Here is a 144,179-nt window from a genome sequence, read left to right on the forward strand (position 1 = left end):
CAGTGTTTCACATTTCCATGTTGAGGAAGTGTATTTCCGATCCTTCTCACGTGATAGTACCGCAGAGTGTTGAGATTGACCATGAGCTATCTTACGAGGAGCAGCCTGTAGAGATTGTTGATACGCAGGTTCGTAAGTTACGGAGTAAGGAGATTCCGATGGTCAAGGTTCTTTGGCGGAACCATTCTGTTGAGGAGTGCCCTTGGGAGACCGAGTCGGATATGCGGAGTCGCTATCCTTTTCTTTTTTCTTGAGGTACGAAAATTATTTGCTATGTGAAATTTTTGTGAGTTTTACTTGTGTTGTGTTATTTTAAGTGTTGTGTTAATTGTGATTAAATTCGAGGACGAATTTTTAATAAGTTGGGGAGAATGTAATATCCCGTAAAATTTTAAAGTTTAAATTACGAGTTCCGGTAACATTCTAATTGTTGTTCGTAATTAAATTGTTTTATGTGTTGATTCGGAAATGGTTTAATTAAAGTCCGGGTTTAAAAAAAATAATAATTATTAAAAAAAAAAAAAAAAGTTTCGGGTCGGGTTCGGTCCAACCAGAATCGGTTGGACCAGGTCTCGTTGAACCGAGACCTGGTCTCGTATGAGATGTGCAGGTCTCGTACGAGACCTGCTGCGGAATTTCAGGGGGGCGGTTTTGCCCCCTGATTTCTCTCGATCTATCAGCGTTTTAAAAACGCTTTCTAAACCAAATATCTTCACCACACATCAGTCTAGCCCTAGCCGCTTTCCTCATTCAATTTCGCTGAGAATCCTTTCCGAAATCATCAACCAAAGTTAAGTGAAAATCATTGGTAAGTTTTTAATTCAATCTCAGATTTTGTTCAAAAACAACATCTCCGTTCATCACTGATTTCTATCTCGTTTCTGAGCCGAAATAGGTTCCGCTTCCTTCCAGAGATAGAAGACTCACGTATCTACAAATCCCAATTTTTGTTTCGTAAAACGGTACGTTATTTTTCCCGTATTAGCTGTTGCCGTTTCATCGATTTTGTGAAAAATTCTGTTTTGGATTCAATATCGACAGTTTACTAAATTGATTCGTTCGTAGCCGTTTCTCGATCGAATTCAGCTCTGTTTCTTCCTCGTGGTAGTAGACTCGTTCCTCTACGATTCCCAATCTTGAAATTCGCCAAACGGTACGTATTTTATTCTGTTTCAATCGCCGCCGTTTCACCGTATTCTTTTAGTCTTTAACTGTGTTAATAGATATTTTGCTGCCATGTTCCACGTTTACTGTTGATCATGATTTTGGGTTTTAAAGATTGAAATCACTTGGGTTTTAGCATTTGATTTCATAACTCCTTGGTAGTGATTTGTCTCTCGGTTTTGATTTGTTTTTCGTTGAAGTCTTGTTTCGGCTCTTGATCTCTTTACTGCCTCTGTTATTTAAGTTATTTTGAGATTGATTTCTATGTTTAAGCTTTGATTTACAATAATCTTCATCTTATGATTATTTGTGTTGAGGATGATTTGGAAGGTTTGAGTTTTATGGGTTATTGTCAAGTTTGATGTTTCTGAGTTCTGTTTACTGAGATTGATCAAGTTTTGTTATGATTTTAATGTTGAAGATGATGAGGTGGCTTTGTTTTATTGGCTGCCTTGTTTTGTTTATGCTAAAAGGTTCTTTTAAATCCCTAAATTGTTTTGCTTAAAATCTATTGATTCCTAAACTATTCTTTTAACTGTTTTAAATTGATTTTTGATTTTAATTTACGAAATTGGTTTCGACTTATTAACAAGCGATTTAAATAATATTATTATTTATAGTTTGGAATTATTTTGAGATTTAATATTTTTAAATTTAAATTAATATTAAATTTATTATGGATTATATATGATTTTATAATTGACTACTTTAAGTGAAAATTTGGAGACTTTATTTAATTTGAATTTTTTTTCAATTTAAGTATATTATTTTTAAGACCTAAAAATAATATTCGAGTTATTTAAAAATTAAATTAATAATTATTATTAATTATTATTTAATTGATAATTTGATATTTTTGGCTTAGGATGCCTTTGTGATTAAATTTATATTTTTACTTTATTTTGCTATTTAATTATTTGAGATATTTGCCGGTATTATTTAATTACTTGGGTTTCAAGCTATTGAGTTCTATTTGGATATTGGTTAATATTTTAAGTAAATATTAAATTATAAACTGTGGTTTATAACTCTGGTTTTATGGTTGGGTCGGGTTAGACTTGGGTCGCCCGGCATGTGGAATTAGCTTGGTAGTTTTAAGAAACTCGGCTACCCCACTATTTGAGGAATTGATTTTATTTATCAATTAAATATTATTTTAATAATATTTTCGGATTGTATTTAAGTGCGAACTCAATAGTCTTGAATTAATTACGGCATTATAATTTAGTTGAGAATTGTGTTTCTCTGTGTGTTATTTAATTGTCTGATTTATTGTGCTAGTCCTACGTGGTGTCTAGTATTCTTAGAGTTAGGGGTTGGAGCGATTTTAACGTATTATTTATTTTTAGACTCTTCGACTACTGGAGTCGAACCAGGGTTAGCTGTTTGCCAAGATCACGTGGATAAGCAAGCAGTGAGTTTGTAGTGCTATTTACCGCTTTATTAAGTACCGCAATTTATTTTAATATTATAAATGTTTGCGAACTGTTTTTACGGATTATGGAACTGGATTGAAACGAGCTACTCGATAGGCTTGTATCGAGACTGTGTGCACCGGTAAGTACTCTGGGAAACGGCAGACTAAAGTCTTGCTCACGCTGGTATATTTATTTGACGAGGATTTGTTCCCGTCCACTCTGGGTTATCGGTATGCTATGTCATACTTACGCTGGGATCATTTCAATACTGTTTTTCCATAATCATATTATATTAGTATAAAAATGTTTTTTATTTAAGGGTTTTAAACTTAATAAATGTAAATAGTATTGCGAACTCATCTCAGTATATCTGACCCCGTTGTTTTCCCAAATTTTCCAGGTTTATGATTTGAAAGCTGGGCCACTCCGATTCTTTTGATTCCTCGGAGGTTTTTATGTTATTAAACTAGTTTCTATTTTTCGAACTCTTAGACCGCAGTAGAACTAGTTTATACATTACTTATTATTGCACTTTGGGATTGTCGATTTGAGCGACTATTTATTATTGGCATGTTCACTCTGGAATAGTATTGTTTTATATATTTAAGACATGTCGCTGAGTCTCGGGTTTTAGCCGAGCATTTTATTTATATAATTAAGTTGCTATAACTAATTTGTATGTTTAATTATTATCCGCGAGGCTTGCTACGGGTTTTGGAACGACCATACCCATACCCTAGCGCCGGTCACGATTCATGAAATTGGGTCGTGACATCATAGATTGGATAGCGGTCCAAGTGAGTAGCATTTTACTTTCGTGTATTATCTATGATAGTTATTTGATATTATATCTTATATATTATTTATTTAAACGCATCGCATTATATATGATTTGCCAATATGTTATATGCTTTTATTTAATTTCAAGTACGAGAACTAGTATGCGATCCGAAGAAACTAGCTACATATTGGGTGTCAATAGGCTGTGTTATCACAAGTAATTCAATCAGTCTAGTGTGTTTAGACTATGTGAAATAATTTTATATGTATGCATGATACGAATATGGAAGTTGGATATATGAATATTAGATACGAGGTTGAACTCGGTTGAGTTATCCCGAGACACGTATCTAGTGTTTGGTTCATGGCACCAGATGCCGGTGATATATTTATGATATATTGGTATGTATATAATCCGGTGAGGTCAGTTTGTAAGTGGTATAGTAACTAGAGCCCACGTGGATATCAGAAAATCTTGTATAAATACTTGTATATATGTTTGCTTCCGTTTGTGTATATGTTATTTATTTGCAAAAACGTTTTTAGTAAATTTAGGCTTACTACGGGTTTCGGAGCTACCAATCCCATTCCCGAGCGCCCGTTGCGGCTTAATAATTTGGATCGTGACAATAAGCCAAACGGTTAAAACGTTACGAAACCAATCCAAACGTTTCACCTTTTTAGCGATTGAAGCCAAATGTTACGAAACAAATCCAAACGTTTCAACTTTTTAGCAATTTAAGCCAAACGTTTACAAACATTACGAAACAAATCCAACATTTTACTTATTTAGCAATTTAAGCCAAAAGTTTACAAACGGTACGAAACAAATCCAAACGTTTCACATTTTTAGGGATTTAAGCCAAACGTTTACAAACATTACGAAACAAATCCAAACGTATCACCTTTTTAGTGATTAAGCCAAAATGTTTAAAAAATTACAAAACCAATCCAAACGTTTAAAACGTTACGAAACACATCCAAACGTTTCACCTTTTTAGCGATTTAAGCTAAATGTTTACAAACGTTACGAAAAAATCCAAACGTTTCCCTTTTTAAGAAATTTAAGCCAAATGTTTACAAACGTTACGAAAAAAACCAAACATTTAAAACGTTACAAAACAAATCCACATGTTTCAACTTTTTAGCAATTTAAGCCAAACGTTTAAAACGTTACGAAACCAATCCAAACATTTAAACGTTACAAAACAAATCCAAACGTTTCACCTTTTTAGAGATTTAAGCCAAAAGTTTACAAACGTTACGAAACAAAACCAAACGTTTCACCTTTTTAGCATTCCACCTTTTTAGTGATATAAGCCAAACGTTTACAAATGTTACGAAACAAAATCAAAAGTTTCCCTTTTTTAGCAATTTAAGCTAAACGTTTACAAACGCTACTAAATAAAACCAAACGTTTCACCTTTTTAGCGATTTAAGCCAAACTTTACAAACGTTGCGAAACAAATCCAAACTTTTCCCCTTTTTATCAATTTAAGCCAAACTTTTAAAATGTTACGAAACCAATCCAAACATTTTAAACGTTACAAAACAAATCAAAACGTTTCACATTTTTAGCGATTGAAGCCAAAAATTTGCAAACTTTATGAAAAAAAACCTAACGTTTCACTTTTTCAGCAATATAAGTCAAACGTTTACAAATGTTACGAAACAAAATCAAAAATTTCCCCTTTTTAGCAATTTAAGGTAAATGTTTACAAATGTTACTAATCAAAACGAAATGTTTCACCTTTTTATCGATTTAAACCAAACGTTTACAAATGTTACGAAACAAATCGAAACTTTTCCCCTTTTTATCAATTTAAGCCAAACATTTAAAACGTTACGAAACCAGTCCAACTGTTTTAAACATTACAAAACAAATCCAAACGTTTCACATTTTAAGCGATTGAAACCAAACATTTACAAACGTTACGAAACAAAACCAAACGTTTCACCTTTTTAGCAATTTAAGCCAAACGTTTACAAACGTTATGAAACAAATTCAAACGCTTCACCTTTTTAGTGATTTACGCCAAACATTTACAAACGTTACGACAGAAATCCAAACGTTTCACATTTTTAGCGATTTAAGCCAAACGTTTACAAACGTTACAAAACAAATCCAAATGTGTCACCTTTATAGCGATTTAAGCCAAAACGTTTAAAACGTTACGAAACCAATCCAAACGTTTAAAACGTTACGAAACAAATCCAAACGTTTCACTTTTTAGCGATTTAAGGAAAACGTTTATAAACGTTAGGAAACAAAACAAAAAATTTAAAATGATACGAAATAAATCCAAACGATTCAATTTTTTAGCAATTTTAGCCAAACGTTTAATATGTTACGAAACCAATCCAAACGTTTAAAACGTTACAAAACAAATCAAAATGTTTCACCTTTATAGCGATTTAAGCCAAAAGTTTGCAAACGTTACGAAACAAAGCCAAACGTTTCACCTTTTTAGAGTTTCACCTTTTTAGAGTTTCACCTTTTTAGCGATTGAAACCAAACATTTACAAACGTTATGAAACAAAACCAAATGTTTCACCTTTTTAGCAATTTAAGCCAAACGTTTACAAACGTTATGAAACAAATTCAAACGCTTCACCTTTTTAGTGATTAACGCCAAATATTTACAAATGTTACGAAACAAATCCAAACGTTTCACATTTTAGCGATTTTAGCCAAATGTTTACAAACGTTACAAAACAAATCCAAATGTTTCACCTTTTTAGCGATTTAAGCCAAAACGTTTAAAACGTTACGAAACCAATCCAAAAGTTTAAAACGTTACAAAAAAATCCAAATGTTTCACCTTTTTAGCGATTTAAGCCAAACGTTTATAAACGTTAGGAAACAAAACCAAAAATTTAAAATGTTACGAAATAAATCCAAACGATTCACTTTTTTTAGCAATTTTAGCCAAACGTTTAATACGTTACGAAACCAATCCAAATGTTTAAAACGCTACGAAACAAATCCAAACGTTTCACCTTTTTAGCGATTTAAGCCAAAAGTTTACAAACGTTACGAAACAAAGCCAAACGTTTCACCTTTTTAGAGTTTCACCTTTTTAGCGATTTAAGCGAAACGTTTACAAACGTTACAAAACCAAACCAAATGTTTCACCTTTTTAGCAATTTAAGCGAAATGTTTACAAACGTTACGAACCCAAACCAAACGTTTCGCCCTTTTAGTGATTTAAGCCAAACATTTACAAACGTTACGAAACAAATCCAAACGTTTCCCCTTTTTATCGATTTCAGCCAGAGTATTAGCACTTTACGATGTGATCGAAAAGAAAAGAATACATGAGTACAGAATTTGGTACGTTCCTAAAAGAATGTGGTATTATTTTTCAACTTACTACTTAGGAACACAATGATTGAATGGTGCGTCTGTCAAGAAGGAGGTATCGTACATTGTGGGATATAATACGATCAATAATGAGCTAAATACTGATTTATCCATCTTGTTATGGGGTCATGCACTTCTTATTGCAAATAAAATTCTAAATTGAATTCCAACTAAATCCGCTCCATACATACCTTATGAGATATGGTATGGAATAAAGTCTTAAGGATGTTATGATTTGAGGGTGTTCGGGACATATCAAGAAACTGATATCCGATAAATTTGGAATCAAAATCAATCATGGAAAGTTTATGTTAGATATCTTAAAGACAGTTTAGGATATTTTTTCTATATTCTAACCGAACAAACAATCGTTGTTTATCGATGGTAGTCTTTCTTAATAAAGCGTTTATTAAAGAGAAGACTAAGAATGGAAAATAGAATTAGATGGGGAGTCATCTAGTTACCAACAAAATAATAAATCAATGAAGATTGATCAAACTCACTAAAAGCCGGAGTTAGTAAAAGATGTATCTACATAAACATCTCGAAGATCAAGTAGAGTATCTCGTCCAGCGGAGAGAGATGGTTTTCCCGCATGATAAAAAAGAGTTGTTTAGTCATAGAGAAAAAGATCAAGTGTTGATCCCTCTACTCATGAGGAAACTATATGTGATATAGATTCTTCAAAATTGGTTTGAAGGAATAAAATCTGAAATGGATTCCATATAAAGAAACCAAATTTTAGGAGCTAGTCGATCCATCCAAAGGTATTATACCAATAAGGTTTAAATGGATCTTCAAGTGTAAAATTGGTACTAATGGAAAGGCGGAGACCTATAATGTTCGGCTTGTTGCAAAAGGGTTTTGCTAGAGGCAAGAAGTCGTATTGTGAATACACTTTCTCGCCGGTAGCCATGCTTAAGTCCATCAAGATTTTTCTTACCAAGGCTACATATTTAGATTTTGTGGTTGGACATATGGATGCAAGAACCACATTCATTAATGGTTAAATTAAGGAGTATATCTATATGGAACAAGTTGAGGATTTTGAATCTGAAGAAGGTTCCAAGGCGTGTAAGCTAAAATGATCCCTAGTGGATGGAAAGAAAGCTTCGAGTTTCATCGTCTTGATAAATCCGTAAGGAGTTACGAATTTATTAAAAACAATGATAAACCCAATGTTTACAAGAAGGTTAGTGGGAGCAGACTCACTTTCATAATCTTACATGTAGATAACTTATTACTAATAAATAATAATATAAAAATGTTAACTTATGTAAAACTTTGGTTTATATAATACGTACTCTATCCATGACCTTGGAGAGGTAGCCTAAATTCTTAGTATTAGACTTTATGAAGATAGATCTAAGAGAATAATTGGTTTCTCCTACACGCTCTTCTTAGAAAAGATATTGAAGTAGTTCAATATGGAAGTTCTAAGAAGGATTGATACTAGTTAGGCATGAAATTCTTCTTTTAAACGGAATGTCTTTCGAGACTTCTGACGAAAGAAAGAATCTAGCAAAGATACCATAGGCTTCGACAATTGGCAGTCTGATGTATGTGTTGTCACTTACAAAGCTAGAAATTGTCTATGCGATTAGTGGGACTAATCGGTTTCAATCCAATCAATGTTCAGAACATTGGATGGTTGTTAAGGATATCTTTAAGTACTTTTGAAGAACTAAAGATATGGTATTAACAAATGGAGAACGACCTTTTAAGTAGACCGTTTTACAGATTCTAATTAATAATCAGATATGGATAATAGAGAGTCTATCTCCGGATTCATATGTATCTATAATGAAGGAGTAGTGAGCTAGAAGTGTTCTAAACAAGAATCAACTCCAGATTCCATTATAAAAGCCGAGTATATTATGATATGAGATGTCGTAATAGAAGGTGTTTGGATAAATTAGTTCGTAATTGAACTATGTACGGTTTTCTTCCATTAAGTCGACAGTTCCTCTTTTCTGCGACCACAATGGTGCTACTTCCCTAGCAAAAGAAACCGGGTCTCACAACTTATCCGAGCATAAGGAAAGGCATTATCATATTATCTAAATAAAATGCTGGAAAGAGAAAAATGTTTCTCTAATCGATAGCATCAGCCAGTAACAAGGTTGACCCACTGCCAAAGCCCATGACTTAGAGTAATTAAGGTTTACATGACTATGAGTCATTAAGATTTACATCTTGTGAAGATGGGGCTTAGATATAGTTGTCAATGGCACCAGTGCAAGTGGGAGATTATTAGTAGTATGTGCCTTAGGGCCATTTAATCGTGTATATTTGTAGAACAAATCCCAATGGCAATGATATATATGTTTTATTTGAACTAAGTATCTTATCAAATAAGTGTTCATTTATTACGTATTGTCCTTATCACATTGTGATAAAATCTATTCTTAAGGTGTTAAAAATATGAGTGACATATTCTATTATACAAGTGATTTAAATAACTGTTCCCGATCGATGGGATCCTACGAATAAGGGCATCGCATTATCCCGGAAAGATCGTCACCTCTGTTTATTCTCCTGATTAGTAAAGAGTTACTAATTATAGAAAGTAGTGAGTCTCATACTACTTGATGGGGATTACAATAAACATGTGGACATTCAAGATGTCTTGGCTCTAGTTAGTTGTATATGGAGATAGGGGTTTAACCTAGAAAGGATTCATCACTCTTGATGAACGGAGACAAGATTCTATGCTATCTCGAATTGTTCTTGATGGATGATAAAACCTGCGCAGGTGTATTTGACTTACTTAGAAAATTGTTTCTAGTGGAAGTCATATTTATCAAGAATTAGAACTGAGAGAGAGGTCATATGATCAAGACAAACAGTGTTTGACTTAACCATGACTCTAGTCGTGATTGGATTCTTTGATGAAGTGAATTTTGAGTGTATATTAATTATGAACATTGGTTCATAAAGAATGCATCGAAACATTCATCTCTATTTGGGGGTCGTGATATGTTGCTAGACGTCACTCTCGATCTACGAGAATTAATAATTAAATGGGATTTAATTATATAGTATAAGAAAGGCATTTCTTATGTCTCTCGTTGCCATAAAGATGTGAACCTTGTTAGTCACACACAATAGAGTGTGCAACCGATTGAGTTTATGAAAGATTAATTTCATATAGATACTAGCATATCTCGGAAATTAATCTAAGATGAAAAACAAGTACAAATTAGGGACTAATTTGCAAGAGCTATAAATTAGTAGGAACCTAATTGTACTATGTCCAAGTTAATTAGGGACTAATTTATAAGAGTTATAAATTAGTAGAAACCTAATTATATTTTAACCAAGTCTTATGATTAGAAGCCTTAAGTAATTAATTAGTGTAATTAATGATACTTAAAGCATTAATCATAAGTTAGTGGAATGATGATGTCATGGTGATGATGAGATAAGTTCATGTCATATATGTGATGTCATATGATGACCACCTATATGATGTCACCATATGAAAGGTGTCATGTGGTGTCAACACCTTTCCTTGGTGTGTGATACCTAGCATGTAAGGTGTTGCATTCTTAAGACATGCTCTAGCCTATAAATCGAGCTTGTCCTTGCTCATTTCAAAACACCACACAACACACATTTCACTACAAAGTTGTAGAGAGAGAAAGCACTTGAAAGAGTTCAAGTAGTCATCAATCACGGTAAAAACTTGGCGACGTTTTTCATACATCTGAGCAAGGTCATGGCCGCGGCGAGAGTTTGAGTTTAGGGCTGCTCGGCAAGAGGAACTCTTGCAGATTACTTCAAGGTGATGATTCAATCGGACGCATACTCGTGTGGACGAGCTTGAGGTCGCCGTACTTTCAGGACTAGAAGAATCATTGGAGAATCGACATAGGTATTCTTCTTTCGATTCCTAGATGCGTGTTTTAATTACTAAATGATACGAAGATCCATTTGTTGTTGATATGATCAACTTTAGGATTCAGATTGTTGGAATTTTAATTTTGAATTGAAATATACGATCCAGACCCTCGCGTCCCGTTGCGCCAACACTTTTGTCACGACCCAATTTCATGGATCGCGACCGGCGCTAGGGTATGTGTATGGTTGTACCAAAACCCGTAGCAAGCCTCGCGGATAACCTTAAACGAAAATAAACCTACAAGAAAACCACTGCTTGGGGGAAACCGAGACTCCAACCTAAGTCTAGCAGTTTATACAACAGTTCTAATATCAGAACTTGATAATAATCCGAAACTATGAATCAGGACTCAAATATAATAATCCAAAGTTATAAGCCAGGGTAATAATATAAAATTTGTACCACTACGACAAAACAAAGTATAATAATATAAAGACAACTAGTTCTACTGCGGTCTAAGAGTTTAAAACAATAGACTAGTTTTATTAACAGAAAAAGACCTCCGAGGAATCAAAGAATCGGAGTCGACCAACGCTCTCAAAATCACAAGCCTGGAAAAATAGAGAAAACAACAGGGTCAGATATACTGAGATGATTTCATAATGCTATTTACATTTAGGGTTAATTCCTAAAAAAATCACGAACTTTACACGAAGTTTCATTTTAATCATGACCTTTAAAAGTTGCCATTTAAAGGCACGAACTTTCATTTTGTTTCAAATCTATCATTTCAGTGTATTTTTGTTGACTAAATTCATAAATAAATCATTAATGAAAGACCAAAATTATAAATCGACATTAAATCTTATTATCTTTTAGTTATAGTATATAGGATTAGGAATTTTTGGTTCGAAAAAATACATCGGATTTTACTTTGGCTATAGATTTGAAAAAAAATGAAAGTTCGTGCCTTTAAATGACAAATTTTAAAGTTCATGATTAAAATGAAACTTCGTGTAAAGTTCGTGATTTTTTTAGAAATTAACCCTTACATTTATTAAGTTTAAAATCCTTAAAACAAATCCTTTTATACTAATATATCCGATTATGGAAAACGGTATTGAAATGAAATCTCAAAGTATATAACCCAAAGTATTATCCAAAGTAGATGGGAACAAATCCTCATCGAATCTCAAAGTAGGCCAGACATTGGTCAGCCAATCCCAAAGTACTTACCGGTGCATGCAGTCTCGATACAAGTCAATCGAGTAGCTCGTTTAAATCCAGATCCATAATCCTTAATACAGTTCATAAACATTTGATATACTAAAATAATGTGCGGCACTTAATAAAGCGGTAAATAACACTATAAACTCACTGCTTGCTTATCCACATGAATCTTGGAAAACAGCTAACCATGCCTAGACTCCGAAGCACGAGCATTCGACGGGTCTAAAACATTATATACCTTAAAATCCGAACAAACCCTAATTCTAAGAATATTAGACACCACATAGGACTAGTATCTCAAAACACAACCAAAGTACAACCAAGGTAATCAAAGTATTCCATACAAATCAAATAACAAGTTAGGCAAATTAAGCTTAGATGAGTTCTTATCTTTAAAACAAAACCAAAGTCCTTTCACATCTTAAATACTTTATTTAAAATAAATAGATTTCCCAAAGTAGTTTGTCTTAACTGCAGTTTAGCTCAACACAACATGCCGGGCGACACACGTCTAACTTGAGCCAACCAAAATCGAAAGTGAAAACCAAAGTCTTAAATCAGTCCTTTAAATGAAACAACTTTTAAATAAGAACTCATACCTTCACTTACATAATGGTAAAGACATAGAAAGCAATGAAGCCAAATAGGCTTGCCAACACTTGGCAAGTAACACCCAAAGTACACTTTATATTTCACCTTGAATAGATTTAATAGGATTCCAACATCTTTCAAGTATCAACTTGAAACTAAATAACTTAGCTGAAACATTACACAACAATATAACACCTTACATGCCCTAAACCAATGTTTATCCATCACCTAATATAAAGCTAACATCTTTACATTCTTAAACAATTTCCAGCCCTTAGTAATCTTGGCAACCTTGGCAACCCTTGCCCATCATACGTTTGGCCTTGATCGCCGAAATGAGATTCTTAGGTGTTTCCGCCTTCTCCCCTTGGAAAGAAAATGGCGTATCACCTGGAATCCCAAACACCACCGACTTCCCTCGACAGTCGATCGAAGCAAAATGGCGTGAAAGCCAATCCATCCCCAAGATAACATCAAAAGATAACACGTCATGTAAAATTAAATCAGCACTAAGATCGCTACCATTTATAACCACAGAAAAAAACAGATAAACCACATCCACCACAACATATTCAGACAAAGGCGTAGATACATATAATGGTTCTAACAACCTAAATGGTGTCACACTCAACTTAGCAGCAAAACTCGAAGAAACAAGAGAGTGAGTTGCACCCGCATCAAATAAAACCATTGCATCTACAAAAGAGATCGGGATTGTACCTTTTGTTGGTGCAGCGGGACGTGAGGGTCCGAATCGTATATTTCAATTCAAAATTGGAATTCCAACAGTTCGGATCTAGAAATTGATCATATCAATAACAAATGGATCGTCGTATCATCTAGTAATTAAAGCACGCATCTAGAAACCGTAAGAAGAATACCAATGTCGATTCTCCAACAATTGTTGTAGTCCCGATAGTACGGCGACCTAAAGCTCGTCCACACGAGTATGCGTCCGATTGGATCCTCGCCTTGAAGTAATCTGCAAGAGTTTCTCTTGCCGAGCAACCCTAAGCTCAAACTCTCGCCTCGATTACGTCTTTGCTGGGATGTATGAAAAACTTTCTCCAATGGCATTTTCTACAATATGTAATAATTAAACAAGTATAAATAAAACATATATATCATTGCAAATGACATTTTTTTATACAAGTATAAATACCAAATGGCCCTAGGGCACATACTACTAACAATCTCCCACTTGCACTAGCGTCTTTCTATGTGGTTGGATTTCTGGTGAGACCGGGGTTCCTTTGCCTGGGCTATAACACCATTGTTGTCGCAGAAAAGAGGAACCGCCGACTCAATGGTAGGAACCACACCAAGTTCAAAAACGAACTTCTTAATCCAAACAGCTTCCTTTGCAGCATCTGATGCCGCAATATACTCGGCTTCTGTTGTGGAATCCGCAGTGGTTTCTTGTTTGGAACTCTTCCAACTCACTACTCCTCCATTACATGTGAATACGAATCCGGATATAGACTTACGATGGTCTATATCTGATTGAAAATCAGAATCTGTAAAACCGTCTATTTGTAGATCACCTCCTCCATATGTTAAGATCATATCTTTAGTTCTTCTCAAGTACTTAAAGATATTCTTAACTGTCATCTAGTGTTCTAAACCTGGATTGGATTGATATCGGCTAGTCAAACTAACCGCATTGGCAATACCCGGCCTAGTACACAACATAGCATACATAAGACTACCAATTGCCAAAGCATATGGTATCTTTGCCATTTCATCTCTTTCCTCAGATGTCTTTGGAGACATATCCTTTGAAAGGTGATTTCTATGCCTAACGGGAATCAGTCCTCTCTTAAAATTTTCCATATTGAACTTCTTCAATATCTTTTCTTAGTAGAGCCTTTGGGAGAGACCTATTATTCTCTTAGATCTATCTCTATAGAGTCTAATACCGAGAATGTAAGTTGCTTCTCTAAGGTCTTTCATGGAGAAAGTTTTCGATAACCAAAGCTTTACAGAGGTTAACATACCGACATCATTTCCTATTAGTAAAATATCATCTACGTACAAGACTAGGAACGTTATTGCGCTCCCACTAACCTTCTTATAAACACATGGTTCATCTTCGTTTTTGATAAACTCGTAACTCTTTATGGCTTCATCAAAACAACGATTCCAACTTCTCGAATCTTGCTTCAATCCATATATGGATCGTTTAAGCTTACACACCTTAGAACCTTCTTCGGATTCAAAACCCTTAGGTTGTTCCATATAGATTTCCTCCTCAATATATCCATTAAGGAATGCGGTCTTGACATCCACTTGCCAAACCTCATAATCTAAATATGCAGCTATGGCAAGAAGAATCCGGATGGACTTAAGCATGGCTACAGGCGAGAAAGTCTCTTCATAATCGACTCCTTGCCTTTGGCGAAACCCTTTCGCAACAAGCCTAGCTTTAGAAGTCTCAATTTTTCCATCAGCACCAATTTTACGCTTGAAGATCCATTTGTTCCCTATTGGTATAATACCATCGGGTGGATCGACTAGCTCCCAAACTTGGTTACTGTACATGGAATCCATTTTGGATTTCATAGCTTCAAGCCAACTTGAAGAATCTATTTCACATATAGCTTCCTCATAAGTAGAGTGATCAACAATTTGATCATTTTCTCCATGAATAAACAACTTTTGTATATCATGAAGAAAAACCATATCTTTCTGGTTGATGAGATACTCTACTTGATCTTCGAGGTGTTTCTGTAGATTTTACTAATTCTGGTTCACTATGGGTTTGATCAATCTCCATTGTATCATTTTGTTGGTCTTTAGACAACTCCTCATCTAATTCTATATTTCTTCCTTTGCCCCCTTCTTGAATAAATTGTTTTTCAAGAAAGACTGCATCCCGACTAACAACAATTGTTTGTTCGGATGGAATATAGAAATAATATCCTTAACCATCTTTAGGATAACCAACGAATCTTCCCATGATTGATCTTGATTCCAACTTGTCGATTATCAATTTTTTGATATATGCCGAACATCCCCAAATCTTAATATGCTTAAGACTTGGTTCCTTACCATACCATATCGCATAAGGTATTCTCGGAGCGGATTTAGTTGGTACTCGATTTAGAATATAATTTGCACTAAGAAGTGCATGACCCCGTAATGAAATGAGTAAATCAGTATAGCTCATCATTGATCGTACCATGTCTAACAATGTACGATTCCTCCGTTCCGATACACCATTCAACTGTGGTGTTCCTGGAGGAGTCAGTTGGGAAATAATACCGCATTCTTTTAAGAATGTACCAAATCCCGTACTCAAGTATTCACCTCCTCGATCAGATCGAAGAATTTTAATACTTTTTCCAATTTGGTTTTCTACTTCATTTTTGAAGTCTTTAAATTTTTCAAAAGCTTCACTCTTGTTCTTCATAAGAACAACATACCCATACCGTGATAAATCATCGGTGAAGGTAATGAAGTATAAATAACCACCTCGTGCCATTTCTTTAAATGGACCACATGACTAACAAGTTGAAATTGATGCGGAATCAAGATTACTCAAGATTCCCATCTTATCCAACTTGTTAAGTCGATCTTCCGCAATATGTCCTAATCGTAAGTGCCAAAGTTGTTTCGAGGTTTGATCACTGACGGTATTAATTTTTAAAACATTATTTGTATTGCGAACAACTTCATTTATGCAAGAAAGACCATTTTGTACATAACCATAACCAACGATTTCATTATTATAGATAATTTTACAAACATCCTTTGTAAATAGGAAATCATATCCTAATCTTGTCATACAAGAAATAGACATGATATTTCTATAAGCGTTTGGTAAGTACAAAACATTGTTCAAATACAAAACATGTTTATACAACAAAATAGAAGATGATCCTATAGCTTTAGCCGCAACGCTTGCGTTATTTCCAAGCTTCAAGATCACTTCGTCCTTGTCCAACTTCCTCTCATTTGCTAGATCCTGTAAGGATGAACAAATGTGAGAACTAGCTCCGGTATCTAATACCCAAGCTTTGGACGAGCTATCGTTTTTGGAATTGAAATAATAAGAAATTAACACACCCATACCGGGATTTTCATTCTTCTTGTTCTTGCCCTTGGATTTCAAATACATGGGGCAATTTCGTTTCCAATGTCCCTCGCCTTCACAAAAGAAACACTTTCCTTTGTTCTCCGAGGTGCCCTTCTTTTTTGCAATGGCCTTTTGGGCCTTCAAAACATTCTTCTTAGTTTTCTTCTTCTTAGTCTTACTAGAAGAAGCAACCACAAGAGAAACTTCCTTTCCCTTAACATTATTCTTATCAGCAGTTATCAACATATTTGATAACTTAGCAAGTGTACATTCTATCCGATTCATATAGTAATTCGTGATGAAACTACCATACGATTCCGGAAGGGATTGAAGGATCATATCCGTTTGGAGATTGAAGTCCATGATGAAGTCTAGACCCTCTAGCCGTTCGATACATCAAATCATCATGTTCACATGTTCTCTAACACCCTTTCCCTCAGAATGCTTCGCCCGAAATAATTGCTTAGATATCTCATATCTAGTAAAACGACTTGATCCACCATACAACTCTTGTAAGTGAAACAATATTTCGCGAGCTCCCGGATATTTCTCGTGTTGCTTTTGCAACTCGTTATTCATAGATGCCAACATATGGCACTTGGCTTGTTCGTCATCTAACTTCCACTTGCGCAATGCCTCATGTTCCTCGGGAGGTGCCTCAATCGGCAATGGTCCCGGAACATTTGTCTCAAGAACATATGCTATGTGTTCACTTGCAAGAACTATTTTGAGATTTCTTAACCAATCAACAAAGTTAGGACCTACTAAGCGATTATTGTCGAGAATGCTACTTAACGGATTCGATTTCATCTTATCTTATCAACCTATAGATAGCAAAGATCTCTAATTAGTATTATTGTCTTGTATATTTAAACCATGATGATTTGGTCTTTATCAAAATGGCCTCCCACTATCTTTTTCGAATCCTACACTTCTAAAATAGGAAACGTAAATCTTTGTTGGAAAAGATTTCAAGCGGGTGATTGAATTCTTATAGTCATTGTTCTTTCCCTCAGGTACGCCTAATTTCCGTTATTGGGATCACAATGTACTAAAAGTGAACAACACTTGTTCATCATATCTCATATGAGGTTCAATCATTTCCAGCTCCTAATGTATTCACCCTCAGATACCCATTGTCGTTATTGGGTTTCAGCATTAGTTAAGTTTAACCCATTGCATCAACTAAGATGTATCAATTTGAATAATACACGACTCAGGTACACCTAATTGCCGTTATTGCCGTGTATTATATCGATACACCCGTAACATCTCATGTTTAACAATAAACTCAACAACAGCCTCTTGACGATATTATCTCACCCCTATGTATCCATAGCCGACAAGATGATAACTCACAGCATGTTAGTTTATTGCTCCAATGGAGAGCCATTGATAAATCAATTTAATGATTAATCAATATAAACTTAATCTTTTAACTTTTAGGAAGATTTCTTAGGGTTTTCAGTTATTCCGATCTCACTAAACACACAACACATGTTAGCATGCATCTCATACATATTAAAGCTAAAATGAATCATGCAATCACACATGTATGATCATGGACTTCCTAGGTCTCATTCTTTATCCACAAAAGAATGAGCAAACTATTATTTGTTCCACATGTTTTGTTGATGACAATATAATGCACAAGCGAGTCATGCATTGTGTTAAATAATCACATTAGAAAAAATCCCAGGATAGATTGGAGGGTCACGAGCGAACCACTTAAGTACCAATCTCCTAGACAGAATTTAATCAAATGTGATTAATGTCACAATACCGTTTGCTCGTTTTTGCAAACAAGACCTAAGCCCTCGGAATTATAAATTACATGCCAATTAATAATTCCTAAGTCCATGATTATTAATACATTCATTCAATCGTAAAGCTTTAATACTTGCTGATACGGTGGCTCCGATACCACTGTTGGTTCCCAGCCAATAGTGAGGTTGTGGACCAATATGGACTCGATCCTATCTCATAGGGTGACATCCATATGTACCTACCAAAGCACGCATCACATACGCTCTAGGGTGGAGAGCCTCACTTCATCACACGATCATGAGTGAGAGTTCCCTAGAATCGGATAATCGACACATCTCCATGTGTTGCATCTCCATGCACATTATCCTTTGCTCTGATACCACTGTTGGTGCAGCGGGACGTGAGGGTCCGAATCGTATATTTCAATTCAAAAGTGGAATTCCAACAATTCGGATCTAGAAATTGATCATATCAATAACAAATGGATCGTCGTATCATCTAGTAATTAAAGCACGCATCTAGAAATCGTACGAAGAATACCTATGTCGATTCTCCAACGATTCTTGTAGTCCCGATAGTACGGCGACCTAAAGCTCGTCCACACGAGTATGCGTCCGATTGAATCCTGATAGGAGTCTTTTACTCCTATCTTTAGTGTCGTTTCCGCATGCTTTATTAACGTTTTATCACGGTTTTATGGTATTTCGTATACCTTATTACGTGTTTTAGTATTTCAGGTACTTAGGAGCATTGCGGAAGCATTTTGGTGGAAAAGTTGGAAAAGACGACAAAAGCGATGCCGAAGCTCATTTGCAAATCTGAAAAACTGACCCCTGGGCAGTAATTGACAAATATGGACTAGCTAGAAGGCTCAAATGAACTCGTGATCTTCATGAAAGTTAAAGTAGACGTCCTAATCTTTCCAACGGTTCAAGAATCGACTCAATCAGTCATTTCTACACCGAGTTACGAAGGTTTGAAGATCGAGATCCGGAGCAGAAAATGGCAGCTCGAATCGGGCTCCTCATTTAGCCCAAGGAGCTCTATTCGAGCTTGGGCTTGCTGGAATGGGGAAATCTTATTTCAAGATGCAGCAAGGCTTTATTAATTTGCTATTTTGGGCCCAACACATGTGTAAATGAATGTTTGTCTTTTTCCTTCTTTTGTAAGTACTATATAAGGAGTCTTATCTCTATTTTAGGTATAGAGGATTTTCCTAGACTTTATTCTATGATTGTACTTTTAAATCCTCTCCCAATTTTAGAAATCCCTAAGTTTAGTCCTTTTCTTCTTCAATAGAATTTCCAGATTTTTATATTTCCTCCATTGTTGGAGCTTAATGCAAGTTTTATTTGCTTTATGAGAACAAGATCTTCATTGTTATTACAAGCTACTTATTGTGAATCTTCATTATCTTTATGGTTGTTTGTTCTACTTATTTAATCAAGGTAATTCTTCTTACTTTAATGTTCTACTTTTCTTATTCCCTAATTGTTTGTGTTAATCTAAATATGAGTAGCTAAAACTCCCTTGTTAGGCGGTTAGTATGATAACTTAGGGGTTTGATTGATTGGTTGGTTCTTAGTGTTGTATGCTTATGTTTCTTCCCTATTACTCATTGCTTGATTAGGATTAGCTAACTTAATCAATGATTATAGTTTGATTGATACACCGAGAGGTGGTTGATTAGATCGACTTTTAGGTTAGAAAACCTAGAATTGAGAGCACCACGAGAGTGGGCTTGAACCTAGGTGACCTTGGAGCGGATTGATTAATCGTTTGATAATGGTTTAGTTTGCCTTGTAACACGAGAGTGAGCTTGGTGTGATTGATTGATTAGATAGCGGTTTTGGCATTCCTTGAGGCTCGAGAGAGCGGGAATGACATTTTAGTCCTCGCTCGGTCCTTAGTAGCTTACACTTTGACCAATCATGATTGCATAACCTAGGTTGGATTACTAACTCCTTGACTTTCCCCTTTTATTGAATTAGATTCTTGTTATTTAATTCTCCTTACTTCTTAATTCCAATTTCACGTTTAGTTTATTTCTAAAGTAGTAATCGGATACTTGAAACTTCAACTATTTGTGCTTCGCTAAACGAATTGAATCATAACTAAAATTCATTCTCATCAATTGCTCCTAATTCACTCCTTGTGGGTACGATCTCGTATTTACCGAGTATTATGAGTTGGGTTTTTACTCAACAAATCCTCGCCTTGAAGTAATCTGCAAGAGTTTCTTTTGCCGAGCAACCCTAAGCTCAAACTCTCGCCTCGACTACTTGAACTCCTTCAAATATGCTCTCTTAAGTGTGGTGTGTGTAGAATGAGCAAAGGCAACCTCTATTTATAGGGTAGAGCTTTGCTTAAGAATGCAACAGCTCATATGCTAGGTGTCACACACAAAGCAAAGGTGTTGCCACCATTCAACACCTCACATGCTAGGTGTCACACACCAAGCATAGGTGTTTCCACCATCTGACACATCAGATGTTAGGTGTCACACATACAGCATAGGTGTTGCCACCTTCTGACACGTCAGATGCTAGGTGTCACACACAGAGACATACATGACATCATCACATGACATCATCACGTGACATCATCGTGACATCATCACATGGCATCATCGTGACATCATCACATGACATTATCGTGACATCATCACATGACATCATCATATTAACTTGGATGAAATATATTAGGTGCCTACTAATTTATAACTCTTACAAATTAGTCCCTAATTGTATTTGTTTTTTCATCTTAGATGATTTCCGAGATATGCTAATATCTATATGAAATCGATCTCTCGTAAACTCAATCGGTGGCACACCCTATTGTGTGTGACTAACTCGGTTCACATATATATATGGCAACGAGAGTCATAAGAAATACCTTTCTTATATTAAATAATTAAATCCCATTAATTATTAATTCTCGTAGATCGTGAGTGATGTCTAGCAACATATCACGACCCCCAAATAGATATGAAAGTTTCGATGCATTCTTTATGAACCAATGTTCATAATTACCGTACACTCGAAATTCCCTTCATCTAAGATTCCGATCTCGACTAGTGTCACGGTTAAGTAAAACACTGTTTGTCTTGATCATATGACCTCATCTCAGTTCTTATTCTTGATAAATATGACTTCCACTAGAAACAACTTTCTAAGTAAGTCATATACACCTGCGCAGGTTTTATCATCCATCAAGAACAATTTGAGATAGCATAGAATCTTTTCTCCATTCATCCGGAGTGATAAATCCTCTATTGGTTAAACCCCTATCTCCATATACAACTAACTAGAGCCAACACATCCCGCGATCCTAGCTCATGAAAGATCTAGGGATAAGGAGTATCAAACTCTAATCACCTATATACAAGATAGTGTCACCGCAAATCAAAGGACATATGTACAATTATGAAATAGATGACATTAAATTGACTTTGATGAAATACCATGTATAAGTCATCTAGCGTCACTTGTTCGACTCACTCAAATCCTTTGAGTGTCCATATGTTTATTCTAATCCCCATCAAGTAGTATGAGACTCACTTCTTCCTATAATTAGTAACTCTTTACTAATCAGGAGAATAAACAGAGGTGACGATCATTCCGGGATAATGCGATGCCCTTATTCGTAGGACCCCATTGATCGTGAACGGTTATTTAGATCACTTGTATAATAGAATCTGTCACTCATATTCTCAACACCTTAAGAATAGATTCTATCACAATGTGATAAGGGCAATATGCAATAATTAAACACTTAGTTGATGAGGCACTTAATTCAAATAAAACATATATATCATTTCCAATGGGATTTGTTTATACAAGCATAAATACAAAATGGCCCTAGGGCACATACTACTAACACCTTGCACCACGACATTAGATGCACGAGCATCCCGAAGAGTCAAAGCAGACACTCAAGCCTGACCCTGTCCCGGCTGCGGTGCCTGAGCAGAACCGTAATAACCCAAACCTCTACCACCATTACCACGGCCACAAAAACCACGTCCTCCTGAACCACGGCCCCGCTGGCCACCAAATAAAGCGGCAGGTTGAGAATAACCTGCTGAAGGAGAAAAAGTAGTCCTCTATTGCTTAAAAGACGGCTGAGCAACACTAGCCGACGACACCTGCTGCCCAGATGCCGGACACTCCCTAGCAAAATGGTCCATTTGGCCACAAGCATAGCAACTACCCGGTGCTACCGTACAAACTCCAAAGTGCCTGCGCCTGCAGTTCTGACAAAACAGAACACTGGATGCTCCCCTTATACCACGCCCGGAACTACGGTTACCACCACTGTGACCAGAACTATGGGAATACGACTGATATCCCTTTTGATCACCCCTTCTTAGTCTTGTACTAGGAAGACTTGGACTGATAGCTGCTGCTATCACTCTGCTGCCCACTACTTTGAACAACACTGCCCGCCTTCTTGGACTTTAGCATCTTCCCAAATTTCAGTAATGTAATCTCCATCCGACGAGCACTTTCCACTACAAAAGTAAAATCTTTGTGCGTCTCAGTCATAAGACTCACAAACTCAGCGCCTAAATGTTTCACGTACTTGCCGTTCACCCTCTGCTATTAAATCTGCAGCTCCGGGGCAAAGTGACTCACCTCAGTCGTATACTCATTTACCGACCTGTCTCCTCTAATCAAAACCAGCATCTTGTTACGGTAACCCTCCATCACTGAAAAAGGCAAGTAGAAATCTCTGAATCGAGTCACAAACTCCGCCCAAGTAATAGTAGCCATATCAGCACAGATAGCCCTACAAAACCAATCATTTGCAGGACCCTTCAAGGACATCTCCACTAATATAACAGTCTGCCTCTCAGTAGCCTACAACCTCTGAGCATTCTGCTCAACATCCTCCAGAAAATCTAGGGCATCACTGTCGCCCGCAAACTCAGCCGGCTTCAGCCTCGCATAAGCCAACACCAAATCCTTGTCGGTAGTTCCGATACAACCACCTGCAGCACCACTAGCCTGTGGTACCTGCTGTTGCACAAGCTGTCCCAGCATAGCATACTGGTCCTGCATAGCGACCTGACCCGCCTGCAGTTGCACCTGATTATTCTGGAGTGCAGCGATCCAGCCAGAAAAGTAGTAAAGTTGAACGGATCCATAGGAGCCTGTGGTACACCTGGTGCCTGAACGCCTGCACCACCACGTCCCCTACCTCTGCCTCCAACAGCCTGACCTCTGCCAGCTCGTCCTCTGCTAGCCTGACCTCTACCAGCTTGAGCTCCGCCTGCGCGTCCTTTACCAGCCTGAACCACCGGTTAATGCTGATAAACCTTAATCGACATAGCGTCATCAGCCTCAGCATCAGCACGCCCACGAGTATTCATTCCTAAGAATGAAACAACAATCTTTAACATAGCCACAAGGCAAAACCCAAAGTATAACTTAAATAAAGAATAAAGATAACAATTCGCCCAAAGTATATCTCAATTCAGCAGAAAACTAACATTCCATTTTTAAGTATAAGCGTGTTAAACATACCAAGGTAAAACATCAGAAACAAATAAGACCGACGCAAAACACTCCTAAAGGATAAGATAAAAGGTTTGAAAAGAAACGATGACGTTTCAAAAGACAAAACTTGAATCCTAATTAAGCAGTAGATCCTATGACACAACAACACTTAACATGCCTTAAAGCAGTAAACACTTAACATGCAAATTTTTTGGCCTAAGTTCGAAAATAAAGCTCTGATACCAACTTTGTCACGACCCAATTTCATGGATCGCGACCGGCGCTAGGGTATGGGTATGGTTGTACCAAAACCCGTAGGAAACCACGCGGATAAACTTAAACACAAATAAACCTACAAGAAAACCACTGCTCGGGGGCAACCAATACTCCAACCTAAGTCTAGCAGTTTATACAACAGTTCTAATATCATAACTTGATAATAATTCAGAACTATGAATCATGCCTCAAATATAATAATCTAAAGTAATAAGCCAAGGTAATAATATAAAAGTCGTACCACTACGACAAACCAAAGTATAATAATATAAAGACAACTAGTTCTACTGCGGTCAAAGAGTTTAAAACAATAGACTAGTTTTATTAACATAAAAAGACCTCTAAGGAATCAAAGAATCGGAGTCGACCAACGCTCTCAAAATCACAAGCCTGGAAATATGGGAAAAACAACGGGGTCAGATATACTGAGATGAGTTCATAATGCTATTTACATTTATTAAGTTTAAAACCCTTAAAACAAATCATTTTATACTAATATATATCTGATTATGGAAAACAATATTGAAATGAAATCCCAAAATACATAACCCAAAGTATTATCCAAATTAGATGGTATGAAATTCTAATCGAATCCCAAAGTAGGCCAGACATTGGTCAACCAATCCCAAAGTACTTACCGGTGCACGCAGTCTCGATACAAGCCTATCGAGTAGCTCGTTTCAATCCTGATCCATAATCCATAAAATAGTTTATAAACATTTGATATACTTAAATAATGTGTGGTACTTAATAAAGTGGTAAATAACACTATAAACTCACTGCTTCCTTATCCACGTGAATCTTGGCAAACAGTTAACCCTTCGTAGACTCTAAAGCACAAGCAGTCGACGGGTTTAAAACATTATATACGTTAAAATCCGAACAACTCCTAATTCTAAGAATACTAGACACCGCATAGGACTAGCATCTCAAAACACAACCAAAGTACAACCAAGGTAATCAAAGTATTCCATACAACCAAATAACAGGTTAGGCAAATTAAGCTTAGGTGAGTTCTTATCTTTAAAACAAAACCAAAGTCCTTTCACATCATAAATACTTTATTTAAAATCAATAGATTTACCAAAGTAGTGTGTTAATCTTAACTGCAGTTTAGCTCAACACAACATGTCGGGCCACACACGTCTAACCCGACCCAACCACAATCCAAAGTGAAAACCAAAGTCTTAAATCAATCCTTTAAATGAAACAAGTTTGAAATAAGAACTCATACCTTCACTTAAAGAATGCTAAAGACATAGAAAGCAATGAAGACAAATAGGCTTGCCAACACTTGGCAAGTAACACACAAAGTACACTTAATATTTCACCTTAAATAGAATCAATAGGATTCCAACATCTTTCAAGTATCAATTTGAAACTAAATAACTTAGTCGAAACATTACACAACAATATAACACCTTACATGCCTTAAACCAGCGTTTATCCATCAGCTAATATAAAGCTAACATCTTTTACATTCTTAAACAATTTCCAACCCTTGGTAATCTAATTAAGCCCTCCTAAGTATGCCATAAAACTAAGGCAAAACCACACAACTTAAACCAAACGAACCAATAACCAAAAAGGCACCTAAAGTATTCAATTTTAATTTATAAAAGACATACTTAAATTACAAATTTCTAGCCATGAATAAGAGACCTTAAAACAGCGACTTAATCGAATTAAGACCTCACTTAACACATGATTTAGCCTTAGTCAATTATATCAAACCACCCAATGTATTAGTTGCTAGTTATCAACCTATTTACCTCCCAAAGGAGATTTCCAGCTTTTAATTTATAGTTCAAAACATATTTTGATTCAACAATGTTAACCAATTAATAGTACTATGTCATAAACACAATTTCTTCAACCCACCCAAAGTATTGATTGACAACTACAACCTATGATTCGTTTACTCATAAATTTCCATATTTTAATAAAAGCTTAAAAGAGAATACTCAATCCACAAACACTAACAATTTGATCAATCCTTCGATTATAACGATTACACAAAACCACCCAAGGTACAAATACCAAACACAAGCTAAATATAACATAGCAAGATTATTTACAGCTTTCAAAACATAGAAATACAGAAATAATAAGTCAATCACCCAAAGTATAGATTTAACACATCTCTTAGAAATCTTTACAAACCATAACAAGGGTTTAGAGCCACATACCTTGTGAAATAGATTAAGATAAATCAAAAAGAGAAAAACCCAGAAAAAGACGATCCAAATTAGCCTAAGATATCATAAGATGAAGAACAATGAATGGAAAATTTGATAGAGTAAGTTTAAAGGATTTAAGCCATAAACAATTGACGAAAATACTTACCAAGGATCCAAAATATGCTAAGGAATGATGGGAGACCAAAATCAGAGAGTACACAGCCGTTTAGGGTTTTTAAGAAAAGTGTAACACTGTTTTAGGTCGAAAAAACGAGTTTAAATTGAAAACTGCAATCTGTACAGTATACGCGTCGCGCCCGCTACACCTTCATCGCGCCCGTGATACATGAATCGCGCCCGCAATCCAGGCATGTCGCGCCCGCGTTATCCTTTTGCCTCCGATGAAAAAATTGAAATTTGAAAATGAAATTGAAACTGCTCCAAACTCCGAGACTACTCCCAATACATCTTAATACATATATTAAAAGGGTTAGGACCTTCGAACCATGATTCTAAGTGGTCGAACCACTCAAACGAACCCCAAAGTACATTTTAGGCTTAATGGAACTAGTCGGAAAAATACGTGTTGTTACACCTTTTTAGCGATTTATGCCAAACATTTACAAACGTTACGAAAGAAACCCAAACGTTTCACCTTTTTAGCGATTTAAGCCAAATATTCACAAACATTACGAAACAAATCCAAACGTTTCACCTTTTTAGCGATATAAGACAAACGTTTACAAACCTTACCAAAAAAATCCAAACGTTTCACCTTTTTAGCGATTTAACCCAAACATTTACAAACATTAAGAAACTAAACCAAACGTTTCATATTTTTAGCAATTTAAGCCAAAAGTTTACAAACGTTACAAAACAAATCCAAACGTTTAAAACGTTACGAAACAAATCCAAGCGTTTCACCTGTTTAGCAATTTAAGCCAAATATTTAAAACGTTACGAAACCAATCCAAACGTTTGGATTAAATCGCTAAAAAGGTGAAACGTTTGGTATTGTTTCTTAACGTTTGTAAACTTTTGGCTTAAATTGCTAAAACGTTTGGCTTAAATTGCTACAAAGGTGAAACGTTTGGATTGGTTTCGTAACGTTGTAAATGTTTGGATTGGTTTTGCAACATTTCTAAACGTTTGGCTTAAATTGCTAAAAAGGTAAAACATTAGGAATTTTTTCGTAATATTTTAAACGTTCGACGTTTCACCTTTTTAGCTGTTTACAAACGTTAGGAAACAAATCCAAACGTTTCACCTTTTTAACGATTTAAGCCAAACGTTTACAAACGTTACGAAACAAATCCAAACCTTTCACCTTTTTAGCGAATGAAGCCAAAGTTTACAAACATTACGAAACAAAACCAAACGTTTCATCGTTTTAGCGATTTAAGCCAAAGGTTTACAAACGTCAAAACAAGACGTTTCACCTTTTTAGCGATTTAAGCCAAACGTTTAAAATGTTACGAAACCAATCCAAACGTTTCAAACGTTACGAAACAAATTCAAACGTTTAAAACGTTACAAAACAAATCCTAAAGTTTCACTTTTTTATCTATTTAAGCCAAACGTTTAAAAAGTTACGAAACCAATCCAAACGTTTAAAGCATTACGAAACAAATTCAAACGTTTCACCTTTTTAGCGATTTAAACCAAACGTTTACAAACATTACGAAACAAATCCAAACGTTTCACATTTTTAGCGATTTAAGCCTAATGTTTCACATTTTTAACGATTTAAGTCAAACGTTTAAAACATTACGACACCAATCAAAAAGTTTAAAACATTACGAAACAAATCCAAACGTTTCACATTATTAGCAATTTTAGCAAAACGTTTACAAAGGTTACGTTATGAAACAAAACAAAACATTTCACCTTTTTAGCAATTTTAGCCAAACGTTTACAAACATTATGAAACAAATCCAAACGTTTACAAACTTTACGAAACAAAACCAAACGTTTCACCTTTTTAACGATTTAAGCCAAATGTTTAGAAACGATATAAAGAAAAACCAAACATTTAAAACATTATGAAACAAATCCAAACATTTAAAACGTTAGGAAACCAATCCAAATGTTTAAAACATTACGAAACAAATCCAAACGTTTCACCTTTTTAGCGATATAAGCCAGACGTTTAAAATGTTACAAAACCAATCCAAACGTTAACAAACGTTACGAAACAAATCTAAACGTTTCACATTTTAAGCGATTTAAGCCAAACATTTAAAACGTTGCGAAACTAATCCAAACGTTTAAAATGTTACGAAACAAATCCAAACTTTTCACCTTTTTACCAATTTAAGCCAAACGTTTACAAACGTTACAAAACAAAACCAAACGTTTCACCTTTTTAGCGATTTAAACCAAACGTTTAAAACATTACGAAACAAATCCAAACGTTTCAAACGTTACAAAACAAAACCACACGTTTTACCTTTTTAGCGATTTAAGCCAAACGTTTGCAAATGTTACGAAATAAATCCGAACATATTACCTTTTTAGCGATTGAAGACAAATGTTTAAAACGTTACGAAACCAATCCAAACGTTTACAAACATATGTTACACCTTTTTAGCGATTTATGCTAAATGCTTACAATCGATAAAAACAAATCCAAATGTTTCACCTTTTTAGCAATTTAAGCCAAATATTTACAAACGTTACAAAACAAATCCAAATGTTTAAAACATTACGAAACCAATCCAAACGTTTAAAACGTTACAAAAGAAATCCATACGTTTCATCTTTTTAGTGATTTAAGCCAAACATTTAATACGTTACGAAACCAATCCAAACGTTTAAAAACGTTACGAAACAAATCCAAACATTTCACCTTTTTAATGATTTAATCCAAACGTTTATAGAGTTACGAAACAAATTCTAACGTTTCACCTTTCTAGCAATTTAAGATAAACGTTTAAATCGTTACGAAACAAATCCAAACATTTCACATTTTTAGCAATTTAAGCCAAACGTTTAGAAACGTTACGAAAAAAATCCAAACGTCTCACCTCTTTGGCCATTGGTTTCGATACGTTTTTAAACGTTTGGCTTAAATCGCTAAAAAGGTGAAACGTTTGGTTTTGTTTTGTAACGTTTGTAAACATTTAGCTTAAATTGCTAAAAAGGCGAAATGTTTGGTTTTGTTTCGTAACATTTGTAAACGTTTGGCTTAAATTTCTAAAAAGGGGAAACGTTTGGATTTTTTTTGTAACGCTTGTAAACGTTTGGCTTAAATCGCTAAAAATGTGAAACGTTTGGATTTGTTTCGTAACGTTTGTAAATGTTTGGCTTAAATCGCTAAAAAGGTGAAACATTTGGATTTGTTTTCTAACGTTTTAACCTTTTGGATTTGTTTCTTAACGTTATAAAGGTTTGAATTGGTTTCGTAACGTTTTAAATGTTTGGCACAAATCGCTAAAAAGGTGAAATGTTTGGATTTGTTTCGTAACGTTTTATACATTTGGCTTAAATCACTAAAAAGGTGAAACGTTTGGTTTTGTTTCATAACGTTTGTTAACGTTTGGATTGGTTTCGTAACGTTTTAATCGTTTGGCTTAAATTGCTAAAAAGGTGAAATGTTTGGATTTGTTTCGTAACGTTTGTAAATGTTTGGCTTAAATCGCTAAAAAGGTGACACGTTTGATTTTCTTTCGTAACCTTTGTAAACGTTTGGCTTCAATCGCTGAAAAGGTGAAACAATTGGATTTGTTTTGTAACGTTTGTTAACATTTGGCTTCCATCGCTAAAAAGGGGAAAGGTCTGGATTTGTTATGAACGTTTTAAATTTATCGATTGGTTTTGTAACGTTTGTAAACGTTTGGCTTAAATCGCTAAAAAGGTGAAACGTTTGGTTTTGTTTCGTAATGTTCGTAAACATTTGGCTTCAATCGTTAAAAAGCGGAAACGTTTGGATTTGTTTCGTAATGTTTGTAAACGTTTGGCTTAAATAGCTAAAAATGGGAAATTTTTAGATTTGTTTTGTAACGTTTGTAAACGTTTGGCTTAAATCGCTAAAAGGTGAAATGTTTGCACTTGTTTCGTAACGTTTTGAACGTTTGGATTTGTTTCGTATCATTTGTAAACGTTTGGCTTAAATCGCTAAAAAGGTGAAACGTTTGGATTTGTTTTGTAACGTTTGTTGACGTTTTGCTTAAATCGCTTAAAAGGTGAAACGTTTGGATTTGTTTCGTAACGTTTTAAACATTTGGATTGGTTTCATAAAGTTTTAAACATTTGGCTTTAATAGATAAAAAGGTGAAACATTTGGATTTGTTTCCAACGTTTCAAACGTTTGGATTTGTTTTGTAACATTATAAATGTTTGGATTAGCTTCGTAACTTTTAAATATTTGTCTTAAATCGCTGAAAAGGTAAAACGTTTCGATTTGTTTCATAAAGTATGTAAACATTTGGCTTAAATAGCTAAAAAGGTGAATCGTTTGGATTTGTTTTGTAAGGTTTTAAACGTTTGGCTTAAATCGCTAAAAAGGTGAAACGTTTGGTTTGGTTTCGTAATGTTTGTAAATGTTTGGATTGGTTTAGCAACGTTTTAAAAGTTTGGCTTAAATAGCTAAAAAGGTGAAACGTTTGGTTTTTTTTCGTAACGTTTGTAAAAGTTTGGCTTCAATCGCTGAAAAGGTGAAACGTTTGGATTTGTTTCGTAACGTTTGTAAACGGTTGGCTTAAATTGCTAAAAATTGGTAACGTTTGAATTTGTTTCGTAATGTTTGTAAAACGTTTGGCTTAAATCGCTAAAAAGGTGAAACGTTTGGTTTTGTTTTGTAACGTTTGTAAACATTTGGCTTCAATCGCTAAAAAGGGGAAACGTTTTGGATTTTTTATGAACGTTTTAAACGTTTGGATTGGTCTTGTAACGTTTGGCTTAAATCGCTAAAAGCGTGAAACGTTTAGTTTTGTTTCGTGACCTTTGTAAACATTTGGTTTCAATCGTGAAAAAGATGAAACGTTTGGATTTGTTTTGTAACGTTTGTAAACGTTTGGCTAAAATTGCTAAAAATGTGAAACGTTTGGATTTGTTTCGTAACGTCTGTAAACGTTTGGCTTAAATCTCTAAAAAGGTGAAAAGTTTGGATTTGTTTTGTAACGTTTAAAACGTTTGGATTTGATTCATAACGTTTGTAAACGTTTGGCTTAAATAGCTAAAAAGGTGAAACTCTTGGATTTCTTTTGAAACGTTTGTAAACGTTTAGCTTCCATCGCTAAAAAGGTGAAACATTTGGATTTATTTCCTAACGTTTTAAACGTTTGGATTTCTTTTATAACGTTATAAACATTTGGATTGGTTTCGTAACGTTTTAAATGTTTGTCTTAAATTGCTAAATAGGTAAAACGTTTGGATTTGTTTCATAACGTTTATAAACGTTTTGGCTTATATCGCTAAAAAGGTAAAACGTTTGGATTTGTTTCGTAACGTTTGTAACTGTTTGGCTTAAATCATTAAAAAGGTGAAACATTTGGATTTGTTTTCTACCATTTTAACCGTTTGGATTTGTTTCTTAACATTATAATCATTTAGACTTGTTTCGTAACGTTTTAAATGTTTGGCATAAATCGCTAAAAAGGTAAAACGTTTGGATTTCTTTCGTAACGTTTGTAAACTTTTGGCTTAAATCGCTAAAAATGTGAAACGTTTGGATTTGTTTCCTAACGTTTATAAATGTTTGGCTTAAATCGCTAAAAAGGTGAAACGTTTGAATTTGTTTCTTAACGTTATAAATGTTTGGATTGGTTTCATAACGTTTTAACTGTTTGGCTTAAAACGCTAAAAAGGTAAAACGTTTGGATTTTGTTCGTAACATTTGTAAAGTTTTGGCTTAAATCGCTAAAAAGGTGAAATGTTTGGATTTGTTTCGTAACATTTTATACGTTTGCTTTAAATCGCTAAAAAAGTGAAACGTTTGGTTTTGTTTCATAACGTTTGTTAACTTCTGGATTAGTTTCGTAACGTTTTAACCGTTTGGCTTAAATAGCTAAAAAGGTGAAACGTTTGGATTTGTTTCCTAACGTTTGTAAATATTTGGCTTAAATCGCTAAAAAGGTGAAACATTTGGTTTTCTTTCGTAACCCTTGTAAACGTTTGGCTTCAATCGCTGAAAAGGTGAAACATTTGGATTTATTTCGTAACGTTTGTAAACGTTTGGCTTAAATTGCTAAAAAGGAGAAACATTTGGATTTGTTTCATAACGTTTTATAATGTTCTGCTTAAATCGCTAAAAAGGTGAAACGTTTGGATTTGTTTTGTAACGTTTGTAAACGTTTGGCTTCAATCGCTAAAAAAAGGAAACGTTTGGATTTGTTATGAACGTTTTAAACATTTCGATTGGTTTTGTGAAATTTGTAAACGTTTGGTTCTGTTTCGTAGCGTTCGTAAACGTTCTGCTTCAATCGTTAAAAAGGGGAAACATTGGGATTTGTTTCGTAATGTTTTTAAATAGTTGGCTTAAATAGCTAAAAATAGGAAACGTTTGGATTTGTTTTGTAACATTTATTAACGTTTGGCTTAAATCGCTAAAAAGGTGAAACGTTTGCATTTGTTTCGTAACGTTTTAAACGTTTGGATTTGTTTCATATCGTCTGTAAATGTTTGGCTTAAATCGGTAGAAAGGTGAAACGTTTGGATTTGTTTTGTAACGTTTGTAAACGTTTTGCTTAAATCGCTAAAAAGGTGAAACGTTTGGATTTGTTTCGTAACATTTTAAACATTTAGATTGGTTTCGTAACATTTTAAACATTTGGCTTAAATATTTAAAAAGGTGAAACAGTTGGATTTGTTTCCCAACGTTTTAAATGTTTGGATTTGTTTCGTAACGTTATAAACGTTTCGATTGGCTTCGTAACGTTTTAAATATTTTGCTTAAATTGCTGAAAAGGTAAAACGTTTGGATTTGTTTCATAACGTGTGTAAACATTTGGCTTAAATCGCTAAAAAGGTGAAACGTTTGGATTTGTTTTGTAACGTTTTAAACGTTAGGCTTAAATCGCTAAAAATGTGAAACATTTGTTTTTGTTTCGTAACGTTTGTAAATGTTTGGATTGATTCAGTAACATTTTAAACGTTTGGCTTAAATAGCTAAAAAGGTGAAACGTTTGGATTTGTTTCATAACGTTTGTAAACGTTTGGCTTAATTCGCTAAAAAGGTGAAACGTTTGGTTTTGTTTCGTAACGTTTGTAAAAGTTTGGCTTCAATCGCTAAAAAGGTGAAATGTTTGGATTTGTTTCGTAACGTTTGTAAACAGTTGGCTTAAATTGCTAAAAACGGAAAACGTTCTGATTTGTTTCGTAACGTTTGTAAGACGTTTGGTTTAAATCGCTAAACAAGTGAAACGTTTGGATTTTTTTGTAACGTTGTAAACGTTTGGCTTCAATCGCTAAAAAGGGGGAACGTTTTGGATTTGTTATGAACGTTTTAAACGTTTGGATTGGTCTTGTAACGTTTGTAAACGTTTGGCTTAAATCGATAAAAAGGGGAAACATTTGGTTTTGTTTCGTAACCTTTGTAAATATTTGGCTTCAATCGTTCAAAAGGTGAAACGTTTGGATTTGTTTCGTAACGTTTGTAAACGTTTGGCTAAAATTGATAAAAATAGGAAACGGTTTGATTTGTTTTGTAACGTTTGTAAACGTTTGGCTTATATCGCTAAAAAAGTGAAACGTTTGGATTTGTTTCATAACGTTTTAAACGTTTTGAATTGTTTCGTAACTTTTGTAAACGTTTGGCTCAAATAGCAAAAAAGGTGAAACTCTTGGATTTCTTTTGTAATGTTTATAAACGTTTAGCTTCAATCGCTAAAAAGGTGAAACGTTTGGATTTGTTTCCTAACGTTTTATACATTTGGATTTATTTCTTAACGTTACAAACATTTGGATTGGTTTCGTAACATTTTAAATGTTTGTCTTAAATCTCTAAAAAGGTAAAACGTTTGGATTTGTTTATAACGTTTATAAACGATTGGCTTAAATCGCTAAAAAGGTGAAACGTCTGGATTTATTTCTAAACATTTTAAATGTTTTGCTTAAATCGCTAAAAAGGTGAATTGTTTGGTTTTGTTTCATAACGTTTGTAAACGTTTGGATTGGTTTCGTAACGTTTTAAATATTTGGCTTAAATTGCTAAAAAGGTGAAACGTTTGGATTTGTTTCGTAATGTTTGTAAACGTTTGGTTAAAATCGCTAAATTGGATTTGTTTCGTATGGTTTGTAAACGTTTGGCTTAAATTTCTAAAAAGGTAAAACGTTATGTTTTGTTTCGTAACATTTGTAAACGTTTTGCCTTCAATCGCTAAAATTTTGAAACGTTTGGATTTTTTTCGTAATGTTTGTAAACGTTTGGCCTAAATTACAAAAAAGGGGAAATGTTTGGATTTGTTTCGTAACGTTTGTAAACGTTTGGCTTAAATTGCTAAAATGGGGAAACGTTTAGATTTGTTTTGTAACGTTTGTAAACGTTTGGCTTCAATCGCTAAAAAGGGAAAACGTTTGGATTTGTTATGAACGTTTTAAACGTTTCAATTGATCTTGTAACGTTTATAAACGTTTGTCTTTAATCGCTAAAATGGTGAAACGTTTGGTTTTGTTTCGTAACGTTTGTAAACGTTTGGCTACAATCGTTAAAAAGGTGAAACGTTTGGATTTATATTGTAACGTTTGTAGACGTTTGGCTTAAATCGCTAAAAATAGGAAACGTTTTGATTTATTTTGTAACGTTTGTAAACGTTTCGCTTAATTCGCTAAAAAGGTGAAACGTTTTGATTTGTTTCGTAACGTTTGAAAAGTTTGGATTTGATTTGTATAGTTTGTAATCGTTTGGCTTAGATCGCTAAAAAGGTGAAACGTTTGGATTTGTTTTGTAACGTTTGTAAATGTTTGGCTTAAATCGCTAAAAAGGTGAAACATTTTGTTTTCTTTCATAACCTTTGTAAACGTTTGGCTTCAATCGCTGAAAAGGTGAAACATTTGGATTTATTTCGTAACGTTTGTAAATGTTTGGCTTAAATTGCTAAAAAGGGGAAACATTTGGATTCGTTTCGTAACGTTTAATAATGTTCGGCTTAAATCGCTAAAAAGGTGAAACGTTTGGATTTGTTTTGTAACGTTTGTAAACGTTTGGCTTCAATCGCTAAAAAAGGAAACGTTTGGATTTGTTATGAAAGTTTTAAACGTTTCGATTGGTTTTGTGATGTTTGTAAACGTTTGGCTCAAATCGCTAAAAAGGTGAAACGTTTGTTTCTGTTTCGTAGCATTCGTAAACGTTTGGCTTCAATCGTTAAAAAGGGGAAATGTTGGGATTTGTTTCGTAACGTTTGTAAACATTTGGCTTAAATAGCTAAAAATGGGAAACGTTTGGATTTATTTTGTATCGTTTATAAACGTTTGGCTTAAATCGTTAAAAAGGTGAAACGTTTGCATTTGTTTCGTAACGTTTTAAACGTTTGTATTTGTTTCATATCGTCTGTAAATGTTAGGCTTAAATCGCTAGAAAGGTGAAACGTTTGGATTTGCTTTGTAACGTTTGTAAACGTTTTGCATAAATCGCTAAAAAGGTGAAACGTTTGGATTTGTTTCATAACGTTTTAAACATTTGGATTGGTTTCGTAACATTTTAAACATTTGGCTTAAATATTTAAAAAGGTGAAACATTTGGATTTGTTTCCCAACGTTTTAAAAGTTTGGATTTGTTTCGTAACGTTATAAACGTTTCGATTGGCTTCGTAACGTTTTAAATATTTGGCTTAAATTGCAGAAAAAGTAAAACGTTTGGATTTGTTCCATAACGTGTGAAAACATTTGGCTTAAATCGCTAAAAAGGTGAAACGTTTGGATTTGTTTTATAAAGTTTTAAACGTTAGGCTTAAATCGCTAAAAAGGTGAAATGTTTGTTTTTTGTTTCGTAACGTTTGTAAATGTTTGGATTGGTTTAGTAACATTTTAACCGTTTGGCTTAAATAGCTAAAAAGGTGAAACGTTTGGATTTGTTTCGTAACGTTTGTAAACGTTTGGCTTAATTCGCTAAAAAGGTGAAACGTTTGGTTTTTTTTCGTAACGTTTGTAAAAGTTTGACTTCAATCGCTAAAAATGGGAAACGTTCTGATTTGTTTCGTAACGTTTGTAAAACGTTTGGTTTAAGTCGCTAAACAAGTGCAACGTTTTGGATTGGTCTTGTAACGTTTGTAAACGTTTGGCTTAAATCGCTAAAAATGGGAAACGTTTGGTTTTGTTTCGTAACCTTTGTAAACATTTGACTTCAATCATTCAAAAGGTGAAACGTTTGGATTTGTTTCGTAATGTTTGTAAATGTTTGGCTAAAATTGATAAAAATAGGAAACGTTTTGATTTGTTTCGTAACGTTTGTAAACGTTTGGCTTAAATCGCTAAAAAAGTGAAACATTTGGATTTGTTTCATAACGTTTTAAACGTTTGGATTTGTTTCGTAACGTTTGTAAACATTTAGCTTAAATAGCAAAAAAGGTGAAACTCTTGGATTTCTTTTGTAATGTTTATAAACGTTTAGCTTCAATCGCTAAAAAGGTGAAACGTTTGGATTTGTTTCCTAATGTTTTATACATTTGGATTTGTTTCTTAACGTTACAAACATTTGGATTGGTTTCGTAACGTTTTATATGTATGTCTTAAATCGCTAAAAAGGTAACGTTTGGATTTGTTTATAACGTTTATAAACGATTGGCTTAAATCACTAAAAAGGTGAAACGTTTGGATTTATTTCGTAACATTTTAAATGTTTTGCTTGAATCGCTAAAAAGGTGAAATGTTTCGTTTTGTTTCGTAACGTTTGTAAACGTTTGGATTGGTTTCGTAACATTTTAAATATTTGGCTTAAATCGCTAAAAAGGTGAAACGTTTGGATTTGTTTCGTAATGTTTGTAAACGTTTGGTTAAAATCGCTAAAAAGGTGAAACGTTATGTTTTGTTTCGTAACATTCGTAAACGTTTGCCTTCAATCGCTAAAATTGTGAAACGTTTGGATGTTTTTCGTAACATTTGTAAACGTTTGGCCTAAATTACAAAAAAGGGGAAATATTTGGATTTGTTTCGTAACGTTTGTAAACGTTTGGCTTAAATTGCTAAAATGGGGAAACGTTTAGATTTGTTTTGTAACGTTTGCAAACGTTTGGCTTCAATCGCTAAAAAGGGAAAACGTTTAGATTTGTTATGAACGTTTTAAACGTTTCAATTGATCTTGTAACGTTTATAAACTTTTGGCTTTAATCGCTAAAATGGTGAAATGTTTGGTTTTGTTTCGTAACTTTTGTAAACGTTTGGCTACAATCATTAAAAAGGGGAAACGTTTGGATTTATTTTGTAACGTTTCTAAATGTTTGGCTTAAATCGCTAAAAATGGGAAACGTTTTGATTTGTTTCGTAACGTTTGTAAACGTTTGGCTTAATTCGCTAAAAAGGTGAAACGTTTTGATTTGTTTCGTAATGTTTAAAAAGTTTGGATTTGTTTTGCACAGTTTATAATCGTTTAGCTTAAATCACTAAAAAGGTGAAACGTTTGGATTTGTTTCACGACGTTTGTAAATGTTTGGCTTAAATCGCTAAAAAAGTGAAACATTTAGTTTTCTTTCGTAACCTTTGTAAACGTTTGGCTTCAATCGCTGAAAAGGTGAAACATTTGGATTTATTTCGTAACGTTTGTAAACGTTTGGCTTAAATTGCTAAAAAGGGGAAACATTTGGATTTGTTTCGTAACGTTTAATAATGTACGGCTTAAATCGCTAAAAAGGTGAAACATTTGGATTTTTTTTGTAACGTTTGTAAACGTTTGGCTTCAATCGCTAAAAAAGGAAACGTTTGGATTTGTTATGAACGTTTTAAACGTTTCGCTTGGTTTTGGGACGTTTGTAAACGTTTGGTTTAAATCGCTAAAAAGGTGAAACATTTGGTTCTGTTTCGTAGCGTTCGTAAACGTTTGGCTTCAATCGTTAAAAATGGGAAACGTCGGGATTTGTTTCGTAACGTTTGTAAATATTTGGCTTAAATAGCTAAAAATGGTAAACGTTTGGATTTGTTTTATAACATTTATAAATGTTTGGCTTAAATCACTAAAAAGGTGAAACGTTTGCATTTGTTTCGTAACGTTTTAAACGTTTGAATTTGTTTCATATCGTCTGTAAATGTTTGGCTTAAATCGCTAGAAAGGTGAAACGTTTGGATTTGTTTTGTAATGTTTGTAAATGTTTTGCTTAATTTGCTAAAAAGGGGAAACATTTGGATTTGTTTCGTAACGTTTTAAACATTTGGATTGGTTTCGTAACATTTTAAACATTTGGCTTAAATATATAAAAAGGAGAAACATTTGGATTTGTTTCCCAACGTTTTAAACGTTTGAATTTGTTTCATAACGTTATAAACGTTTGGATTGGCTTGGTAAAGTTTTAAATATTTGGCTTAAATTGCTGAAAAGGTAAAATGTTTGGATTTGTTTCATAACGTGTGTAAACATTTGGTTTAAATCGCTAAAAACGTGAAACGTTTGGATTTGTTTTGTAACGTTTTAAACGTTAGGCTTAAATCGCTAAAAAGGTGAAACGTTTGTTTTTGTTTCGTAACATTTGTAAACGTTTGGATTGGTTTAGTAACATTTTAAACGTTTGGCTTAAATAGCTAAAAAGGTGAAACGTTTGGATTTGTTTCGTAACGTTTGTAAACGTTTGGCTTAATTCGCTAAAAAGGTGAAACGTTTGGTTTTTTTTCGAAAACATTGTAAATGTTTGACTTCAATCGCTAAAAAGGTGAAATGTTTGGATTTGTTTCGTAACGTTTGTAAACAGTTGGCTTAAATTGCTAAAAACAGGAAATGTTCTAATTTGTTTCGTAACGTTTGTAAAATGTTTGGATTAAATCGCGAAACAAGTGAAACGTTTGGATTTGTTTTGTAAAGTTGTAAACGTTTGGCTTCAATCGCTAAAAAGGGGAAACGTTTTGGATTTGATATGAAAGTTTTAAACGTTTGGATTCATCTTGTAACGTTTGTAAACGTTTGGCTTAAATCGCTAAAAAGGGGAAACATTTGGTTTTGTTTCGTAACCTTTGTAAACGTTTGCCTTCAATCGTTCAAAAGGTGAAACGTTTGGATTTGTTTTGTAACATTTGCAAACGTTTGGGTAAAATTGATAAAAATAGGAAACGTTTGGATTTGTTTTGTAATGTTTGTAAACGTTTTGCTTAATTCGCTAAAAAGGTTAAACGTTTGGATTTGTTTCGTAACGTTTTAAACATTGGGATTGGTTTCGTAACATTTTAAACATTTGGCTTAAATATATAAAAAGGTGAAACATTTGGATTTGTTTCCCAACGTTTTAAACGTTTGGATTTGTTTCGTAACGTTATAAACGTTTGGATTGGCTTCGTAACGTTTTAAATATTTGGCTTAAATTGCTGAAAAGGTAAAATGTTTGGATTTGTGTCATAACGTGTGTAAAAATTTGGTTTAAATCGCTAAAAACGTGAAACGTTTGGATTTGTTTTGTAACGTTTTAAACGTTAGGCTTAAATCGCTAAAAAGGTGAAACGTTTGTTTTTGTTTCGTAACGTTTGTAAACGTTTGGATTGGTTTAGTAACATTTTAAACGTTTGGCTTAAATAGCTAAAAAGGTGAAACGTTTGGATTTGTTTCGTAACGTTTGTAAACGTTTGGCTTAATTCGCTAAAAAGGTGAAACGTTTGGTTTTGTTTCTTAAACTTTGTAAATGTTTGACTTCAATCGCTAAAAAGGTGAAATGTTTGTATTTGTTTCGTAACGTTTGTAAACAGTTGGCTTAAATTGCTAAAAACAAGAAATGTTCTAATTTGTTTCGTAACGTTTGTAAAATGTTTGGATTAAATCGCGAAACAAGTGAAACGTTTGGATTTGTTTTGTAAAGTTGTAAACGTTTGGCTTCAATCGCTAAAAAGAGGAAACGTTTTGGATTTGTTATGAACGTTTTAAACGTTTGGATTGGTCTTGTAACGTTTGTAAACGTTTGGCTTAAATCGCTAAAAAGGGGAAACATTTGGTTTTGTTTCGTAACCTTTGTAAACATTTGGCTTCAATCGTTCAAAAGGTGAAACGTTTGGATTTATTTCGTAACATTTGCAAACGTTTGGCTAAAATTGATAAAAATAGGAAACATTTGGATTTGTTTCGTAACGTTTGTAAACGTTTGGCTTAAATCGCTAAAAAAGTGAAACGTTTGGATTTGTTTCGTAACGTTTTAAACGTTTGGATTTGTTTCGTAACGTTTGTAAACGTTTGGCTTAAATAGCAAAAAAGGTGAAACTCTTGGATTTCTTTTGTAATGTTTATAAACGTTTAGCTTCAATCGCTAAAAAGGTAAAACGTTTGGATTTGTTTCATAACGTTTTATAAGTTTGGATTTGTTTCATAACGTTACAAAAATTTGGATTGGTTTCGTAACGTTTTAAATGTTTGTCTTAAATTGCTAAAAAGGTAAAACGTTTGGATTTGTTTATAACGTTTATAAACGATTGGCTTAAATCGCTAAAAAGGTGAAACGTCTGGATTTATTTCGTAACATTTTAAATGTTTTGCTTAAATCGCTAAAAAGGTGAAATGTTTTGTTTTGTTTCGTAACGTTTGTAAACGTTTGGATTGGTTTCGTAACGTTTTAAATATTTGGCTTAAATCGCTAAAAAGGTGAAACGTTTGGATTTGTTTCGTAATGTTTGTAAACGTTTGGCTAAAATCGCTAAATGGTGAAACGTTTGGATTTGTTTCGCAAGGTTTGTAAACGTTTGGCTTAAATTTCTAAAAAGGTGAAACGTTATGTTTTGTTTCGTAACATTTGTAAACGTTTGTCTTTAATCGCTAAAAGGGGAAATGTTTGGATTTATTTCGTAACGTTTGTAAACGTTTGGCTTAAATTGCTAAAATGGTGAAGCGTTTAGATTTATTTTGTAACGTTTGTAAACGTTTTGCTTCAATCGCTGAAAAGGGAAAACGTTTGGATTTTTTATGAACGTTTTAATTGATCTTGTAACGGTTATAAATGTTTGGCTTTAATCGCTAAAATGGTGAAACGTTTGGTTTTGTTTCGTAACGTTTGTTAACGTTTGGCTACAATCGTTAAAAAGGTGAAACATTTGGATTTATTTTGTAACGTTTGTAAACGTTTGGCTTAAATCGCTAAAAATGGGAAACGTCTTGATTTGTTTCGTAACGTTTGTAAACGTTTCGCTTAATTCGCTAAAAAGTTGAAACGTTTTGATTTGTTTCGTAACGTTTAAAAAGTTTGGATTTGTTTTGTACAGTTTGTAAACGTTTGGCTTAAATCGCTAAAAAGGTAAAATGTTTGGATTTGTTTTGGAACGTTTGTAAATGTTTTGCTTCAATTGCTAAAAAGGTAAAACGTTTGGATTTGTCTCGTGACGTTTTAAACGTTTGGATTTGTTTTGTAACGTTTTAAAAATTTGGCTTTTATCGCAAAAAGGGGGAAACGTTTGGATTTTTTCGTAACATTTTTAAACGTTTGGCTTATATCGCTAAAAATGTCAAACGTTTGGATTTATTTCATAGCGTTTTTTATTTCGTAACGTTTGTACCTAGGGCTATTTTTTCAGTATAATTGTATAAACAAATCCCAATGGCAATGATTAATAAGTTTTATTTGAACTAAGTGTCTCATCAACTAAGCGTTTATTTATTGCATATTGTCCTTATCACATTGTGATAGAAAATATATTCTTAAGGTGTTAAGAATATGAGTGATAGATTCTATTATACAAGTGATCTAAATAAACGTTCATGATCGATAGGGTCCTACGAATAAGGGCATCGCATTATCACGAAAAGATCGTCACCTCTGTTTATTCTCCTGATTAGTAAAGAGTTACTAATTATAGGAAGCAGTGAATCTCATACTACTTGATGAGGCTCAGAATAAACATATGGACACTCAAAGGGTTTGAGTGAGTCGAACAATTGACGCTAGATGACTTATACATGGTATTTCATCAAAGTCAATTTAATGTCATCTAGTTCATAATTGTACATATGGGTTTAACCAAGAGAGGATTTATCACTCCAGATGAACGGAGAAAAGATTTTATGCTACTCGAATTGTTCTTGATGGATCATAAAACCTGCGCAGGTAAATATGACTTACTTTGAAAATTGTTTCTAGTGGAAGTCATATTTATCAAGAATAAGAATTGAGATGAGAGGTCATATGAACAAGACAAATAGTGTTTGACTAAACCGTGACACTGGTCGAGATTGGAATCTTAGATGAAGGGAATTTTGAGTGTACGGTAATTATGAACATTGGTTCATAAAGAATGCATCGAAACATTCATATCTATTTGGGGGTCGTGATATGTTGCCAGACGTCACTCACGATCTGCGAGAATATATAATTAATGGGGTTTAATTATTTAATATAAGAAAGGCGTTTCTTATGACACTCGTTGCCATATAGATGTGAACCTAGTTAGTCACACATAATAGGTGTGCAATCGATTGAGTTTAGGATAGATCGATTTCATATAGATACTAGCATATCTCGGAAATTAATTTAAGATGAAAAACAAGTGTAAATTAGGAACAAATTTGTAAGAGTTATAAATTAGTAGGCACCTAATTGTATTTTATCCAAGTTAATGTGATGATGTCATGTGACGATGTCACTATGATGTCATGCGATGATGTCACGATGATGTCATGCGATGATGTCATGCGATGATGTCATGTGATGATGTCATGTATGTCTCTGTATGTGACACCTAGCATCCGACGTGTCAGAAGGTGGCAACACCTATGCTTGATGTGTGACACCTAGCATGTGATGTGTCAAATGGTGGCAACACCTATGCTTGATGTGTGACACCTAGCATGTGAGGTGTCGAATGGTGGCGACACCTTTGCTTGTTGTGTGACACCTAGCATATGAGGTGTCAGAATTTCCTACAAACTCTTGCCTATAAATAGAGGTTGCCTTTTCTCATTCTATACACACAACACGTAAGAGAGCATATTTGAAGGAGTTCAAGTAGTCATAAATCTTATAAAGTTGGAGAAAGTTTTTACATACATTAGAGCAAAGACGTAATAGAGGCAAGAGTTTGAGCTTAGGGTTGCTCGGCAAGAGGAACTCTTGCGTATTACTTCAAGACGAGGATTCAATCGGACGCATATTCGTGTGGACGAGCTTGAGGTCGCAGTACTATCGGGACTACAAGAAACGTTGCCGAATCGACATAGGTATTCTTCTTACGATTACTAGATGCGTGCTTTAATTATTAGATGATATACGATCCATTTATTATTGATATGATCAATTTCTGGATCTGGATTGTTGGAATTCCGATTTTGAATTGAAATATATGATCCGGACCCTCGCGCACCGCTGCACCAATAGTGGTATCAGAGCCACCGTATCATCAAGTATTAAAGCTTTACGATTGAATTCTTGTATTAATAATCATGGACTTAGAAATTATTATTAGGCATGTAATTTATAATTCCAGAGGCTTAGGTCTTGTTTTCAAAAACGAGCAAACGCTATTGTGACCTTAATATTTTTGATTAAATTCTGTCTAGGAGATTGGTACTTAAGTTGTCCCCTCGTGACCCTCCAATTTATCGTGGAAATTTTTCTAATGTGATTATTTAAAACAATACGTGACTCGCTTGTGCATTATGTTGTCATCAACAAAACATGCGGAACAAGTAATAGTTTGCTCATTCTTTTGTGGCTAAAGAATGAGACCTAGGAAGTCCATGATCATACATGTGTGATTGCATGATTCATTTCAGCTTTAATATGTATGAGATGTATGCTAAAACGTAAACCGGAATAACTTAAAACCCTAAGATATCTTCCTGAAAGATAAAAGAGTAAGTTTATATTGATTAATCATTAAATTGATTTATCAATCGCTCTCCATTGGAGTAATAAACTAACACACTTTGAGTTATCATCTTTTCGTCTATAGATACATAGGGGTGATATGATATCGTCAAGAGGCCGTTGTTGAGTTTATTGTTAAGCATGATATGTTACGGGTGTATCAATATAGTACACGGCAATAACGGTAATTAGGCGTACCTGAGTCATGTATTATTTAAATTGATACATCTTAGTTGATTCAATGGGTTAAACTTAACTATTGCAAAACCCAATAACGACAATGGGTATCTGAGAGTGAAACCATTAGGAGCTGAAAATGATTGAAACCTCATATGAGATATGATGAACAATTGTTGTTCACTTGTAGTGCATTGTGATCCCAATAACGGAAATTAGGTGTACTTGAGGGAAAGATCAATGACTAAGAATTCAATCACCCAATTGAATTCTTTTCCAACAAAGATCTACCTTTCCTATTTTGGAAGTGTAGGATTCGAAAAACATAGTGGGAGGCCATTTTGATAAAGACAATAATACTAATTAGAGATCTTTGCTATCTATAGGTTGATTAGATAAGATGAAATCGAATCCGTTAAGTAGCATTCTCGACAGTAATCGCTTAGTGGGTCCTAACTTTGTTTATTGGTTAAGAAATCTCAAAATAGATCTTGCAAGTGAACACATAGCATATGTTCTTGAGACAAATGTTCTGGGACCATTGCCGATTGAGGCACCTCCCGAGTAACATGAGGTATTGCGCAAGTGGAAGTTAGACGACGAACAAGCCAAGTGCTATATGTTGGCATCTATGAGTAACGAGATGAAAAAGAAACACAAAAAATATCCGGGAGCTCACGAAATATTGTTTCACTTACAAGAGTTATATGGAAAATTAATTCGTTTTGCTAGATATGAGATATCTAAGAAATTATTTCGGGCGAAGCACTCCGAGAGAAAGGATGTTGGAGAACATTTGAAGCTGATGATTCGATGTATCGAACGGCTAGAAGGTCTAGACTTCATCATGGACTTCAATCTCTAAACATATATAATCCTTCAATCCCTTCCAGAATCATATGGTAATTTCATCACGAATTACTATATGAATCGGATAGAATGTACACTTGCCGAGTTATCAAACATGTTGATAACTGTTGAAAAGAATAATGTTAAGGGAAAGGAAGTTTCTCTTGTGGTTTATTCTTCTAGTAAGACTAAGAAGAAGAAAACTAAGAAGAATGTTTCGAAGGCCCAAAAGGCCATTGCGAAAAAGAAGGGCACCTCGGAGAACAAAGGAAAGTGTTTCTTTTGTGAAGGCAAGGGACATTGGAAACGAAATTGCCCCAAGTATTTGGAATCTAAGGGCAAGAACAAGAATAATGAAAATCTCGGTGAGGGTGTGTCAATTTCTTGTTATTTTAATTCCAATAACGATAGCTCGTCCAAAGCTTGGGTATTAGATACCAGAGCTAGTTCTCACATTTGTTCATCCTTACAGGATCTAGCAAATGAGAGGAAGCTGGACAAGGACGAAGTGATTTTGAAGCTTGGAAATAACACAAGCGTTGCGGCTAAAGCTATATGATCATCTTCTATTTTGTTGTATAAACATGTTTTGTATTTGAACAATGCTTTGTACTTACCAAACGCTTATAGAAATATCATGTCCATTTCTTGTATGACAAGATTAGGGTATGATTTCCTATTTACAAATGATGTTTGTAAAATTATCTATAATAATAAAATCATTGGTTATGGTTATGTACAAAACGGTCTTTATTATATAAATGAAGATGTTAGCAATACAAATAATGTTTCCAAAACAAATACCATAAGTGATCAAACCTCGAAATAATTATGGCACTTACGATTAGGACATATTGTGGAAGATAGACTTAACAAGTTGGATACAATGGGAATCTTGAGAAATCTTGATTCCGCATCAATTTCAACTTGTGAGTAATGTCTTAAAGGCAAGATGACCCGATCACCCTTTGTGGGACAAAGTGGTAGAGCCAAAGATGTTTTGGAAATAATACATAGTGATGTATGTGGTCCATTTAAAGAAATGGCACGAGATGATTATTTGTACTTTATTACCTTCACCGATGATTTATCACGGTATGGGTATGTTGTTCTTATGAAGAACAAGAGTGAAGCTTTTGAAAAATTTAAAGACTTCAAAACTGAAGTAGAAAATCAAATTGGAAAAAGTATTAAAATCCTACAATCTGATCGAGGAGGTGAATACTTGAGTACGGAATTTGGTACATTCTCAAAAGAATGCGGTATTATTTCTCAACTGACTCCTCCGGGAACACCACAATTGAATGGTGTATCGGAACGGAGGAATTGTACATTGTTAGACATGGTACGATCAATGATGAGCTATACTGATTTACCCATTTCATTATGGGGTCATACACTTCTTCGCGCAAATTATATTCTAAATCGAATAACAACTAAATCCGCTCTGAGAATACATTATGTGATATGGTATGGTAAGGAACCAAGTCTTGAGCATATTAAGATTTGGGGAATTTCGGCATATATCAAAAATTTGATAACCGATAAGTTGGAATCAAGATAAATCATGGGAAGATTCGTTGGTTATCCTAAAGACAGTTTAGGATATTATTTCTATATTCCATCCGAACAAACAATTGTTGTTACTCGGGATGCAGCCTTTCTTGAAAACAATTTATTCAAGAAGGAGGCAAAGGAAGAAATATAGAATTAAATGAGGAGTCTCTTAAAGACCAACAAAATGATACAATGGTGATTGATCAAACCCATAGTGAACCAGAATTAGTAAAATATACAAAAACACCTCGAAGATCAAGTAGAGTATCTTATCCACCAGAGAGATATGGTTTTCTTCATGGTATTCAAGAGTTGTTTATTCATGGAGAAAATGATCAAATTGTTGATCCTTCTATTTACAAAGAAACTATATGTGATATAGATTCTTTTAGATGGCTTGAAGCTATGAAATACCAAATGGATTCCATGTATAGTAACTAAGTTTGGGAGCTAGTCGATCCACCTGATGGTATTATACCAATAGGGAACAAATGGATCTTCAAGAGTAAAATTGGTGCTGATGAAAAAGTGGAGACTTTTTAAGCTAGGCTTGTTGCGAAAGGGTTTCGCCAAAGGCAAGGAGTCGATTATGAAGAAACTTGCTCGCCTATAGCCATGCTTAAGTCCATCCGGATTCTTCTTGCCATAGCTTCACATTTAGATTATGAGGTTTGGAAAATGGATGTCGAGACCGCATTCCTTAATGGATATCTTGAGGAGGAAATCTATATGGAACCACCTAAGGGTTTTGAATCCGAAGAAGGTTCCAAGGTATGTAAGCTGAAACGATCAACATATGGATTGAAGCAAGCTTCGAGAAGTTGGAATCGTCGTTTTGATGAAGATATAAATAGTTACGAGTTTATAAAAAACAAAGATGAACCATGTGTTTACAAGAAGGTTAGTGTGAGCGCAATCACGTTCCTAGTCTTGCATGTACATGACATTTTACTAATAGGAAATGATGTCGGTATGTTAACCTCTGTAAGGATTTGGTTATCCAAAACTTTCTCAATGAAAGACCTTGGAGAAGCAACTTACATTCTCGATATAAGACTCTATAGAGATAGATCGTAGAGGATAATATGTCTCTCCCAAAGGCTCTACTTAGAAAAGATATTGAATAAGTTCAATATGGAAAATTCTAAGAGAGGACTGATTCCCACTAGGCATGGAATTCACCCTTCAAAATATATGTCTCCAAAGACATTTGAGGAAAGAGATCAAATGGAAAAGATACCATATGCTTCGAAAATTAATAGTCTTATGTACGCTATGTTGTGTACAAGGCCAGATATTGCCAATGCGGTTAGTTTGACTAGCTGATATCAATCCAATCCAGGTTCAGAACACTGGATGATAGTTAAGAGTATCTTTAAGTACTTGAGAAGAACTAAAGATATGATCTTAAAATATGGAGGAGGTGATCTAAAAATAGACAGCTTTACAATTCAGATTTTCAATCTGATATAGATGATCGTAAGTCTATATCCGGATTAGTATTCACCAGTAATGGAGGAGCAGTGAGTTGGAAGAGTTCAAAACAAGAAACCACTTCGGATTCCACTACAGAAGCTGAGTATATTGCGGCATCTGAACTTGGTGTGGTTCCTACCATTGAGTCGGCGGTTCCTCTTTTTTGTGACAACAATGGTGCTATAGCCCGGGGAAAGGAACCCTGGTCTCACCAAAAATCCAAACACATAGAAAGGCGCTATCATATCATACGAGAGATTGTTGGAAAGAGAGATGTGTATATCTAAAAGAAAGCATCAACCGATAACACGGTTGACCCACTGACAAAGCCTATGACCCAGAGTCAATTAGATTTACATCTTGAGAAGATGGGGCTTAGATATAGTAACCAATGGCACTAGTGCAAGTGGGAGATTGTTTGTAGTATGTGCCCTAGGGCCATTTTGTCTGTATACTTGTATAATAAACTCCCAATGGCAATGATATGTATATTTAATTTTAATTAAGTGTCTCATCAACTGATCATTTATTTATTTCATATTGTCCTTATCACATTGTGATAGAAAATCTATTCTTAAGGTGTTAAGAATATGAGTGATAAATTCTATTATACAAGTGATCTAAATAAACGTTCACGATCGATGGGGTCCTACGAATAAGGACATCGCATTATCCCGGAAAGATTGTCACCTCTGTTTATTCTCTTGATTAGTAAAGAGTTACTCATTATAGGAAGCAGTGAGTCTCATACTACTTAGAACGGTGCAATTGGGAGATATGGATGTTTTATCAAGACATGTCAGATTCAGAAGGCACATGAACACACCATCGATTATAAACCTGATACAAATCAAATCGCCATTGAAAACTCACACGACACATGGGACACATACAAGATACAACTTAAGCCCCAAACATAGTGTCACACTTGCTAAGTCCACCATTAACAATCTAAAACTTAGTCGGAAACACAAAAAAACCATGACGGAAAAACACGGGATATTACATAACACAACCCACATAAAAACATATCATACAATGTTGTCCGAACAAAAACACACGAAACAAACATGAAAACACTTAATATGACACCCAAAGTAATCAATGAAAGAAATTATAACAATTCTGCATAATGAAGTCTGTCTCAGAATAAGCATACGGACACTCAAAGGTTTGAATGAGTCGAACAAGTGACGCTAGATGACTTATACATGGTATTTCTTCAAAGTCAATTTAATGTCATCTAGTTCATAAATGTACATATGTCCTTTGATTTGCGGTGACACTATCTTGTATATAGGTGATTAGAGTTTGATACTCTTTATCCCTAGATCTTTCATGAGCTACGGTCGCGGGATGTGTTGGCTCTAGTTAGTTGTATATGGAGATAGGGGTTTAACCAAGAGAGGATTTATCACTCCGGATGAACGAAAAAAAGATTCTATGCTATCTCAAATTATTCTTGATGGATGATAAAACCTGCGCAGGTGTATATGACTTACTTAGAAAGTTGTTTCTAGTGGAAGTCATATTTATCAAGAATAAGAACTGAGATAAGGTCATATGATCAAGACAAATAGTGTTTGACTTAACCGTGACACTAGTCGAGATCAAAATCTTAGATGTAGGGAATTTTTATGAACATTGGTTCATAAAGAATGCATCGAAACATTCATATCTATTTGGGGGTCGTTATATATTGCTAGACCTCACTAACAATCTACGAGAATTAATAATTAATGGGATTTTTTTATTTAATATAAGAAAGGCATTTCTTATGACTCTCGTTGCCATATAGATGTGAACCTATTTAGTCACACACAATAGGGTGTGCAATCGATTGAGTTTACGAGAGATCGATTTCATATAGATACTAGCATATCTCAGATATTAATCTAAGATGAAAAACAAGTATAAATTAGGGACTAATTTGTAAGAGTTATTAATTAGTAGGCACCTAATTGTATTTTATCCAAGTTAATATGATGATGTCACGATGATGTCATGTGATGATGTCTCGATGATGTCATGCGATGATGTCACGTGATGATGTCATGTATGTATCTGTGTGTGACACCTAGCATCCGACGTGTCAGAAGGTGGCAACACCTATGCTTGATGTGTGACACCTAGCATTTGAGGCGTCAGACTTTCCTACAAACTCTTGCCAATAAATAGAGGTTGCCTTTGCTCATTCTATACATACCACATTTAAAAGAGCATATTTGAAGGAGTTCAAGTAGTCATCAATCAAAGAAATGCTTGGAGAAAATTTTTACATACATTCGATCAAACACGTAATCGAGGTGAGAGTTAGAGCTTAGGGTTGCTCGGCAAGAGGAACTCTTGCGGATTACTTCAAGGCGAGGATTCAATCAGACGCATACTCGTTTGGACGAGCTTGAGGTCGCCGTACTATCGGGACTACAAGAATCGTTGGAGAATCGACATAGTTATTCTTCTTACGATTTCTAGATGTGTGCTTTATTTACTAGATGATACGACATTTCATTTATTATTGATATGATCAATTTCTTGATCTGGATTGTTGGAATTCCGATTTTGAATTGAAATATACGATCCAGACACTCGCGTCCCGCTGCACCAATATTTGTATCCTAACGTTTCCCCTTATTAGCGATTTAAGCCAAACGTTTACAAACGTTTCGAAACAAATCCAAACGTTTCACCTTTTTAGAGATATAAGCCAAACGTTTAGACACGTTACGAAACAAAACCAAATGTTTAAAACGTTATGAAACCAATCCAAAAGTTTAAACGTTACGAAACAAATCCAAACGTTTCACCTTTTTAGCGATTTAAGCCCAAAATTTAAAATGTTACGAAACCAATCCAACGTTAGGATTTGTTTTGTAACGTTTGTAAACGTTTTGATTTGCTTAGTAACTTTTTAAATGTTTGGCTTAAATCGGTAAAAAGGTGAAAGTGTTTGGATTTGTTTCGTAACATTTGTAAACGTTTGAATTTGTTTCGTAATGTTTTAAACATTTATCGTAAATTGCTAATAAGGTGAAGCGTTTGCATTGGTACGTTATAAACGTCTGGATTTGTTTTGTAACGTTTTTAACGTTTGTCAACGTTTGGATTTGTTTCGTAACGTTTGTAAACATTGGGCTTAAATGGCTAAAGAGGTGAAATGTTTGGTTTTATTTTGTAACGTTTGTAAACGTTTGGCTTAAATTGCTAAAACGTTTAAAACGTTATGAAACCAATCCAAACATTTTAAACTTTACGAAACAAATCCTAACGTTTCACGTTTAGCGATTTAAGCCAAACGTTTACAAACGTTACGAAACAAATCAAAACGTTTAACCTTTTTAGCAATTTAAGCCAAACATTTAAAACATTACGAAACTAATCCAACGCTAGGATTTGTTTTGTAACGTTTGTAAACATTTTGATTTGTTTAGAAACATTTTAAATGTTTGGCTTAAATCGCTAAAAAGGTGACATGTTTGGATTTTTTTCGTAACGTTTGTAAACGTTTGAATTTGTTTCGTAACTTTTTAAACATTTGTCTTAAATCACTAAAAAAGTGAAGCGTTTGCATTCGTTTATTAACGTTTTAAACGTTTGGATTTATTTTATAACGTTTGTATTTGTTTCGTAACGTTTGTAAACGTTTGGCTGAAATCGCTAAAAAGGTGAAACATTTGGTTTTGTTTCGTAACGTTTGTAAACGTTTGGCTTAAATCGCTAAAAACGTAAAACTTTTGAATTTGTTTTGTAACGTTTGTCAACGTTTGGCTTAAATCGCTAAAAAGGTAAAACGTGAGGTTTTGTTTCGAAACGTTTGTAAACATTTGGCTTAAATCGCTATAAATGTGAAACGTTTGTATTTGTTTTGTAATGTATGTAAACGTTAGGCTTAAATAGCTAAATAGGTGAAACATTTGGTTTTGTTTCGTAACGTTTGTAAACGACATTTGTAAGCGTTTGGATTAAATTGCTAAAAATGTGAAACATTTGGATTTGTTTTGTAAAGTTTATAAACGTTTTGCTTAAATCGCAAAAAACATGAAACGTTTCGTTTCGTTTCGTTACGTTTGGAAACGACGTTTGTAAACGTTTTGCTAAAATCGCTAAAAATATGAAACGTTTGGATTTGTTTTGTAACGTTTGTAAATGTTTGGCTTAAATAGCTAAAAAGGTAAAACGCTTGGATTTGTTTCGTAATGTTTGTATATATTTGGTTTAAATCGCTAAAAAGGCGAAAAGTTAGGATTTGTTTCTTAACGTTTGTAAACGTACAAATCCAAACGTTTCACCTTTTTAGCGATTTAAGCCAAACAATTGCAAACGTTATGAAAGCCAAACATTTACAAATGTTATGAAACAAATCCAAATATTTTACCTTTTTAGCGATTTATGCCAAACGTTTACAAATGTTACGAAACAAAACCAAATGTGTCACCTTTTTTAACAATTTAAGCCAAACATTTACAAACGTTATGAAACAAATCCAAACGTTTCACCTTTTCAGCGATTTAAGCGAACCGTTTACAAATGTTACGAAATAAAAAATTTAAATGTTTGAATTTGTTTGGATTTGTTTCGTAATATTTGTAAACGTTTGGCTTCAATCGTTAAAAAGGGGAAACGTTTTGTTTTGTTTCCTAACATTTGTAAAGGTTTGGCTTTAAATCGCTAAAAATGTGAAACTTTTGGATTTGTTTCGTAACTTTTGTAAACGTTCGGCTTAAATCGCTAAAAAGGTGAAACGTTTGGTTTTGTTTCGTACGTTTTTAAACGTTTTGCTTAAATCGCTAAAAAGGTGAAACGTTTGGATTTTTTTAGTAACTATGTAAACGTTTGGAATGGTTTAGTTTTGCTTAAATCGCTAAAAAGGTGAAACGTTTTGTTTTGTATCATAACTTTTGTAAACGTTTGACTTAGATCGCTAAAAATATCAAATGTTTGGTTTGGTTTCGTAACGTTTGTAAACGGTTGGCTTGAATCTTTAAAAAGGTGAAACGTTTAGTTTTGTTTCGTAATGTTTGTAGATGTTTGGCTTAAATCGCTAAAAAGGTGAAACGTTTGGATTTGATTTGTAACGTTTGGCTTAAATTGCTAAAAAGGTGAAACATTTGGTTTTGTTTCGTAACTTTTGTAAACGTTTGGCTTAAATCGCTAAAAAGGTGAAACGTTTGGTTTTGTTTCGTAACGTTTGTAGACGTTTGGCTTAAATCGCAAAAAAGGGGAAACTTTTGGATTTCTTCGTAACGTTTGGCTTAAATTGCTAAAAAGGTGAAACGTTTGGATTGGTTTCATAACGTTTGTAAACGTTTGGCTTAAATCTCTAAAAAGGTGAAACGTTAGGATTTGTTTTTTAACGTTTAAACATATGCAATTGTTTTGTAACGTTTTAAACTTTTGGATTAAAACGCTAAAAGGAGAAACGTTTGGATTGGTTTTGTATTGTTTTAAACGTTTGGATTGGTTGTGTAACGTTTTAAACGTGGCCTAAATCGCTAAAAAGGTGAAACGTTTGTAAAGGTTTGGCTCAAATCGCTAAAAATGTGAAACGTTTGGATTTGTTTCGTAACGTTTTTTAGTGATTTAAGCCATATATTTACAAACGTTACGAAACCAATCCATACGCTTCACCTTTTTAGCGATATAAGCAACCTATTTAAAACGTTACAAAGCCAATCCAAAAGTTTACAAATGTTACGAAACAAAATCAAACTTTTCACCTTTTTAGCAATTTAAGCCAAATGTTTAAAACGTTGCGAAACAAATCCAAACGTTTAAAATGTAGCTAAACAAATCCAAACGTTTCCCCTTTTTTGCGATTTAAGCCAAATTTTTATAAACTTTATGAAACCAATCCAAACGTTTCAAATTTTTAGCGGTTTAAGCCAAACGTTTACGAACGTTAAGAAACAAATCCAAAAGTTTCAAATTTTTAGCGATATAAGCCAAACGTTTACAAACGTTACACAACAAATCGAAACGTTTCCCCTTTTTAGCGACTTAAGCCAAATGTTTACAAACGTAATGAAGCAAATCCGAACGTTTCACCTTTTTAGCGATTTAAGCCAAACGTTTAAAACGTTACGAAACCAATCCAAACGTTTACAAACGTTACGAAATAAAACCAAACGTTTCAACTTTTTAGCGATTTCAACCAAACATTTACAAACGTCACAAAACAAAACCAAACGTTTTATATTTTTAGCGATGTAAGCCAAACGTTTACAAATGTTACGAAACAAAACAAGACGTTTCGCCTTTTTAGCGATTTAAGCCAAACATTTACAAACGTTAAGAAACAAATCCAAACGTTTCACATTTTTAGCGATGTAAGCCAAACGCTTACAAATTTTATGAAACAAATCCAAAACCAAATGTTTCACCTATTAAGCAATTTAAGTCAAATGTTATGAACAAATTCAAACGTTTAACCTTTTTAGCGATTTATGCCGAAGGTTTAAAACGTTACGAAACCAATCCAAACGTTTAAAACGTTACGAAAAAATCCAAACGTTTACAAACGTTACGAAACAAAACCAAACGTTTCACCTTTTTAATGATTAAAGCCAAACGTTTAAAAAACGTTACAAAACCAATCCAAAAGTTTACAAATGTTACGAAACAAAATCAAATGTTTCACCTTTTTAGCAATTTAAGCAAAACATTTAAAACGTTACGAAATCAATCCAAATATTTACAAACGTTACGATACAAAACCAAACGTTTCACCTTTTTAGCAATTTAAGCCAAATGTTTAAAACGTTGCGAAACAAATCCAAACGTTTAAAACGCAGCTAAACAAATCCAAACATTTCCCCTTTTTTGCGATTTAAGCCAAATGTTTATAAACTTTACGAAACAAATACAAAGGTTTCAAATTTTTAGCGATTTAAGCCAAACGTTTACAAACATTACGAAACAAATCCAAAAGTTTCACATTTTTAGCGATTTAATCCAAACGTTTACAAACGTTACGCAACAAATCCAAACGTTTCCCCTTTTTAGCGATTTAAGCCAAATGTTTACAAAGTTAATGAAACAAATCCGAACGTTTCACCTTTTTAGAGATTTAAACATTTGGATTGGTTTGGATTTGTTTCGTAACGCTATAAACTTTGGGATTGGTTTTGTAAACGTTTGGCTTAAATCGCTGAAAATGGGAAACGTTTGGTTTTGTTTCCTAACATTTAGAAACGTTTGGCTTAAATCACTAAAAAGGTGAAACATTTAGATTAGTTTTGTAACGTTTGGATTGGTTTTGTAACGTTTGTAAACGTTTCTCTTAAATCACTAAACAGGTGAAACTTTTAGATTTGTTTCGTAAAGTTTACAAAGTTACGAAAAAAAACAAAACGTTTAAAACGTAATGAAACAAATCCAAATGTTTCACCCTTTTAGCGATTTAAGCCAAACGTTTACAAACGTTACGAAACAGAATAATATGTTTCAACTTTTTAGAAATTTAAGCGAAATGTTTACAAACGTTACGAAACAAAACCAAATGTTTCACCTTTTTAGCGATTTAAGCCAAACGATTACAAATATTACGAAACAAATCCGAACGTTTCACCTTTTTAGCAATTAATGCCAAACATTTTAAAATGTTACGAAACAAACCAAACGTTTCACCTTTTTAGAGATTTAAGCCAAACGTTTACAAATGTTACGAAAAAATCTAATCGTTTAAAATGATAGGAAACAAATCCAAAGGTGAAACGTTTGGATTGGTTTCGTAACCTTTGTAAACGTTTGACTTAAATCGCTAAAAAGGTGAAACGTTTGGTTTTGTTTCGTAAAGTTAGTAAACGTTTGACTTAAATCTCAAATTTTCAAAGTCTGGTTTTAATACTTTTTAAAAAAAAATGTGATTTTTGGTTACTTTACAAGTAAAATGAATTTCACGTATTTCAAAATCTTACGTTTGACTTGGTATTGACCAACGATTATTTTAAAAATAATATTATTTTAATAATGGAATATGGCTTAAATAATGTATTATGACTTTTATGGTCTTACCATGTTTTGGTTTGTGTACATTGGAGGTGTCTTTGGTTATATGATTTGGTATATTATGTTTGGCGAGAGTATGCGTTTTTCGGAATGGTTGTTTGTGATAAAGGGTTTTCTCACTTGAATTTTTGAATTGCTGTTTGATGCTTAGATTACGTTGAGCTCCTATTTTTAAGAAAAGATTGAGATTTTATTTAAAGGCCTTTCCGAATTTACAAATATTTTGAGTATGTTTTATAAATGGTTTGTTTGGGTTTGACATTGGTCACCCAAATTTTGGAGTTGAGCTTGGTAGCTGTAATGACTCGGCTAACTCGCTGGTTATTTTGGATTGATATACTTTGGAAACTTTTAAAAAATGATTTATAAAGGAGATTTTCCGGAAAACAAAAATTTTAAAACTGTGAGGCTCAACTAGAATTTGAAAACTTGTATGGTTGACTTTCTAATTCTAAATGAGTTTTGATGCGTATTTTGATCGATGGCATATTACTTGTTGTTCTTGTTACGACGAATCGCAGTGTGTTGTAGCATGTTTTGTTTTTGCCTTAAAATAGATTTGGGTTAATTGTGGTTAATGGCATGTTTGAGTGGTTTATGGTTTGTAGAATTCGTAATATTTTAGTTTTGAATTGCGTTGTATACCTTGCAAGTTTGGTTGATCTATGTCGGTTGAGTTTGTTTTATCTCGTCGTGTAGAGTAGCACGGGAGGTAATTTCCTTCATGCGTTCTTTGACTTAAACTTGGTGTTGGCTTTTGATTTGTGAGTCGAACCTTCGTTTAGGCTTGTATTGCTTTAGTTTCGGTTCGGGGTTACGCTGGTGTTAGTGTATTGTTTTGTAAATCGAGATCCTTAGATTTTGATATCGAGGAAGATTAGTAAAGTGTTCTTGAAACGGTTGGTGGTTTTTGACTATTAGAGAAAAATATAGTTTAGAAATTCTTATCTGAGGAGATAGATCGGTGTATCTTATAATGCTAGTGCTTTTCATCAAGTTGGACGATGTAATGCGGGAATTGGTGGTACGTGTTGTAAAAGCATATGTGATGTATTGTTTTCCTTAAGATAAATTTTAGTTTGATTGGCGTTTAATCGAGTATTATTTTATTCATAAGAGATTTTATAGGAGTTATAGGTTTGAACGGCTGTTAGAATCCTATGATTTGGTAGATTGCGAGTATGGAATTTGAAATAATATTTTGAGGTTATGGAGTGCACATCTCACAGAGTGTAACGTCTAGCAAATGTTTGATTAAGAAATTGATTTCAAATGAAAGATTGTGAAAATATTTGAAATGTTTTTAACACGTAATTGTGCCCAGACATATCATGAGCATGCATTTTTGTATGTCATGAATAGGAATTGCATTGCGCACTGAGTATGTTCAAAAAATAATAAGTAATTGGTACATGCATAGTACTACATGCATCACGTGCATTGGAATGGTTGGAATTGGATGCAACTCTTTGGGGATGAAAGGTGTCATCACCCTGGCGCACAATTATGTAACGTGGATTTTGGCAATAAAGTGTTTTTGAGAAAAATATTTTAAAACGAACTCGCGAGTCTCCTTGGGTTAAAATGTATTTATAAAGTTGATTGATTTCAAATGGTTTGAAATTTTACCGTAAGGTAGCTAGACAAATACTCTGTGATAATGGTGGTGAATTGAGGACGATTATGTTAGGAGTAATTGGTCTGTAGTATCATAAATTTTGTGCTTCGTAAGGAGTAAGAATGAATATAAGATTGCACTCGAGTTATTGTTGTTATAATTATGATAGGATTTTGAGGTCAGTTCTGAAGGCTTACGTGTTAGCTTCCAATTTATGATTTGAGGGTTGTTGGATTAAGGAATTTTGTTATGCTCCACATGTGTATATATATTGTGATTTTAAAGGAAGTTTTGGTTTTACATGTTCAATTTTGTTTAAACTTTTTTGTAAACTCATATAGAATATTATGCGAACGAGGATATTTCAATGTAAATTTGTTTTCCCATTTTGACAAAGGATAAAATCTTATCAAGTTTTAATTTCAGTGAATAATAATTTTGCTAGTTGAGCGGTTTTATAAATTTGCAAATTTATTTGAAAGTAAGGTGTAACTGTGAATTCAGATACGAATCTTTTGAAATTTTAATGTGTTTTTAAAACTAGAGGTTTTCGAACGGTAAAAGCATTTTGGTTTTTGTATATAAAGAGAGGTATAAGATTTTAACGTCTTTAAAAGATAATTGGAAAATATTAATTGAATATTTATGTGTTTTGGAAATTTTATTTTCCTATAAGTCTGACTTTGAATATAACCAATTAATTGTGAATTTGATATAGGTGGTCTATTGTTAGGATTCGAGGTTACAATTACTGGTGGAATAATTTTGGATGTTCGAGTTATCTTAGACTTATGTATTAATCAAATTTTAGGTTTGGTTATTATAAGTGTAAGTTGTGTACTACTTATGGGATGATTGAAGGAATCATTGTGATTGAGATTGTTTGTTATAATCTGGAGATTTCGTTACCATGAGGTAAGTTCACGTGTTCTTTTGAATAACGGTGTGAGTTTTTGTGTTTTATAATTCGCAAAGTTAATGGTATTATATAGTGTGGTTTTTGTTAGAACTAGAATTTGAGCTTCGGGATTGTTCTTGAACTTTGATGATATGGGTTTCATAATCGTTAAGATTCAAGCTAGTTTTGGAAACCAACTTCGTTGGATAATTTTTGATCGTTCACATTTGTATTGATTGAGTGGTCGTTGGAGCATCAAATTGTTTGAATCAGAATTTTGCGCAATGTGTGTTGTGAGCGTTTAAACTGCGAATCAGTTTCTTATTTAAAATTTGAGGTCGAATTTTTCGTAGGTTGGGGAGAATGTAATACCCCATATATTTTCGGCGTGTTTTGTCTTGTGTTGACTTTCTCTGGGTGGAAATTTTGATTAGAGTTGTCATTGAAAGAGATTCGAGGTTTGTTCTTATATATCCTAAGTATTTCAGTCGAGCTTTATGTGGAGATTCGAGGTTTGTTCTTGTTTATTCTAAGTATTTTAGTCGAACTTTATGTGGGAGAGTTTGTATTCCTTCGTTTGGTTTCACCTAGAAAGGGCGTTATCGTTTTATGTTAAGTGGAAGTTAGCATTAAGGCTTTTATGACCTTTTAAGATTGTTCGGTTTATGAAATTCGTGATTTTTAGTTATCGTTCGAGGAACAACCTATTGAGTTTTTTTATTATGCAAGTGCATAGGTTGTTAAGCACATAATTCCTATGGTTACAGTTTGGGTTGGTTACTTGGGAGACAGAGTTCATTATGCAGAATTGTTATAATTGCTTTCCTTGATTACTTTGGGTGTCATATTATGTGTTTTCATGTTTGTTACGTGTGTTTTTGTTCGAACAACATATTGTATGATATGTTTTACGTGGGTTGTCTTATGTTAAATTCGAAGACGAATTTTATATAAGTTGGGGAAATTGTAGTATCCCGTGCTTTTCCGTCATGGTTTTGTTGTGTTTCCGATTTAGTTTCGGATTATTAATGGTTGACTTAGCAAGTGTGACACTATGTTTGGGATTTAAGTTGTATCCTGTATGTGTCGTGTAAGTTTTCGATGGTGATTTAATTTGTATCAGTTTTATAATCGATGATGTGTTCGTGTGCCTTTTGAATGTGACATGTCTCGATAAAACATCCATATCTCCCAATTGCACTGTTGGATCGGGATCATTTTTGGATAGGTTGTGCACGAGAAAAAGTTGACTGTTGGATCAAATCGGAGGCGCGTCGGAGGGCGCGTTGGGCCATCGCGCCTCGCAACGCGCCTGTCGTGTTTTTTCATTTTAGGGCCTTTAAATAGATCCCTTTTTCCGATTTAAACATTACCTACACTCATATTAAACCCTAGCCGACCTAAATACTATTAAACTCTCTAATTTAATTCGTTTTCCATCAAATCCTTCTCAAATCGTTGGTTTTCGGTAAGATACTCTCACTCTCCATTCATCCGCTCTCATTCGATTCCCATTTGGTCTTTGGTAACTCATTCTTTTTTTGTTCCTGGATCATTGTAGGGCTATTACGTACTTTTTAGTTTGCTGGTTCATTCATCCTTGTTCCTTATGGTGTTAAATCACGCTTCATTCATTCTTGGTACGTAGCGATTCGTTTGTTTAAGCATTACTCTTGTTTGTTGATAATTATGGTTGTTGTTTACTATTTTGAGTATGCCGATTCTGAAGTTAAGTGCTTGGTTTGATGCTTTACAATCATGTAGTTGCTTGTGCAAGTTTTACCAGTTGATAAATTGTAATTTGATTTATGTGTTTCATACAATCGTTGGGGATGATGATTGCCACTGTTTGGGTGTATTTAGTGACTGAGTTTGCATGACCAATGGATGTAATTTCATATTTCTTACATGGGTTTCTCAAGATCGATTTCTAAGTTGTATACTATACTTTTTGGTTGATCTTGTTATGATTATTCGCAGTTTTTAGATAGTGTCCTACGGCTGTAAATCTTCGTTTGGGGCTGATGTTAATTGATGAAATCAAATCTTGCTTGTTTGGTTTGATGAATAGGATTTAAGGTTGAGTTTTGGTCCATGTTGCATGAACACACTTTGGTTGATTCATATGATGTTTGTTGCTGCCCATATGTGTATTATAGGTAGTTTTGGGCGTTTTTAACATGTTGACATTATTCAAAGATCATTGGTTTGATTTCATGTTGTTAAGATATAAGGTGGAAATTTTATGTCATGTAAATGGTTGGTTTGGCTTCTTCATTTTCAGATCTGAGTTGGTGAACTCATATGCATATTTAGAACCTATTTAAGTGTTGTGACACGCTTGTGTCTACTTTGAGTGTTTTGGCCAAGTGTGGCTAGCTTTGGGTTTGTTGTAAATGTGCATCTTTATTGTAAAACTAGGTTGAGTTCCGTATTTTCAAATGAGCAATATTTTGATTTAAAGGTTCAAGATATACTTTGGTTTTACTCTGACATAACACTAGGTCGGGTTAGACTTGGGTCGCCCGACATATGAGATTAAGCTTATAGTTGTATAACTCGGCTAATTCATTACTTTGGGATTTCACTTGGTTATGCTTAACTTATTATTTGACTCTGGTATTACTTTGGCTTTGGATTGTATACGTTTGATTGTTATGCCTTGGTATATACTTTGGCTTATGGTGGAGATACTAGTCCTATGTGGTGTCTAGTATTCTTAGAGTTAGGGGATGAATTGTTTTTAACTTAAGTTTTGTTTCTAGACCCGTCGACTCTTCGTGCTTCGGAGTCAGAGCAGGTTTAGGTTGCTTGACAGGCTATCACGTGGATTTGCAAGCAATGAGTTTGTAGTGTTATTTACCGCTTTATTAAGTACCGCAAATTATTTTAGTATTATAATTGTTTACGAACTGTTTTTATTGATTATGGATCTGGATTGGAATGAGCTACTCAATAGGCTTGTATCGAGACTGTGTGCACCGTTAAGTACTTTGGGATTGGCTGACCAATGTCTGGCCTACATTGGGAATTGATGAGGATTTGTTCCCATCTACTTTGGATTATACTTTGGGATATATATACACTTTGGGATTTCATTTCAATATTGTATTGCATGATCAAGTATATAAGTATATTAGTATAAAAGGATTTGATTTTAAGGGTTTTAATCTTAATAAATGTACATAGCATTATGAACTCATCTCAGTATATCTGAGCCCGTTGTTTTCCCAATTTTTCAAGGGTTATTATTTGAGAGCTTTTGTCATCCCCTATTCTTTGATTTCTTGGAGGTTTTATGCTATTTAAACTAGTCAACGGTTTTAAACACTTAGACCGCAATAGAGCTAGATTATTTATTATGGATATCTTATGTTATTTTGTCGGATTGGTCCGATTATTTTGTTATTAACTTTGGCATGTTATACTTTGGTTTATATGTTATATATAAGGCATGCTGTTGAGTCTCGGGTTTTAGCCGACCATCAGATATTTAAGTTATTATTTAAGTTGTGATATAAACTACTGCACTTAGGTTGGAGTCTCAGCTGCCCCTGAGCAGTGGTTTTCTTGCATGTTTATATGTTGTATGATTATCCGCAAGGCTTGCTACGGGTTTTGGTACGACCATACCCATACCCAAGCGCCGGTCGCGATCCTTGAAATTGGATCGTGACAGTTTCGCATTTTTAGCGATTTAAGGCAAACGTTACGAAACAAAACCAAACATTTCACCTTTTTAGCGATTGAAGCGAAACGTTTACAAACATTACGAAATAAAACCAAACGTTTCTCCTTTTTAGCGATTTAAGCCAAACGTTTAAAACAGTATAAAACCAATCCAAAGGTATAAAACGTTACGAAACAAATTCAAACATTTCACATTTTTAGCGATTTAAGCCAAACGTTTACAAACGTTACGAAACAAATCTAAACTTTTCACCTTTTTAGAAATTTAAGCTAAACGTTTACAAACGTTATGAAACAAATCCAAACGTTTCACCTTTTTAGAGATTGAAGCCAAACGTTTACAAACAATACGAAACAAAACAAAATGTTTCACACTTTTAAGCGATCTAAGCCAAACGTTTACAAACGTTACAAAACAAAACCAAACGTTTTCCCTTTTTAGCGATTTAAACCAAACGTTTACAAACGTTATGAAATCGCTAAAAGGGGAAACATTTGGAGTTTTTCGTAACGTTTTAAATGTTTGGATTGGTTTTATAACTTTTGTAAATGTTTGGATTAAATAGCTAAAAAGGTGAAACGTTTGGATTTGTTTCGTAACCTTTGTAAACGTTTGGATTTGTTTCGTAATGTTTTAGACGTTTGGATTGGTTTCGTAACTTTTTAAATGTTTTGCTTAAATCGCTAAATAGGTGAAATGTTTGCATTAGTTTCATAACGTTTTAAACGTTTGGATTGGTTTCATAACTTTTTAGACGTTTGGATTGGTTTCGTAACGTTTTAAACGATTGGCTTAAATCGCTAAAAAGGGGAAAAGTTTAGATTTGTTTCGTAACGTTTTAAACGTTTGGCTTAAATTGCTAAAAAGGGGAAAAGTTTGTATTTGTTTCATAACATTTGGCTTAAATTGCTAAAAAGGGGAAACGTTTGGATTTGTTTCGTAACGTTTGTTAACGTTTTGGCTTAAATCGCTAAAAAGGTGAAACTTTTGGATTTGTTTCTTTACGTTTGTAAACGTTTGGCTTAAATCGCTAAAAAGGAGAAACATTTGGATTTGTTTCGTAACGTTTGTAAACGTTTGGATTGGTTTTGTCACGTTTTAAAGTTTTGGCTTAAACCGCTAAAAAGGAGGAACGTTTGGTTTTGTTTCGTAACGTTTGTAAACGTTTTGCTTAAATTGCTAAAAATGTGAAACACACGTTTAATACATTACAAAACAAATCCAAACGTTTCACCTTTATAGCGATTTAAGCCAACATTTACAAACGTTACGAAACAAATCCAAACGTTTAATCTTATTTACGATTTAAGCCAAACGAATCCAATCCAAACGTTTAAAACGTACGAAACAAATCCAAACGTTTCACATTTTTAGCGATCTATGTCAAACGTTTACAAACGTTACAAACCCAATCCAAACGTTTAAAGGGTTACGAAACAAATCCAAACGTTTCACCCTTTTAGCGATTTAAACAAAACATTTAAAACGTTACGAAACCAATCCAAACGATTACAAACGTTACAAAACAAATCCAAACATTTCCTCTTTTTAGAAATTTCTGCCAAACGTTTAAAACGTTACGAAACAAAACAAACATTTCACCTTTTTAGCAATTTAAGCCAAACGTTAACAAATGTTTAACCTTATTATCAATTTAAGCCAAACGTTTACAAACGTTACAAAACAAAACCAAACGTTTCTCCTTTTTATCGATTTAAGCCAAACATTTAAAACGTTAGGAAACAAACAGACGTTTCACCTTTTTGGCGATTTAAGCCAAACGTTTACAAACGATACGAAACAATCGTTTCACCTTTTTTGCAATATAAGCCAAACGTTTACAAACATTACGAAACAAATCCAAACGTTTCACGTTTTTAGCGATCTAAGCCAAATGTTTGGATTTGTTTACAAACGTTACGAAATAAAGCTAAACATTTCACCTTTTTAGCAATTTAAGCCAAACGTTACGAAACAAATCCAAACGTTTCACCTTTTTGGCGATTGATGCCAAACATTTACAAACGTTACGAAACAAATTCAAACGTTTCACATTTTTCGCGATTTAAGGTAAACCTTTACAAACATTATGAAACCATTCCAAACGTTTCACTTTTTTAGCGATCTAAGCCAAATGTTTGGATTTGTTTACAAACGTTACGAAATAAAGCTAAACGTTTCACCTTTTTAGCAATTTAAGCCAAACGTTACGAAACAAATCCAAACGTTTCACCTTTTTGGCGATTGATGCCAAACATTTACAAACGTTACGAAACAAATTCAAACGTTTCACCTTTTTCGCGATTTAAGGTAAACGTTTACAAACATTACGAAACCATTCCAAACATTTCACTTTTTTAGCGATCTAAGCCAAATGTTTGGATTTGTTTACAAACGTTACGAAATAAAGCTAAACGTTTCCCCTTTTTAGCAACTTAAGCCAAACGTTTTATAACGTTACAAAACAAATCCAAACGTTTCACCTTTTTAGCGATTGATACCAAACGTTTACAAACATTACGAAACAAATTCAAACGTTTCACCTTTTTCGCGATTTAAGCCAAACGTTTACAAACGTTACGGCACAAATCCAAATGTTTCGCCTTTTTAGCAGCCAAACGTTTACAAACATTACAAAACAAATCAAACGTTTTACCTTTTTAGATATTTCAACCAAACGTTTACAAACATTACGAAATAAATCCAAACGTTTCACCTTTGTAGCAATTTAAGCCAAACGTTTAAAACGTTACGAAACAAATCCAAATGTTTGTAAACGTTGCGAAACAAAACCAAACCTTTAAAACATTACGAAACAAATCAAAACGTTTAAAACATTACCAAACAAATCCAAACGTTTCACCTTTTTAGCGATTTAAGCCAAATGTTTACAAACGTTACGAAACAAATCCAGACGTTTGTTTCGTAACGTTTTAAACGTTTGGATTGATTTCGTAATGTTTGTAAACGTTACGAAACAAAACCAAATAAGGTTTACAAACGTTTAAAACGTTACGAAATAAATTCAAACGTTTCACCTTTTTAGCGATTTAAGCCAAACATTTAAAACGTTATGAAACCAATCCAAACGTTTTAAACGTTAAGAAAAAAATCTAAACGTTTCACTTTTTTAGCGATTTAAGCCAAATGTTTACAAACGTTACAAAACAAATCCAAACGTTTCCCCTTTTTAGCAATTTAAGACAAATGTTTACAAACGTTACAAAACAAACGTTTCACCTTTTAACAATTTAAGCCAAATGTTTACAAACGTTACGAAACAAATCCAAACGTTTCTAGTTTTTAGCGATCTAAGACAGATTTTTGGATTTGTTTACAAACGTTACGAAATAAAGCTAAACGTTTCACCTTTTTAGCGATTTAAGCCAAACGTTTTAAAACGTTACGAAACAAATCCAAACGTTTCACCTTTTTAGCGATTGATGCGAAACGTTTACAAACGTTACGAAACAAATTCAAACGTTTCACCTTTTTCGCGATTTAAGCCAAACGTTTACAAAAGTTACGGCACAAATCCAAATGTTTCGCCTTTTTAGCATCCAAACGTTTACAAACGTTACAAAATAAATCAAAATGTTTTACCTTTTTAGATATTTCAACCAAACGTTTACAAACATTACAAAATAAATCCAAACGTTTCACCTTTGTAGCAATTTAAGACAAACGTTTAAAACATTACGAAACAAATCCAAATGTTTTTAAATGTTACGAAACAAAACCAAACCTTTAAAACATCACGAAACAAATCCATACGTTTCACCTTTTTAGCGATTTAAGCCAAATGTGATTTAAGCGCAACGTTTACAAACGTTACGAAACAAATTCATATGTTTGTTTCGTAACGTTTTAAACGTTTGGATTGGTTTCGTAATGTTTGTAAATATTACGAAACAAAACCAAACAAGGTTTATAAACGTTTAAAACGTTACGAAACAAATTCAAACGTTTCACCTTTTTAGCGATTTAAGCCAAACATTTAAACCGTTAGGAAACCAATCCAAACGTTTAAAACATTAAGAAAAAAATCCAAATGTTTCACCTTTTTAGCGATTTAAGCCAAATGTTTAAAAACGTTACAAAACAAATTCAAACGTTTCACCTTTTTGGCAATTTAAGCCCAACGTTAAAAACATTAGGAAACAAAACAAATGTTTCCCCTTTTTAGCAAGTTAAGTCAAATATTTACAAACGTTACAAAACAAACGTTTCACCTTTTAGCAATTTAAGCCAAATGTTTACAAACGTTACGAAACAAAACCAAACGTTTTACCTTTTTACCGATTTAAGCCAAACGTTTAAAACGTTATGAAACAAACAAGTGTTTCACCTTTTTAGCAATTTAAGCCAAACGTTTACAAACATTATGAAACAAATGTTTCACGTTTTGAACAATTTAACCCAAACGTTTACAAACAGCATGAAACAAAACCAAACATTTTCCCTTTTTATCGATTTAAGCCAAACGTTTAAAACGTTACGAAACAAATCCAAACGGTTCACGTTTTTAGCGATTTAAGCCAAATATATGGATTTGTTTACAAACATTACAAAAAAAACAAATGTTTCACCTTTTTAGCGATTTAAGCCAAACTTTTAAAATTTTACGAAATAAATCCAAACGTTTAATACGTTACGAAACTAATCCAAACGCTTAAAACGTTACGAAACAAAGCAAAACTTTAAAATGTTAAGACAAAAATCCAAACATTTCCCCTTTTTAGCGATTTAAGCCAAACATTTACAAACGTTACAAAACAAATCCAAAGGTTTCACCTTTTTAGAGATTTAAACCAAATGTTTTCAAAAGTTACGAATCAAATCCAAACGTTTCACCTATTTAGCAATTTAAGCCAAACGTTTAAAACGTTATGAAACAAATTCAAACGTTTGTTAACATTACGAAATAAAAGGAAACGTTTAAAACATTATGAAACAAATCAAAACGTTTAAAAAAATACGAAACAAATCCAAACGTTTAAAACATTACGAAAGAAATCCAAACGTTTCACCATTTTCAGCGATTTAAGCCAAAAAAATTTAAAGGCTACGAAATCAATCCAAATGTTTGGCTTTACGTTTCACCTTTTTAGCGATTTAAGCCAAAAGTTTAAAATATTACTAAACAAATCCAAACGTAACATTTTTAGCGATTTAAGCCAAATGTTTAAAACGTTACGAAATAAACAAACGCTTCACCTTTTTAGCAATTTAAGCCAAATGTTTACAAACGTTACGAAACAAAACCAAACATTTCACCTTTTTAGCGATTTAAGCCAAACGTTTAGAACTTTACTAATCAAATTCGAACGTTTCACTTTTTTAGCGATTAAAGCCAAACGTTTACAAATATTACGAAATAAACGTTTCCCCTTTTTAGCAATTTAAGCTAAACGTTACGAAACAAAACCAAACGTGTCACGACCCATTTTCATGAATCGTGACCGGCGCTAGGGCATGGGTAATGTAGTACCAACACCTGTAGCTAGCCTTCCTTATAAAATACAATTACAATAAACCTGCTGAAAACCAATGCTCGGGGCAATAGCAGTTATAATATTCAACATTTAAAATAACATGCTTTCCAATACTGGTCTGAAATAGACATAACATAAATAATCCTGAATAATCATATAACATGCCAAAACAATAATAATCCAGTCGGACCAATTCCACAACAACTAGAATAAAATAAAGACGTCTAGTTACTACTGCGGTATAAGAATAAAATAGTTTGACAGTTTATTAAAATAAATAAAACCTGCGAGAAGTAAAGACGGAGATCACTGGACTCTCTCAGATCATAACCCTGAGAAAAATTGGAAAAACAACGGGGTCAGATATACTGAGATGAGTTTATACCACTATTTACATTTATCAAGTGGAAAAACTTTAAAACCTTTTAAAACATTTAATAACGATATTACGATTAATAGTTGGAACCCTCATCCACAATTCTAAATAATATACATAATCCAATAGGCCTGGTCCCGAGAGCCGAGCTACACCGAGTTACCACTGACCACACTTATACCATATCCAGAGTCCCGAGAGCTGATCTACACCGAGTTACTCAATTTGGTCCCGAGAGCTTTGCTCACACTGAATTACCACATTTCCATATATACCTTACCCAGATCATTACCGGTGCGCACGCAGTTCTAATGATGCCCATTAGGTAGCATGTTTCAACTAAGAGCCATAATATAAAAACTGTTCGAAATATACGTACAGTATATATATTTAATATTAAAATAACAATTTACTTAATAAAGCGGTAAATAGTAAGTACAAACTCTCTACTTGGTAATCCACGTGATAACCGGCAAGCAACTAATCGTGGTTCGCCTCTGAAGCACGAACAGTAGTCGGGTCTAGACAAATAAAATAATTATTAAAACAGACCCTAACTCTTGAGAGCACTAGACACCACGTAGGACTACCGCAAATAACACGTCGGAATAACACAATCCAGAACAACACAAAATACCCAAAAGGTAACAATGCACAATTAATACAAGTCTATTGAGTTCTCGCTTAAAAGTCCATTTCATAAATATTATTTAATAGTCTTTAAATAATAATTAATTTCCAAATAGTGGGTTATCCGAGTTACCGATAACTACCAATCTACCTCACACGTCGGGCGATCCAAGTCTAACCCGACCCAAATATTTTATCAAAATTATAAACCATAGTTTATAATTCCAAAATAATATTTATTGATAAAATAATAATTAAATATTAAAACGGAACTCAATAACTTAAACACAAGTAACCAATAGTTACCGAAAAATTACTTAACTAAAATAAGTTAAAAATAATAATTAAAAGATAAAACGTAAATTAGTCAATTTGGCACGTCAAGACAAAATTTAAATTTAACAATAATTACCCAAGTAATTATATGAATATAGTTTTTTTTTTAAATACATATATACATACATACATACATATATACATACACACATACATATATACATACCTACATACATACATACATACATACATACATACATACATACATACATACATACATACATACATACATACATACATATATATATATATATATATATATATAATTATCGTTTTAGGATAAAAATTGTCAAAACACTTAATAAAAAAATAATTGAAATAATAATTTAGAGGTCAAAACGATAATAGAGAGTCCGATTTTAAAATCGATATTTAATCGATAATCTTTAATTAATAAACCAAATAAAAAAATAAATTTAAAATCTATTGGCCTAAACTTGGCCCAATTTCAATTAGAAATTAAAACAAAATCCAACATTCCCTAAGCCTATTATATAACAAGTTCCTAATTTGAAACAAAGTAACCCACATAGCCAACACATTTAGTCCCATCTCTTTGAAAATTACCGCCCAAAACCCAGCACAATTCATCTTCTTCCATAACAAAGCCAATAATGAAGTTTAGTATAATACAGTAGCGGATAATAATCATCAATGGTCCTCGACCTTTACCCTATGCTTCCGTAAACCACCTATACTTTCAAAACCTTCCCTAAACCCCTCAACCTTTATGGCGGCGCTCATTCACAGTCCTTATGGACGAAAATACCCCTAAGCGTTGTCTTTTTTTGGTTGCTACAATTCTAAGAAAAAAAAGACGGCGCCACGTGTCATTTGACATGTGACAAAATGTCTAAAAAAACTGAAAAACCCAAAACACCCTTACAACTATTAAAAATTAGTTAAAATAAAAATAAAAAATCAAACCAAAATAAATCAACCTATTCAAACCACTGAATTATCGAAACCGAACTGTCACAACCGAACCCGCCTCCGGTCATCTTCTCAGGTGAGAAAACGACCAAGCTCGTCGTCTTCTCACCTAAGAAGAAGACCGTCTTCTCAGGGAAAAGACGAGCTGCTGCTCGTCTTCTCTGGTTGTCAGAAGACGAGCAGCAGCTCGTTTTCTCAGGGGGAAGACGAGCTGCTGCTTGTTTTCTTCGGTTGTGAGAAGACGAGCAGCAGCTCGTCTTCTCCATTTTTGAGAAGACGAACAACAACTCGTCTTCTCCAAATCTGTTCTTGGAGAACATATTTCAGTTTTGTTCTGGGAGAACAGATCTGAATCTGAATCTGTTCTCCAAGAACAAATTCTGATGGGTCGGCGGCGGGTGGTGGTCGGAGGCGGATGCGGCAAGTGGTTCGGGTTGGCGAGCGGTTGTAAATAGATTGACCGTGGGTTGGGTTTGATTAAGTAAATTTGATTTGGTTTAATTTTTTAGTGGGTATTTTGGGTGTTTCAATTTTGTTTTGACATTAAATGACGTGTCAATTGACATATGGCGCCACTATTTATTTTTTTTCAAAAAAAGGACAGCCGCAAAAACAAAAGGGTAGTTTCGTCAATAAGGGCCGTGAATGGCGCCGCCATTTGAAAGTATAGGGGGTTAAGGGAAGCTTAGGGTAAAAGTCGAGGACCATCGGTGATTATTAGCCTGCAGTATCCTATTAAACAAGAATTCAACCCGCTACACAAGCCAACAATCCAAATTAACCTAAAAAATATCATATTAGCAGTAATAGAACATCAAACACAATAAATTCACCCTTTAATGATTAAGAACAACAACAACAAAAAATAAGGACATTGCCATGCTCAAAACGAAGAGCGGCGTATCGAATCAAGCAAACCCGATGTGAAAAGATTCTGAATGATTCAAACAAAACCATATCAACATGAAACATGTTTTAAACTTTAAAAGACCCATGAGAATCACATAGTCAATCTCAAGAAAATTTGACAGAAACTTATTGAAACCAACAACAGTATAAAGGATAACCAAAATGGTGAAACGACGGCGCGAATAACGAAGAGAATTACGTACCGTTTGACGAAAACAAGGAGTTGAATCATAGAGGCGTGAGTCTACTTTCAGGAGGATGAGACGGATCCAAATAATATGCTAAAACAAAAGAGAACGATTCAGTATACTAAGGTGTCGAATTCTGAACTAAAACTGAGAACGATGAACAAAACTTACCGAATAAACTCAAGACTTTGATTGATTATTGGCACAAGAAATATCACAGATTAAAAGCTACGGATGACAACTAGGGTTTGAAGGATTGATAGGAATGAAATCAGGATAAAAATGTTAAATAATTAGGGTAAAAAGTCGGGTTTACAAACAGCGAAACATGGCTCGCTAAGAGGATTCATAACAGGTCTTCGTTTGAGACATGTGAGCAATTGCATGGGCCTTTGGCCCAAACAAAAGAAAGAACCCAAGACCTAACTAATTTAAAAAAAATCAAACCATTAATTTATAACCCAAATAATTTACTCAAGCCACGAATCCGCGAACGACTCAAATAATGACCGGAAACTCGTCGGAAAAGCCAAACAAAAATTACGGGATATTACATTCTCCCCAACTAATTGCAAATTTGTCCTCAAATTTAACACGATAAACAAATAACAGCATTATAACACGTAATACAAATAAAACTCATAAAATCACACAAAATAAAAAATATCGTACCTCATAGAAAAAGAAAAGGATAGCGATTCCGCATATCCGACTCGGTCTCCCAAGTGCACTCCTCGACAAAATGATTGTACCAGAGAACTTTGACCATCGGAATCTCCTTGTTCCGTAATTTACGCACTTGCGTATCAACAAACTCAACCGGCTGTTCCTCATATGATAACTCTTGGTCAATCTCAACGCTCTGAGGCACAATCACGTGCGAAGGATAAAAAATGCACTTTCCCAACATGTCTGGCGGTTGAACCAGACGATAAGCCACAACTCCAATCCTCTCTGAAATTTCATAAGGACCAACATACCTCAGTGCCAACTTTCCCTTGACACCAAAACGAACCACGTCTTTCATAGGCGAAACACGAAGAAACACAAAGTCCCCGACCCAAAACTCTATGTCTTTTCTCTTCGGATCAGCATAACTCCTATGCCGACTAAAAGCAGTCTCTAATCTCCGTTTGATCAACGGTACCTTCTCCGAGGTAATCTGAATAATCTGTGCTCCCGAGAGCTTACGCTCCCCAACCTCCTCCCAACAGATAGGAGATCGACACTTGCGCCCATACAAAGCCTCATAAGGCGCCATCTCAATACTCGCGTGGTAACTGTTGTTGTACGATAACTCAATCAACGGCAAATGAGCATCCCTGCTACCCTGAAAATTGAGAACACACATCTTGAGCATATCCTCCAATGTCTGAATAGTCCTCTCAGACTGACCGTCAGTTTGAGGATGAAAAGCTGTACTGAAATCCAAACGAGAACCCAAGGATTCCTGCAACGCTTTCCAGAACCTCAAAGTGAACACAAAACCTCTATCTAAAACAATAGAAACTGGTACACCATGCAAACTAACAATCTTGTCGATGTACAACTGAGCCAACCTCGAAGCAGGATACGAAACCTTGATCGGAAGGAAATGAGTTGACTTGTTCATACGGTCAACTATCACCCTGATGGAATCGTACCCCTGTCGAGTACGTGGTAAACCAACCACAAAATCCATGGCAATCCGCTCCCACATCCACTCTGGAATAGGTAGTGTCTGTAGATAGCCAAAAGGTCTCTCACGCTCTAGCTTCACCTGCTAGCAAGTCAGACTCTTAGAAACATACTCAGCGACATCCTTCTTCATCCCGCTCCACTAGTAGGTACACTTAAGATCATGGTACATCTTAGTAGAACCCAGATGAACACTATAAGCAGACTTGTGCGCTTCTTCCAAAATCTGGTCCCTCAGACCATATGAATCTGAAACACACAATCTCAAACCATGTCTCAGAACACCATCCACAAAAGTAAACTCAGAATTACCGTCCTGCTGAACCTCCTCAATAATCCGTTTCAACTGTGGATGCTCAGCTTGTAAAGCTTTGATCCGATCAATCAAAACAGGCTGCACTTGTAACTGTGCCAACAAACTACCGGCCTGAGAAACCTGATAACCATAGCCTGAAGCTATCAAACTGTGCCACTCTCTAACCATGGGTCTACGCCCAACTTCAGAAATATGAGCCAAACTGCCCGAAGACTTGCGACTCAACGCATCGGCTACCACATTAGCCTTACCAGGATGGTACTGAATAGTACAATCGTAGTCTTTCAGCAACTCTAGCCACCTCCTCTGTCTCAAGTTCAACTCTCTCTGATCAAAGATATACTTCAGACTCTTATGATCAGTGAAAATCTCACAAGTAACACCATACAAATAATGCCTCCAAATATTCAGCGCAAAAACCACAGCTGCCAACTCTAAATCATGAGTAGGGTAATTTACCTTATGGTTCTTCAACTGTCTGGAAGCATAGGCAATCACCTGTCCATGTTGCATCAGCACGCAACCCAAACCAATCTGAGACGCATCACAATACACCATGAAACCGTCAATGCCAAAACCGGAGCTGTAGTCAAAATCTTCTTGAGATTCTCAAAGCTCGCCTCGCACTTGTCAGTCCACTGAAACTTAACACCCTTCTGTGTTAGTTTAGTCAACGGTGCAGATATTCTTGAGAAATCTTGCACGAACCGACGATAGTATCCAGCTAAACCCAAAAAACTCCTGATCTCGGTAACTGACCTCGCCCTCTGCCAATCTATAACTGCCTCAATCTTCTTCGGATCAACCTTGATCCCATCTTTCGACACCACGTGTCCTAGAAAGGTAACCTGATCCAACCAGAACTCACATTTTGAGAACTTAGCATAAAACTGATGCTCACACATCGTCTGCAGTATAGTCCTCAAATGATAAGCATGCTCCTCCTCACTCCGAGAATAGATCAAAATGTCATCAATGAAAACCATAACGAATTGATCCAAAAACGGCTTGAACACTCTGTTCATCATATCCATGAACGCTGCTGGTGCGTTAGTCAGACCAAAGGACATAACCAGAAACTCAAAATGTCCATAACGCGTCCGAAAAGCAGTCTTATGCACATCTACATCACGGATCCGAAGTTGATGGTACCCAGACCTCAAGTCAATCTTGGAAAAACACTTTGCACCTTGCAACTGGTCAAACAAATCATCGATGCGAGGAAGAGGATATTTGTTCTTGATAGTAGCCTTGTTCAACTATCTGTAGTCGATACACAGTTGAAAGGAACCATCTTTCTTCTTCACAAATAAAACTGGAGCACCCCACGGAGAAGTACTCGGTCTGATGAATCCACTATCTAACAACTCTTGTAAGTGGTCCTTCAAATCCTTCAGCTCTGCAGGAGCCATCTGATACGGCGGTATCGAAATTGGAGCTGTTCCAGGAACCACATCAATGCAAAACTCAATATCACGATCAGGTGGTAATCCATGCAATTCTTCTGGAAACACGTCTGTGAACTCACTCACAATTGATACACTATGCATATCACCAAATTCTACTTCCACATCTCGAACCACAGTATGTTAAACCCTGGCAACCCTTGCCTAACATCCGCTTCGCCTTGATGGCGGAAATCAGATTCTTAGGTGTCTCCGCCTTTTCTCCCTGAAAGGAAAAAGGTAGATCACCTGGAATCCTAAACTCGACTAACTTCCCTCGAAAGTCAATAGAAGCAAAGTGGCGTGACAACCATTCCATCCCCAAGATGACATCAAAAGAAAGCACGTCAAGTACAATCAAATCAGCACAAAGTTCTCTACCATGAATAACCACAGGACAAGAAGGATAAACGACGTCCACCACTACACCTTCAGACATAGGTGTAAACACAGCTAGAGGTTCACTAAAAATAGATGGTGCAATACCCAATTTTCCAAAGGTTTTGGTAACGTTTGTAAACGTTTGGCTTAAATCTCTAAAAAGGTGAAACGTTTAGATTTGTTTCGTAACGTTTAGTAAACCTTTGGCTTAAATCGCTAAAAAGGTGAAACGTTTGGATTTGTTTCGTAACGGTTTAAAATTTTGGATTGGTTTTATAACGTTTTAAACGTTTGGCTTAAATTGCTAAAAAGGTAAAACGTTAGGATTTGTTTCGTAACGTTTTAAACGTTTGGCTTAAATAGCTAAAAAGATAAAACGTTAGGATTTGTTTCGTAACGTTTTAAACGTTTGGATTGGTTTCGTAACGTTTTAAACTTTTGGCTTAAATTGCTAAAAAGGTCAAACGTTTGGATTTGTTTCGTAACGTTTCAAACGTTTGGATTGGTTTCGTAACGTATTAAATGTTTGGCTTAAATTGATAAAAATGGGAAACGTTTGGATTTGTTTTGTTACGTTTGTTAACGTTTGGCTTAAATTGCTAAAAAGGTGAAACGTTTGTATTTGTTTCGTAACGTTTACAAACGTTTAGCGTAAATCGCTAAATAGGTGAAACATTTGGATTTGTATTGTAACGTTTATAAATGTTTTGTTTAAATCGCTAAAAGCGTGAAACGTTTGGTTTAGTTTTGTAATGTTTGTAAACGTTTCCCCTTATTAGAGACTGAAGTCAAACGTTTATAAACGCTACGAAACAAAACCAAATGTTTCACCTTTTTAGCGATTTAAGCCAAACATTTACAAACGTTAAGAAACAAATCAAAGCGTTTCACCTTTTTAGCGATTTAAGCCAAACGTTTACAAATGTTACGAAACAAATCCAAACGTTTCATCTTTTTAGAAATTTAAACAAAACGTTTACAAAGGTTACAAAACAAGTCCAAGATTTTAACCTTTTTAGCAATTTAAGCCGAACGTTTACAAACATTACCAAATAAAACCAAATGTTTCACATTTTGGCTTAAATCCAAACATTTGGCTTTGTTTCGTAACGTTTGTAAACGTTTGGATTTTTTCGTAACATTTGTAAACGTTTGGTTTTGTTTGGATTAACGTTTGTAAACATTTGGCATAAATCGCTAAAAAGGTGAAACGTTTGGATTTCTTCCGCAATATTTGTAAACGTTTTGCTTAAATTGCTAAAAATATGAAACGTTTGGATTTGTTTCGTAACGTTTTAAATGTTTAGTTTTGTTTTGTAACGTTTGTAAACGTTTGGCTTAAATCACTAAAAAGGTGAAACATTTGGATTTGTTTTGTAACATTTGTAAACGTTTGGCTTAAATTGCTAAAAATGTGAAACGTTTGGATTTGTTTTGTAACGTTTTAAACGTTTGGGTTTCTTTTGTAACATTTGTAATCATTTGGCTTAAATCGCTAAATACGTGAAACTTTTGGATTTGTTTGGTAACATTTGTAAACGTTTGGCTTAAATTGCTAAAAAGGTGAAACATTTGGTTTTGTTTCATAACGTTTCTAAACGCTTGGACTTGTTACGTTACGTTTGGAAACGTTTGGCTTTAATGGCTAAAAAGGTGAAACGCTTAGATTTGTTTCGTAACGTTTGTTAACGTTTGGCTTAAATCGCTAAAAATATGAAACGTTTGGATTTGTTTCGTAACTTTTGTAAACGTTTGGCTTAAATCGCTAAAAAAGGGGAACGTTTGGATTTGTTTTGTAACGTTTGTAAACGTTTGGCTTAAATTGCTAAAAAGGTGACACTTTTGGTTATGTTTCGTAACTTTTGTAAACGTTTGGATTGGTTTTGTAACGTTTGTCAACGTTTGGCTTAAATCGCTAAAAAGGTGAAATGTAAGCAAAACGTTTAAAACGTTACGAAACCAATCCAAATGTTTAAAACGTTACGAAATAAATCCAAACGTTTCACCTTTTTAGCAATTTAAGCCAAAGTTTTACAAACGTTAAGAGACAAATCCTAACGTTTCACCTTTTAAGCGATATAAGCCAAACGTATACAAACGTTACGAAACCAATCAAAACGTTTCACCTTTTTAGCGATTTAAGCCAAACAATTAAAATGTTACAAAACTAATCCTAACAATTGAAACGTTATGAAACAAATCAAAACGTTTCACATTTTTAGTGATTTAAGCAAAACGTTTACAAACGTTACAAAACAAATCCAAACGTTTTATCTCTTTAGCAATTTAAGCCAAACGTTTACAAACGCTACGAAACAAATCCAAACGTTTCACATTTTTAGCGATTTAAGCCAAACGTTTATAAACGTTACGAAACAAATTCAAACGTTTCCCATTTTTAGCGATTTAAGCCAAAAGTTTAAAATATTACCAAACCAATCCAAACGTTTATATCGTTACGAAACAAATCTAAACGTTTCACCTTTTTAGCGATATAAGCCAAACTATTAAAACGTTACGAAACCAATCCAAACGTTTAAAACGTTACGAAACCAATCCTAACGTTTCACCTTTTTAACGATTGAAGCCAAACGTTTAAAAAGTTACGAAACCAATCCAAACGTTTCACATTTTTAGCGATATAAGCCAAACATTTACAAACGTTATGAAACAAATCCAAATGTGTAACATTTTTAGCGATCTAAGCCAAACTTTTACAAACGTTACGAAACAAATCCAAACATTTCCCTTTTTTTTTATCAATTTAAGCCAAACATTTAAAATGTAATATTTGGATTTGTTTGGTAATGTTTTAAATGTTTTTATTTGTTTCGGAACGTTTATAAACGTTTGTCTTAAATCGCTAAAGGTGAAACGTTTGGTTTTGTTTCGTAACATTTGTAAACTTTTGGCTTAAATCGCTAAAGGTGAAACGTTTGGTTTTGTTTCGTAACGTTTGTAAACTTTTGGCTTCAATCGCTAAAAAGGTGAAACGTTTGGATTGGTTTTATAAAGTTTTAAATGTATGGCTTAAATCGCTAAAAACGGTTAAACGTTTGGATTTGTTTTGTAACGTTTGAATTGGTTTCGTAAGGTTTTAAACGTTTGGCTTAAATTTCTAAAATGGAGAAACGTTTGGATTGGTTTCATAATGTTTTAAACATTTGGATTGGTTTCGTAATGTTTGTAAACGTTTGGCTTAAATCGTTAAAAATGTGAAACGTTTCGAGTTGTTTCGTAACATTTGTAAACGTTTGGCTTAAACAAACCCAAACGTTTTACCTTTTTAGCGATTCACATTTTTAGTAATTTAAGTCAAACGTTTAAAACGTTACGAAACAAATCCGGACGTTTCACCTTTTAGCGATTTAAACCAAACGTTTACAAACATTACGAAACAAATCCAAACATTTCACCTTCTTAGCAATTTAAGCCAAACGTTTGGCATAAATCGCTAAAAAGGGGAAATGTTTGCTTCTGTTTCGTAACGGTTTAAAGGTTTGGCTTATATCGCTAAAAAGGTGAAACGTTTGGATTTGTTTCGTAATGTTTGTAACGGTTTAAAGGTTTGGCTTATATCGCTAAAAATGTAAAACGTTACGAAACAAAACCAAACGTTTCACCTTTTTGGCGATTTAAGCCAAACGATTAAAATGTTACGAAATAAATCCAAACGTTTCACCTTTTTAGCAAAACCAATCCAAATGTTTAAAACATTACGAAAAAAATCCAAACATTTACAAACGTTACGAAACAAAACCAAACGTTTCAACTTTTTATCAATTTAAGCCAAAAGTTTACAATTGTTACGAAACAAATCCAAATGTTTCACATTTTTAGCGATATAAGCCAAACGTTTACAAATGTTACGAAACAAATCCAAACGATTCACCTTTTTAGCGATTTAAGCCAAACGTTTACAAATGTTACGAAACAAATCCAAACGTTTCACGTTTTTAGCGATTTAAGACAAAAGTTTAAAACGTTACAAAACCGATCAAAACGTTTAAAACGTTACGAAACTAATCCAAATGTTTAAAAAGTTGCAATTAAAGCCAAAAGTTTAAAACGTTAAGAAACAAAGCCAAACGTTTACAAACATTACGAAACCAATCCATACGTTTCACCTTTTTAGCAATTTCAGCCAAACATTTATAAACTTTACGAAATAAATCCAAACGTTTCACCTTTTTAGTGATTTAAGACAAACGTTTACAAACGTTACGAAGCAAATCCTAAGGTTTCACCTTTTTAACGATTTAAGACAAACGTTTAAAACGTTACAAAACCAATCAAAAATTTAAAACGTTACTAAACAAATCGTAACGATTCACCTTTTTAGCGATTTAAGCCAAATGTTTAAAACTTTCTGAAACCAATACAAACGTTACATAACAAAACCAAACGTTTCACCTTTTTAGCAATTTAAGCCTAACGTTTAAAACGTTACGAAACAAATCCAAACGTTTACAAACGTTATGAAACCAATCCAAACGTTTCACCTTTTTAACAATTTAAGTCAAATGTTTACAAAAGTTATGAAACAAATCCAAACCTTTCACCTTTTTAGCGATTTAAGCTAAACGTTTAGAAACGTTATGAAACAAATCCAAACGTTTCCCCTTTTTAGCGATTTAAGCCAAACATTTACAAATGTTACGAAACAAATCCAAACGTTTCAGCTTTTTAGCAATTTAATACAAAAATTTAAAACGTTACGAAACAAAACCAAACGTTTTACATTTATAGTGATTTAAGCCAAACATTTACAAACATACAAAACAAAACCAAATGTTTCACCTTTTTAGCGATTTAAGCCAAACGATTACAAATGTTACGAAACAAAACCAAACGTTTCCCCTTTTTAGCAATTTAGGCCAAACGTTTACAAAAGTTACGAAACAAATCCAAATGTTATGAAGCAAATCCAAACGTTATGAAGCAAATCCAAAAATTTCACATTTTTAGCGATTTAAACAAAACGTTTACAAACGTTTTGAAGAAAATCCAAACGTTTCACTTTTTTATTGATTTAAGCCAAACGTTTACAAATGTTATGAAACAAATCCAAACGTTTCACCTTTTTAGCGATTTAAGCCAAACGTTAACAAACGTTACGAAACAAATCCAAACGTTTCATCTTTTTAAAAAGAGATTTAATTGAAACGTTTACAAACGTTACAAAACAAATCCAAACGTTTCGAACGTTACAAAAAAAATCCAAACGTTTGACCTTTTTTGCAATTTAAGCCAAACGTTTAAAACGTTACGAAAACAATCCAAACGTTTAAAACGTTATGAAACAAATCCAAACATTTCCCCTTCTTAGCGTTTTAAGCCAAATATTTAAAACGTTACGAAAAAAATCCTAACGATTCACCTTTTTAGCGATTCAAGCCAACGTTGAAAACGTTATGAAACAAATCCAAACGTTTCACCTTTTTAGCGATTTAAGCCAAACGTTTACAAACGTTACGAAACAAATCCTAAAGTTTTATATTTTTAGCGATTTAAGCCAAACATTTAAGACTTTACAAAACAAATTCAAACGTTTAAGACGTTACGAAAAAAATCCAAATGTTTCACCTTTTTAGCGATTTAAGCCAAACATTTAAAACGTTACGAAACAAATCCAAACGTTTAAAACATTACGAAACAAATCCAAATGTTTCACTTTTTTAGTGATTTAAGCCAAACATTTAAAACGAAATAAAACAAATCCAAACGTTTCATATTTTTTGCAATTTAAGCCAAGTGTTTACAAACGTTACGAAACGTTTCCCCGTTTGTGCAATTTAAGCCAAACGTTTACAAATGTTACGAAACAAAACCAAACGTTTTCCCTTTTTTGTGATTTAAGCCAAACGTTTACAAACGTTATGACAAATCCAAACGTTTTACATTTTTAAGCCAAACGTTTACAAACGTTACAAACAAATCCAAACGTTTGTAAACGTTTTACTTAAATTACTAAAAAGGGGAAACGTTTCGATTTTTTTCGTAATGTTTGTAAACGTTTGGCTTAAATCACTAAAAAGGTGTAACGTTTGGATTTTTTTTGTAACGTTATAAATATTTGGGTTGGTTTTGTAACGTTTGAAACGTTTGGCTTAAATCGCTAAAAAGGGGAAACGTTCGGATTTGTTCGTAATGTTTGTTAACGTTTGGCTTAAATCGCTAAAAAGGTGAAACGTTTTGTAACGTTTGTAAACGTTTGGCTTAAATCGCTAAAAATATGAAACGTTTATATTTGTTTTCTAACATTTTAAATGTTTGGCTTAAATCGCTAAAACGGTGAAACGCTTAGATTTATTTCGTAACGTTTGTAAATGTTTGGCTTAAATCGCTAAAAATGTGAAATGTTTGGATTTTTTTCGTTATGTTTGTAAACGTTTGGCTTCAATTGCTAAAAAGTGGAAACGTTTAGATCTGTTTAGTAATGTTTGTAAACGTTTGTCTTAAATTGCTAAAAAGGCGAAATGTTTGGATTTGTTTCGTAACATTTGTAAACGTTTGGCTTAAGTCGCTAAAAAGGTAAAACGTTTGGTATTGATTCGTAACGTTCGTAAACGTTTGCCTTAAATCGCTAAAAAGGTGAAACGTTTGGATTTGTTTCGTAACGTTTGTAAACGTTTGGCTTATATCGCTAAAAAGGGGAAACGTTTGGATTTGTTTCGTAATGTTTGTAAACGTTTGGCTTAAATCGCCAGAAAAGTGAAACCTTTGTATTTGTTTTGTAACGTTTGTAAATGTTTGGATTGATTTTGTAACGTTTTAAAAGTTTCACTTAAATCGCTAAAAAGGTGAAATGGTTGGATTTGTTTTGTAACATTTGTAAACGTTTAGTTTAAATCGCTAAAAAGGTGAAACATTTGGATTTATTTAGTAACGTTTTAAACGTTTGGATTTGTTTCGTAACGTTTCAAATGTTTGAATTAGTTTTTTAAGGTTTTAAACTTTTGGCTTAAATAGCTATAAAGGTGAAACATTTAGATTTGTTTCGTAACGTTTGTAAATGTTTTGGCTTAACTCGCTAAAAATGTGAAACGTTTGGATTTCTTTTGTAACGTTTGTAAATGTATTGCTTAAATCGCTAAAAATAAGAAAAGTTTGGATTTATTTCGTAACGTTTGTAAACGTTTGGCTTAAATCACTACAAAGGTGAAACATTTGGATTTGTTTCGTAACTTTTGAAATGTTTGGCTTAAATCGCTAAAAAGTTGAAAAGTTTGGTTTTGTTTCGTAATATTTTAAACATTTGGATTTGTTTTGTAACGTTTTAAGCGTTTGGCTTAAATCACTAAAAAGGTGAAACGTTTGGATTTATTTTGTAACGTTTGTAACGTTTTAAACATTGGCTTAAATCGCTAAAAAGGTGAAACGCTAAAAAAGGTGAAACGTTTGGTTTTATTTCGTAATGTTTCTAAACGTTTGGCTTAAATCGCTAAAAAGGTGAAACATTAGGATTTCTATCGTAACGTTTTAAACGTTTGGATTTGTTTTGTAATGTTTTAAACTTTTGGCTTAAACTGCTAAAAAGGTAAAACATTTGGTTTTGTTTCGTAAAGTTTGTAAACGTTTGGAAAATAAATCTAATTGTTTTAGACGTTATGAAATAAATCCAAACGCTTAAAACGCTACGAAACAAATACATTTGGCTTAAATTGCTAAAAAGGTAAAATGTTTGGATCTGCATCGTAACGTTTTAAACGTTTGAATTTGTTTCATAACATTATAAACGTTAGGATTTGTATCATAACATTTTAAACGTTTGGATTAAAACGCTAAAAAGGTAAAACGTTGGGATTTTTTTCGTAACGTTTTAAACGTTTGGATTGGTTTCGCAACGTTTTAAACGTTTGGCTTAAATCGCTAAAAAGGTGAAACGTTTGGATTTCTTTCGTAACGTTTGTAAACGTTTGGCTTAAATCGTTAAAAGGGGAAATGTTTGGATTTGTTTCGTAATGTTTGTAAATGTTTGGCTTAAATCTCTAACAATGTGAAACGTTTGGATTTGTTTCGTAAAGTTTGTAAACGTTTAGCTTAAATCGCTAAAAAGGTGAAACGTTTGGATTTGTTTCGTAATGTTTGTAAACGTTTGGATTGGTTTCGTAACATTTTAAACGTTTGGCTTGAATCGCTAACAATGTGAAACGTTTGGATTTGTTTCGTAACGTTTAGCTTAAATCGCTAAAAAGGTAAAACGTTTGGATATTTTTCGTAACGTTTGTAAACATTCGGATTGGTTTCGTAACATTTTACATGTTTGGCATAAATTGCTAAAAAGGTGAAACGTTTGGATTTGTTTCGTAACATTTTAAACGTTTGTATTGGCTTTGTAACGTAATAAACTTTTGGCTTTAATCGCTAAAAAGGTGAAACGTTTGGATTTGTTTTGTAACATTTGTAAACGTTTGGCTTAAATTGCTAAAAAGGTGAAACGCTTGGATTTGTTTCGTACCGTTTGTAAACGTTTAGCTTAAATTGCTAAAAAGATGAAACGTTTGGATTTGTTTCGTAGCGTTTGTAAATGTTTGTCTTAACTCTCTAAATATTTGAAACGTTTTGATTTGATTCGTAATGTTTTAAAGTTTGGATTGGCTTCGTAACGTTATACACGTTTGGCTAAAATCGCTAAAAATGTGAAACGTTTTGTTTTGTTTCGTAACGTTTTAAACGTTTGGATTGGCTCTGTAACATTTTAAACTTTTGTCTTAAATCTCTAAAACGGTGAAACGTTTAAATTTGTTCGTAATGTTTGTAAAAGTTTGGCTTATATCGCTAAAAAGAAGAAACGTGAAACGTTTGCATTTATTTCGTAATGTTTTAAATGTTTGGATTGGTTTCGTAACGTTTTAAATGTTTGGCTTAAATCGCTAAAAAGGTGACACGTTTGTGTTTGTTTCGTAATGTTTTAAACGTTCGGATTGGTTTCGTAACGTTTTAAACGTTTGGATTTGTTTCGTAACGTTTGTAAACGTTTGGCTTAAATCGCTAAATAGGTGAAACGTTTTGTTTTGTTTCTTAACATTTGTAAACGTTTGGGTTATTTCGCTAAAAAGGTAAAACGTTTGGTTTTGTTTCGTAATATTTTCAACATTTGGCTTAAATTGCTAAAAAGGTGAAACGTTTGGATTTGTTTCGTAACGTTTTAAACGTTTGGCTTAAATCGCTAACAATATGAATAGTTTGTATTTGTTTTTTAACGTTTTAAACGTTAGGATTTGTTTCGCAATGTTTGTAAACGTTTGGCTTAAATTGCTAAAAATGTGAAACGGTTGGATTTGTTTCGTAATGTTTGTAAACGTTTTGCTTAAATCGCCGTTTACAAATGTAATATCCCGTGTATTTTTAAATTATTTTTATTTAATTTTTTTGGAGTCGCTTGTGGTTCGATTCTTTTGGTTAGTATTATTAAATCATAAAAGAAAGAAAAAAGAACATAAATCATGCATGAAGGCCATGCATTCCACGTTGGCCAATATTCTTTTCTTTTAAGCATGAAAAGCCCATCAACATTTTTGGTAGATGGCCAAAATGATAAGAAAGCCCATCAATATTTTAAGAAATATAAATTGACCTTACTAGCAGCACAATTTGCTGTGTTTCTATTATCTTCTTCTCCTATAAATTCTAACGTTTCTAAACCTAATTTCCCTCAATTTCTTCTAACCCTAGCCGACATCTACATTCCTTAATTTAATAAAATCATTAACAACAAATCTCTCCAAGTTCTTGTGAATTCCGTAACAAATCTGAGTTGGGATTCCTTATTACGTTCTTGGTATCGTGCTCGATTATCATTACGTCTAGTAAACGAAATTGGTACGTAAAATCTATTCCTTTCTTGCGCCGTTTCGATTCGTCGTGTTGATGCTTTATATGGATGCCGTTCTTATTCTTTTCTGCTGCCATTTTTCTAAATCTGTTAGGGCGAAATTATTGTGTTGTTTGGTCCTTTGTTTCACGTCCTATTCGAGTTGTATCGTCGCTGAATCGCTGGCCTTGTTGTATCAAACGGTACGCTGTTTTCTTGAACCTTGTGTCGGTTTCTTTGGTTGCCTTAGCTCTACATTTGCTTGCTGTGTTACTTGTTCTTGATATAGTATTTGTGGATTCATTGATTGGTTTGGGATGCATTAACGTGATTGTTAATTAAATTTTTAATCATGATTCTTGTTTTGGTTACTATTCAAATTATGAGAATCTTGTGAAAGTGATATATGTTGGCGAATTGCTTCTGTTTCTATGGCTTAGGAAATTTGGGTTTGTTTTCTTTTTAATAGAAAGTGGTGGCTAAATGGCCATTGTGGTCATGGTTTCTTTTCTCTTAACAATTAAATCATTATTTTATTTTTGCTCTTCTAAATTGAATCCTTTAAGTTTATTTCTAACTAATCATATTTTATCTAACGTTAATTAATTTTGATTTTTATTTACGGATTTAGTTTCAATTTATAATTTGGTAAATTGACAACATTATTATTTATAGTTTAAAATAATTCGATAATATTATTAATTATAATTTAAATTACTTGGATAACATTATTTTAAATTTAAAAATAATGTTAATCTTATTTATAATTTAAATTATTTTAAATCGTTTTGATTATTAATGAAAAGTGAATATTTATTTTTACCAATAATTTATAATTACTCGGATAATTATTAAATTATGAAATTTATTGATTATACGTGTCAATTTGACGTTTTAGACTTTAAACATTTTCTTAATTTTTTTTAATTAAATAAATTATTAGTAACTAATGGTTACTTGAGTTATAAATTATTGAGTACCGTTTTAAATTTTGATAATTATTTTATCAAAATTATTTCTATAATTATAAAATATGGATTATAATTAGATATAAATATATTTATTCAAAATTATTTTTTTATTATAAACTTTGGTTTATACTTGATAAAATATTTGGGTAAGATTAGACTTGGGTCACCCGACTAGTGAGGTTAGCTTGATAGTTATCGGTAACTCGGCTACCCATCTGGAAATCGATTATTATTTAATATCTATTTAAATAATATTTTATGAAATGGATTTTAAAGCGAGAACTCAATAGACTTGTTTTAATTGAGCATTATAAATTATTGGGATATTGGGGTTGATCTGATTGATTTTACCTTGACTTGTTATTTGTGCTAGTCCTATGTGCTGTCTAGTACTGTCTAGAGTTAAGGTCCATTGTAATAATTACTTACATTGTTTAGACTCGTCGACTGTTCATACTTCAGAAGCGAATCAGAACTAGATTGCTTGTCAGGTTCACGTGAAATAGCAAGCAGTGAGTTTATATCTCTATTTACCTCTTTATTAAGCAAACGCATTATTTTGTATATATATATATATGTATAAGCAGCTTTTGAACTGTTTTCGGCATTGTGGATTTGATTTGGAACGTGCTACTCGATGGGCATCATCGGGACTGCGTGCGCACCGGTAATGATTATGGTATTGAGGTAGGTTTGAGATATGTCTCACCTTAGTGAGGGCACCGGTGGAAGATACGTCTCCTGGGCTCACTATTTATTAAGTGATAGTCGGGGATCGGTTATTGAGATACGTCTCACCGACACGACAATGGATTTAGAATTGTGGTTTAGGGTTTCATTGATAATCCATAATGAAAATGTTTTATTAAACATTTTAAAGGTTTTTAACTTAATAAATGTAAATGGTTATATAAACTCTACTCAGTAAATCTGACCCCGTTGTTTTCCCAAATTTTCCAGGTTTATGATTTGAGCATTGGTCGATCTCCGTTTCTTCATTCTCGGAGGTTCTTTATTTTATTTTCAGAATAAAAGAGTCGAACAGTTTTAAACTCTTAGACCGCAGTAGTAGTATTAGATTATTTATGTTTTAGTCTTTTACTTATATTTTTAGACTGTTGTTTGTTGGTAATTACTTTATTGCTTTTGGCATGATTACAGTATTTATGGTATTTATATTATATTGCCATACTGTTGGAGTTATAATTTAAGATAAGTATATTTTTAGTATATGTTGCTTGTTGTACTGCTAGACTAGGCTGAAGTCTCGGTTGCCCCCGAGCATGTGGTTTTCTGCAGGTATATTATTTTATATGATATAAGTTGGTATTCCGCAAGGCTAGCTACGGGTTTTGGTACAACCATACCTATACCCTAGCGCCGGTCGCGATTCATGAAAATGGGTCGTGACAAAGTTGGTATCAGAGCTTTGGTTTCAAACCAAGGCCTTTTATGTGTTAAATGTTTAATTGTTCTGGCATGTTAAGTGGTTAACTTGTCCTAGGAACTACTGCGGAATTAGGATTCGAGTCTTGTCTTTTGAAACGTCATCTTTTGATTTTTAAAACTTTCTACCTTCACCTATAGGAATGTTGTGTGTCAGTCTATATTAATGCTGATGATGTGTTTGGATTATTGTATCACTTCGGTAATTACTACGGGTGCCATGATTGTATATTTGAGTTATTTCAGTGCTGAATAGTTGTCTTGCTATATTTGAGCATTAATTATAAAACAATGATGTTTCATTAGGCTTTAGTCTTGTTTCTTTGATCGTAATATATTGTATCACGTTTTATGACTTTACATTGCTGACCACGTATTGGTTTTGTAATTCTTTAAGAAAAATCATTTTTGGTCTAACTGGTGTTTTGACATAAAAGTCGGATGAGTAGTCTGAGTATGATACCTTAGAAGGTGATTTTCATTACGTTGCCAGTAAAATAATTTTTCTCATATTCAAACTTTCTTTGACTAATGATTCGAAAAGAGTAATTTTTATAATAAAATTATTTTGAAAGGTGATACTGTTTTGAAGAATTAATATTACTTTTGTAATTTTACCAGGTTGTGGTTTGTTTACACTTTGGTGTTGTTGGTTTCATACTCGATTTGCTAGTTTGTGTTTTCTAAAGTTTGTTAAAGATTAATTGCTTTCTCACTTAAGTGATGAGTCCTATTTTGCTATTTGGGTGACGTCGAGCTTCCTATTTTAAAAAAATTGAGATTTTATTTTCAGTGCATTTTTCGGATTTACAAATATTTAGAATACGTTTTATAAACGGTTGTTTTGGGTTTGACTTGGGTCACCCAAATTTAGGAGTTGAGCTTGGAAGTTGTAATGACTCGGCTAACTCGATGGTTTTACGAATTAAGATACTTGGGTACTTTTAAAGCAATTAACTTGTAAAGGAGGTTTTTCCGAAAAATGAATTTAAAAAAAAAGAACCATGGGGCTCAAACTTGGACTTGAAAAGTTTTATGATTGACTTTAAATTTCAAAATGAATTTTGAAGTTGACTCTTATAAAATGATACAATTACAAGTTGATTTTGATAAGAAAATTCAAACTTGTTGTAGCATGTCTTGATTTGGGTCTTTTAAGTAGGTTGGGCTGATTTTGTTGAACGTCGTGTTTGGTTGAACTATTTTGATTGTTTTTATTGTGTCTCTTCGTTTAGAGTAACACGTGAGATGAATTAATTCACGTGGTCATGGATGGCTTATCTTGTTGTATGGTCTTAATTTGTGAGTAAGATCTTTATTTAGACCCCAGTTGCCTTTGTCTTCATTTTTAGTTTCGATGGATTTGGTGTTTTATTTGTGAGTCAAAATCCTTGGGTTTCGATATCGAGGAAGTGTAGGAATTTTGTTTTCCTTGGAACGGTTGGTGGTTTCTGATTATACTGGAAAAGAATATTGAAAATCTTGACCATAAATGATAAATTAGTGAATTTAATACGCTGGTGTTTTCATTAAGTTGATTCGGTGTGATGCGAGAACTGGTGGTAAGTTTTGTAGAAATGTATGTGATCTGTTGTTTTCTCTTAATTAAGTTTCAGTTTATTTGGAGGTTCATTGGATATTACTTTATGCTTATGAGTTTTAGTGGAGTTATTGTTTTGATTTGTTTTGGTGGTATTGTATGATTTGGTAGATTGTAAGTATGCAATGGAAGGAATATTTTAAGGTTGCGTGCAAGAATTTAGTTGTACTAAGTGAGGTATATAGTTATATGTAGATTAGAAAACTTTCGTGAAAAATTGGCGATATTGATTAGAGGATTGTTAGATTATGAGAGATTTGAATATGCTCCATTTATGTGTTTTACACTGAAATTTTAAAAGTAAGTTGTTTATTCAAATGTTTTGGTATATTGATATAAAGGTGTTTTCGTAAATAAAGAGATATGCATTACTAAATTTTACGTCGGGTGGAAAGAAATCAATTTTGTCAAATTTGATTCAAAAGAAATAATTAATTTTTCAGTTAAACAATTATTCAAATCGTGTTTTTATTTGAGAGTAAGACTTAAGAACGACTTAAATTTTGGATATTTTGAAACTTCAATGTGTATTTTGAATACTGAGAATTTTTTTTCACGGTTTGATTAGTTACGAGAAAAGGCTAAATTATTTAGCAAGGTTGATTTATATATCACAAAAATTTTATCACTTGAACGGTTTCACAAATTGCAAAATTATTTAAAAGTAAGGGGAACATGCGAATTTAAAAAATGCAAATATTTTGAAAATTTTCAGGGGTTTACAAACTGATGGTTTTCCAACGGAAAAGGTACTTCGATTTTGATATATAAAAAGAAGGTGTAAAATGTTAAGTCTTTTTAAAGAGAGGTGGAAATTTTGTATATAAAATATTTTGCATATTTGAAAATTTTATATTTTCATAGGTTGGTTTTGAGCATAACTAATAATTCGGTCGGGTAAATTTGTCGTAGTGATTTCTTGTTGTATACGAGGTTATAGTTCATCGATGGAATAATTTTGAGAATTTATATTTGATTTAGGTATATGAAGTAGTTGGTTTGAAAAAGAAATTGAAAATTGATGATTGTATTTGGTGAGTTTCGACAACAAAATTGGTTGGTCGACACTGTAGATTGAGGGATTAATTGTTGAGAATTTTGATATCGTTTTGTTCGAATATTAAAATCTTTTTGTATGGACTAAAGTTAAATCTGTGAGACATAGTTATGATGTAAGTTGATGAATAGATACTTAGATTGTTACGAACTATTTTATTTTTGAATGATTGGAGGAATAACCAGGATTGAGATTTTGTTACTAATCTGGAGATTTTGTTATTATGAGTTAAGTTTACGTATTATTTTGAATGACGGTAAGAGTTTTGTTTTTATGATTCACAAAGCTAATGGTATTATCGAAATTGGTATTAATCGTTGAACCAAATGATTCAAATACGTGGTTGTTTTTGGCCAAAAATATTATCTAGCTGTTGTGGAGTATTGTTATCGATTGCTTTGGGTGCCGAACTCGTTATAAGTGGATAAGTGAGTAGATGTTGTAGAACGCAAGATTTTATAAGCTTGTGTTTTCAATACCCTGTATGAAACGATAGAGTTTGGAATTGTAAGAACTATAGTTGATCTTAGGGCTTGTTCTTGCACTTTGTTAATGTGGAGTTAATAATCATATAGATTTAAGTTAGTTTTGGAAGCCAACTTGTTAAAGAGTAATTGTGGCTCTCAATTTGATAACTCTTGATTATTTACATTATGTTGATCGAGTGATCGTTGGGGCACTAAGTTGTTTGAATCGGAATTATGCGCATAAGTGTGTTGTAACCGTTTAAACTGCGAGTCAGTTTCAGATTTAAAAATTCGAGGTCGAGTTTTTTCATAGGTTGGGGAGAATGTAATACCTCATATGTTTTGGGCGTGTTTCGTCTTGTGTTGACCTTCCCGAGTTGAAATTTTGTTTGGAGTTATCATTGCGAGAGATTCGAGGTTTCGTTCTAAATTATTTTAAGTTTTTCAGTCAAAACTTTAGTGGGAGGGTTTTTTCCCCTCTTTGATGCCACCTAAATATGGTGTTATCATTTATGTCAAGTGAAAGTTAGTGTTATTACTATTTGTGACCATTTGAGATTGTTTAGTGTATGAGTTGTAGTATTGAGTCATTATTCGAGGAACGGCATGTTGAGTTTTTCTTACGCAAGCGCTTAAGTCGTTAAGCACGGAATTATTATGTTGTGGCTTGTGGTGCCAATTTTAGCATGTTTGTTATTCTGAATTTTATCGAACACTCTGGGTGCGTGTTGTTAATTGTTGACTAGTTAAGTAATGTTGAGTTCCGTTACTTTTCAAACTTCTTGTTGTTTTATCAAATGAATTTTCCGATTTTAGACATTGGTTATATTGGGATTTCTTTGGTTCGGGTTTAACTTGGATTGCCCGACATGTGATTTAAACGTGGAAGTTATGGTTGACTCGGCTAAGTGCCATTTGTTTTCTTTTAAATTGTTTTACCAAATGGTTTGAAAAGATTTTCGGATTATAATTTCAAATGGAACTCGATAAGGCTTAACTGATGTATGGTTTTGGTTTTATTGGTTACTTGGTTGAGGAATGTTCTTAAGAGACGGAGTTCGTTACGCAGAATTATTATTATTCATGTCCTTGATTACCTTGGGTATTTGTTTCGTGAGTTTTACGTTTGTTATGTGCATTTTGTATGTAATTTTATGTTGTATATTACGTTAGTTGTTTTTGCGTTTTAAATTCGAGGACGAAATTTTACTAAGTTGGGGAGAATGTAATATCCCGTGTATTTTTAAATTATTTTTATTTAATTTTTTTGGAGTCTCTCGTGGTTCGATTCTTTTGGTTAGTATTATTAAATCATAAAAGAAAGAAAAAAGAACATAAATCATGCATGAAAGCCATGCATTCCACGTTGGCCAATATTCTTTTCTTTTAAGCATGAAAAGCCCATCAACATATTTGGTAGATGGCCAAAATGATAAGAAAGCCCATCAATATTTTAAGAAATATAAATTGACCTTAGTAGCAGCATAATTTGCTGTGTTTCTATTATCTTCTTCTCCTATAAATTCTAACGTTTATAAACCTAATTTCCCTCAATTTCTTCTAACCCTAGCCGACATCTACATTCCTTAATTTAGTAAAATCATTAACAACAAATCTCTCCAAGTTCTTGTGAATTCCGTAACAAATCTGAGTTGGGATTCCTTATTACGTTCTTGGTATCGTGCTCAATTATCATTACGTCTAGTAAACGAAATTGGTACGTAAAATCTATTCCTTTCTTGCGCCGTTTCGATTCGTCGTGTTGATGCTTTATATGGATGCCGTTCTTATTCTTTTCTGCTGCCATTTTTCTAAATCTGTTAGGGCGAAATTATTGTGTTGTTTGGTCCTTTGTTTCACGTCCTATTCGAGTTGTATCGTCGCTGAATCGCTGGCCTTGTTGTATCAAACGGTACGCTGTTTTCTTGAACCTTGCGTCGGTTTCTTTGGTTGCCTTAGCTCTACATTTGCTTGCTGTGTTACTTGTTCTTGATATAGTATTTGTGGATTCATTGATTGGTTTGGGACGCATGAACGTGATTGTTAATTAAATTTTTAATCATGATTCTTGTTTTGGTTACTATTCAAATTATGAGAATCTTGTGAAAGTGATATATGTTGGCGACCTGCTTCTGTTTCCATGGCTTAGGAAATTTGGGTTTGTTTTCTTTTTAATAGAAAGTGGTGGCTAAATGGCCATTGTGGTCATGGTTTCTTTTCTCTTAACAATTAAATCATTATTTTATTTTTGCTCTTCTAAATTGAATCCTTTAAGTTTATTTTTAACTAATCATATTGTATCTAACGTTAATTAATTTTGATTTTTATTTACGGATTTAGTTTCGATTTATAATTTGGTAAATTGACAACATTATTATTTATAGTTTAAAATAATTCGATAATATTATTAATTATAATTTAAATTACTTGGATAACATTATTTTAAATCTAAAAATAATGTTAATCTTATTTATAATTTAAATTATTTTAAATCGTTTTAATTATTAATGAAAAATGAATATTTATTTTTACCAATAATTTATAATTACTCGGATAATTATTAAATTATGAATTTTATTGACTATACGTGTCAATTTGACGTTTTAGACTTTAAACGTTTTCTTAATTTATTTTAATTAATTAAATTATTAGTAACTAATGGTTACTTGAGTTATAAATTATTGAGTTCCGTTTTAAATTTTGATAATTATTTTATCAAAATTATTTCTATAATTATAAAATATGGATTATAATTAGATATAAATATATTTATTCAAAATTATTTTTTTATTATAAACTTTGGTTTATACTTGATAAAATATTTGGGTAAGATTAGACTTGGGTCACCTGACTAGTGAGGTTAGCTTGGTAGTTATCGGTAACTCGGCTACCCATCTGGAAATCGATTAGTATTTAATATCTATTTAAATAATATTTTATGAAATGGATTTTAAAGCGAGAACTCAATAGACTTGTTTTAATTGAGCATTATAAATTATTGGGATATTGGGGTTGATTGGATTGATTTTACCTTGACTTGTTATTTGTGCTAGTCCTATGTGCTGTCTAGTACTCTCTAGAGTTAAGGTCCATTGTAATAATTACTTACATTGTTTAGACTCGTCGAGTGTTCATACTTCAGAAGCGAACCAGAACTAGATTGCTTGTCAGGTTCACTTGAAATAGCAAGCAGTGAGTTTATATCTCTATTTACCTCTTTATTAAGCAAACGTATTATTTTGTATATATATATGTATAAGCAGGTTTTGAACTGTTTTCGGCATTGTGGATTTGATTTGGAACGTGCTACTCGATGGGCATCATCGGGACTGCGTGCGCACCGGTAATGATTATGGTATTGAGGTAGGTTTGAGATACGTCTCACCTTAGTGAGGGCACCGGTGGAAGATACGTCTCCTGGGCTCACTATTTATTAAGTGATAGTCTGGGATCGGTTATTGAGATACGTCTCACCGACACGACAATGGATTTAGAATTGTGGTTTAGGGTTTCATTGATAATCCATAATGAAAATGTTTTATTAAACGTTTTAAAGGTTTTTAACTTAATAAATGTAAATGGTTATATAAACTCTACTCAGTAAATCTGACCCCGTTGTTTTCCCAAATTTTCCAGGTTTATGATTTGAGCATTGGTCGATCTCCGTTTCTTCATTCTCGGAGGTTCTTTATTTTATTTTCAGAATAAAAGAGTCGAACAGTTTTAAACTCTTAGACCGCAGTAGTAGTATTAGATTATTTATGTTTTAGTCTTTTACTTATATTTTTAGACTGTTGTTTGTTGGTAATTACTTTATTTCTTTTGGCATGATTACAGTATTTATGGTATTTATATTATATTGCCATACTGTTGGAGTTATAATTTAAGATAAGTATACTTTGAGTATATGTTGCTTATTGTACTGCTAGACTAGGCTGAAGTCTCGGTTGCCCCCGAGCATGTGGTTTTCTGCAGGTATATTATTTTATATGATATAAGTTGGTATTCCGCAAGGCTAGCTACGGGTTTTGGTACAACCATACCCATACCCTAGCGCCGCTCGCGATTCATGAAAATGGGTCGTGACAACAAATGTTACGAAACACATCCAAATGTTTCACCTCTTTAGCGATTTAGTCCCAACATTTAAAACGTTATGAAACTACTCCAAACGTTTAAAACGTAGCGATTTAAGCTAAATGTAAATAACGTTACGAAACAAATCCAAACGTTTAAAATTTACTAAACAAAATAAAACGTTTCGTAATGTTTGTAAACGTTTGGCTTAATGTGCTAAAAAGGTGAAATGTTTGGTTTTGTTTCGTAACGTTTTAAACGTTTGGATTGGTTTCGTAACGTTTTAAACGTTGATTTGTTTCGTAAGGTTTTAAACATTTGACTTAAATCGCTAAAAAGGCAAAACTTTAGGATTTCTTTTTTAACATTTTAAACATTTGGATTCCTTTCGTAACGTTTGTAAACGTTTGGTTTAAATTTTTAAAAAGGGGAAACATGTGGCTTTTTTCATAGCATTTGTAAACCTTTGGCTTAAATCGCTAAAAAGGTGAAACGTTTAGATTTTTTTTCGTATCCTTTACAAACGTTTGGATTGGTTTCTTAACGTTTTAAACGTTGATTTCATTCGTAACATTTTAAACGTTTGGCTTAAATTGCTGAAAAGGTGAAACGATACGAATTGTTTTTTAGCATTTTAAACGTTTGGATTTGTTTTGTACCATTTGAAAACGTTTGGCTTAAATTGCTAGAAAGGTGAAACGCTTGGATTTGTTTTTTAAAATTTTATACGTTTGGATTCGTTTCTTTGTAAAGGTTTGGCTTAAATCGCTAAAAAGGTGAAACGTTTGGATTTGTTTCATAATGTTTTAGACTTTTGGATTTGTTTTTATAATGTTTTAAATGTTTGGATGTGTTTCGTAGCGTTTAAACGTTAGGATTGATTTCTAACGTTTTAAACGTTTGGATTTGTTTCATAACATTTGTAAATGTTTGGCTTAAAAGGTGTAACGTTTAGTTTTGTTTTGTAACGTTTGTAAACCTTTGGATTTATTTTGTAACGTTTGTAAATGTTTTCATAAATGGCAAAAACGGTGAGATGTCTATATTTGTATCGTAACGTTTGTAAGCGTTTGGATTGGTTTCGTAACATTTTAAACGTCTGGCTTAAATTGCTAAAAAGGTGAAACGCTTGGATTTGTTTCGTAACATTTAGTTTTATTTCGTAACGTTTTGTTTTATTTCGTAACGTTTGTAAACCTTTGCCTTAAATTCTAAAAAGTTTTAAACGTTTGGCTTAAACGTTATGTTTCCTAACATTTGTAAACGTTTGGATTGGTTTCGTAACATTTGTAAATGCTTGGATTTGTTTCGTAATGTTTTAAACGTTTGGATTGGTTTCGAAACGTTTTAAACGTTTGGATTTGTTTTGTAACGCTTTAAACGTTTGGATTAAATCGCTAAAAAGGTGAAACGTTTCAATTTGTTTTGTAACGTTTGTAAACGTTTGGCTTAAATCGCTATAAATGTCAAACGTTTTAATTTGTTTCATAACGTTTTAAACGTTTGGATTGGTTTCATAACGTTTTAAACGTTTGGATTGGTTTCGTAACGTTTAAACGTTTGCCTTAAATAGCTAAAAAGGGGAAACGTTTGGATTTGTTTCATAACGTTTTAAACGTTCGGCTTAAATGGCTAAAAAGTTGAAACGTTTGGATTTGTTTTGTAATGTTTGTAAACGTTTGGCTTAAATTGCTAAAAAGGGGAAACATTTGGATTTGTTTCGTAATGTTTTAAACGTTTGGATTGGTTTTGTAACGTTTGTAAACGTTTGGCTTAAATTGCTAAAAAGGTGAAACATTTGGATTTTTCCGTAACAAGCATTTAAAACGTTACAAAACCAATCCAAACGTTTACAAACGTTACGAAACAAATCCAAATGTTTCACCTTTGTTGCGATTTAAGAAAAACGTTTACAAACGTAACAAAATAAATCCAAACATTTCACATTTTTAGCGATTTAAGCCAAACAAACGTTACGAAACAAATCCAAACGTTTTATCTTATAGCGTTTAAGCCAAACCTTTGGCTTAATTTGCTTCGTAACGTTTACAAACGTCACAAAAAAAATTAAACGTTCCACCTTTTTAGCGATTTAAGCCAAATGTTTACAAACGTTACAAAACAAAACCATTTTTAGAGATTTAAGCCAAACGTTTAAAACGTTACGAAACCAATGCAAACGTTAAAAACGATACAAAACAAATCCTAACGTTTCACCTTTTAGCTATTTAAGCCAAACGTTTAAAACGTTTTGAAGCCAATCTAAACGTTTAAAAAATTACGAAACAAATCCAAACGTTTCACATTTTTAGCAATTGAAGCCAAACGTTTACAAACGTTACGAAACTAAGCCAAACGTTTAAAAAATCACGAAAAAAACAAAACGTTTCACCTTTTTAGCGATTTAAGCCAAACATTTACAAACATTACAAAACAAATCCAAACGTTACGAAACCCAAAACGTTACGAAACAAAACCAAACGTTTAAAACGTTATGAAACAAATCCAAACGTTTCACTTTTTTAGCGATTTAACCAGACGTTTCACCTTTTCACCTTTTTAGTGATCTATCCAAACGTTTCACCTTTTTTAACAAAGCCAAAAGCGTTACGAAACAAATTCAAACGTTTCACCTTTTTAACGATTTAAGTCAAAAGTTTAAAACGTTACAAAATCAATCAAAAAAATTAAAACGTTACGAAACAAATCCAAATGTTTAAAATATTACGAAACAAATCCAAACGTTTCATCTTTTTAGCGATTTAAGCCAGACGTTTACAAACGTTACGAAACAAATCCAAATGTTTTCCCTTTTTAGCGGCTTAGGCCAAACGTTTAATACGTTACGAAACCAATCCAAACGTTTAAAGTGTTACGAAACAAATCGTAACGTTTCACTTTTTTTGCTATTTAATCCAAACATTTACAAATTTTACAAAATCAATCGAAATGTTTAAAACGTTACGAAATAAATCCAAACGAGTAATACCCCGTATTGTTCTCTTTATTATTTTTATTTTAATTTTAATTTTATTTGAGTCGTTCGTTGATTCGATCATGTTTCGATTCGTGTTTGGTTTGTGTTATTAATATTTTTTTAAAAGGAAAAAGGAAAAAGAAAAGGAAGAAAGTGAACATATTAGCCATGCATGCACTTATTCATTCATTCCCACGTAAAAGCCCATTTTTGAAACAGAAACAAAAAGTGAAGTTGGTTATAGTAGCAGCGCAACAACTGTTCAGTTTGTTTTCCTTATTTATTTCACGTTCTAAAACCCAATTTGTCTTACACTCAATTCCTTCTAACCCTAGCCATCATTAATAGCTTAAAACCTCGGGAGATCATCGTCCATATCATCCTCAAAGTTCTTGTGAAATTGGTAAGAAACTATCATTCATATTTTTCAGTTTGTTTATAAATCGATACCTTCGTTCCTAAGCTTGTTCTCATTCATTTTAGCGTCGTTTGGAGATCCGTCTCATCTCAGCGATAGTGGACTCAACCGTCTTCGAGTCCGAGCTTCATTTTCGTAAAACGATACGTTATTCATTCTGTTATAGCCGCCGCCGTTTTACCACTTTGGAGTTATTTTCAGTTTTGAGTTTATAATTGATACCTTCGTTTTTCAATTCGTTCTCCGTCGTTTTAGGATCAAATTTGGATCCGTCTCGTCCACATGAAAGTAGACTCATTCCTCTACGTTTCTACTTTTTGTTTTCCGTCAAACGCTACGTAAACTAATCTGCTCTATCTGCCGCTGTTTCTTCGTTTTCATGCGTTCTATTCTTTTCTTTTAGCTATATTTCTTTCTCGCATATACAAGTTGATTGTTGTGTTTGATTTTTTGCCTTCAAATGATTGATTAACTTATGTTTCCTTGTTCTTGATGGTTAAACTATGATGGCTTCGTTATTAAGTTCCCAAGCTAGTTGTTCTTTTGATTATTTGATGCTTTATCACAAAAATCTATACTGTTAGTTTGAAGTTCATAATATGGCTTCTATTTGTCTTGAATTTCTTCGGTTTTGATTTAATTATTTGGCTTTGTCATTCATTATACTTCGTTGTGTGTTTTGGTCTCTCAGTGTTGATTTTACAAATTAATTTGAGTTATGTTAAATTAGTTGTATTGAATTTGATATACAAATTAATTTGAGTTATGTTAAGTTGGTCCTCATAAAATGATTATGTTCATGATGTGTGGGTATAAAATATGGCGGTAATTTTTGATTCAAATAGTAATATGATTTGATGTCTTCTGGTTGGTTTGCAATGGTTATTACAATTATATGATTGCTTCATTTTAATGGGTTATGGAATCATTGATATGTTGGCCTATGACTAATCATGTTTGCCACTAAAATTACTCATAAATGGTGTTTAAATCTTAGGTAATAAATTATTATTCTTAAATTATTTTAATTAGGGTTAATTGCAAATTAATACACGAACTTTACCCTAATTTGCAATTACAACACGAACTTTGAAACTTGGCAATTTAATACACCAACTTTCTTTTTTTGGCAAATTAGTACACCGACCAATCATACAACAACACGTGGCTTTATATGACAATGTCCACGTTAGTGTTTTTCCAGTTCGGTGTATCAATTCGCCAAAAAATGAAAATCGGTGTACCAATTTGCCAAGTTTTAAAGTTTGTGTTATAATTGCAAATTAGGGTAAAGTTTGTGTATTAATTTGCAATTAACCCTTTTAATTATTATAATTCAAAAACGATATTTATAATTTATAATTACTCAGGTAATTATTATATTTTTGGAAATATTGACTCGACGTGCCAATTTGATGTTTTAGATTTTGAACGTTTTCTTAACTTATTTTAGTTAAATAATTTACGATAACTATTAGTTACTTGTATTATAAGATATTGAATTCCATTTTTATTATGATTCTTTATTTTATTAAAATTATTATTCTTGAAATTATAAATTATGTTTTATATTTTATATAAAATATTTGGATCGGGTTAGACTTGGGTTACCCGACATGTGAGGTAGCTTGGTAGTTATCGGTAATTTGGCTAACCCACTATTTGGAAATTGATTTAATTTATTATTTAAATTATATTTGAATAATATTTTCCGAAACGGATTTTAAAGCTAGAACTCAATAAACTTATATTATTTGGGCATTATAATTTATTTTAGTATTGTACTATTCTGACTTTGCTTTACATTGAATTGTCGTTTGTGCTAGTCATATGTGGTGTCTAGTACTCTCTAGAGTTAGAGTCTGTTTTTAATTTATATTTATTACTTTGTCCAGACCCGTCGACTGTTCGTACTTCAGAGGCGAACTAGAGTTAGATTGCTTGTCATGTTTCACGTGGAATAGCAAGCGGTGAGTTTATATCTCTATTTCCCTCTTTATTAAGCAAATATTATATTTTGTATATGTATATGTATAAATAGCTTTTCGAACTGTTTTTCGGCATTGTGGATTTAATTTGGAACTTGCTACTCGATGGGCATTGCCGGGACTGTGTGCGCACCGTTAAAGATTATTATGGTATTGAGGTAGGTTTAAGACAAATCTCACGTTAGTGAGGGCACCGGTGGAAGACACGTCTCCTGGGCTCACTATTTATTAAGTTGTCGTCGGGGATCAGTTATTGAGATACGTCACACCGAAACGACAATGGATTTAGAATTGTGGTTTACTGTTTCATTGATAATCCATAATGAATAAATAATTTATTAAACGCTTTAATGGTTTTTCAATTAATAAATGTAAATGGTTATATAAACTCTACTCAGTACATCTGACCCCGTTGTTTTCACAAATTTTCCAGGCTTATGATTTGAGCATTGGTCGATCTCCGTTTCTTCATTTCTCGGAGGTTCTTTAAAAGACTCGAACTATTTTAAACTCTTAGACCGCAGTAGTAGTATCAGATTGTTATGTCTTAGTCTTACATTTATGTTTTAGACTATTGCTTGTTGGAATGGTCCAACTATTACTTTATTGCTTTTGGCATGATTATAGTGTTTTATGGTATTTATATATATTGCCATGCTATTGCAGTTTATTTGAATTTAAGCATACTCTGAATATATGTTACTTATATGTACTGCTAGACTAGGCTGAAGTCTCCGTTGCCCCCGAGCATGTGATTTTATGCAGGTACATAGTTGTTAATGATATTTAAATGTTATACGCAAGGCTTGCTACGGGTTTTGATACAACCATACCCATACCCTAGCGCTAGTCACTATTCATGAAAATGGGTCGTGACAAAATGTTTCAACTTTTTAGCGATTTAAGACAAACGTTTACAAACGTTACGAAAACAATCCTTTTTAGAGATTTAAGCCAAACGTTTACAAACATTACGAAACAAATCCAAACCTTTCCCCTTTTTAGCGATTTAAGACAAACATTTAAAACGTTAAGAAACTAATCTAAACGTTTAAAACGTTACAAACATTACGAAACAAATCGAAATGTTTCACCTTTTTAGCGATTTAAGCCAAACGTTACGAAACAAATCCAAACGTTTTATATTTTTAGCGATTGAAGCCAAACGTTTACAACCGTTACGAAAAAAATCCAAACGTTTCACCTTTTTTAGCGATTTAAGCCAAACCTTTACAGACGTTTCAAAACATATTCAAACATTTCACCTTTTTAGCATTCGAAGCCAAATGTTTAAAACATTACGAAATAAATCCAAATGTTTCCCATTTTTAGCAATTCAAACAAACGTTTACACACGTTGTGAAACAAAACCAAACGTTTCACCGATTTAGCGATTTAAGCCAAACGTTTACAAATGTTACGAAACAAAACCAAACGTTTCAACTTTTTAGCAATTTATGCCAAACGTTTACAAACTTTACGAAAGAAAATCAAAACGTTTCATCTTTTCAGCGATTTAAGACAAACGTTTAAAACGTCTCGAAAGAAATTAAAACGTAGAAAACAAATCCAAACATTCAAAATGTTAAGAAAAAAATTCAAACGTTTAAAACGTTATGAAAGAAATCCAAACGTTTAACATTTTTAGCGATTTAAGCCAACCGTTTACAAACGTTACGAAACAAACCCAATGTTTCGTACGTTATAAAAGTTTGGATTAGTTTCTTAACGCTTTAAACGTTTGACTTAAATCCCTAAAAAGGGGAAACATTTGGATATGTTCGTAACATTTGTAAACGTTTGGATTAAATCGCTAAAAATGTGAAATGTTTGGTTTTGCTTCGTAACGTTTGTAAACGTTTGGCTTAAATAGCTACAAATCCAAATGTTTGGGTTTGTTTCATAACATTTTAAACATTTGGATTAGTTTCGTTACATTTTAAACATTTGTCTTAAATAGCTAAAAAGGTGAAAAGTTTGGATTTGTTTCGTAATGTTTTAAACGTTTGGCATAAATCGCTAAAAAGGGGAAACGTTTGGATTTCTTTTGTAATGTTTTAAACATTTGGATTTGTTTTATAACATTTTTAACGTTTTGCTTAAATCGCTAAAAAGGTGAAACGTTTGGTTTTGTTTCGTAACATTTGAAAATGTTTGGCTTAAATCGCTAAAAATGTGAAACTTTTGGATTTGTTTCATAACGTTTTGAATGTTTTGCTAAAATCACTAAAAAGGTAAAACGTTTGGATTTCTTTCGTAATGTTTTAAACGTTTGGTTTGGTTTTTTAACGTTTGTATTAGTTTTGTAACATTTTTAACGTTTGGTTTAAATCGATAGAAAGGTGAAACGTTTGGGTTTGTTTCGTAAGGTTTTAAACGTTTGGCTTCAATCGCTAAAAAGGTGACACGCTTAATCGTTTGGCTTCAATCGCTAAAAAGGCGAAATGTTTCGTTTTGTTTCGTAACATTTGTTTACAAACGTTACGAAACAAATCCAAATGTTTAAAACGTTACAAAACCAATCCAAACGTTTCACCTTTTTTGTAATTTAAGACAAATGTTTACAAATGTTATAAAACAAATCCAAACGTTTAAAATGTTACAAAACCAATCCAAACGTTTCACATTTTTAGCCATTTAAGCCAAACATTTAAAAACGTTACGAAACAAATCCAAACGTTTCACCTTTTTATCGATTTCAGCCAAACATTTAAAACGTTACGAAACCAATCCAAACATTTAAAACGTTACGAAACCAATCCATACGTTTACAAATGTTACGAAACAAATGCAAATGTTTGGATTTGTTTTTTAACGTTTGTAATTGTTTGGATTAAAAATGTGGAACGCTTGGATTTGTTTCGTAACGTTTGTAAATGATTGGCTTAAATCGCTAAATAGGTGAAACATTTGGTTTTTCTTCGTTACTTTTTATACATTTGGATCAAATTGCAAAAAAGGTGAAACGTTTGGATTTGTTTCGTAACGTTTGTAAACGTTTGGATTTGTTTCGTAACATTATAAACGTTTAGATATGTTTCGTAACGTTTGTAAACGTTTCGCTTAAATCGCTAAAAAGGTGAAATGTTTTGATTTGTTTCGTAACATTTTAAACGTTTAGATTGGTTTCTTAACGTTTTAAATGTTTGGCTTAAATCACTAAAAAGGGGAAACGTTTGGATTTGTTCCGTAACATTTGTAAACGTTTGGCTTAAATCGCTAAAATGGTGAAATGTTTGGATTGATTTCGTAATGTTTTAAATATTTGGATTGGTTTTGTAACGATTTAAATGTTTGGCTTAAATTTCTAAAAAGGTGAAACGTTTAGATTTGTTTCTAAACGTTTTAAACATTTGGATTCGTTTCGTAACGTTTTAAACATTTGGCTTAAATTGCTAAAAAGGTGAAACGTTTGGTTTTGTTTCGTAATGTTTATTAACGTTAGGCTTCAATCGCTAAAAAGTTGCAACGTTTGGTTTTGTTTCGTAACGTTTTAAACTTTTAGCTTCAATCGCCAAAAAGGATAAACGTTTAGATTTGTTTCGTAATGTGTTAAACCATTGGATTGGTTTCGTAACATTTTAAACGTTTGGCTTAAATCGCTAAAAAGGTGAAATGTTTGGATTTGTTTCGTAAAGTTTTCAACGTTTGGATTGGTTTTGAAACGTCTTAAACTTTTGGCTTAAATAACTAAACAGGTGAAACCAAACATTTGGATTTGTTTCGTAACATTTTAAACGTTTGGATTTGTTTCGTAGCGTTTTAAACGTTTGGATTTTCTTCGTAACGTTTTAAATATTTGGATTGGTTTTGTTACGTTTTAAATGGTTGGTTTAAATCGCTAAAGAGGTGAAACATTTGGATTTGTTTCGTAACGTTGGTAAACGTTTGGCTTAAATCGCTAAAAAGGTGAAAAATTTAGATTTGTTTCGCAACGTTTTATACGTTTGGATTGGTTTCGTAATGTTTTAAACATGTGGCTTAAATAGCTAAAAAAAGGGGCAACGTTTGGCTTTATTTCGTAGCGTTTGTAAACGTTTGGCTTAATCGATAAAAAGGTGTACGAAACAAATACAAACGTTTGAAAATGTTTGGCTTAAATCGCTAAAAATGGGAAATGTTTGGATGTGTTTCGTAACATTTTAAATGTTTGGCTTAAATCGCTTAAAAGGTGAAACGTTTGGCTTAAATCGCTAAAAAGTTGAAACGTTTGGTTTTGTTTTGTAACGTTTGTAAACATTTGGATTAAATTTCTCAAAAGATGAAATGTCTGGATTTGTTTCGTAACGTTTGTAAACGTTTGACATAAATCGATAAAAAGATGAAATGTTTGGATTTGTATTGTCACGTTCGTAAATGTTTGGCTTAAATCACAAAAAAGGTGAAACGTTTTGATTGGTTCAAACGTTTTAAACGTTTGGCTTAAATCCCTAAAAAGGTGAAACGTTTGGATTTGTTTTGTAACGTTTGTATATGTTTGGCTTAAATCGCTAAAAAGGTGAAACGTTTGGATTTGTTTCGTAACGTTTGTAAACGTTTGGCTTAAATCGCTAAAAATATGAAACGTTTGGATTAAATAGCTAAAAAGGTAAAACGTTAGGATTTGTTTTGTAATGTTTTAAACGTTTGGATAGGTTTCGTAACATTTTAATCGTTTGGCTTAAATAGATAAAAAGATGAAACGTTTGGTTTGTTTCGTAACGTTTTAAAAGTGTGAATTTGTTTCGTAATGTTTTGAACATTGGGCTTAAATAACTAAAAAGGTGAAACATTTGGCTTTCTTTTGTAACGTTTGTAAACGTTTAGATTTGTTTCGTAACATTTTAAACGTTTGGATTTGTTTCACAATTTTAGCAATTTAATCCAACGTTTGGATTTTTTCGTAACGTTTTACACGTTTTGATTTGTTTTGTAATGTTTGTAAAGGTTAGGCTTAAATCTCTAAAAAAGGTGAAACGTTTGGATTTGTTTCGTAACGTTTTAAACGTTTGGATTGGTTTCGTAGCATTTTAAATGTTTGGCTTCAATCGCTAAAAAGGTGAAACGTTTGGATTTGTTTCGAAAAGTTTGTAAACGTTTGACTTAAATCGCTAAAAAGGTGAAACGTTTTGTTTTGTTTCGTAATGTTTGTAAATGTTTGGCTTAAATTGCTAAGAAGGTGAAACACTTGGATTTGTTTCGTAACGTTTGTAAACGCATGGATTTGTTCCGGAAACGTTTGGTTTTATTTCGTAACATTTGTAAACGTTTGGCTTAAATTGCTAAAAAGGGGAAACGCTTGAATTTATTTCGTAAACATTGGCTTATATTTCTAAAAAGGTGAAACGTTTTAAACATTTTTAGCGATTTAAGCCAAATCATAACGTTTAAAACAATATGAAACAAATCCAAACGTTTCACATTTTTAGCGATTTAAGCCAAATGTTTACAAACGTTACGAAACAAATCCAAACATTTCACATTTTTAGGGATATAAGCCAGAAGTTTAAAACGTTACAAAATAAATCTAAACGTTTTGCCTTTTTAGCGATTTAAGCCAAACGTGTACAAAGTTACGAAACAAATCCAAAAGTTTCACCTTTTTAAAGATTTAAGACAAAGATTTAAAACTTTACGAAACCAATCAATACTTTTAAAATTTAACGAAACAAATCCAAACGTTTAAAACGAATCCATATGTTTAAAACGATCTGAAACAAATCCAAATGTTTCCCCTTTTTAGCAATTTAAGAAAAACGTTTACAAACGTTGCGAAACAAATCCGTAAGTTTCACATTTTTAGCGATATAAGCCAAACTTTTACGAACGTTACGAAACAAATCCATACGTTTCACCTTTTTAGCGATATAAGCCAAACGTTTACAACCCTTACGAAACAAATCAAACGTTTCACCTTTTTTGCGATTAAAGCCAAATGTTTACAATCATTACAAAACAAATCCAGACGTTTCACCTTTTTAGCGATTTAAGCCAAACATTTGAAATGTTATGAAACCAATCCAAACGTTTCACCTTTTTAGCGATTTAAGACAAACGTTACAAAACAAAACCAAACGTTTCACCTTTTTAGCGATTTAAGCCAAACGTTTGGATTTGTTCAGTAATGTTTTAAACGATTGGCTTATATCGCTAAAAAGGTGAAAACGTTTGGCTTAAATTGCGAAAAAGGTAAATCGTTTGGTTTTGTTTCATAATGTTTGTAAATGTTTGACTTAAATCGCTAAAAATGTGAAACGATTGGATTGGTTTTGTAACGTTTGGCTTAAATCGCTAAAAATGTGAAACGTTTGGATTTTTTTCATAATATTTTTAACGTTTGGATTGGTTTTGTAACGTTTTAAACTTTTGGCTTAAATTGCTAAAAATGTGAAACGTTTGGATTTGTTTCGTAACATTTGCAAACATTTGGCTTAAATTGCTAAAAAGGTGAAACGTTTGGATTTGTTTCGTAACGTTTGTAAACATTTGGCTTAAATTGCTAAAAAGGTGAAACATTTGGATTTGTTTTGTATCTTTTGTAAACGTTTGGCTTAAATCGCTAAAAAGGTGAAACTTTTGGTTTTGTTTCGAAACATTTGTAAACATTTGGACGTTTGGATTGATTTCGTAACGTTCTGAACCTTTGGCTTATATCGCTAAAAAGGTGAAACGTTTGGATTTGTGTCACAACGTTTGTAAATGTTTGGCTTAATTCGCAAAAAAGGTGAAATGTTTGACTTAAATCGCTAAAAAGGTGAAACGTTTTGTTTTGTTTCGTTACGTTTTAAATGTTTGGATTGGTTTCGTAACGTTTGTAAACGTTTGGCTTAAATTTCTAAAAAGGTGAAACGTCCTCTTTAGCAATTTAAGCCAAACGTTTGGATTCGTTTCGTAACGTTTGGCTAAAATTGCTAGAAGGGTGAATCATTTGGATTTGTTTCGTACGTTTAAAATGTTAGGAAATAAATTTAAATGTTTCCCCTTTTTAGCTATTGAAGCCAAACGTTTACAAACATTACGAAACTAATCCAAACGTTTCACCTTTTTAGCGATTTAAGCCAAACGTTACGAAACAAAACAAAACGTTTCACCCTTTTAGGGATTTAAGCTAAACGTTTACAAATGTTACGAAACAAATCCAAACGTTTCACCTTTTTAGCGATATAACCAAAACGTTTAAAATGTTACGAAACAATTCCAAACGTCCAAATGTTTACAAACGTTACGAAACAAAACCACACGTTTCACCTTTTTAGCGATTTAAGTCAAACGTTTACAAATGTTACGAAACAAATCCAAATGTTTCCCATTTTTAGCGATCGAAGCCAAACATTTAAAACGTTACAAAACCAATCCAAACGTTTAAAACGTTACGAAACAAATCCAAACGTTTCATGTTTCACCTTTTTAGCGATTTAAGCCAAACGTTTACAAACGTTATGAAACCAATCCGAACGTTTCACATTTTTAGTGATTTAAGCCAAACGTTTATAACTGTTACGAAACAAATTCAAAGTTTTCACCTTTTTAGCAATTTAAACCAAACATTTACAAATGTTAAGAAACAAATCCAAAAGTTTCACCTTTTTAGCGATTTAAGCCAAACGTTTAAAACGTTATGAAACAAAACCAAACATTTCACCTTTTTAGCGATTTAAGCCAAATGTTTACAAACGTTATGAAACAAATCCAAATGTTTCACCTTTTTAGCGATTTAAGCGAAACGTTTGAAACGTTACAAAACAAAACCAAACGTTTCACCTTTTTAGCGATTTAAGCCAAACGTTTTGAAACAAAATCAAACGTTTCACTCTTTTAGCAATTTAAGCACAAATTTTACTAAGGTTACGAAACAAATTCAAATGTTTCACCTTTTTAACGATTTAAGCCAAACATTTACAAACGTTACGAAACAAACGTTTGGCTCAAATCAATAAAAATGTGAAACGTTTGGATGTTTTTCGTAATGTTTGTAAACATTTTGTTTAAATTGCTAAAAAGTTGAAATGTTTGGATTTTTTTCTTAACGTTTGTAAACGTTTGGCTTAAATCGCTAAAAATATAAAACGTTTCGGTTATTTCATAATGTTCTTAACGTTTTAAACGTTTGGATTGGTTTCGTAACGTTTGTAAACGTTTATCTTAGATCGCTAAAAAGATAAAACGTTTGGATTGGTTTCGTAACATTTACAAACGTTTTTCTTAAATTGCTAAAGAGGGGAAACATTTTGATTTGTTTTGTAACGTTTGTAAACGTTTGGCTTCAATAATTGAAAAGGGAAAACGCTTGGATATGTTTCGTAACGTTTTAAACGTTTTGATTTGTTTCCTAACGTTTTAAATGTTTGGCTTCAATAGCTAAAAAGGTGAAACGTTAGGATTTCTTTCGTGACGTTTTAAACGTTTCAATTTAATTCGTAACATTTGTAAACGTTTGGATTAAATTGCTAAAAAGTGTAAATGTTTGGTTTTGTTTCGTAAACAAACGTTACGAAATAATCAAAACGTTTAACCTTTTTAGCGTTTCAACTTTTTAGCTATTTAAGCAAACATTTAAAACGTTACGAAACCAATCCAAACGTTTAAAACGCTATGAAACAAATCCAAATGTTTAATATTTTTAGCGATTGAAGCGAAACTTACAAACGTTACAAAATAAATCCAAACATTTAAAACATTACAAACAATTTAAACGTTTCCCATTTTTATAAATTTAAGCCAAACATTTAAAACTTTATGAAACCAATCCAAGCATTTCAAACAAATCTAAACGTTTCACCTTTTTAGTGAATTAAGCCAAACGATTACAAACGTTACGAAATAAATCCAAACGTTTCACCTTTTTAGCAATTTTAGCTAAATGTTTACAAACATTACAAAACAAACGTTTCCCCTTTTTAGCAATTTAAGCCAAACATTACAAACATTACGAAACAAATCCAAACATTTCACAATTTTATAGATTTAAGCCAAACGTTTACAAATGTTACGAAACAAATCCAGACTTTTTTTTCGTAACGTTTTAAACGTATGGTTTCAATCACTAAAAAAGATAAATGTTTGGATTTGTTTTGTAACATTTGTAAACGTTTGGCTTTAATTGCTAAAAAGGTGAAACGTTTGGTTTTTATTCGTACCGATTTGATTGGTTTCGTTACGTTTTAAACGTTTCAATTGGTTTAGATTTATTTAATTAATAAAAAGGTGAAACTTTAGATTTATTTCGTAACGTTTTAAACGTTTGGATTGGTTTCGTAATGTCTTAAATTTTTGGCTTAAATCGCTTAAAATGTGAAACATTTGGATTTGTTTCGTAACATTTGGTTGAAATTGCTAAAAAGGGGAAACATTTGGATTAGTTTTGTAACGTTTGTAAATTTTTGGCTTAATTTGCTAAAAAGCTGAAACGTTTGGATTTATTTCGTAACGTTTGTAATCGTTTGGCTTAATTCACTAAAAAGGTGAAACGTTTGGATTTATTTCGTAACGTTTGTAATCGTTTGGCTTAATTCGCTATGAAGGGGAAACGTTTGGATTTGTTTTGCAACGTTTGGGCTGGTTTTATAACGTTTTAAATGTTTCGCTTAAATTCATAAAAAGGGGAAACGTTTGGATTGTTTCGTAACGTTTTAAATGTTTGTTTTTGTTTCGTAACGTTTGTAAACGTTTGGTTTAAATTGCTAAAAAGGGGAAACGTTTGGATTTGTTTCATAACGTTTTAAAGTTTGGCCTAAATCGCTCAAAATGTGAAACGTTTGGATTTGTTTCGTAACGTTTGTAAACATTTGGCTTAAATCGCTAAAAAGGGGAAACGTTTGGTTTTGTTTCGTAACGTTTGTAAACATTTGGCTTCAATCGCTAGGCTTAAGTCGCTAAAAAGGTGAAACATTTGGATTTGTTTCGTAACGTTTGTAAATATTAGGATTTGTTTCATAATGTTTTAAACGTTTGAATTTGTTTCGTTACGTTTTAAACGTTTGGATTTGTTTCGTAACGCTTTAAATTTTTGGATTTGTTTCATTACGTTTTAAACGTTTGGATTTGTTTCGTAACGCTTTAAACGTTTGGATAAAAATGATAAATGTTTAAAACAAATCGAAACGTTTCACCTTTTTAGCGATTGTAAACGCTTGGCTTAAATTACTAGAAAGGGGAAACATTTGGATTTGTTTCGTAACGTTTGTAAACGTTTGGCTTAAATCGCTGAAAATGTGAAATGTTTGGATTTGTTTCGTAACGTTTGTTAGCATTTGGCTTAAATCGCTAAAAAGGTGAAACATTAGGATTTGTTTCGTAACATTTTAAACGTTTGGATTGGTTTCGTAAATTTTTAAACGTTTAGCTTAAATCGCTAAAAAGGTGAAACCTGTCAAATGCTTAAAACATTACGAAACCAATCCAAACGTTTAAAACGTTACAAAATAAATCCAAACATTTCACCTTTTTAGTGATTTAAATGTTTCGTAACGTTTGGTTTAAATTGCTAAAATGTGAAACGTTTGAATTTGTCTTGTAATGTTTGTAAATGTTTTGCTTATTCGCTAAAAAGGTGAAACGTTTGTATTTGTTTCGTAATATTTTAAACCTTTGGATTGGTTTTGTAATGTTTTACATGTACGGCTTAAATCACTAAAAAGGGGAAACGTTTGGATTGGTTTCTTAACGTTTTAAACGTTTGGATTTAATCGCTAAAAAGGTGAAACATTTGGATTTGTTTCGTAACGATTGAAAACGTTTAGCTTAAATCGCTAAAAATGTGAAACGTTTGGATTTGTTTCGTAATATTTTAGACGTTTGGATTCGTTTCGTAACGTTTGTAAACGTTTGGATTCAATCTCTAAACAGGTGAAACGTTTGGTTTTGTTTCGTAATGTTTTAAACGTTTGGCTTAAATAGCTAAATATGTGAAATGTTTGGAGTTGTTTCGTAACGTTTGTAAACATTTGGCTTAAATTGGTAAAGAGGTGAAACGTTTGGATTTTTTCTTAAGTTTTGGCTTAAATCGCTAAAAAGGTGAAATTTTTGGATTTGTTTTGTAACGTTTGGCTAAAATCGCTAAAAATGTTAAAAGTTTGGATTTGTTTCGTAACATTTGTAAACATTTGGCTTAAATCGCTAAAAAAGTGAAACGTTTGGATTTGTTTCGTAGCGTTTGTAAACATTTATTTTAAATCGTTGAAAAGGTGAAACGTTTGGATTTGTTCCGTAACGTTTTTGGTTTCGTAACGTTTGTAAACGTTTGTCTTAAATCTCTAAAAAGGTGAAACGTTTTGATTTGTTTCGTAATGTTTTAAACATTTGGATTGGTTTTGTAACGTTTTAAACATTTGACTTAAATTGTTAAAAAGAAAAAATGTTTGGATTTGTTTCGTAAAGTTTGTAAACGTTTGGCTTAAATTTCTAAAAAGGTGAAACGTTTGGATTGGTTTCGTAACGTTTTATACGTTTGGCTTAAATCACTAAAAAGGTGAAACGCTTGGTTTTGTTTTGTAATGTTTGTAAACGTTTGTCTTAAATTGCTAAAATGGGGAAACATTTGGATTTATTTCATAACGTTTGTAAACGTTTGGCTTAAATGGCTTAAAAGGTTAAGCGTTTCGATTTGTTTCGTAACGCTTTAAACATTTGGATTGGTTTCGTGACGTTTTAAACGTTTGAAATTTTTTCGTAACATTTTAAACGTTTGGATTTGATTCGTAAAGTTTTAAACGTTTGGCATAAATCGCTAAAAAGGTGAAACGATTGGATTTGTTTCGTAATGTTTTAAACGTTTGAATTTGTTTCGTAACTGATAACTTGCGGAATGGCGGCGACTCCTTGATCCAGTGGTGGCATCACAATCGTTCCTGAAAGGCACAATACAACCGTTAGAAGGCCGGCGGCAGGGGACTCCGGCAAACCGCTCCGACAGTCAAGTCAATAGGTATTTTAGTGAGAGAAAGAATAAGAAGTGAATAAGAGTTTTTTGTTGAGAGATAAAGAGAATTAACCTATTTACCTACTTTTTCTTAGCCTTTTATACTATGTCTTTGTTCCTCTTTGTCTGGGCCGACAAGTCTGATTTCATTATCTTTGTCTGTGCAGATATTGTTTGGAATGTCAGGGTACTTTCTGACATATTTGTCTTTGTAATCAGTGAAAGGTAAACCCGGACAAAGCCGAGATGATGTTGCGATGTATGCTGCTCGGTGTATCCGAGATGGTATTGCTATGTGTTTTACTCGTCTCACCGAGGTGGTCTTGTGGTGTGTCTTACTCGGTTGAGCCGAGATGGTGTTGTGGTGTGTCTTACTCGGTTGAGCCGAGATGGTGTTGTGGTGTGTCTTACTCGGTTTATGTTCTATTTTTTAGATTGTTCATCTGTGTTGTTATCACAAGTCCCCCCTAGTTTGTTCGGATATTTATGTCCGAGTTTTATTTGATTTGGTATTTCTTGCTTGCTCGGTTTTGATCTTGCTCCGTCATCTCTTGGGTGTCTTTTGAATTGCTTTCTTATCTGATACGTTTCGATGACACGTGTCTTTCATTTAATTATGCCTGTTGACATCTGTTATCCACTAGCACATATATTGAGGCGTCGTTTTAGTTGTCCTGCTTCGGTTACTATAAAAACCCTCATTTTTCCTTTGCTTAGTTTTCTTTTTCCTTTCTTTACTCTCGTTTCTTTCTTTTCTTTGCTTTGTTGGGGTCTACTTTTCTAGTTTCGAAGATTTTCATCAGTAAGTTCTTCTTTTTCCTTTGTTTTGATCTTGTTTATTGTTATTTCTTCATCTTTTTTCCGTTTGTTCTTCGTGTTCTTGAGTGTTTGCTTTCTGGGTTAGTATAGTTGGGTGATTTGATTCATTTAGAGTTGTTTTTTCGTCTCGGTTGAATAATGTCATATGAGGAGGATTCCCATAATGATTTTTTGGACGTTTACGATGATGGTGAGGGTGAGTCGGATGAGTGTACTTCAAGGGAGGGTCCGTTGACGTTCCCTGGATAAATAAGGTAGAGGAAATTGGTTTCTCAGAAGCGACCTCTTCTGTTAAGCCAAGGCGAGTGAGGATGGAAACTACTTTTGCCGAGCTGAACCAGGGATATCTGGATTATCGTCTTTCTCAGATAAATTTACGTGAGGGGTATCGGTTTGCACTGTCTCCTCCCGGTCTGACAATAAACACCCCGGTTGATCCGTATTTTATAGTAATAAGCGTAGAACACCTTCATTCTGGTGTCCGCATTCCACTTCAGGCCGACTTAGTGGCCTTTTTGAAATTTTACAACATGTCTCTTAGTCAGTTTCACCCAAATGGCATTAGGCACTTCCTTTGTCTTCGTCGGTTGTGTATCGACATAAGATTCCTTTCTCGGTTGAGTTTTTTGCTAGTATTTATGGTCTTATCTTTGGCGGTGCATATGATTTTTCTACCTTCAAAATTCTTAAGTCCGAGCCTAGGAATGTTAAAGAGAAAGTATCTACCTCGGTTAAGAGGTTTAGGGAAGATTGGTTTCGGATTCGTCACCCTACTGCCTTCGCCGACCTGCCTCATCGGTGGTTGTGCACATCTCCCGTGACCCTTTTGAGACGGGACTCTGCTGGGAATGAGAACCATGTACTTCTCCAGGACGTTTTGAAGATGACTGGTCATATAAATACTTATACCCTTATACCAAAACTGCCTATTGCTAAGTTTGACCCGAAGCGGGAAGGTTGTTCTCGGTATTTGTTTTCTACTTGGTTTATCCTTTGTATTACCTTGTATTGTTCTGTTGTTCTTATTGGTTTTTGTTTCGGTTTTGCAGTGTTTAATATGACTGTTTTCAACGTTGCTAGACGAAAAGGTGATGGTGTGGCTGCCAAGAACTCGTCATCTGCCGAGGTTGGTGTTGGAGGGAAAACTGCTGGGGAGAAAGCTGCTTCGGGGGCACAAGTTATAACCCCTGCTAAACCATTGTCGACTGTGCCTCCTCCTTTCAAGCCTGTCAAAAGGAAGAACTTGGATAAGGGCAAAGAGCATTGCTCGGTGGCCGAGGTGAAGGGTGCCTCTACTCTTCCCTGTGGGTCTGATGTGGTTGTGGGGTTGGGAGCCTCTACATTTGTTGAGTTTGGGATGGACAAGGTTTCGTATCCTTTCAAGAAGAAAGCCGAGATGGGTGATTCGGGAGTTAATCCGGTTGACACCGAAGATGTGAAGCTGACTCCTCGGTTTCTCGCTCGTTATTTGAAGTCTAAATTGATGGAGGACACCGTTGATTCGCTGACGACTTCAGTCTTCCTTGGGAAGATGGTGTCTCTTCCTCGGGATAGGGAAGCTCTTTATGCTACCCTTCAGAAAGACTTTCTTGATACGAGTGTATCTCTGTCCTTCCAGGTGTGTGTTTGATTTGATTGTTTCCGTTTTCCATTTTTGTGTTTATTTTACTAAGTTTTTTTTATGTCGGTTTTCTTAGTTAATTAACCACCTGTTGGGAGCTCGGTCGTTCCAAGAAGACTTGTCTGCTCAGGCTTCGGATGATAGGGAGAAACTGACCACTGCCATTGCGGATCTGGAGAAGGAGCAGCTGCAGAGGGCGAATGTAGAGTCGGTTCTGGCTAGCAATACGGAGAAATTCAATGCCAAGATTGAAAAGCTGAATAAGGAGATATTTGTCCTGATCAAGGAAAGGGACGAGCTCGCTCTTGCCAAGAATGCTTTTGATAAGGAGAAAGAGGAGCTTCGAGTGCAGCTGACCGAGACGTTCAATAAAGAGAAAACTGATTTTTAGAAGACCATCGATGGTCATCATCAGAGTTATATGCGACTGCATGATATTCTTGATGACACTACCAAAGTGGTGGAGACTCAGCGAGATGATTTGATGGTGGAGTTTGCTCACCTTACCGATGCCATGGAAGATGATCTAAAGGAGCGTGTTGGGACGCTTCTCCGAGCTGATGTTGATCCGTCTTTTTTGTATCTTGACATGGATGGCATGTACCAAAAGCTTCAAACCGAGCGAAAACTTGCCGAGGAAAAAGTGAAGGAGTTGAATGCTGAGGAACAGGTGTTGAGGATTTTGCGGCCGAGCTGCGGAGAGAGCTTGAAGATGATGCCGTTCCCTCTAAGGATGAAGTTTCGACTCAGGGCACTGATGTCGCTGTGACCGAGAAGGTTGATGTTGCTGGGACCGAAGTAGCTTGTGTTGTTATACAGAAAAAAGCTGATGTTGTTGCTACTTCGTCTCCAACTTTGTTATTGGAGGTTCGGCATGATGAGGAGGCCGGTTTGAATGAAAATTATGGTACTTCTTCTGGGACTGGTTTGTCAGTTCACGAGCACGTCAGTAATGTTGTACTAGAGTAGGCTTGTACTGTATCTTGTAAACAATTTTTGGTTAATATATTGGTGTTGAGGGTGTTTGATTATTGTGTCTTCCTCGCCTTCTGATCTTTGTTATGATTTATGTTTTATGCTTTTGATATGTATTCGTCTGTGATTCTTTTATTTTTTGCATTTTCATTAAGTTACTTGTTTTAATTTTTTTTTCAAGTTATGATGTTGCTCGGTTAAAGTGACTTGTTTTGACCTGTTTTAAGCTATGGCTTAACTCGGTTACAGCGATTGCTTTGACCTGCTTTAAGCACTAGCTTAACTCGCTTAAAGTGATTGCTTTGACTCGGTTAAAGCGATTACTTCGTCTTGGTTTAAGCTATGGCTTAACTCGGTTAAAGTGATTGCTTCGACTTTTTTTAAGCTATGGCTTAACTTGGTTAAAGCGATTGCTTCGTCTTGGTTTAAGCTATGGCTTAACTCGGTTAAAGCGATTGCTTCGACTCGGTTAAAGCGATTGCTTCGTCTTGGTTTAAGCTATGTCTTAACTCGGTTAAAGCGATTGCTTTGACTTGTTTTAAGCTATGGCTTAACTCGGTTAAAGCGATTGTTTTTTTCTTGGTTTAAGCTATGGCTTAACTCGGTTAAAGCGATTGCTTCGACTTGTTTTATGCTATGGCTTAACTCGGTTAAAGCGATTGCTTTATCTTGGTTTAAGCTATGGCTTAACTCGGTTAAAGCGATTGCTTCATCTTGGTTTAAGCTATGGACACATTTTGTTTCTTTTCTTCTTTCTGTTATTGATAGGGGAAAAACTTGCATTCTAGCCTACAACCGATTTTGACTTGAATGCAAGTGAAAAAACCCTTGACAGACTCGATAACCTGAGTGTTGTCTACTGATAGAATCTTTTAAGAACTATGGCATTCCAGGTTCTAGGTAAGTCTCGACCTGACAGATATGTTAGGTGATAGGCCCCTCCTTTCCCTACTTTCTTTACTTGGTAGGGTCCTTCCTAGTTTGCTCCGAGCTTGGATACCCCTGCATTACCTCTTGCTATGTCGGCTCTTCGTAGTACTAGATCTCCTACCTCAAACGTTAGGGGTTTAACCCTTTTGTTATGATATGTTGTCATCCTCTACTTGTATGGTTCGATGTGCATCAGTGCCTGTTCTCTTCGTTCTTCTAGCAAATCAAGGCAAAGTCTGGTGTTTTCTTCGTTTTGTTGCTCATCGAAGTATTGTACTCTGATGGTAGGCATGCCTATTTCTACGGGTACCATTGCTCCACACCCATAGGTTAGGCTATATGGGGTTCTTCCTATGCCGGCTTTCGGCGTGGTTCTGTATGACCATAAAACACTGTGTAGCTCGTCGGCCCATCAACCTTTTGCCTCGTCCAGGCGCTTTTTCAATCCATTAACAATGGTTCTGTTGGTTACCTCGGTCATCCCATTGGTCTGGGGTGGGTGACCAAGGTGAACCTTAGATCGATTCCCTTCTCAGTGTAGAAGTCTCTGAAATTTTTTTTGTCGAATTGTTTACCGTTGTCGGTTATGATGATTCTTGGAATTCTGAAACGACAAATGATTTCTCTTCGGACAAAACTTCACACTCGTGCTTCTGTTATGGTGGAGACAGCTTCAGCTTCCACCCATTTGGAGAAATGATCGACAGCTACTATCAAGAATCTCCTTTGCCCACTTGCTGTCGGGAAGGGGCCAACGATGTCAATACCCCATGTACTGAATGGCGAGGGACTTATTATCGGACTTTGCTCGGTTGTGGGTTGATGATGCACATTCTGGTGATATTGACATTTCTCGCATTTTTGTACCAAGCTTGCTGCATCTTGTGCCATTGTCGGCCAGTCGTAACCTTGTAATACCGCTTTTCGACAGAGTGCTAAATGGGAGATGTGGCTTCCACACATGTCTTCGTGTATTTCGGCTAAGACGTATTCTCCTTCTTCAACCGTGAGGCATCTGGACCATGGATGTGAGAATGACTTTCTGTATAGGGTGCCATCTCGGTATGAGAAGTGTGGTGCTCGGCGCTTCACCTTCCTTGCCTCTTTTTTATCCTCGGGTAGGCTTCCATTCTCCATGTATGATATGATGTGCTCCATCCATTGATCTAACAGGTTGATGAGGAATGTTGCCTCGGGATTTTGGATACTGCTGAAGTTTTGGATCGAGCATGGTATGACTGGTACTGTTTCTTTGGTTGCTCCGGCCTTTGCCAATGTGTCTGCCTCTGTGTTCTCTTCTCTGGGTATTTGCTCTAATTCCCATTTTCCACCTTCTTCGGTAATTTTTGCGAGCAGCTCTTTAACTCGATCTACATATTTTTTCATTTCTGGATCTTTGACCTCAAATAATCCGAGTACTTGGTTAACCACCAGTTGAGAGTCACTCTGAATTTTGATGAACTCGGCCTTGACTACTGTCGCCATTCTCAATCCTCCTATTAGTGCTTCGTATTCTACTGAATTGTTGGTTGCCGGAAAATTCAGGTGGATTGAGTTTTGCATTTTTATATTATGTGGTCCTCTTAATATCATCCCTGCCCCTGCTCCGGCCAAGTTTGGTGCTCTGTCTACTTGTAATATCCAGCTGACCAAGCCCTTGTCTACCTCGGTGGGTTGATCGTGTGTTGTTGTTTTGGCCACGTAATCTACTAGGATCTTAGCTTTCATTGCTGTTCTTGGTTCGTATTTGATATCGTATGATCCTACCATGACCGACTAGTTGATTAATCGTCCAGAGGTTTCTGGTGTTCCAAGCGTTTTTTTCAGGGGTTGGTTTGTTCGGACTACCACTGTGTGAGACTGAAAATACCTTTTGAGTTTTTCTACCGTTAATACCAGCACAAATACCAATTTTTTGATGTTGCTATATCTGAGCTCGGGGCCTTTAAACACTCTGCTCGTGTAGTACACCGGTTTCTGCTCGGTTTCTTCTTCTTTTACAAGCACATATGCTACTGTTTTGTTGGTGACACTTATATATAAGTATAACACTTCTCCTACTTCGGGTCGCCCGAGTAGTGGTGAACTTAGAATTTTTTTGTGCTCCTCAAAAGACTGTTGGCACTCTTCGGTCCAATTGAAGCTTTCCACATTTCTTAGTGTTTTGAAGAATGGGAGACATCTCTTGCCCGTCTTCGGGGCTTTCATATCTATTATTGCTTTTATTTTTTCCGGGTTTACCTTAATGCCTTTTTGAGAGATGAGGTAACCGAGGAATTTCCCTGCCGGGACTCCGAAGGCACACTTGTCCGGGTTTAACTTGAGCTTGTATTTCTTTAGCTTGGTGAAAACGTCTTCTAGGTCTTTCGCGTGGTCTTCTACTTTTTTGGATTTGACGATGATTTCATCAACGTACACCTCCATGTTTTGACCGATCTGGTCCTTGAATACAAAGTTCATCAGTCGCTGATAAGTTGTCCCGTCATTTTTTAATCTGAAAGGCATTTGTTTGTAGCAGTATGTGCCGCTGTCAGCTACGAAGCTTGTTTTCTCTTCGTCGGCCTTGTGCATTGGTATCTGGTGGTATCCTTGGGCAGCGTCTATGAACGAGTAGACTTCGTAACCACTCGTTGAGTCGACTAGCTGATCAATGTTTAGCAGAGGATAGCTATCCTTGGTGCATGCTCGGTTTAGGTCTGTGAAGTCTATGCATAGTCTCCATTTCCATTCGGCTTTTTAATGAGCACGACGTTTGATAGCCACTCCGGGTAATACACTCTTCTGATGAAACCTGCTGCCAATAGTTTGTTTACTTTGGCCCTGATGGCAATTTGTCTGTCCACTGCGAAGGCTCTTTTCTTATGTTTGACTGGTTTATGTTTTGGATCTACATTCAGCTTATGTGATATGATTGCCGGGTCTACCCCTTCTATCTCGCCTGAGGTGTTGACAAATTCTACTTCGTTTCTGATTAACATGTCTGTTATCTCATGTTTTACTGGTTCGGGCAGTGCAACACCTATTTGGACCGATCTTGGTGTTACTCTTGATAGGTTAACCCTTTCTAGTTTTCCATAAGGTTTGAGCTTGCCTTCATCTGAGTCTGGTATCTCCATTGTTTCGATAGCCAGGGTTTCTGATACATCTCTCATTGATACGAAGCAGCACTGTTTGGCTATGTCTTGCCTTCCTTTGACTGTCACCACTCCCTCTTCGGTGGGTATTTTCATTGACAAGTATTTGATGCACGTAACTGCCCTGGTGTTGTATAGCATTGGTCTGCCAAGTATTACATTGTAGGCGAGTTGCATATCAACAACCATAAAAAAGTGTTTTGAATTTCTTTGTGATGCCAATTAAACCTCCTTTTGGTGCACCATTTTCTTTTCCTAGCTCCACTGTTAATTCCGCTACTCCTTCTGCTCGTACTGGTGCTCCTCCTAGACCGACTAGAGGAGTTTTGATTGGTATAAGATTTAGGACCGAGCATCCTATACCGAGGTAAGCCTGCTTTGTGATGAGGTTAAATGAGCTTCCCTCATCCACCAACTGTCTCATTACCCAGAAATTTTCTATTAATCCCGAGATTACCAAGGGGTCTTGGTGAGGAAAGTCTATTCCTTCGCCATCGACTGGGCCGAAGCTGACCTCGGGTAAAGGCTTGGCCACCGATATGTTCATTACCATTTTTTGTCTTTTGTGCCTTCCCCGCTTGTACTCTGGATCGGCCATTCCGCCGGCTATGGTGTTAATTACTCTGGATACATTTTGCCTTATTGGTGGTGGTGCCTCCTCTCTCTAACCACTATGTTCTCCTCGGTTGCTCCCTCCCGAGTTATAATTTTTGTTCTATGCTACAAAGTCTTTTAAGCGGCCGACTTGCACTAATTGATCTATTTCTTTCTTTATACTTCCACACTCATTAGTGACGTGGCCGTGACCATCGTAAAATTGGCAATATTTCTTTCTGTCCCCCTCATACTGCAACTTTGGTGGGTACCTTACTAGTTCATTATTGATTTGAATCCACATTAGGATGTGTGATCTGGTGTGTTGAGTGGAATAAAGGCTTGGTCTTCTACCTTTACTGGTCGGTGTAGTTCCATTCGCGGTGGAACGGGTTGCCGTTGATCTCTTGGCCTGAATCTGTCTTGCCTGACCGTCTGACTGAAATTTGGTCTCTACGTTTGAAACTGTGCTGTTGTCTGTGTGGCTTTCCTTCGTTGCTCTTCATCCAAATTAATGTAATTCCAGGCTCGGTCCATGAGCTGAGAGTAAGTTTGCACTGGATTTGTTATCAGGTTGTCTCAGAATGCATCATCGTTGTGTTATCCTTCATTGCGTCTATTACGGTATCATCATTCAGGTTTCCTACTTCGACAGCCTCCGCGTTAAATCTGCCGATATAACTCTGCAAGCTTTCTCCGGGTTTCTGATAGCAAAGTTTGAGATCACTGGACTTCTACTTTCGTTGTATGCTCTGTGTGAAATGAGTTCAGAAAGCTCTTGCTAGCTCGTCGAAACTTTGGATAGAGCCTTCTTTCAGACTTTGGTACCAGATTGTTGCTGGCCCCTTAAGGGTTGTCGGGAAAAGTTTGTAGACGGCAGCTTCAAACAAACTTTGTACCATCATGACCACCTGAAAACAGCTCAAGTGTGTGATCGGATCCCCTGTTCCATTGTAATCATCTAGTTGTGGTGTTTTATAGTTTAACGGGAAAGGTTCATCTCGTATCTCTGTCGACAATGGGTTTCCAATGTATAGGAAGCTTGTGCTCTTCGGCTCTCTCCTTATGAGTTTTTCCATTTTGGTTCTCACCCTTTCAGTGCTCTAGGTTCTTTTTCTTTACCCAGTCTGCGCCTGAGCTATGCACACTTTCTTCGATTTCTAGTCGTTTCGGGGTCTTTTTCGGTCCGTCAGGCGTTTGTGCCCGATTTGGTTCCCCTGCCTTTCCCTTAGGTTTTGTTGTGTTTGTGGATTTTTCTCGGGGTTTGCTTCTTCGGGCATTGTTTGGCCTTGGTAAAATTCTGGTGGATGAGGTGGTGGGGCTGGTATGTACGGTGGGGTGGTAATATTGCCTGGAGATATGGTGGGGGCGGTTGGCCGAGCGTGGCCTTGTTGCACTTGTTGAAGGAAAGCTAACTGCCGAGCATGGAACTCAATATATTCTTGTATCTGTGCTGGTGTGGGGTTTTGATTTTCAGCGATTGGGGCTAGCATGGGCGTGGGGGTGGTACTCGGTGTGAATGTGAGATTGATCGGGGTTACACCCGGCCTTAAGGAAAAAATTTGAGTGGTTTGTTGCATAGGTGTGAAGTATGAGGCTGGCGGGATTTTCCCCGACAATGGCATTCCCCACGGGTATTGAGTGATAATTCAAGATGTGGTGCCCAAGTGTGTCCCTCCCCAGGATGTCGTTGCCGGGCAGAACGACCTATCTCCGGTAGCTCTTCTCGGTGGTGCATTGAGTCCATCTCCTGTCGTATTATCGTGTGTGTCATATTCTCTAGTTGGGGGATCGTCTCCCTCTACGCTGCTCATCCTATTGCCCTCCGGTGAGATAGAAAGGGGGAAACTTTCTTACTTTCTTTCACACAGACGGCACCAAATAACAACTTGCGGAATGGCGGCGACTCCTTGATCCGGTGGTGGCTTCACAATCGTACTTGAAAGGCACAATACAACCGTTAGAAGGGCGTCGGAAGGGGATTCTGGTAAACCGCTCCGACAGTCAAGTCAATAGGAGCTTTAGTGAGAGAAAGAATAAGAAGTGAATAAGAGTTTTTAGTTGAGAGAAAAAGAGAATTAACCTTTTTACCTACTTTTTCTTAGCCTTTTATACTATGTCTTTGTTCCTCTTTGTGTGGGCTGACAAGTCTGATTTCATTCTCTTTGTCTGTGCACATATTGTCTGGAATGTCAGGGTACTTTTTGACAGATTTGTCTTTGTAATCAGTGAGAGGTAAACTCGGACAAAGCTGAGATGATTTTGCAATGTATGCTGCTCGGTGTATCCGAGATTGTGTTGCTATGTGTATTAGTCGGCTAATCGAGGTGGTCTTGTGGTATGTCTTACTCGGTTGAGCTGAGATGGTGTTGTGGTGTGTCTTACTCGGTTGAGCCGAGATGGTGTTGTGGTGTGTCCTACTCGGCTTATGTTCTATTTTTGAGATTGTTCATCTGTGTTGTTATCAGTAACGTTTGTAAACATTTGGCTTAAATCGCTAAAAAGGTGAAACATTTGGATTTGTTTCGTGTCTTTTGTAAACGTTTGGCTAAAATCGCAATAAAGAGGAAACGTTTGAATTTGTTTCGTAACGTTTGTAAACCTTTGGCTTAAATCACTAAAAAGGTGAAACGATTGGATTTGTTTCGTAACGTTTGAAACGTTTGTATTGGTTTTGTAATGTTTGTAAACGTTTGGCTTAAAATGTTTGGATTTGTTTGGTAACGGTTTAAACGTTTGGTTTTTTTTGTAACGCTTGTAAATGTTTGGCTTATATTGCTAAAAAGGTGAAACGTTAGGATTTGTTTCGTAATGTTTTGAACGTTTGTATTGGTTTTGTAACGTTTTAGATGTTTGGCTTAAATCGCCAAAATTGTGAAACGTTTGGATTTGTTTTGTAACGTTTGTAAACATTTGGCTTAAATCGCTAACAAGGGTATACGTTTGGATTTGTTTTGTAACGTTTATAAATGTTTGGCTTAAATCGCTAAAAATGTGAAACGTTTGTAAACGTTTGGCTTAAAAAGGTTAAACATTAGGATTTATTTCGTAACGTTTTAAACGTTTGAATTGGTTTCGTAACATTTTAAACGTTTGGCTTAAATCTCTAAAAAGGGGAAACGTGCCAACGTTTAATACGTTATGAAACCAATCCAAACGTTTAAAACGTCACAAAACAAATCCAAACATTTCACATTTTTAGCGAATTAAATGTTTTGTGACGTTTCGCTTAAATCGCTTAAAATGTGAAACGTTTGGATTTCTTTCGGAACGCTTGTAAATTTTTGGCTTAAATCGCTAAAAAGGTGAAACGTTTGGATTTGTTTCGTAACATTATAAATGTTTGGATTTGTTTTGTAACATTATACATGTTTGGCTTAAATCGCTAAAAAGGGGGAACGTTTGGATTGGTTTCGTAACATTTTAAACGTTTTTCTTAAATTGCTAAAAAGGTGAAACGTTTGGATTTGTTTCGCTACGTTTTGAACATTCGGATTGGTTTCGAAACGTTATAAACGTTTAACTTTAATCGCTAAAAAGGTGAAACTTTTGGATTTGTTTCGTAACGTTTGGCTTAAATCGCTAAAAATGTGAAACGTTTGATTTTGTTTCGTAACATTTTAAACGTTTTTATTTTTTCCGTAGCGTTTGTAAACGCTTGGATTCAATCGCTGAAAAGGTGAAACATTTTAAACGTTTGGCTTAAATAGCTAAAAAGGTGAAACATTTGATTTTGTTTCATACCGTTTGTAAACGTTTGGCTTAAATTGCTAAAAAGGTGAATGTTTGGATTTGTTTCGTAACATTTTGGCTTAAATCGCTAAAAAGGCGAAGTGTGTTGATTTGTTTTATAATGTTTGTTAACGTTTGGCTTAAATCGCTAAAAAGGTTAAACATTTGGATTTGTATCGTAACGTTTGTAAACGTTTGGCTTAAATTGCTAAAAAGATGGAACGTTTGGATTTATTTCGAAATGTTTTAAACGTTTGGCTTAAATCGCTAAAAAGGGGAAATGTTTGGATTTTTTTCGTAAAGTTTGCAAACGTTTGTCTTAAATCGCTAAAAAGGTGAAACATTTGATTGGTTTCGTAAAGTTTTAAACGTTTGTCTTAAATCGCTAGAAAGGTGCAACGTTTGGTTTTGTTTTGTAACATTTGTAAACATTTGGAATAAATTGCCAAAAAGGTGAAACGTTTGGATTTTTTTTGTAAGGTTTGTAAATGTTATGCTTAAATTGCTAAAAAGGTGAAAAGTTTGGATTTGTTTCTTTACGTTTTAAACGTTTGGATTTGTTTCGTAACGTTTAAACATTAGAATTTGTTTCGTAACGTTTTATACGTTTGGATTTGTTTCGTAACATTTTAAACGTTTGGCTTAAATTGCTAAAAAGGTGAAACGTTTGGTTTTATTTCGGAACGTTTTTAAATGTTTACAAACGTTTCACCTTTTTAGCGATTAAAGCCAAACGTTTACAAACGTTACGACATAAATCCAAGCGTTTCACCTTTGTAGCGATTTAAGCCAAACATTTACAAACGTTACGAAACAAATCCAAACGTTTCCCCATTTGAGCGATTTAAACCAAACGTTTACAAACGTTACGAAACAAATCCAAACGTTTCACATTTTTAGCTATTTAAGCCAAACATTTACAAACGTTACGAAACCAAACCAAACGTTTAAAACGTTACGAAACAAATCCAAATGTTTCAGATTTTTAGCGATTTAAGCCAAACATTTACAAAAATTACAGAACAAAACCAAACGTTTCATATTTTTAGCAATTTAAGCCAAACGTTTTCAAACGTTACGAAATAAATCCAAACGTTTGTAAACGTTTGGCTTAAATCTCTAAAAATGGGAAAGGTTTGGCACTACTAGAATTATCGGGGTTAGTGACGGATTATTTTGTCCTAACACCACAAAATCCTTCGGTAATTAGCATTACGGACGGATTGTCCGTCGGTACAAATGTCGTCGCCATTCTTTGGAGACACAAAAACAACCGTCGGAAAAGTTTCCCGACGGAAAAATTCTGTCGGCACCCACTAGATTCCGTCGGCAAGACAAGACCAGCTTGCCGACGAAGTCCCGACATATTGCCGACAGAATATCCGTCGGTAGACTTTGCCGACGGATATTCCGTCGGCAAACGTTTTATTTGCCGACGGATATTCCGTCAGAAATGTGGCCTTCGGTCGCAAATTAGAAAGTACTTAGCGACGGATAATCTGTCGCTAAATCAGATAATCCGTCGGCAAAATTTACAGATTTCTGGCAGTTTTTTCCCGTTTCCCGTCAATTTTTTTGGTTTTTCCAGTCAAACCAAACGTGTTACATACATGATATTAATACATCTAAACATTCTTAATATGAGTCAATAACAAGTATTATATAATATATAAAACAAACGTTTACAAAATTATTCGGTAAGATAATACTGAATCTAAAAACATACAATCTATTGATGTCCTCGTCATCCGGGCCTCGTGGGGGCTGCAGGGGGCAAAAACCCGGCGATAGAGAATTCATCATCTTCGCCAGCTCCGAACGGACTCTATCAGCAATCTGATCGTCCACGGTAGCCTCTATGTCCCTCTGAACCTGCCCTCGCACCCGCTCCTCCATCCCATGCACCTGTGCCTCGACCTATGTCTGAATCCTCTCCCCTGTTTCCTCGAGCGTCTGAGTCTGCTGGGACGACGATGAACCTCCATGGGAACGGCTGGTCTGTGACGATGCGATGTATGAAGCCGCAGCTGAACCAACTCCGTAAACCCACTGCTTCTTCACCCCCTCGAGCGACAAGAACAACTGGATCTCGTCGATGGTATGTGGAGTCAACGGCTGTCCTCACCCGGCGAGGAATGGGTCGCTGCAGCACGCTCAGCAATGAAACGGTCCTGAGGAGATAAACGAGTAACTTAAAGTTAGTACAATTTCAATAAAGTACAACAATTAATTATAAATATAATTCCTAACTAAAATTCTGCAACATTTCCTCTATAATACGAGCATCACCCATTTTCAGGGACTTCCTGCAAACACATATGCACTATATACAATTCACAATTCACATTTCGCAATTCACAAATCACAGTTTCTAATTAAAATCAAGCTCAAACAATTCAATTTAAAGTTATAACGGACTTACATGCTTATCCTTGGACCTCTTGTCCACAAACTTGGTCTGATCCTTCTGCGTTGAGTGCTTACGAACATGCAACTTAGCGTAGGTCGGTATAGGACCGAGCTCCTGACCCTGAAAAACAAAAACATATATTATATTTACTTATAAGAACATAATTAATCAACAAACACTATAATTACTTAAATAAAGAATAGAAAGAAGACTTACCAGAACAGTCATATGCTTCACGCCCGAGCAAGATGCTGCAGTGTGGCGCACCGGTCCTGTCCCTGGCCCTGTCGGCTCACTCATCCGGTTAGCCCGGGCGATGTCCGACTTCTTCTTTGCCTCCACCGTAGCCCACTCTGCCTGCCAGGCATCCCAAACAGTATCGTTGACGCTGTCATCCCTCTTTCCCTTCAGCGTATGCATAGTGTCCTTGTAGCGATTTGCAGCATGCCTCATAAACACATCTCTGATCAATTGCTCGGGGTAGATCGTCCCAAAAAAACTTCTTCTGCACATTTTTAACAAATAAGTTCATAATTACTAAATTTGCAAAACACTAAACTTAATATTGATTGAATATGCATTTTAATACCTTGAACTCCTCCCAATAGAACGTTTTCTGGTCCGCCTTTAATTTTTTCCAAGTTGAACCCTCCGCGAACCAGGAGAATCAGAAGTTGTCAAGCAAGCCTCTAGAGACCATGCCACTATCATGTAGTCTCTCCCTGTCAGTTGAAAACTTAAAGTTAGTTTAAAATAGTTTTTTTGAAATAATATATATAATAAGGATAACAGTGATACCTTATAGCGTCAGGTGCTACTCGTACTCGACTTGCTGCTGTGTCGGTGGCAGCGCATCTGGTGGCGCCGCCTCCAGCGGGGGATCGCCCCCCTGAGGTGGAGCGTCTGTGGGGGGGGGGGGGGGTTTGTCGGATCCCCCTGTCCACGGCCCTATACCAGCCTACGGCCACCTAGACCTCTCATGTCTGCAAATATGTAGGGATAAACATATATACAATAAGTTTTTACCTCAATAAACAAACATCTACAATTAATTAATTAATCAAACCCTCAATAATCATATAAGTCAATAAACAAAAATATCAGTAAAAAAGGCACGTAAAATTGAAGTCATAATTAAGAATTCTATTACATTAATTAGCCATATACTACAACTCATCGTCGTCCTCATCTGACGAAGACGGTAGAAAATCATCAGTTGTCTCTGCTATGGGCGGAATTTGCAATGCATCTTCATCCGCTTCCCCGTTCGGATCCACAAAATCTGTCAGATCATCAGTTATTTCCACATTCAAGGGATGTTCTGGATTGTCATCCTGGAAAGCTGGAACAACAGACTCTGACATGTCAAGCTCAGATCGTGCCTTAATCCTGCAAACTGCACGCCAATCCTTTTTATCCCGTCTTTTGCTTGGGTATGACATGTAGTGTACTTGACCGGATTGTTTCGCCAAAATGAAAGGTTCGTACTTGTTATACCTTCTTCTGTGATTAACCTCCACCATGTTGTATAGACGATGCACTAATATACCGACATTTGGAGTTGGATCGAACCAATCACATTTAAATAGGACAGTCCTTTTAGGTGGTAGCGCTGGATACTCTATCTCAATAATGTAAATCAACACTCCATAGAAGTCGTATACGGCCGGGCCGAAGAGATACCCTTTCACACAAACCCCACTATTTATTGTAACTCGATCCGCGCCATAATCCTGAGTATTGAATTTGAATCTGTTTATACGATATCCCTTATATGTTCTGACGGATCTAAGCGGTCCTTTAGCGAGACTTAAAATATAGGGATTCGTACATATAGCTGGATCATTCACCTATAGGACAATTCACAATCACATGGGTTAGCAATTAATTACGAATGACAAATACAGGAAGAATCGTCTATACTTACATGACGTTCAAACCAGGAGGCAAATTCCTTTTCTAACTTCCCTTCAACTTCAGTCGGTGTTATTGCAGGGTTGATTGCATGCAATTCGTCTTTGAACACACTTTCACAAGAATACAAATGATCAATTTGTGAGCTACCACATTTTACAATAATATAACTCAACAACATATTGAAATGTATATAAGGAAAGCTTACTCTCTATACGGTTCGATTTCTGCACATTTCAATAGGACGTAACTCCCAGCGGCGACAAATTAAGATTCGTCTAGATATCTTTTCCGGCAGGCGCCTACGGGTTCCCCATTCGGTATGAAAATGGAAATTCGGTCAACATCATCGTCCATCTCAGTATCGAATACCTCATTTCTTTGCATCCGACAGGGTAGCGTAGGATCGCCATCCGTAAAATAAAACGATGCAAATTTAGCTGTTTCCTCCATTAGATATCCGCTGCTAATGCTGCCTTCTACCCTAACCTTATTGGTTACCTTCTTTTTCAATTTCCTCAGATATCTGTTCAATTAAGAATAGATTTCTACAATTAATAATCACTTTATACATTTACTGATCAATGTAGAAGAAAAATAGATCGACATTACCTTTCGAAAGGATACATCCACCGAAACTGAACTGGTCCAGCCATTTTAGCTTCGTAAGGCAGGTGTACAGGGAGATGTTCCATTGAATCCAAAAAGCTGGGCGGAAATATGCGTTCTAACTTGCAAAGTATCTTCGGGATTTCTTCTTCCATACGTTCTAAATCTTCCCCCTTAAGCAATGCGGCAGTTAACTCCTTGAAGAAGATACTCAGCTCTGTAATAGTCTCCCATATCTCTTTCGGAAGCAGCTCTCGTAGAGAAATTGGTAGGAGACGTTGCATAAACACATGGTGTGACTTTTCATGCCCATCATTTTTTGTTTGGTGGAATCAACACACCGGGACAAGTTTGACACGTAGCCATCCGGGAACTTTATTTGTTGAACCCATTCAAGCAATAATTTTTTTGATTCCTTTTCCAAAGCATACAAAGCCTTCGGATACCTACCGGTGTTGGGGTCTTGTGCTAGTTGTGGATGATCACAAATATCATTTAACTCTGTCCTAGATTTGGCATGGTCTTTAGTTTTACCGGGGACATTTATCACGGTATTGAAGACATTGTCGAAAACATTTTTCTCAATATGCACGACATCCAGATTATGCCGGATCACATTTGTCTTCCAATACGGTAAATCCCAAAATATACGTTTTCTGTTCCAACCACAATTTTTTGATAGTTCCGAATTAATAGCTTCAGCATCGGGCTCGTATGCCCTCCTGAACCCCAGGTGCTCTACCTCTGCCAATAGTTCTTCTCCGGTTTTGACTCCGCTAAACTGCTTTTTTACTTGCTTGCCTTTTTGAAAACCAGTGACATTTCGATGGAAACGGTGGCCTGGAGGTAAGAACGTTCTATGGCAATCAAACCACGATTGTTTTCCATTCTTGTTAAGCGTGAATGCATCAGTATCTTCCATGAAATGCGGACATGCCAGTCTGCCTGATGTGCTCCAACCAAACATCATTGAATAAGCGGGAAAATCATTTATTGTCCACATAAGTGCCGCTTTCATCTGAAAGTTCTGACGCTTGTGAATATCATAGGTACGAATTCCAGATTCCCACAATTGGTTCAACTCTGCTATCAACGGCTACAGAAAAATGTCCATTGTGTTTTTTGGATTTTGGGGACCTGGGACAAGTATCGTCAGAAACATGAACTCATCCTTCATGCACATACCCGGAGGCAGATTGTACGGCGTCACAATTACTGGCCATGAAGAATAAGGTGACCCAAAACTGCCAAACGGTTGAAACCCATCAGTGCATAATCCGAGTCTAATATTACGAGTTACGTCAGCAAAATCTTTATGTAGCTCACTAAACCGTTTCCAATCTGGAGAATCAGACAGATGACACATCTTCCCGTCTTCCATTTCATGTTCTGCGTGCCATGTCATATGCCCTGCCGTGGCTTTCAAAGCATACAACCTCTTTAGCCTTGGAGTAATTGGAAAGTAAAACATCTTCTTGTACGGCACTTTGGCCTTTCGTATTCTGGTGGAATTGCTTCTGTTAATAGGTTTCCATCATTCGTGACCACAGAACTTTGCAGGACGCTAGAGCGTGTTCCTCCCCCCAATAAAGCATACAGTTAAAGAAACAACATTCAATAACCTCTACCGGCAACCCCAAATCTTTCCCCAGTTTCTAAAGTTTAGCAAAATTTGTTCGCATCTTGTTCTCCACCGAAAGCAATTCTTTCATGAATCTGCAGATGTCGTCAATCAAAGAAACTAAACCCTGGTGGCGACACTTAATGTCTAACAGTGCAGTTGATTCAGATAAAGGACCGCTTAGATCCGTCAGAACATATAAGGGATATCGTATAAACAGATTCAAATTCAATACTCAGTATAAACATATTTCTTCTTCCGCTGAACGCATCATATCATAATACTTATGGGCTTCTTTATTCTGAGGCTCTTCGGTAAACATATTCGGACCAACTGCATCGATAACCATTCTTTGAATAGCATCAAAATCATCTCTCTCATTTCCATAGTCAAACTTATCATAATTAGCAGGTGGGTGTGCCCAGGCAGGAGGATCTAATACACTCCCCTCACCGTGGTGAACCCACACTTGGTAATCTTGAACAAATCCAGACTCTAACACATGTAATTTCACATCTTCGGGATCTCGGTAATTTGTGTATCTGCATTTTCTCCTAGAGCACGGACACTTGATCTTCATCCCACTCAGGCACTCAGGATGTATTAAAGCAAATTCGACAAACTCCTCAACCTTATCAAAAAATCCTTCCGGTAGCAAGCCATTCCTATGTCTAGTATATATCCAATTGCTGTCCTGATTCATGTTTGTTGCACTAACAATTAGGTGGTTTACAGGTTCGACAGTAGCAAAGTCAATGTAATTTAATGCTAAAAAGGTATGGACCTATCCCATTCGGAAAATTGGCGCCCCGTAACCCGACCACGATATATGCGTAAAAACGGAGAATAATATTCGGCAGCCTTCCGGCGCCGTTCTCCTTAAGTGAGATATCTAATATATGCCGAGTAATGCTGATGACATATTCCGTGAGGAACAAGCATTACAAAGCATATATCAATAGCCCCCGGAGAACAAACGTTAGAAAACCACCAAATATTTTTCTACCGTAATTATGCATATATGTTTTTCGTGATCGGATTACGGAAGCACGAGCTTTGCGAACTGTACAATCCCGTGTCGTTCAAAGAATTGAACACACGGGACGGGAAATCTATGGCTAGGAATACAATTTTATTCAGTGGGAATAAAATCGAGGTTACTTTATGTGAAGTGCATGTTTGAAATCTAACTATGTACAACAATGAATTACAGAAAGTGATAAAACATACTTGTTGTAGAGCAAAACCGCACGCGAATGCTGAATCTGGATACGCACGTCGGAATAAACGGCTACTGCTCTGACCGGCTATCAGGAACCAAGAACTAATAAAAGTCCAAAATAAAAACTTCATTAGTTTTCAATTACTGCAAATTATGTAATTGAAACAATATAAATTCAATCGAATCGTTCTTATTTTTTTAACGAAAATCGGGCTGCACTTCCCCTAAAAATGAGCATCACCCATTTTTCAGGGAAAGCCTACAAAAAAATACCACATTTTATAAAATATCCAACACACCAACTAATCCCATTTTGTCAAATAAATAATAATATTAATTAATTCCAATTAATATTGATTAATTTAATTACAATTAACACAATTTGACAATTCTAATTTAATTGAACATTTACTAATTCATTAATATATTAAGCTAATACTTATAATTTACTACGAAAATTAACCTACAATTTACTAACTAAATTCAATTAACTAATTACTTAAAATAATCATAAAAATGAGCATTTCTCCTATATATTATTATAAATAGGCTTAATCACCAAAAAATGCCAAAACTATACGTTTTGTGTCAATTATAGCCAAACCTTTAAAACTCACCAGATTTAGCCAAACCTTATATATTCTGTTTCTTTTTTAGCCATTTTTGAATCGAACCGGTTTTTTTGACACCATGTCGTCCACGTCACCGCCAACTAAGCAATTGGCTGGCATGTCAGCTGAAATATGTAAATAAGGTTTGGCTATAACTGACACAAAAAAATAGGTTTGGTATTTTTTGGGTGAATAAACCTAATTTTAAATTCAAGGCAATTTTTAAATTTAATAATTAATAAATTAATTATATCATTTATGAAATTTATATATATTTAAAAATAATTAATATTTTCTATTTAATAGTACTAATTAAAATTAATTTCATTTTTTTATTAAACCTAATTAAATTTAATAAATTTATATTTTAATATATTTTAATGAATATGTAAAAAAAATGAATTAATGTATTACTTAAAAATTAATGTTGAATTAAATTTGGTGAAAGCGTGTAATGTTCATGATGATTTTAAACTTAATTTATTATTTTTAATGTTGTTGAGATCTTGTTATAACTGGATTTAGGTAATAAATAAAATAGTTATGTATAAATTAAGGTAAGTTTTTGGCTATGTCGAGTAAAATGACATATGCGTTTATGCTTATAAATATATATATATATATATATATATATATATATATATATATATATATATATATATTGATTACAGCACAATGAGCTTCACTTTTAAAAGACAAAAAAAAGAAAAAATAATTACACTCGTCCTTTGAATAAGCAGTCTATTCAGAGATTATTTTTATGTTTATGTGTGTATAGTTGAATTATGAACACTGTCGTATGTTTGTTGTGTATATTACTCTCAGATTGTTCGTCAGAAGACGAACAATTGGGTCTTAAACGGTGGTGGTGTCAAAGAACCGACGACTGAAATTTAAAATAAATAAATTTTAAGATTAATAAGACATTTTTTGTTTTTAATAGAATTTAAATTAATTATATATCCATTAAATATGTAAAAACAATTTTTTAGAATTATTTAAATTTAGTTAAAAAAAATTAATTTTAATTAGCGTTAGATAAAAATATTATTTTTTAGATATATATGAATTTTATTATAATATAATTAATTATTTAATTATTTAATTTTAAAATTAGTTTTATTCATCAAAAAATACCAAACCTATGCATTTTGTGTCAGTTATAGCCAAATCTTATTTAAATATTTCAGCTGCCATGTCATCCAATTGCTTAGTTGGGGGTGACGTGGACGACACGGTGTCAAAAAAATCGGTTCGATTCAAAAATGGCTAAAAAAGAAACAGAACATATAAGGTTTGGCTAAATCTGGTGATTTTTAAAGGTTTGGCTAAAATTGACATAAAACGTATAGATTTGGTATTTTTTGGTGATTAAGCCTTATAAATAACCCTTAATCAATTAACAATTAATATATTTACATAAACTTACTATTATAAGCCTTACAAACGTTACGAACCAAAACTAACTATTATAAATTATACTACAATTCCACATAAACTATTCTAAATTAATTAATCCATAATACAATTTATAAACATAAATAACTACATAAATTGACTAAAATGAAAAAGTAACTAACAGTCAGAGACAATGGCACGGGCAGCGGATGCTATGGCAGCGAATGCGGGTGCGAAATACGATGCAGCGGGTGCGGAATATGAGAAAATTTGTTTTTCAACGTTTGTAAACGTTTGGCTTAAATCGCTAAAAAGGAGAAAATTTGTTTTTCAACGTTTGTAAACGTTTGGCTTAAATCGCTAAAAAGGTGAAACGTTTGGTTTTATTTCTTAACGTTTGTAAACGTTTGGCTTAAATCGCTAAGAAGGTGAAACGTTTGGATTTGTTTCGTAAAGTTTGTAAATGTTTGGCTTAAATCGCTAAGAAGGTGAAACGTTTGGATTTGCTTCGTAAAGTTTGTAAATGTTTGGCTTAAATTGCTAAAAAGGTGAAATGCTTGGATTTGTTTTGTAAAGTTTGTAAATGTTTGGGTTAAATTGCTAAAAGATGAAATGCTTGGATTTGTTTTGTAACGTTTGTAAATGTTTGGGTTAAATTTCTAAAAAGGTGAAACGTTTCGATTTGTTTCGTAACATTTGTAAACGTTTGGCTTTAATCGGTAAAAAGGTGAAACATTTGGATTTGTTTCGTAACATTTGTCAATGTTTGGCTTAAATTGCTAAAAAGGTGAAACGTTTGGATTTGTTTCGTAACATTTGTAAACGATTGGCTTAAATAACTAAAAATGTGAAATGTTTGGATTTGTTTCGTAATGTTTGTAAACAATTGGTTTAAATCGCTAAAAAGGTGAAACGTTTCGATTTGTTTCGTAATGTTTGGCTTAAATCGCTAAAAAGGTGAAACGTTAGGATTTGTTTCGTAAGGTTAGTAAAAATTCGTCTTAAATCGCTAAAAATGTTAAACGTTTGGATTTGTTATGTAACGTTTTAAACATTTACAAACGTTTGGATTTTTTTTGTAACGTTTTAAACGTTTGGTTTTGTTTCGTAACGTTTGTAAATGTTTGGCTTAAATCGCTAAAAAGGTGAAACGTTTGTATTTGTTTCGTAACGTTTGTAAACGTTTGGCTTAAATTGCTAAAAAGGCGAAACGCTTGGATTTGTTTTGTACGTTTATAAACGTTTGGCTTAAATTGGTAAAAAGGTGAAGCGTTTGGATTTGTTCCGTAACGTGTGTAAATGTTTGGCTTAAATCGGTAAAAAGGTGAAACGTTTGGATATGTTAAGTAACGTCTGTAAACGTTTGGCTTAAATCGGTAAAAAGGTGAAATGTTTGGATTTGTTTCATATTGTTTGTAAACGTTTGGCTTAAATCGCTAATAATATTAAACGTTTGGATTTGTTTCGTAGCGTTTGTAAACATTCTGTTTAAATCGGTAAAAAGGTGAAACGTTTAGATTTGTTTCGAAACATTTGTAAATGTTCGGCTTAAATCGCTAAAAAGGTGAAACGTTTGGATTTGTTTCGTAACATTTGTAAAAGTTCGGCTTAAATCAATAAAAATGTGAAACGTTTGGATTTGTTTCGCAATGTTCTAAACGTTTACAAACTCTTGGATTTGTTTAGTAACGTTTTAAAAGTTTGGTTTTGTTCGTAACGTTTGTAAACGTTTGGCTTAAATCGCTAAAAATGTGGAACGTTTGGATTTGTTTCTTAATATTTTTAAACGTTTGGTTAAATTTATAAAAAAAGTGAAACGCTTAGATTTGTTTCGTAATATTTGTAAAAGTTTGGCTTCAATCCCAAAAAAGGTGAACCGTTGGGTTTTGTTTCGTAACGTTTGTAAAAGTTCGGCTTAAACCACTCAAAAGGTGAAACATTTGGATTTGTTTCGTAACGTTTGTAAACGTTTGGCTCAAATCGCTAGAAAGGTAAAACGTTTGGATTTGTTTTGTAACATTTGTAAACGTTCGGATAAAATTGTGAAAAAGATGAAACGCTTGGATTTGTTTCGCAACGTTTGTAAACATTTGGCTTAAATCGCTAAAAAGGTGAAACATTTGATTTGTTTCGTAACGTTTGTAAACGTTCGGCTTAAATTGCTGAAAATGTGAAACGTTTGGATTTGTTTCGTATCGTTTGAAACGTTTGGATTTGTTTCGTAACGTTTAAAACCGTTTAGCTTAAATTGCTAAAAAGGTAAAACGCATGGATTTGTTTCGTAACGTTTGTAAACGTTTGGTTTGAATCGCTAATAAGGCTAAACGTTTGTATTTGTTTTGTATCATTTGTAAACATTCGGATTCAATCGCTAAAAAAGTGAAATGTTTGGATTTGTTTCATAACGTTTGTAAATTTTTTTGGCTTAAATTGCTAAAAAGGTGAAACGCTTTGATTTGTTTCGTAACGTTTGTAAAGGTTTGATTTTGTTTTGTAACGTTTGTAATCGCTAAAATGTTGAAAAGATTTGATTTGTTTCATAACATTTGTAAACAAACATATACAACCGTTACGAAACCAATCCAAACGTTTAAAATGTTACGAAACAAATCCAAACGTTTCAAATTTTTAACGATTTAAGCCAAACGTATACAAACGTTATGCAACAAACCCAAACATTTCCCCATTTTAGCAATTTAAGCCAAACGTTTGGATTCAATCGCTAAAAAGGTGAAATCTTTGGATTTGTTTCATAAAGTTTGTAAACGTTTGGCTTAAATTGCTAAAAAGGTGAAACGCATGGATTTATTTCATAACCTTTGTAAATGTTTGGCTTTGTTTCATAACATTTGTAAATGATGGCTTAAATCGCTAAAAGGAGAAACGTTTGGTTTTGGTTCCTAACGTTTGTAAACGTTTGGCTTAAATCGCTAAAAATGTGAAACGTTTGGTTTTGTTTCGTAATGTTTTAAACTTTTTGTTTGGTTTCGTAACTTTTGTAAATGTTTGGCTTAAATCGATAATAAGGTGAAACGTATGGTTTTTATTCATAACCTTTTTAAACGTTTGGCTTAAATCGCTAAAAAGGTGAAACGTTTGAATTTGTTTCGTAATGTTTGTAAACGTTTCGCTTGAATCGCTATAAAGATGAAACGTTTGGATTTGTTTCGTAAAGTTTTAAACGTTTGGTTTTGTTTCGTAACGTTTGTAAACGTTTGGCTAAAATCGCTAAAAATGTGAAACGCTTGGTTTTGATTTGTAACGTTTGTAAACGTTTGGCTTAAATTGCTAAAAAGGTGAAACATTTGTAATTTTTCGTTACGTTTGTAAACGTTTGCCTTAAATTGCTAAAAAGATGAAACGTTTAGATTTGTTTCGTAACGTTTGTAAACAAATGGGAAACGTTTGGATTTGTTTCGTGACGTTTGTAAACGTTTGGTTTTGTTTTGTAACGTTTGAAAACGTTTGGATTAAATTGCTAAAAAGGTGAAACGTTTGGATTTGTTTCGTAACGTTTATAAACGTTCGGCTTATATCGCTAAGAAGGTGAAACGTTTGGATTTATTTCGAAACGTTTGTAAATGTTCGGCTTAAATCACTAAAAAGGTGAAACGTATGGATTTGTTTCGTAACATTTGTAAAAGTCCGGCTTAAATCAATAAAAAATGTGAAACGTTTGGATTTGTTTCGCAACGTTTTAAATGTTTACAAACTCTTGGATTTATTTCGTAACGTTTTAAAAGTTTGGTTTTGTTCGTAACGTTTGTAAACGTTTGGCTTAAATCGCTAAAAAAGTGAAACATTTGGATTTGTTTCTTAATATTTTTAAACGTTTGGGTTAAATTTTTAAAAAAAGTGAAACGCTTAGATTTGTTTCGTAATATTTGTAAAAGTTTGGCTTCAATCCCAAAAAAGGTGAACCGTTTGGTTTTGTTTCGTAACTTTTGTAAAAGTTCGGCTTAAATCGCTAAAAAGGTGAAACATTTGGATAACGTTTGCAAAGGTTATGAAACAAAGCCAAACGTTTGGATTCAATCGCTAAAAAGGTTAAATCTTTGGATTTGTTTCATAACGTTTGTAAACGTTTGGCTTAAATTGCTAAAAAGGTGAAACGCATGGATTTGTTTCATAACCTTTGTAAATGTTTGGCTTTGTTTCATAACATTTATAAATGATGGCTTAAATCGCTAAAAGGAGAAACGTTTGGTTTTGGTTCCTAACGTTTGTAAACGTTTGGCTTAAATCGCTAAAAATGTGAAACGTTTGGTTTTGTTTCGTAATGTTTTAAACTTTTTGTTTGGTTTCATGACTTTTGTAAATGTTTGGCTTAAATCGATAATAAGGTGAAACGTATGGTTTTGATTCATAACCTTTTTAAACGTTTGGCTTAAATCGCTAAAAAGGTGAAACGTTTGAATTTGTTTCGTAATGTTTGTAAACGTTTCGCTTGAATCGCTATAAAGATGAAACGTTTGGATTTGTTTCGTAAAGTTTTAAACGTTTGGTTTTGTTTCGTAACGTTTGTAAACGTTTGGCTAAAATCGCTAAAAATGTGAAACGCTTGGTTTTGGTTCATAACGTTTGTAAACGTTTGGCTTAAATTGCTAAAAAGGTGAAACATTTGTATTTTTTTCGTTCTGTTTGTAAACGTTTGCCTTAAATTGCTAAAAAGATGAAACGTTTAGATTTGTTTCGTAACGTTTGTAAACAAATGGGAAACGTTTGGATTTGTTTCGTGACGTTTGTAAACGTTTGGTTTTGTTTTGTAACGTTTGAAAACGTTTGGATTAAATTGCTAAAAAGGTGAAACGTTTGGATTTGTTTCGTAACATTTATAAATGTTCGGCTTATATCGTTAAGAAGGTGAAACGTTTGGATTTGTTTCAAAACGTTTGTAAATGTTCGGCTTAAATCGCTAAAAAGGTGAAACGTTTGGATTTGTTTCGTAACATTTGTAAAAGTTCGGCTTAAATCAATAAAAAATGTGAAACGTTTGGATTTGTTTCGCAACGTTTTAAACGTTTACAAACTCTTGGATTTGTTTCGTAACGTTTTAAAAGTTTGGTTTTATTTGTAACGTTTGTAAACGTTTGGCTTAAATCGCTAAAAAGGTGAAACGTTTGGATTTGTTTCTTAATATTTTTAAACGTTTGGGTTAAATTTCTAAAAAAAGTGAAACGCTTAGATTTGTTTCGTAATATTTGTAAAAGTTTGGCTTCAATCCCAAAATAGGTGAACCGTTTTGTTTTGTTTCGTAACGTTTGTAAAAGTTCGGCTTAAATCGCTAAAAAGGTGAAACATTTGGATTTGTTTCGTAACGTTTGTAAACGTTTGGCTCAAATCGCTAGAAAGGTAAAACGTTTGGATTTGTTTTGTAACATTTGTAAATGTTCGAATAAAATTGTTAAAAAGCTGAAACGCTTGGATTTGTTTCGCAACGTTTGTAAACATTTGGCTTAAATCGCTAAAAAGGTGAAACATTTGGTTTGTTTCGTAACGTTTGTAAACGTTCGGCTTAAATCTCTGAAAATGTGAAACGTTTGGATTTGTTTCATATCGTTTGAAACGTTTGGATTTGTTTCTTAACGTTTGAAACCGTTTGGCTTAAATTGCTAAAAAGTTGAAACGCATGGATTTGTTTCGTAACGTTTGTAAACGTTTGGCTTGAATCGCTAATAAGGCTAAACGTTTGTATTTGTTTCGTATCATTTGTAAACATTCGGATTCAATCGCTAAAAAGGTGAAATGTTTGGATTTGTTTCATAACATTTGTAAATTTTTTTGGCTTAAATTGCTAAAAAGGTGAAACGCTTAGATTTGTTTCGTAATGTTTGTAAAGGTTTGATTTTGTTTTGTAACGTTTGTAATCGCTAAAATGTTGAAAAGATTTGATTTGTTTCGTAACATTTGTAAACAAACGTATACAACTGTTACGAAACTGATCCAAACGTTTCAAATGTTACGAAACAAATCCAAACGTTTCACATTTTTAACGATTTATGGCAAACGTATACAAACGTTATGAAACAAATTCAAACGTTTCCCCATTTTAGCAATTTAAGCCAAACGTTTAAAACGTTACGAAAAAAAATCCAAACGTTTCATGACGTTTGCAAAGGTTATGAAACAAAACCAAACGTTTGGATTCAATCGCTAAAAAGGTGAAATCTTTGGATTTGTTTCATAACGTTTGTAAACGTTAGGCTTAAATTTCTAAAAAGGTGAAACGCATGGATTTGTTTCATAACCTTTGTAAATGTTTGGCTTTGTTTCATAACGTTTGTTAATGTATGGCTTAAATCGCTAAAAGGAGAAACGTTTGGTTTTGGTTCCTATCGTTTGTAAACATTTGGCTTAAATCGCTAAAAATGTGAAACGTTTGGTTTTGTTTCATAATGTTTTAAACTTTTTGTTTGGTTTCGTAACTTTTGTAAATGTTTGGCTTAAATCGATAATAAGGTGAAACGTATGATTTTGATTTATAACCTTTAAACGTTTGGCTTAAATCGCTAAAAAGGTGAAATGTTTGAATTTGTTTCGTAATGTTTGTAAACGTTTCGCTTGAATCGCTAAAAAGATGAAACGTTCGGATTTGTTGCATAAAGTTTTAAACGTTTGGTTTTGTTTCGTAACGTTTGTAAACGTTTGGCTAAAATCACTAAAAATGTGAAACGCTTGGTTTTGGTTCGTAACGTTTGTAAACGTTTGTCTTAAATTGCTAAAAAGGTGAAACATTTGGATTTTTTTCGTTACGTTTGTAAACGTTTGCCTTAAATTGCTAAAAAGATGAAACGTTTAGATTTGTTTCGTAACGTTTGTAAACAAATGGGAAACATTTGGATTTGTTTCGTGACGTTTGTAAACGTTTGGTTTTGTTTTGTAACGTTTGAAAATGTTTGGATTAAATCTCTAAAAAAGTGAAACGTTTGGATTTGTTTCGTAACGTTTATAAACGTTCGGCTTATATCGCTAAGAAGGTGAAACGTTTGGATTTGTTTCGTAACGTTATAAACGTTTGGCTTATATTGCTAAAATGGGGAAACGTTTGGTTTTGTTTCGTAACGTTTGTAAACGTTTGGCTTCAATCGCTAAAAAGGTGAAACGTTTGGATTTATTACGTAATATTTGTAAACGTTACAAAACAAAACCAAACGTTTAAAATGTTACGAAACAAATCCAAACGTTTCACATTTTAAGCGATTTATGCCAAACGTTTACAAACGTTACGGAACAAAACCAAATGTTTTACATTTTTAGCGATTTAAGCCAAACATTTACAAACGTTACGAAACAAAACCAAACGATTACAAACGTTGAGAAACAAATCGAAGAGTTTCACCTTTTTACTGATTTAAGCCAAATGTTTACAAACTTTACAAAACAAATCCAAGCGTTTCACATTTTTAGCGAATTAAACCAAACGTTTAAAACGTTACGAAACAAATCCAAACATTTTCTCTTTTTAGCTATTTAAGCCTAACGTTACGAAACAAATCCAAACGTTTGGTTTTATTTCGTAATATTTATAAAGGTGAAACGTTTGGTTTTATTTCGTAAAGTTTGTAAACATTTGACTTAAATCGCTAAAAAGGTGAAACGTTTGGATTTGTTTTGTAACGTTTGTAAAAGTTTGGCTTTAACCGCTAAAAAGGTGAATTTTTTTGATTTGTTTTGTAGCGTTTGTAAATGTTCGGCTTAAATCTCTAAAAATGTGAAACGTTTAAATTTGTTTCGTAACGTTTTAAACGTTTGCCTCAAATCGCTAAAATGGGGAAACGTTATGATTTGTTTAGTAAAGTTTATAAACACTTGGCTTAAATAGCTAAAAATGTGAAACATTTGAATTTGTTCCGTAACGTTTTAAACGTTTGGCTTTATTTCGTAACGGTTCTAAATGTGTCACGACCCATTTTCATGAATCGCGACCGGCGCTAGGGCATGGGTAATATAGTACCAACACCCGTAGCTAGCCTTACTTATATCATACAATTCAATTAAACCTGCAAGTAAACCGATGCTCGGGGGCAACCGAGACTTCAGCCTAGTTCTAGCAGTTCATAAAATACAACATTTATATAATAAATGCTCGATCAATTCCGAGTCTCCAACATAGCATAAATATTTAATAACCCAAGTTATTATATTAAAGCCAAAACAATTAAATCAGTAGAATAATTCTGATAACAAGTATTAGACAAATATGACTTCTAATTATTATTGCGGTCTAAGAATAAAATCAGTTTAATAAACTTTATAAAATAAAGTAAAACCTCCGAGGAAATAAAGAATCAGAGAGCAGCTGACTCGCTCATATCATAAACCTGGAAAAATTGGAAAAACAACGGGGTCATATATACTGAGATGAGTTCATACCACTATTTACATTTATCAAGTGGAAAACCTTTAAAACCGTTTAAAACATTTAATGACAACATTACGTTTAATAGTTGGAATCCTAATCCACAATACTGATATAACCATAATCCATTAGGCCTGGTCCCGAGAGCTGAGCTACACCGAGTTACCACCGACCACTCTTAATTCATAATCAGAGTCCCGAGAGCTGAGCTACACCGAGTTACTCTACTGGTCCCGAGAGCTATGCTCACACCGAGTTACCACCACATTTCACATACCTTATCTAGATCAATACCGGTGCGCACACAGTCCTAATGATGCCCATTAGGTAGCATGTTCCAACTAAAAGCCATAATGGAAAAACAGTTCGAAATATGCATACAGTATATATTTATATATTAAAATAACAATTTACTTAATAAAGCGGTAAATATTAAGTACAAACTCACTGCTTGCTAATCCACATGATAACCTGGCAAACAACTAAACCCGGTTCGCCTCAAAAGCACGAACGGTCGACGAGTCTAAGAAAACATAAATCATAATTAATATCATCCCCTAACTCTAGAGAGCACTAGACACCACATAGGACTAGTAAAACACCAAAATCAATGTTAACGCATAAGCCAAATGCAGAATAAATACACATACTCAAACCATAGCCAAAACCATACAACAAGTTAAGCCCTATTGAGTTCCATTTTAAATAAAATCTGGAAACCTTTCCAAACCATTTGGTAAAACATTTTAAAAGCCAAAATGTTACTTAGCTGAGTCAACTAAGACTTCCAAGCTTAACTTACATGTCAGGCGACCCAAGTCTAACCCGACCCAACATAACCATGTTGTAAACCAATGTTTAAAATCCGGAGTCAAATAATAATTCAAAACCCAAGTTTGAAAAATAAAGAACTCAATATCGCTTAACCAATAATTAACCAACACATAACAAGTGTTTAAATAAAATCCACAACAAATTAACTTTCTTGAAAAAGACAACACAAACCATATCGTTTATCTAACAATTTAACAAGTCAAGTTATGGATGCTAGAACAACACTTAGCCAAAGTAGCATTCGAAAGTAATCTTGTAATCAAGATACTAAGACACTACAAGAATTAAACAAATGGCAATTGGCATAAACTATGTCTATCTTCAGATTCAAATTCTTCAGTCAAGACATGGCAATTGATCACAATAATCAAGCCAATTAACCAACAATTTGATAAACACAGAGCCCACTAATCCAACTCTAATAATTTGATTTTAGTTCATCCAACACATGATAATTCCATTATTTACAGCCCTAAAATCAAGAATAACAAAACAATTTATAGTATTCCAATTCCCTACAACATTGTAATAATTCAACCTATGGATATACAACAACCAAACATGATTTAATTAACTCGAATAACATAGATCCATTTCAAAATGATATGGGCAGCCAATGATTCAACTAAAACAATTTATACAGTTCTCACAATTTATCCTTTGAATTTATGTCACAATAACCAAGATTCAATCCACAATAATTTCAAATACAATGATGCTAGCCAAAACACTATAGATCAGCCCTAAGCATGAAGAATCAGCCATTATCTTAGTATATCAAATGTTTGTGAACTGCTTTAAGGATTATGGATCTGGATTGAAACGAGCTGCTCGATAGGCTTGTATCGAGACTGTGCGCACCGGTAAGTACTTTGGAATTGGCTGACCAATGTCTGGCCTACCTTGGGAATCGATGAGGATTTCTCCCCATCTACTTTGGGTTAAATACTTTGGAATTTCATTTCAATACTGTTTTCTATAATCAATATATATTTTAGTATAAAAGGATTTGTTTTAAGGGTTTTAAACTTAATAAATGTAAATAGCATTATGAACTCATCTCAGTATATCTCCCCCGTTGTTTTCCAAACTTTCCAAGTTTAAGATTTTGAGAGCGTTGGTCATCTCCGATCTTTTTATTCCTCTGAGGTCTTTTTATGTTATCAGACTAGTCCACTGTTTTGCTTCTTAGACCGCAGTAGAACTAGTTGTCTCTATTATTGTACTTTGGTTTGTCGTAGTGGTACGACTTTTATATTATTATACTTTGACATGTTACATCGGATTATTTATATATGAGGCATGCTTCACAGTTTCGAATTGCTATCAAGTAATTATTTTAGAACTGCTATATAAGTTGTTATACTTAGGCTGAAGTCTCGGTTGCCCCTGACATTGGTTTTCTTGCAGGTTTATATTGAATATAAGTTTTTCTTCGAGGCTTGCTACGGGTTTTGGTACGACCATGCCCATACCCTAATGCCGGTCGCGATCCATGAAATTGGATCGTGACAAAGTTGGTATCAGAGCATTAGTTTCGAACTAAGGCCAAATTTGTGCATGTTATGTGTTTATCTCTTTAAGGCATGTTAAGTGTTGTTATTGGGTCATAGGATCTACTGCG

At 34.1% G+C, this 144,179-nt stretch overlaps 1 protein-coding gene across 1 annotated transcript; it reads right to left on the reverse strand.

Moving 5' to 3' along the window:
• Positions 1-116,756: 116,756 nt before the first annotated feature.
• LOC126672534 (uncharacterized) lies at positions 116,757-117,887 on the reverse strand. The gene has a single exon (XM_050366488.1). The coding sequence runs from the start codon at positions 117,885-117,887 to the stop codon at positions 116,757-116,759; it is 1,131 nt and encodes a 376-aa protein (XP_050222445.1).
• Between the last annotated feature and the right edge of the window lie 26,292 nt (positions 117,888-144,179).

The sequence above is a fragment of the Mercurialis annua genome, linkage group LG3 (genome assembly GCF_937616625.2).
Source record: "Mercurialis annua linkage group LG3, ddMerAnnu1.2, whole genome shotgun sequence".
Taxonomy (NCBI): Eukaryota; Viridiplantae; Streptophyta; class Magnoliopsida; order Malpighiales; family Euphorbiaceae; genus Mercurialis; species Mercurialis annua.

Bases quoted from the DNA above. Each gene is read 5' to 3' on its own strand.
- LOC126672534 (XM_050366488.1), bottom strand. From the start codon at position 117,887: ATGGTAGGATCATACGATATCAAATACGAACCAAGAACAGCAATGAAA.